Source organism: Malaclemys terrapin, chromosome 7 (genome assembly GCF_027887155.1).
Source record: "Malaclemys terrapin pileata isolate rMalTer1 chromosome 7, rMalTer1.hap1, whole genome shotgun sequence".
Lineage (NCBI taxonomy): Eukaryota > Metazoa > Chordata > Testudines > Emydidae > Malaclemys > Malaclemys terrapin.
In genome coordinates, this window is record NC_071511.1 from 94,512,991 (window position 1) to 94,657,169 (window position 144,179).

A 144,179-nucleotide genomic window follows, 5' to 3' on the forward strand; every position below is an offset into this window, starting at 1 on the left:
AAACAATGTTTCAGGCTGGTTTCCTGGTAGGCTATCAGGGTTGTGACGACACAAACAGCAACCCTCCTCTTTTGCAACTAGTTGTAGTGTGTCTCCCCCCCCCACCCCACCATAAAAAAGCTGGAGCTGGCCCTGGGTCCGGGGTTGCAAATTAGCAGGCTCCCACCCCTCACCCCTGATTTTTTTCCTCCCCTCCAGCCCTTCTTCTGCCGCTACCTACAGTAGCTTGATACCCCCTAGCCAGTAAATATCTGCCCCCTGCTCAAACCCTGACACCCACCCACTACGATTTGCCCCCTTTGATCCTTTTTAAGCCCTCCAAAAAGTCGGCAGCAAACTAAGAGTAGAAGTAAGGGCACAGAGAGGGCAACTGCAACAGCGAAGGTTACTGGACATGCTCAGTTTGGGTGAGCATCCTCAGTGCACCCAAAGTAGGGAATTGGGAGAGGGAGCTGTTGGTGTTGTTACAGCTGTGAACATTATTTTGCCTGTAAGACATCAACTACAGCTGATGACTTGCAAGAAGATATCTACCAGCTGAGTTTGCAAGGCTGCGAATTAAAAAAACAAAGTATTTTTACTTCAAGACTGAACATATAAAAATCCTTGAATCTCAAACATGGAAACATTCAAAGCCAATTCTGCTGTCTCTCTTTTGACAGCAACCATGCTGTACCATAACGAATGGAACTGGAGAAAGCTTCAGGAGAGAAGTGAATTGGTAAAGCACTAGTGGCACTGGCTGAAAGGTTGGGACTGCTCCTCTGTGGAGAACTGAGAGAACCAGCAGAGCTCCAGTGAGCAGGTACATAAAAATCAGGCATTGGGCATTGTGTAAGTTGTTGCCATCCTGTAGCTTGAGAAACTTGTGTAACCACACACTTTTAAAAAGAAGCTCAGATTGTTCATGATGATTTGCACCATAAGTTATACACACTTCTGCAGCTTGTTTGGGGAGGCATTGATGTGGTATGTGATGTAGACTGTCTTGACTGGTGCATTATTAAGAGACAAGTACACATATATGGATGTTTGTTTTAGTCTAGTGATGCTTATTCAGTCCATACTTTGTTAAAAGCTCCACTTGACTTCACAGGGACTCTTGCCTGCATAAGAAATGGATAAGGCCTCGGACTAGAGGATTTGGCCCATGAGTAGTCTACTCTTTGGGGAAACTACATCTTGGAATCGAAACAAAGTGGCAGGAGCAGGGAGAGAACATGACTCCTCTTATTTGGTGCTGAACAGGAAAGTTGGGGTCTCAAATATGACCAATGAATGAATTTAAAGAGTAGCTGCTTGTCTGTCTGAAAAATCTAATATTCTCCATTGTATATAGTATTTCATATCCAGATAAACAGAAGTAATTTGTTGTTTCCTGAGACTTCATAAAAAACAAGATATTGCTTCTAACTTTTAACAGCAAGTGAAATTTTAAATAAATGATTAGATGGATGGTACAATTCTGCTCCTACACAAAAGGAATGCACATAATTAAAAACTCAGATTAATGTCCAAGTACATTTCACTTTATTCCTAATGTACAGTATTGTGCATTAAAAGATTTAAAAAATTTCTCTTGCTGTTTCACAAGTCTATTATATAATTTGTGAGCATTGACTAAGATTATGTAACTCCTAGATGCACAAGTATTTCCTTTTTAGTTTATAAGAAATTAAAATTTCATATTCAACTAGATGATAGGAGTTGGGCCTGTTTTACATTGCACATGCACTATTGTAAACTGAGCTTGTGATCCTCCAATTCATTAGAAATAGTTAGATTAATCTAAATTCTATGTTTAAGGGCAAAATAAAATTCATCTCCTTTAATGTTTAATGTAACAAGTGCAACTCTTGGGGGGGAAAAATGAAGACTAGAATAGGTCAAAGTGGTAAAATTCCAATCCAGATTTTTATCCTGCCTCTCCCTCTCCCAGACCACTAGACAAAGGTCAGTTATTAAACTGTATCTGGTTTAGCTTTGATTTTTCCAGTTATTTTGGGTGATAGGAATTGGCTTATTTGGCTGTGGTAAACCCCATACACTACAATGGAATTGATTAAGTGTCTATATTTATAAGGTAATTTTCCATATTTGATTTGAATTGCACCTAGATGGATTGGTTTTCTGCTACAAAGTCAGGTTATTTTCCAAATATAAGACTGATTAAGTAGTCTCTAAATAGCTTTCGCTCGCTCTTACCAGTTTGAAAACTGATCTCATGAATATAGCAAACATATGCAAAGCCACTGTGTTTAAATAATAACCAAGTATCTATAATCCACTGTAGAAAGAGAATGGAAACATTGAGCTCTCACACACTGCTGTTACCATAAAGTCTTAAGGTGATTGTTAGCAGATTCTTCAATGCCAGCTCTTATTAAAAACTTACATTTTGTTGCTATTCACATGGCAGGAAGTGCTCCTTTCTGTGTATTTTCCAGACCAAGTGATATCCAATGCTTGCTCTTTACACTGAGCTTGTATTACCCCTGAGAATCCTGGAGCTGCCCATTTGTTAAAAAGCATAACCTGAGTTGTATCAACTGCAAAGGCTCGGCCTTAAAAAGAATTGAGATGTTCTGAAGCTTCTCCTGGTTTGTACATCACAGATCACTGGTAATCCTGATCATAGATCATTTTAAAAAAGAGATGATTGTTCTATTCCTGGTTATGAAGGCAAATGATCTGTGCCATCTCTGTAATGTTCAGGCAAAACTAAGGGCTATGTGACAGTCTGATAAAAGTTTGTGAGATCATGAAGGTTTTGTCAGTGATGTAGCTGGGGGGGCATATATTGCTGTTCTGTATGTTTTGGAGAGGGAAGAGAATGCAGCATTTGTAGGCAAACACACTAATGCTACATCTACACCTGTGTGCACACTTGGTTGGTTCACTGCATACATGCTTGCACATACTGTATTCCCCATCCCTATGCCAAGTGTCTACATATGCTGTGCTGGAAATGGGTATAAAAAACACTGTAGTCACATACCCATGTCCACACCGCCTTTTTTGTTTATTTGTTTGTTGTTAGTGCTAACATTTCAGGGGTGGGATCCCAGGAGAGAGAGAGTGTGTGTGTGTGTGAGAGAGAGAGAGAGAGAGAGACAGGTTGGACCCTCCCGTCTGGGAGGCCACCTGATGTACTGGGGTTTCACTGAGCCCCTCCTGCTCCACCAGGCTGGATTCCCTCTCCCTGCTTTGCTGAATTAGGCTTTCCAGCCTCTTGCGGCGCGCACGCGCACACACATGCCACAGCCAGCTGCAGACACAGACTGAAGTCAACGCTCTGAGAGGACTCACCCAGCACTCACATGCACACTCCTTTGGGGGAGAAACCCAAAATAATACTGTCTTGCACTGTATAGAAAGATCTGCACAGCACAAACTCCTAAAAATTCACCCTCTCTCTCAATGTTGAGAGATGTGCACAGCTTCTTGACCCCCCCAGATATGAATTGCACAAACTGGGTTTTGTTATAAACAAGAAATAAGTTTAACTACAAAAGGTAAATTTTAAGTGGTTATAAGGGATAGCAAGCAGATTACCTTACTAAATAAATTTCAAACTGAGCTTCAAACACTAGATAAGAGATAAATTAGCAAATGTCTCACCCTCTGTGATGAATAGACTGGCAGATTCTTAAGGCACAAGTTGCCTTTGCTTTGCCAGGTTTTCATACACAGGCTAAAGAGCCTTCTAGCCTGGGACCATCACTTCCTCTTTCCACAGTTCAGTCTTTGTTCCTTGGGTGTTTCCAGGTGTGTTGTTGTAAGGAGAGAGAGAGAGAAAGAGAAAGGTCCCGTCACATGTCATTTCCCCCTTTTATACCTTCCCCACTTGGTGGAAAGCTCTTTTGCTGTGACCTGGGTCAAACAGTTCCCATTGTGTAGTGCATCTCTGACAGGTTTCTGTTGTACACAGTTCCTGGGGTAATCCTTGTGCTTGTGTGCATTTCCTCAATAAGCCATTAACATTGTTTAGCCTTTTTACTGTCGTTCCTGAAAGACTGCTTGTGGGTGTTTTCAACCTCAGGACATGTTTCAGCAACACATACATAGCCCAACTTCACACATGACAATAGCACATACAATCAATTGAGATTTCTGTCCAGCAGACAAGATGTTTAGAATGACACCCCACAAGGCATACTTTGTATAAGACACATCCTAATTATATGATAGTGGTGAATATTGGGGTGTCAGGATGTAACTCTGCATTGGGGGAGATACTCTAGGAATTGCCTTTATGCATTTGGTGATGGCAGTTCTGCTTACCTTTCCCTCTTGCCAAACTGGGTAGAAGACATGGAGCAACTGGCTGATCTGGTCCTGTTCCTTATTGGTGGACAAATGTTTATGCGGTGGAGCAGGTGGTCAGTCAGATGCAGGATGGAATCTTGGCAGAACTTTGACATGCTGAAGATGGTTGGTCATGGGGGTCCTATGGATCAGATATGGCGAATGCCAGTATTGACATGATATGCCCATAGGTGGAGCATTGCTTCTGGTGAAAGAGAACCAGCATGGTGTGGTGGGATCACATTGTCTTTGAAATCCTGCGATGAGGAGCAGTGGCTTCTGAATGAGGAAACAGACCTTCATGGAGCTGTGGTGAGGAGCTTGCACTGCACCTCTAGTGCCAGACCAGTCAATTCCAGAAAGCCAAACTGGTGCAGAAATGGGTTGCTATTGCCCCGTGGAAGCTGGCAACACTAGACAGCTATTGTTAGTTGCAAGCAGCTTTATTTGTGGTGGGAAAGTTCATGGTCAGATTGTGCAAGTTTGTGAGGCAATTAACACTCTAATCTACCCATGGTGGTTGCCATACTTAAGAGTTAATGTGAAGGTGGAAGAATGTCCAATATTCCTTACCATCATCTTGTTTCCATGCTTTCAAGAATATGAATGTGTGGGGTGGGTCCTGTTGCAACCTTAATTATCGGTGTGTGTGTGTGTGAGAAAGATAGTGAAATGTGTGTGAAGCAATTTTTTCCCTTTCAGTTCACATTCCAGGCTCTGTAATTTATGCTGCTGTTAATGAACACCAGGATGGCTCCAGGCACCAGCGCAGCAAGCGCGTGCCTGGGGTGGCAGGCCGCAGGGGGTAGCGCGCCAGTCACTGTGAGGGCAGCAGTCAAGCAGCCTTTGGGAGGTCCGCCGGTCCCATGGCTTTGGCAGCGGGTACACTGAAGGCGTGGGAACTGCAGATCACCCGCAGAAATGCCGCCGAATCCACGTGACTAGCATACCAAAGGCCGTCTGACTGCCATGCTTGGGGTGGCAAAAAACATAGAGCCGCCCCTGATTAACACAGTGCTATTGCTATAATTCTTGTAAGGCCAAACACACACTCATACAGAACCACTCATTCAGCATAAAAGCTACAGTAAAAAAAATGTATCTTTAATTAAAATAACAATGGCAAAAAATCCATGATGGCTCAGTGTCTTCTGCAATTCAAGTAATGGAAAAAACCATGAAATGCTCTTTATCCTTGCTTTACTTCACCCCAAAATTATCTTAGCACATAGCAGGTTCCTCAAAAGCTGTCTGTATTTTGCCACCTGCTTCCACATTTGGGTACTTAAGACTTCTCTCCCCCCCCCCCATCCCCCTGGCCTCCCGCAATAAACAAAGGGTCCAGTTCATCCTCACCCACCTATACTTATGTGAATGTGGGAACTCCTTTGCTGTCATTTTTGTTTGTTCTTGTAAACTTAAATCTTGTTTGCAATCTCGTTTGCAGTCAGACCCCCAAATAACACAGCAAAGTTCCACTAAGTGGATTTCTATTTCTTGTCCATGCAAACCTCCATCAGTGGCAGCCAGTTACTGCTTCATGTTCTTGGATGGATAAATCCCCATACATCTCAATTCCAATATGAAATAATATGGGAATATTGGCCAAATTTTAAAGTTGTGAGAAGTTTCCCCTATTAGCAGAGATGATTAACGCCAAAAATCTTCAAGTTCAGGAGTCTGAATGGGTCTGGGCGTTTTATTGAAAACTTCTCTGAAATTCAGTTTTAGATACAACTGTCTCACTTTTAGACCACAAACTGACACCTGTAGCGTGTAGTACAGATTATACACCTCTGTCTTGTGTGACTGCAGAGCCTCTTACAAGCCCTAAAATTTATAAGCCCTTCTAGATAAATGTAGCCTCCTTCCTAGTTGGTGTGACCCACAGATGTATTTTCCTAGAATACAACTGAAGACAACCTAAATATTTCTGGGAAAGAGTCCCACACAATCCCTTTACTTTTTTTTCCCTATTAAACCCACCTGACTCCTCTTTACTGTTCTCTTCAGTACAAAGAGAAAAGTGATGAATTGGTTTAGACAGAACACAAACCTTTTAAAAAAACCTCATATGTCCAGGCAAAAACAACTGAATCTCAAGTTCTGAGTTAAGTCTAAAATACAGCTAACCCCTTCAATCTTCTAATGTTCCTCTTGGATGGCCCAACCTATTTTCTAAGGTTTACATGACGATTCACCTACTTCATACAAGACTGGGCATGCTTAATAATTCTCCACTCCATTCACCTAGCATCCTGTCTGCTGAAGATCATGTACCTGTCAGTCTGTTCCCATGTGTCATCCCACCTCTTCTTTATGCCTCTTGACACTTGGTGCTTCTTCACTGTAAGAATATGACCATAATGGAATGTGAGAAAGATGTGATAATTTTGAGTTTGATAGGGGGGCTGTCATCTAGGTCAGAGGAGCAATTGCTTCCCGCAAAATGAATGTGACACATCCCAACGCTAAAAGGGGTAGGGTGAGAAGGGAGATAGAAGGTGGAAAAACCCACACTTTAACTAATTGAGCCCTTCACATTTAGTCAATTCATTCTAATTAGGCAAAGTTTGTAATATCAGGAATTTAATTCTACAGTTTGTGAAGAAAGTTGTCCACCAGCAGACAGGGAGCGCATCAATGTCCAAATCTTACAAGGGTGAAATGAGGATCAATTAGATGTGTGTGCACTGACTTGTTAAATGGTAACAATAGCTACTGTTGCCACCTCATTAGCAAAGATGCGCATTGATGGGATGTTGAGTGGAAGTTCGCATTGTTATGTCTATTCTGTGGATAAATACAGTCTCTGTGTTGTGTTCTGGCACCTTTCACGAGTACTAAATATATTTAGAGACAGTGTTACCTTTTTCAGAAAAATGAAGGTAGCTCTGCTATGGAGAGGAATCTGCAAAAGCTACTAGACCTGTTTCCTCTTAAAATAAAGTAGGAAATGCAAGGGTGTGTGTTTTTCCCCCTTTCATATAACTAGCTACATACATAGCCTTATCAGGGGTTCATAGCAATGTTCCTACAGGAAAAACTGACTTTATTTTTCCTCTGATAACTGCAAGACTTTCTACTGCTGCCCAGTGTCTTAACTCCCATATCCCTTTGAAGAACTGATTTAAATAGTAGGAGATTTTATAGAATGAATGAAGAAATTTACCACTTAAATTTTTTTTTTTTTTTAAAAGGCCATATTTTGCTATCCATGGTCTGGAAGTAGAAACCCTATTGCCCTTTGTTTCCTAAGAACTAGTGGCATTTTGTTCATATGTGACTAATTGTGTGCTGATCTTTGTAGTGATTTTGCTCTAAATTTCATATTTGCTTCTATATGTTTCTCCCAATAACCAAACTTGATAAAAACGTCAAGATGAACACTATTTGTGAAAGGTTTAGATTAAAAATTGGAACTAGTCAAAATTAACTCACACGACAATAGATCCACTGTTTAGCAACAACTTTTCCCCCAGCCTTCTAATCTAGGCAGTAAGTAATGCACTCTGCATTGACAGGATGGTACTATCAGTTTTGCCAGCTCATTGAGGTAAAGATCTCTAAGTGGTCACTAGATGGAGTGAAAAGTGGCATTTGTGGGTGTGTGGTGTGTTTTTTTTTTTTTTTTTAATTTTGATTCAATCCATCCAATATATTGGCATTAAATGTGGTTCTCTGTGGTGCTGTTTATTACTTGTGAGGAGTACTTTAGTAAATGTGTTCAATCTCTAATGATCTCCTAGAAGGAGGCTGCTTATCTTCCATCCTTAAGTTGGACTTCCTGAGTGTGACCTGCTGGAGAAATAGCAGAGTAAGGGGCCTGTCTCTTATTATTTTTTTATTATTATTTTAATTCTATATAGATAGATCCATGCTGGAAGTAACTTTTGTAGCTGTCAAATCTTGCTAGTAACTTGTATTTTAATTAATTTCTTTAAGGCTTACAGCAGTTTTACAGGAATTAAAACAACCCCCCCAAACCAACCTCAAATACCCTATTCACTGAAGTGCTCAGTAAAACAAACAAATGCATCTTATAACTCTCTCCCCGAGATGTGACTTTTAGATTTGATATTGATTGAATGATCAATGGGGGAGTATTCAGAGGTAGGTTGAACTGAACACAAATTCCTAGTTTAGACTAAATTTAGTTAAGACCATATTAATTCTTCATACACTGAACTGGCCAAATACATTCCTAACAGCTGTATCACTGTCAATATCATTGCTATCAACAATTTCCCATTATGTATGTGTTTAATGCTGTGGACCGTCCATCCAGTTTTTGCAGCCAGATCAGTGAATGCTTTACACTCCTAATTGTGTCCTTCAAAGGATGTCTGACAAATGGTTCTTTCCCCCCCCCCCCACATGCACACACAAAAAAGCATGATAATACAGGTCACTCAGTGTTTTAGGTGTCTTTCAGAGTGTATAGATGTAGTGTTTTTGACATCTGTGTACAGTCTTCCAATTTTACTGGATTTTCAAATACAACACTGTATTAAATGTATACAATGCAAATAATACAAAGCAAGTAAAACTATCTGCTCTTAAATGTTCATGTCTTACAAATGTACTGTCTTCCTTGGATGGTTGGAGAACTCTTTGTGGGTAAACTTGATTTTCTTACAGGTTGGGCCACGCTGCCTCCACATGTGTCCTGTAAATCTCTCCATTCCCTCAAACCTGCTGGTTCTTGTACTGGATCTAATACTTTAGTTGAGACCAAAAGATTGGATGGATCCCTTGCATGTAACACTGAGCTACAGGAAAGACCCTGAAATGTCTGTTTTATTTGAAACTTCAGGTTTAATTTGTCAGAAGAAAGTTTGCCCTCAATGCAAATGAGATTTTGTTGATTGCACTGAAGACATAGCAAACGTCAAACTCCACATTTCCTTCAATGCCTTGTCACCGGTGACTGATTTCACTTTGCTGACTCATTGGTTAGAACTAAGTAAACATGTGGGGTGAGAAGTGTAGGGGGGAAAGTGGGGTGAGGTGTGTGTATGTGTGTGGTTTTTTTGTTCAGTTTAAAAAAAATAGTAATAGGGATTTGTTTCCATATGGGTCACACTGTCAACAAGCATGTCTATTTTCACATTGATGAATGACTTACAATCTGGACCACAAGTCAATTTTGACTCAAACCTCTAGCACAGGGCTAGTAAGTGTTTAAGAAAATGCAAAACAACAAGGAGTCCTTGTGGGACCTTAAAGACTAACAAATTTATTTGGGCATAAGCTTTCATGGGCTAAAAGCCACTTCATCAGATGCATGGCAAATACAATAAGCAGAATACATATTACAGAACATGAAAAGATGGGAGTTGCCTTACCAAGTGGAGGGTCAGTGTTAACCAGGCCAATTCAATGAAGGTGGAAGTGGCCCATTCTCAACAGTTGACAAGAAGGAGTGAATATCAGCAGAGGGCAAACTACTTTTTGTAGTTTTCCCTCTGCTGATACTCACTCCTTGTCAACTTGAGAAAGGGCCCTGACCCCCTTGATTGAATTGGCCTGGTTAGCACTAACACCTCCCCCCCTTCATGTGCTGTAATATTTATTTATAATACATATTGCCTACTGTATGTTCCACTCCATGCATCTGATGAAGTGGGTTTTAGCCCCCACAAGCTTATGCCCCAATAAATGTTAGTCTCTACAGTGTCATAAGGACTCTCATAGTCTGTATCAGTAAAAACAAATAGCGCTACCACTCTGAAACCTGAGAATGCAACAAGTCTAAACAACCATTTCCAAGATAGGTAGCTGCAGGGAGATTTAAACACACACAAAACCCCATGCATTTAAATAAAAAGTCAGTTCTGAGTTCCTAACACAAGTCCAAAGTGTTTTCAAATTGAAAACGGTAAGAGGCACATGCAGTCTGTTAATTGTTGGACAACTTTTTCAGAAGCAGCATGTTACAGTGTAGGTGTTCAAAGGCTGTCAGACAATCAAGTACTCACTATTTGTATATTCAAAAGTATATGAATTTTTTCTGAACTGGGAGAGTCACAGAAGTGTCAACCCAAGGTAGACTAGTTTTGAAAGGAATAGAAAAACAGCTTAGGAATCAATTGCAGTAACAAAATAAAGTTTAATGAAGCTGACAAATCCTGATCACAATGGTCAGCTGGTAGCAGTAGTAATGCTTATAAAAGTGATATGTGCATTCTAAAAATACACTAACAAATCAGCTTTCAACTTAAGCAAAGAAACCTTTGAAAAACTTCTGGGAGGAGAAAGTAATTAAGATGCTAATGTACTTTATATGCACCATACAAAAGGGGAGATACCTTCTGACTATTCTCAACATAAAGGGACTTCTGAAAGAGGACCACTCATAATGAGCTAATATCTCATGAAACATCCTGTCATGGGTTTGGGCCCTTTGGGGTGTCACCTGATGTGCTGGGATGCTAGTGCATCAGTCTATTCTGTCAGCCTCGGTCTCCTTTACCTGGCCTTGCTGGGTTAGGCTCACAAACCTCTTCCAGCCAAATGCACAGGCAGGGCTACATCCAGCTGCTGAGACAGAGATCCATCCTGGAAAGATTCAGCCTTAAGGGCTTGTCCCAACACTCTGGTGCCCTTTCCCTTTAAGGGGTACAAACCCAAAGGTTTTTGGAAATTTTCCCCCTCCCTCAATGTGGAGGGAGATGTGCACAACTTCTTGTGTCCCTTCTTCCCCCAGTTAGAAATTATATAAACTGCTTTATAGTATAAACAATAAATAAGTTTATTAACTACAAAAGGTGAATTTTAAGTGAATATAAGAGATAACAGACAGAACAAAGCAGATTACTGACCCAATAAAGCAAAATACACAAGCTAAGCTCAATATACTTAGGTTACAAAATGTCAATTCTCACCCTAAATATTGTTTTAGGCAGATTGCAAAGTTTGTGGTTCAGAGTTCTAATTATATTCCTTTTCAGATTGGACTCCCCCCTTGCCTTCCCTCAAGTGGCTTTAGCAGTCTTTCTTGATGGGCAGACAGACCATGGAGAGGAGGAATCCTGTTTGCCTTCCTCCCCACCCTTAAATAGGATTTACATAAGGCAGGAATTTCTTTATTTCCCAAACTTGACACACACACACACCCCTATCCTTCCAGTGGAAAGTTACAAGAAGTCCCCAGGTAATGTTTAGTATCAGGTGACAAGATCAGCTGACTCTGTAGTATCACAGCATCCATGAGTCAGTGGCAGTATGGAGCGTCCGCAGGAAGGCCAAGCCTTCCCACAGTCCGTTGTCCTCGTTGATTAGCCATCAGCCCTGTCTGGCTTTTTTCCATCATTGTACCTGAAGTGTTAGAAGTAGGCGTCACCCAAAGTAGCATAATAGGAATATTGACCATGTACCTATTCCTAACTTCAGATACAGAAAGGATATAGGCATACAAAATGGATAATCACCTTCAGTAAATTATAACCTTTCCAAGGATATCTTACAAGACCCATCTTGCATAAAGTACATCACAGTTATGTCATATTTGTATCATAAGCATATTTTCAGAAAGAATATGGAGTGAAATGTGTCACATCACCAGAAAAAGAAAGATTAACTGGGAGATTTCTGTCCTCTCTGGTTGTTTTGCCATCCCATCCCTGTTACCAGGATTTGCCCTTTTTCTAGCAAAGGTCAACCATATGCTTTACCAGAGTAATCTTTATCAGAGGAGGTGGGGAAAAAAACTAAAGCAAAAGCTCCATGAGAAAGCACATGATGCAAGTCTGTCCTCTCTGTAGCAGTCTGCATAAAATAGCTATCCCTGCAAACACCTGATTCTTGGGGAGGGAGGAAGAAATGAGATAAGGTACAGAACAGGACCAGAGGCTGGGAAAAAGTGGGGCATATTCCGCCACAATATTTTAAGAAGAAACTCACTTGTCTCCGTTCTCTAGTAGATGCATACATCAGCTCCCTCTGTGGATTAAGCTGTTAGAGCTGCTTTTGGTTTACCACAGGCAGCGCAGCAGAGCTCAGGCAGGCTGTGTGCAGACCGTGGCCCCATGCTGCTCCTGGAAGTAGCTGCTGCTGGCACGTCTCTGCGCACCCCTTGAGGGGATGGGGGCAGCGGGTCTCCGTGCGCTGCCTGTGCCCACAAGCACTGCTCCCGCAGCTACCATTGGCTGGTTTCCAACCAATAGGAGCTGTGAGGACAGTGCTGGGGGCGGGCGCAGTGCATGGAACCACACACACACACACCCTGCCAGGGGCACACAGAGACATTCCAACTGCAGCCAGACGCTTCTGGGAGCAGTGTGGGGCTATGGCAGGCTGCCTGCCTGAGCACCCTGCAGGACTTTTAGCAGCCCGAAGATCATGAGGGGGCAGCCAAAGAGCCTGGCATTCTGGACAGAAATATTAGACGGGCCAGATTTTGCTCACTCCTGTCCTAAGGCAATGCTGTGGTAAAAACAGCTAATATGATTCCCCTATTTGTGTCCCAGGATTGCAAATAGGAGTAGAGAAGCTATTTTTACCTCTGTAATTTGCACCGGTGTAACTGCAGTTCCAGTGCGAATATATTGGAGAGGGCTCAGAAGAGCCACCAGAATGATTAAAGGATTCGAAAACGTCTTATAGTGAAAGACTCCGGGAGTGCAATCTATTTAGCTCAGCAAACAGAAAGTTAAGGGGAGACTTGGCTCAGTGTCTGTCAGCCCAGCAGTGTCCCCCACCTGTCGGCGCCGCACGCTGCTGCCCCGGTCTCCAGCCCCAGTGCTAGCCCCACCCAGACTCACCTCCACGAGGCACACCCCCTGCGGGGCTAGTGCTGGATCCGGAGACTGGCAGCAGCATGTGGTGCTGGTAGGAGGGGGACACAGCCAGGCTGATAGATGCTGAGCCAGGGTTGGGAGTCCTAGCCTGTGGATTCTGGGGGCTCTGGCCCTGATTTGGGGCCTGGATGCTAAGTGGGTGGGCCATGGCTACGTCCCTGTGTTAGACATGTCTCACATGAGACTCCTCAAACTGCAGAAGAATCCACGCTGGTGAGTCCCATTCAGTCCTCAGTGTCAAAAAGAATGGTTGCCATAACAAGAAGGTTCAAGTGTTATAAAATTAAGGGGAAATGAGTATCATTAGGGTTCTAATAAGGAGTAGAAGATGGGGGAGAGGGTGGTGTAAGAGGAAGGATATGATATGTGGTGGTGCAGTGGAGTCCTGCTTTTGATTGTGCTGTTATCGCAGCTTGAGCCATGCATTATGTTCTAGTCTCCTCTTGATGCACAGAACTATCATTAGCATAAAAAAGAGCTTACCTGATAGGTCAAACAACTTGTAACTATTACATTCCAGATTTTAGAGAAATTAAATAAGGAAAAACTATTTTGTGACATGACACAAGTCATAGGCTGCGACTGGTTCTGAAGCAATAAAGAGCAATAGAGAAAGGATCCTTCCTGAATAACAAAAGTACTTGCCTGCATTTCAAATCTGGTGGACTATACAGGGGACGATTCTTTAGACTGAGGAAATAGATTGTACCTAGAGAGAGCAAACTGAATGGGTTGCACCATGAGTGGATGTATTTTACCTATTTAACCTTGCATCAAGGTCCCTGTCCTAAAGAGCTTTATAATATTACATTACAATGTACCATGGGAGATAAGATATAACATACACATCCCTTTTTTTGGTCCCTATAATATTGTCACTCATATTGAATCTTAAAAGTTGGTAAGGGAATGGCTAACTGTTCTATCTCTAATTATACCCGTTTTCCCTGACACACTCATACACAGTGTCTCTAACCCACTGAATTACTTACTTTTTTCCTCCATTCAAATTCTAATTGTAACTAGACTTCGCCCTGCCTTGTGAAAATCCACCCCAAACTGCTACCGTCACTGCATCTCTATCAACCACCTACATAGCAGCCTCCACTTGCTGTTTCAGCTGCCATTCCTATATCTCATCAGACAACATTCCCATTCCCCTTCAGAAAAACAGCTGAAAGGAAATAGCTCTGTGGACATGAGTAGGACTTGTGGGGTTCTGAAGGCCTACTGCTGTGCTCTACTGTTGCCTGCAGTGCCTCTAGCTCCTGAGGGTCTGAGCAAGCTCCCAGGAGGTGGTACTGGGGTCCCTGACAAATAGGATCTGGCTGGGAAGTGCTAGGGAGCAGGCTATGTCTAGTTGGGGATGCAGCTGACCCCTGGTGAGGACATGGGCTTAATCTACAAGACTCAGATCTAGATTTGGAATACCTCAAGGGAGATTGAGTTTTGCCATCATAAAGACTTGTACCCACTTGTAAAATTCTTATCTGAACCTTTTGGTCAAATGTCAAAATTCAGTGGTGGTCAGAGCCAGGGTTTTGATTTACGCTCATAAGAACAGATTTAAATGTTAAAAAATTATATAGTACACAGGTTAAGAAAAGAGTATCTGTACAATTGGGTATAGTGCTTAGATTATCCACAAATACAAAGTTTGTTTTTAAAGTCATAAGATACATATAGTGAATAATCAGCAATAACTCAAATTTAGGTGAATAAATTTAAAAATACAGTTTAGATATTAGCATCCAAGTAGTCGGGTACATCCCTCATGAAAAGTTATACAGAGAGTTGGTTGTGGAAAACAAATACAGTATAGCAATGAGTGAAGATTGTCCCTTAGTAATTGAGAATTTAGGATAGATTGTCCATTTAGAAAATACAATCCATACTAATATGGTCTGTATCCCTGAATACAATATGGCATTCAGTTAGAAATAAGGGCACAAGGTGAGATACTGTCTCCTCTCTTTTACATTTAAGTGAGGACTCTGAGGCAGAGTGGCATTGGAAGGAGGCTCCAGATGGCTGGAATTAGCAGTCTTGCCTTTTGCACCAAGAATGGCAAGGTTGTGGATAGGTATGAGGGGATTGTGTTAAACAACCTGGGGTATTTTGGACGAGATTCTATTATATGTAGTCTCAGTAGAAGGTGAGTCCATGACAGGTGAAGAGTGAATGCTAAATATCTTATTACTACAAAGAAATCTAACACAAAGCTCATTAAAATAGTTTAAATGTATTCCCTGTAGTAGCAGAAAGGTGACTACCAGCTAATTACGTTGCCTGAAAAGAAGCAAATGGTTAGAAGTTGGTAGGGACTTTTATGATCACTTGTGAAGGGCAGAGCTTAAAATCAAGACAACACATTTTTGCTCAAAGAATGCTGAAAGACCACTTTATTATTTGTGAGTTTCATGTAACTTAGTAATTTTGCCCTTCTGTGGTACCCTCTATCAAAGGATCTCAAAGTGTGTGGCAACCACTAATGAACTGAGCCTCATATCCCTGCTGTGAGGAAGGTAAGCTCCACCATTTTTGAGATGTGGAATTGACACCGAAGCCTAAATGACTTTCCAAGACTATGGCAGAGCCAGCAGGAGAACCCAGGTATCCTACCTCCAGCTCCTGTGCCTCAGCCGCAGCCTGTCTTTCTTCCTATTCCCTGTTCAAACCAAGGGGTCCAGAGCAGATATGCCTCAACTGAAATGGGGCGTGGGGATTCGGAATCAACGTGTACTTAGATATGCTCAGATACTTAAGGTCTTTTGTTTAAATTATTAGAGTGACACATACATTAGAAAAAACTAGGAGTCCTTGTGGCACCTTAGAGACTAACACATTAATTTTGTTAGTCTCTAAAGTGCCACAAGGACTCCTCGTTGTTTTTGCTGCTACAGACTAACACGGCTACCACTCTGAAACCTGACATACATTAGAAGTATCTTAATAAGAAAACCTAGGAAATGGGCCTAAAATAGCTAAGCAAAAATAAATGGAAATAAAGGTAGCATCTCCTATAGGCTGCAAGTGAAGGGCTCTGAATCCTAATACTCAAATCAAAGATACTTTTACTCCTGAGAACTAAGTTTCCCCCAGTGCAGACTTTTAACGTCAAACTGCTTTAAGGACAATTGCAATAACATACCCTCACTTCTTTATGAAAAGAAATCTGTGCAAATGCCTTTTCTATTTCCTTGATTTATGGACAAACAAAACAGCGAAACAGTCTCAAGTGCTCTGTCTCCAGAATGAGTCAACTTTTAATAATGCAGTATTTCAAAACAAAACCCAATAAATACCTGTCAGCTTCTCCATCCAGATAACACTTCTCAAAGGTAAATTCATTCTGTAGCAATTTCTCCATTTTAAACTGTCAAGCCAGAGCCTGTCTAATAAAGGGATTATTTCCTACCCAATTGGATCAGGGATAGTTAAGATCCCAGTCTGTCATCTTAGTGGCAATGCAGTATGTTGGCGCTCTTGATAATGGCCCTATTTCCTTGAAGTTTCTTGACAAAGAGGAAGGTACCCAAACTTTGACAGAACGTGCTCTATATACAAGAGAGAGGATGCTATTTCCACATGCTGCCAGTTTCATATCCTTCTCTAAGGATGTGAAAACTTCAAACAGCTAATTGAAAAGTCAATATAGATTTTCCCCATAAACTGTGAACTTTCTGACCCTGTTGGAAAAGCGGGAGCTGCAGTACCACTAGGAGAAGTGAGACGACAATGCGCTGGCAGTATTTCTATTTCTAGTGAATAATCATTGGCGTATACCTCATGGGAGTTACTAGAATTAGTCAGAAGGAGGGGACCTGCTTTATTAAAATCTGTTCCAGCTGTGATTTCCAGGAAGTCTTTACCCTGAGTTGCTGACTTTTCACATAACGTTTTGTAGGGACTGGGAAACCTACATGATGCAGGAAATGGCAAGTGATTTCAGCTATGCTTTAACTCTTATTTTCGAACGATCTGTTGGGTGAAGTAATGATGGCACGATGAATGGAGAGTGATATTCTGTAACTACTGTGGATGGGGTTGTCACACTATCTGGAGTGGCTCATGACCATGATTGCCAAGCTCAGGTTAGACAGTCAAAAAGCAGGGCAGAAACCCCAAACTGGTTGTATGTTCTATAATTAGATTTCACCAACCCAGTAACAAGTGTGAATTCCTAAAGCTCAATCACAGTATATCAAGAAATCAGATAGTCTCCTTGGATGTTCCAGTCTATCTTGCCAAGCTGGACTATGCGACAGATGGTCACTTTACACCAAAAATCACAGCAATATTCAGGTTACTCCCACTCCACAAAGACCGTCGCTTACCCCAGATCAATTGTACTCTGATCTCAAACCAAAGACAATGCCTGCAGCCAATCCTGTAATTAACTAAAAAATTTATTAACTAAGAAAAGAAATAACTCTTATTTATAGGTTAAGCCAAGAAACATACACACAAAAATAAGTTACAATCTTAGATTTAAAAGGGTAATAGAAGCTTCTATAATAAGCAGGATTAATACATGCAGCATCCAACAAGCATTCCATAAACTCTAAACATCTTCTTCTAATGCTAATATCTGTTTTAACTATACTAACCCACAGATGGGCCAGACTGGTTTCCAGTTACGTATTTGTCAGTGTTCAGTGAGGCTCTGGGCCTTTGGCGTGAGCTGGCACCTGGTCCGCCAGCATCACATGGGTATCACAAATCTTAATGTCAGTAACCCCTACTATGACTTTAGAACTGTTTCTCATTCTATATTACCTAGTTTCTTTTCATATGGGGATAAATTGTTACTTTTGAGGCCTTCATCGCTTTATCATGTTTTACTGCAGCGGTCTTTCTGTTGCTATATGATTGGTCCTTTATCTTGAAGCCATATTCTTGCTTTCTACAACTGCTGAGTGTGATCTATGCAAAAACAATTTGCTGTGCTTTAGATAAATAAAATACTAAAATATTGTTAAATACAGTAGTTCAGCACAGGGATTATGAACATGCAGCAGTTCTTTGAGTGTTGATGGAGAAATATGTGTTTTAAGATTAAACCAAAATATTCGATTGACTTTAATGGGAGCTGAATAAGGACAATAATGAGAAACACAAATGGTTAACTTGTACATAGAAACTTTATCAGATGGAAAGAGACACACTAATACCTTAAAGGCAGATGTTACTTGAGGCTTTCAGGGCTGACACTTGGGGGTAGGGGAGGAAGGCGGGGAGAGAGAGAGCGAATATCCTACTGAAAGGTCACTCAAAAAAAGAGCATTTCTGGTGAGCAAAGAATATCCTTCAAGTCTCCTGCTGTAAAACGTCCCTAGAAATCTTTTCAAGTAACACAAATCACTGAGTGGGCACTCTTGGAAAATGCTTTTTTTTTTTTTTTCAAAAGATTTAAATCTATAGCTTACATATGGGTAACAATTAGCAGGATATTTGTTTCCAAGAGATAAATGGATTGATGTGTCTAAAGCATTTTAGAATATGGAAATAGAATTCTATTTCATGGTGATTAGGTTCTACTCTCTCTGGAAATAGTAACGTCACAATTATAATTATAAAGACTAAGAATAATCAAGGTTTAGAAGTACAGCCAAACAATAAAACTGATTATCCTAGATTTAGGATATATACAATAATTATCAAAATGGATCAGCTTAATCACACCTGCATGTTTGTTAGCCAAGATAGGTTTCCTCTTTCACCTAGGTTTGGTATAATATCAGATTTTTGTCAGCTCCTCTCTCCATTCCAGTGATGTCTGTTTCTCACACAAAACATAAATGCGACTCTGGGAACTCTAGTTCATTTGTTGAAACTTTAATGACTTGCAACACATTTGCCGTCCTTCTCTACCATATAACTTGTCTATGAAACTCCCACTGGTTTCAGAGGGAATTATTTTCATGGAAGGCAGAATTTGAACCCTATGAGTCTTATTGTTTAGTTTGGACAATCATTGCAGACTTCCACCTTCTTTGCTGATGAATCATTTTTGTCATTTCAGTGCTAATAATACAATTTGCTCAGACCCTTGCTTCATAAAATGGGGGAGTTGAGAACTGATTGGACACTTGGAATGAAATCCTAGCCCCATTTAAAATCAGTGGTAAAACTCTCATTGACTTTAATGGGGTTAGGATTTTACACAGGATTTCATTTGTAATAGCAGCAAAATTATCGTTAAGGTTACATTGAGACTTCCATTTTACACCCCCACAATTTTTATGTGCATATAACTTCTTGCTTTGGGCTGAGAGACTTCCATGTGTAACTGAGGTTGTGGCTTTGGGGGTTTTTTTGTTCTTTAATTTGAAAGCTTGTTGAGAGTTTAGGGTGTGATGGGGAGATATTCACATATTGAGCCATAGAACTGTGGAGAGAGAACATACTTCATTTTCAGAAAACATTTTTGGCTTTTTTGTTTTCAATTTATTGGTGAACAAAACACCCTGACTTCTCAAATTTGGCTACTCTTCCATGAAAAACAGGTTCGGGGAGAGAATAAGGTAAAAAAAAATACTTAAGGTATATTTGGGGTGTTTGGGAAAGGACACAAAGTTTAGTGTTTAGTTTTTTAAACATCAGAATAAACTGACCTTTCTTCCCTCTAAAACAATGTTAAAACAGGGGGACAGTTCCCGGTACTGCCATGAAAAGGAATAGGCAGAATGGCTTGTTAACCCTGGGAAATCGACCTCAAGAGGATTTGACCTCTATCTTTTTGCATCCTTGCAAATTGTATTTTACTTTGGAGGGAATCAACAACTGTGATTTTCATGTAACTTCAAATTTATTTGCATTCCTGCTTGTTCAAAGCACCTGAGTCACTTCTGCAGCATTCTCAACAATGAAGCTTTCCTTCTACTTCACTAGAGTGAAATCCTGAATCTGTTTCAGTCAATTGGAGTGTTGCAACAGACTTCAATAAGGGCAGGATTTGACACCAGGTCTCCATGATTATTCAATGTCATTTGGACTTTCTTATCTTAATCACACATTTCCATCTCTGAGACAGATGGGAACGAGAGTTAATGTGCAGTTTCTGAAAGCAATCTCAATGCAATGCAGTGGCAAAAAGGGCTAATGAGATCGTTGGATGTATAAACAGGGGACTAGTGAGGCATAGGTGATTTTTATCTCTGTACTGGGCATTTGGTGAGACCACTATTGGAATACTGCAGCTAGTTCTGGTGTCAACACTTTAACAAAGATGTTGGAAAAATTAGAGGAGTGGGCAGGAAAGAACTACAAAATGATTCAAGGGCTGGAGTAGGGTTACCATACGTCTGGATTTTCCCGGACATGTCCGGCTTTTTGGTCCTCAAATCCCCGTCCGGGGGAATGCCAAAAAATCGGACATGTCCAGGAAAATAGGGAGGGTGGGGTTGTGGGGCTTGGGTCCGGGCTGGAGCCGCTGGGGCTGGAGCCGGAGCCGCTGGGGCTGGCGGATGCTTGGCTGCCGGCCGGCGCCGCTTGCTCTGCCAGGGCCGGGGCCAGGCCGGAGCCGCTGTGCCAGAACTGGGGCCCAAGCCGAGCCGTCCGGAGCTGCTGGGACCGGGGCTGCTCGGCTGCCGGCTGGCGCCGCTAGCCCAGGGCCGGGGCCGGGCCGAAGCGGCTCGGCTGGAACCAGGGCCCGAGCCGGCCGGAGCCGCTGGGACCGGGGCTGCTCGGCCGCCGGCCGGCGCTGCTTACCCAGGGCCGGGGCCGGGTGGTAGCTGCTCGGCCGGAGCCGGGGCCCGAGCTGAGCTGGCTGGAGCCGCTGGGACCAGGGCTGCTCGGCCGCCGGCCAGCGCCGCTCGCCCAGGGCCGGGGCCGGCGCTGGCGCGCTCGGCCGGAACCGGGGCCGGCGCCCCAGGGCCTGAGCTGAGCGGGGCCGGGCCAGAGAATGTTCACGGGAAGCAGGGGAGGGGGTGGAGTTGGGGTGGGGACTTTGGGGCTGGGGCAGAGTTGGGGTGGGGCTGGGGGCGGAGTTGGGGCGGGGCCGGGGCCCCGTGGAGTGTCCTCTTTTGGGACACTTAAAATACGGTAACCCTAGGCTGCAGCAAATAACCGAGTAAGAGATTTAAACGGATTGTGAACTCTTGACTGTCTCAAAATGATATGAGAAGGGACTTGATTAGTGTAAAAGTACCTTTTTGAGGAGACTATACCAGGCACAACAGGTTTTCTAATGTCTCAGAGAAAGGTATAACAGTGAAATCAGTGGCTGGAAGCTGAAAACAGACAAATTCAAATTAGAAATATTTTTAAGTTAGGATTTTTAATGATTGAAACAAACTCAAACTACCAAGGGATGGCATAGATTCTCCATGTCTTGATGTCTTCAAATCAAGACTGTGGATGACTTTCTGGAAGATTTTGTTTTATCCAAAGCACAAGTTATCCTTTTGGCAAACAAGTGATTAGTGTCTTGGACTTGGCTATGGGCAATCAAGACTAATGATGGGGGGTGTGGGCTGGAGCCGGGCAGGAGCAAGCCTGGGAAGAAAGCAGGCACAAGAACGATTGCGGCTGGGGCCATAAGCAGTGAGTAGCCACTGGCCACGTGCTGCTGCTGGGCTTAAGAGCAACACTACTCAGCTAATCCGGAAATTTGGCTGATTAGGAGTTTCAGCTAGTCCCAGACCCAGCTGCAGCCCCTCATTCCTGACAACTGGTTTCAAGCAAGGGTTAACTAGGTGAAATGTAATGGCTTGTGATACTTACCTTCAGAAATGACTGCTGGTATTGGGGTCCCAAACTACCTCTCCTATCCCCCACTCAAGCTACAAGTCTGAATCAATTTGAAGGTGACCCATCTCTTTCTGTCTCCTGTATAATGAGGCATCAAAAATGAAGTTTTCATTTAGGCATGACTTATTGTATGACTAGTGTTCACAGGAATTCCTCCCTTTAAAGTTTTATAGATAAGGCTGTTTATGTTCAGTAAAGACCTCCTACATCTCTCTCTTTTCTGCCTTATGCTTTAGGGGTGAAATCTTGATCCTACTGAAGTCAACTGAAGTTCTGAAATTGACTGAATTCAGTGGAACACAGATTTCACATCAGATGCCCAACTTGCAGATTGCTCAGGCAAACAACCCTACCTGAATGCACCAAAAAATTGGATGCACAGTTGTGTAAACATTGTAGGTGTGTAGCTGCACACCTACCCCTTCTTGAAGAATGTAAGTCCTCAATGTGTTGCATGGTCCAGTTAACTAAGTAGCTCTTCCAATAGCTTGAAAAATGATAAAATTCTAATTCCTGTTTTTAGTTTTGAATTTTACACATAATTTAACATTTTGTAAAGATTTATGCATAAGAAAATGTCATTTTAATCTTAAAAGGGCTCTGATAAAGTTGATTTGTTTTCAAGATGACCATTTCTTAACATTGAAATGCCTTAGTAGCATCTGATTACATCAGATTTTTAAACTAAATTAATTCTTGTTATTAACCAATCCACTTCCATGCCAAGTGCTCTTAAAAGACCCCGATTATACACTAATTTTATTTCTTATCCTTGTTTTTTCCCCAGTAAACCTGAGACACTGGGTGAGCAAAATTCACTCTTCACTCTTAAACTGGTCTAGCAGGCTGAGACCAAAATAATTTGAACGTTAGTCATATTGCTGAATTGATGTCAGTGAACACTTTGACACCTGAGTCCAAACTGATCACTTATTTCTTTAGCATTGCTGATTCATGAAGCAGAGTTGTGTTGAAAAGAAGAGAGAGATTTGCTTACTTTGAAATAGCAAATGCCAGATTTCTATGTTCTAACCCAAATCCAGTGCTGGAAGCACTATCTTGATGACTCAGATTATTCTTTTTTTTAAGAAACCCAGATAACTTTCCAAGGGTGAGCTTTACTTTTGGTTCTAAAATTTGTCTCTTCATTTGGAGGAAGAATAAAACCTAGCTTACTGTGGTGTTTACTGAACTGACTATAAATGATAAGAACATAAGAACGGCCATACTGGGTCAGACCAAAGGTCCATCTAGCCCAGTATCCTGTCTTCTGACAGTGGCTAATGCCAGGTGCCCCAGAGGGAATGAACAGAACAGGTAATCATCAAGTGATCCATCCCCTGTCACCATTTCCCAGCTTTTGGCAAACAGAGGCTAGGGACACCATCCCTGACCATCCTGGCTAATAGCCATTTATAGACCTATCCTCCATGAACTAACCTAGTTCTTTTTTGAACCTTGTTATGATCTTGGCCTTCATAACGTTCTCTTGCAAGGCATTCCACAGGTTGACTGTGCATTGTGTGGAAAAAATACTTCCTTTTTTGTTTGTTTTAAGCCTGCTGCCTATTAATTTCATTTAGTGACCCCTATTTCTTGTGTTATGAGGAGTAAAGAACATTTCCTTGTTTACTTTCTGTACACCAGTCATGATTTTATAGTCTTCTATCATATCCCCCCTTAGTTGTCTCTTTTCCAAGCTGAAAAGTCCCAGTCTCTCCTCATATGGCAGCTGTTCCAAACCCATAATCATCATGATACCTGATGTCTGTAACACTGCCTCTTACTAAAAACATGATTTTGATTTTGGTCGGTATTTTTATATAGTATTACATTTATCTTTGCATTATGATCAGTTGATCACTTTGCTTATATATATATATATATTTTGCCCCCCATCCGTCATCTCTTGTCTATTTAGATCATAAACTTTGTGGTAGGGACTGTCATCTTATATAAAACAGTACTATTAGCATGCTGCAAATGTCAATTAGATTGACTCAGACATCATCCTTATTCCTCATTAAAATTATAGGGCAATCATACAAAAAATACTGAGAAATAGTAATTTGACTAATATCATACCATACATTGACCCCAGACAACATCATGTTAATGAATACCAGCTAGCATAGCTGTGTGTTTCTTCTCTATTTCGTACTGGCATTCACATGTGGTGGAGAAAGAAAGATTACCCCATATGCAGTACAAAAGTGCCCACTGGCACTGGCATTGCTTTGACATGAGGCAAAAATATGTGGCAGTGTACTTGAGTACAAAATACCATAATGACTCCCCAATGGCTTCAGCAACAATACTGCTCTTAGTGTTGATACATAATAGAATATTATTAATGGATTTATTCCAGAGCACTGTTAGAAGTTATTGAAGATCTTCCACTAAGACTGGCTTTGTTGAAAGTATATTGAGAAGAGAGTGAATTTAAATGCCATCTTCAACAAAGCTAATGAAAATAACAGAAAAACACAATACCTATAATTGTTAGAGGTTCTGTGAAACCATTATGTAGGAACATAAAGATTGTAGGTACAGAACATACATGAACAATGTAGTAGTCTGGGACAAGATCTTTAGAATGACAAATGGAATTTATGAGTACTAGAAAATTAATTTATAAAATTATGCTTCTGTTCTTTATTGACAAGATTGTCTGGAATTTGATAAATATATGTAAATAATGACAATGGTCTATGTGATTCAGTCAGTGGCTAAATCCAAAAGACATTGGGCCAAATCCTTCTTAGACCAGAAGAAAAATGTAGTATAGTATTTTCAGTCTTTTGTGTGATGCAGAGTGACAACATTACTAAATTTGTACAACTTGTCAATACTGATGCTTGTAACTTTCTGTTCAGGAGGTGATCAGTGCTGAATAATGAATGAGTGCCTTGGCTAAACATGCTGCATTATGAATTGAATCAAAGCCTACTGCATTCAATGGGAGTACTCCCATTGACTTCACTGGGTTTCGGATCAGGCCCTGCATCTGTTTCAAAGTGTTTCCCAAAAAAGTTACAAGCTGTAGCCCCAGTTTAGGGAAGTCATTGGTGCTTAAGCATGCACTTGAGTGCCTTTCTGAATTAGGGGTCTATCATGTGGACAGTACTCTAGTCTTTTTCATGAGCTTTGTTCCATCCAAGCCAATTTCTCTTGGTGCTAATGGAATTATACACAGGCAACACTGTTGATACCTGCCATTATTTAAGTGAAAAGTAAAACAAACTTGGATTCAGTAAGTCATACCCAGAATACAATACCTCAAATTACTTACTAGGAATAGTTCATGTAAACACTTAGAGAATTTCTTTTGTAAAGTCTGAAACTGGATTCCAGATAAAAGCTGGGAGCATGACTAATAAATATGATCTAATCTTGTGCAGAAGGAGTAATTATAGAATGAGTTTCTGATATTAACCTAGTTGTGTCTGAGCTTCAGTAGAGTCTCATTTTGGAGGTGGGGGTGGGGGGTAGCTCTTATTGTAAATGACTTTCCTTTGGAGTCTTGTTAGCATGGTGAACTGTGGAGAACTCACAGGATTGTCTTCCACTTTCTACACATGCTGAAGGTCAAAGGCAACTGCACTCCCACACCTGCCATGTAGAGCCCAAGTAGATTCCCTGTCAAAGGCCCTTCTAAGGTATAGAAGGGGAGGATAGTGAGGGGAAGGAAAAGAAGTTGCTAAGCTAGGCTGTACAGGTGAGGGGTCCTGCAAACCCCCATGTTGATTTCTCAATTATGTGGCATGAATTGCCATTCCCTTGGCCTAACACACCTCCAACAAGCCAGAGAGCGAAGATCTGGCATACAAAATAAGCGATGATTCTACTGCAGTTAGAACTTTCTTGGCCTGTGAGGGGAGCGCTCTTTGGATTTCTAGTTGTGCGGTAACTGACACATCTTTGAGTTCTAAGACTATTCCAACAGAAGGATTGTGTGGTGTGATATGATGACACACATCATGTCACCTTGGCACTCATCTCTTGCCTATCAAATACATTTGTAGATAGCATTATTGACACAAAAGACTATCAGTGACCATATATGACCTCATCTAAAACTGACATGGTTATAGTTCAGCATTGTTGAGTAAGTACATCTCCCTAGAGAGAATAATTCTTGTTATGATTTCATGGTTCCATGTTTCCCCTTAATTCTTTGCCAAGAATTCTGAGAGTTAGTAATATCAGAAAGCAGCCAGATACAACACAGGATAATATTTCAGTCTTTTTTTCCCCCCCTGAGGAAGGGAAATACATGATGATGCCTATTAGCCAGGCTTTAGCCTATGGGGTGCTAAAAATAATAAAATAAACTAGTACAGCAAACACTAAAATGGGAGGCTGAGGGTTGGAGGTAAAGCTCTTATGCATGAAATAACGCAACCTGCCCAAATACTTACAGCATCCTCCGAAGTTGCTAGATCCATAATAAATGGAAGAAAATTGTTACACTGCTAATGACTCTCAAGGCTTTAAGGCACTTTTGTGAATTGGGATTTCAGTCCTCCCCATGTATTAAGTATCCTACCTTCAAAAATATCAAATCAATTCCACAACCAACAATTCATAAAAATTAACTTGACTGTGGGCAAGATTAGGGTAAAAATCTAATAGTTGCCGCTAGCAGAAACTATCTAATGGAAATGAATTGCCTTCCTCAAGTCTTATGCCTAATGAAGACTATCAGGAATTCATAAAATGGGGTGGGATTCCAAGTGGGATTCCAAAATTCAATCCTTTTACAACATAAAACTTTTCTTTGGGATATACAGACAATTCAGATATCAATTTATTTGCTCTCTGCCTTGGACAATTTCATAGAATCATAAAATGTAGAGTTGGAAGGGACCTGTAGAGAGCAACTTGTCCAGACCCCTGTACGGAGGCAGAACCAAATAAATAGACCATCCCTGACAGATGTTTGTCCAGCCTGATCTTAAATCTCCAATAATGGCGATTCCACAACATCCCTTGGAAACTTTTTTCCAGTGCTTAACTATGCTAATAGTTAGAAAGTTCCTAATATCTAATCTAAATCTCCCTTGCTGCAGATTAAACAGATTACTTTTTGTCCAACCTTCAGTGGACACGAAGAATAATTGATCAAAGTCCTCTTTATAACAGCCCTTAATATAAAGCTATTATTACATCCACCCTCAGTCTTTTCTCAAGACTAAACATGCCCAATCTTTAGCCTTTCTTCATAAATCAGGTGTTCTTAACCTCATATCATTTTTGTTGCTTTCTTCTGGATCCTCTCTAATTTGTCCACCTCTTTCTTTAACCTTCATTCACTCTGAAGGCTTCTGGCTGATGCATACAGAGCAAAAGGAAAGAATAAATAAATTATAGATACTCTTTTAAAAAAAACCATGACTCTTCATATTTTAATATGAATTCACTTTTTGTCTTCAACTCCATTTTGGGTTTGGTTTTTACCATGCTCTTCACCAAACCAATTACTTTTTTAAAGCAAAATTTGTTGAATATGTGGAAAGTGAATTTCAGATTAATGAATGAGCATTTGCAACAGAGCCCTGATTTGAAGAGTTATGCTCTTCCAAATTGGTCGGAGGGGAAGACCTATGTATCCAGACAAAAGAGCTCAACTTCTGAATATCAAACACACTCTAACAAGCTAAAGACCAGAAATGACTTCCAGAAATTTGTTCTGGGCTAGAGTGGAAGTTACTCTCAGCCTAAGTATGGAGGAGTATGTTTCTGCATCAGGAATTCTCCTGGGAAGGACATTGTGACAGCTCTTGCTCCAGCAGGGCAGTAACTTACTCCAGGCCTGAAAAGAGAGCTTCCTTACTCAGGTAGGGAGTTGGGACACATTTCTCTACTCCCTACCCATCCACTTGTTCACTGTGGGAGGAGAGGTGGGAGCAGTGGTCACACACAACCTGTTCCCCGTCCTGGACCTAGACTTGCAATTTGAGTAAGCGCTGTGTGGCTGCCCTCTGAGTGGGAAATGGCTGTAAGCCCCCAGATGTCCCTACAAGGTTCTCCAGGGCCATATTACAGCCTAACCATCTTTGTTAATGGAGAATTAAATAACTTTCAGACAATCTAACTAGAAGAGGTGATCAACTGAATATTCTAATTTACTCTTCTAACTCTAATAAAAACACATGGGGGTATAAATACTTTAACCCATATTTGCATTTGTGAACTATCATTTAGAGTAACTTTCCAATTAAACCACACAAAGGCATTCAGGTGCAACTTCTGGCTACCAGAAATGGGAAAAATTATTATTGAATGGTATCTTAATTTTTTTTTAATTACAAACCGTATTTAAACTGTTACCAGCTAGCACAGATTGGAAATAGCCACAGACCTCAACTGAAATAGGATCCCAGGAAACACAGACACTTTCTATTATAAGCAGAGAGATCCACTGGGGACCCGGCATCCTTCACAGAATTTTCAATTTGCCTGTTTGATTTTACCAAAATCAGAAAAATTAAACTATACATTAGGCCAACGATACATTGAACGAATTTTGTTCTCCTAGTGATATGACAAGTCTGTTCAATAGCTCTGAACCTGATTGAATATGTGTGGTCTCTGTATGCGCATAGTGTTTAATTTTTTAGAGCTACTGAAGATGAAATAGACCCAACCCCTTCCAAGCACTTATTTTTCTTAATTTCATTTAATTAGGGAAATGATGATGAGGTGTTATCATCTTGGGTAATACCACACAGTGTTAGCCAATTGGCTCTTTGCTAATAATGGTAGGTCTTACATGCCGAATTTCCAGTGATTGACACATGGGACGTGTATGTGACCAGTTTGCTAGTAAATGGGAGTTATCAGCAAAATAACCAAAAGGCAGACAGGTGTGGGCTGAACAGAGCAAGAGGGAAGGGCTTAAAATAGCTTTGAATTCTTTTTCGAGTGATGGATTCCAGACGTGGGTTTGTCTGCACCTGCATGTGCCAGAGCCAGAACTGTTTGTATTACTGTTGGTTGACCCACACGTGCATGGTGCATCAGCCACCTGGTGTGTCTGAGGCTGTGCGGGTCGACGCCACTCCAGTTCCCTCTTACCGCTGCATGGCCAGAGTTGGAACCCCTGTTCCTCTGTGCTCTTAGCTTGCTAAGAGAACTCTTTGTCTGTTCCTGCCATTGTACATGCTTTTATAGTTTTTCTAGTTGTCTATAGTTAGTTAGCTTTAGGTCTGCTCTCCTGTTAGACTTTGGTCCTGAGGAGTGACCCCTCCCACTCCCCCTGGCCCTCCTGGGGACTATGGCCTAGCAGGCCAGCTTCAAGAACTGTGCTTTGTGTCTGCCGTCCTTCTCTGGGAGTGATGGGCACCAGTGTTGCCTCTATCACCTTGGCGAAGACCACATCATCACCCGCTGCTCCATCTGCCACTTGTTCCCGCCTTGCACTCAGGAAGCCAGAGAACTCCACCTCCACAAGTATCTGATGGAGGAAGCTATGCGCCCACATGCACAGTTGGATCCAGGACCAGCAGATCCATTCGAGCGGCACATGTCACCACCGGTGAGTGCCCCCAGCCTCCCGTCTCCTTCTCATCTGCTGGTGCCTGAGCTACTATGGCAACCACAGAAGCACCATACGCATAAGAAGCACAGCCATGGGCATAAGGACTAGAGTAACCAGATAGCAAGTGTGAAAAATTGGGATGGGGGTGGAGGCTAATAGGTGCCTATATAAGAAAAAGTCCCCCAAATTGGGAATGTCCCTATAAAATCGGGACATCTGGTCACTCTAATAAGGACGGATCCCCAATGGGGACTGCCCCTAAGCACAGCGTTGCCTCCCCGAGTCGCATCAGGTCAGGTGAGAAGTTACACGCAGATTCGGCCCCTGCACCTTCCAAGAAGCCCCTCACTGAGCATAAGTAGAGGCACCACCGCAAGCCCTCTGTGCTGCCTCTAGCCACAACCGCCAGTCCACCACCTTCACCACTGGTACTGTCCACGCCTCTGGGTCCCTTGGGTCTCTCCCATCCACTTCCCTGGATGCCGGGATGCCTGTTTCTGTGGCTGCCTTTGACTGAGTTGATGATGCCGTACGCTGGCTCCCCACAGTGCCCTGGATGCCTGGAGGGTCCCCTCTCCGGCAGATGAAACTCTCCCAATCTCTGAGCAGCACCCTTCTCCACCGTGCCTCACACCACCAGTACCGACGGCCCCACCTCTGCCAGACTCATCCTCCAAGTCCAAGTGGGATTCTGATCCAGACCCCTCTTTTTCCCCTGCATGCTCGTACATCCCAGATCCTTGGTATCATCTGCCCTACCCGTTGTATGGACCCTCCACTGATGTGGGGTTCTGTTATTCCTGGGGGCCACTGATGCCCAGTGACCCGCCAGCTTGGGAACCTTACCAGGGCCACGAGTCGCTGACACTTCCATCTCACTGGCCGTCCCCCCCCTGCATCATGCCCCTCTTCATCTATGAGGAACCTCAGGGTGCTCCCGTGCCACCAGTACCACTGGTCCTCACCGAGGCCTCATTATCCCTGGACGATGTCCTGATTTTGCTCACTCTTTCTCCTCCAGATGACCAGCAACAGTACCATGACTTGCTTCACAGAGTGGTGACGTGCCTCCTCCTCCTCGCGGAGGAAGTCCAGGATGCGCAAAAACAGTTCCTGGACATTCTCCAACTGTCCGGACCCTCCTGAACCACCCTCCCAATTCACGAGGCCATCCTCCAACTGGCCCAGCTTCCAGTGTCCCCACCCCAAAGTTTGCTGAATCCCAATACTTCATCTCATCTAAGGGTATGGACTTCCTGTTCACTCACCCCCCTCCCAACTTGCTCGTAGTTCACACGGTGACCAAGCATGCCCAGCAGCAATACCTCAAGGCCACTCCTCCAGACCTGGCAGAGAAAAAGTTGGGTGAAAGGTTTACACTTCTGCAGACCTCCAGTTTCGTATTGCTAATTATTAGGCCATCTTGGCAAAATACAATTTCCTCTCCTATTCCAAGTTGGCGGAGTTCCAACCCTTCCGTTTGTCCACCAGAAGGGAGTTCCAGGTGCTTCTCAATGAGGGGAAGCTCCTCGCTAAAGTGGCTCTTCAAGCTGTGGTCAACAGCACTAACACTACATCCCTCACTCGTGTCCAGCATTGTACTCTGTCAGAATTCCTGGCTCCAATCCTCCAGCTTCCCTAAGGAGGTCCAAACCACCCTGGATGACCTCCACTTTGACAACCACAAGCTCTTCAGTGACAAGATGGATGAATCCCTCCACTCTCAAGTATTCCCTGCCATCCTGTGATTGCTTGGTACCTACACCCCAGCTCCTACCATCAGCGACAGAGATCATCTTTCCACCCTGGAGCCACCTACCAGCCCTACTTCCAATGACCCCAAGAGCCCTCCCAACGTTGCCCAGGTACTCAGCAACCCTGCTATCCTGCTGTTTTCACCTATGCCACCTCCGCCCTGCCTCACTGTCCCATCCAAGCAGCCATTTTGACTCCCCCCTTGAGGCCTCTGACTTACCTCGCACCTCTCTTGCAGTGTCCCAGATTATCTTCAGGAGCCATTGTGCCCTCTTTGCCCACAACTGGGGCAAGATCACCACTGATCAATGGGTGCTGGATGCCATCCATTGGGGTACTTGATAGAGTTCCTTTCATTTCCCCCCTCGTTGCCTGCCCTTTGGTGGTTGTGGAGATCCCTTCCACCATGAATTCTGCTATGGAAGGGTGCCATCAAATGCATCCCCTACCATTACCATGGCTTTTAATTCCCTTATTTCCTCGTGCCAAAGAAGGGTGGTGGTGGCCACTGCCCCATTCTGGACCTCTGTGCGCTGAACAAATTTATACGCAAATTCCCATTCCAGATGGTCATGCTTCCTCTCATTCTCCCATCCACCCCCCGCAGGGGCCATGTCAACATCCACCCGGCTCATTGGAAGTTCCTCCGTTTTGCAATGAGGCACTCCCAATATCCGTTCCTGGTCCTCCCCTTTGGTATTGCCACTACTACGCATGTGTTCACGAAGGTCTTTGCCATCATCACAGCCCACCTGTGTTGCCTCAGCCACTCAGTGTTTCCCTACCTTGACGTCTGGTTCCTCATTGCTCACCCATCTCCTCTCCACTATCCAGACCCTCTGCACTCTCCTTGCCAACCTGGGTATCTGCTTCAATGAGGACAAGTCCATTATTGTCCCCACACGTATATTCACAGTTCATCGGGGCGTGCCTGGATTCTCTCGCAGGTTGCGCTTTTCTCCCAATGGACCATTTTTGTCACGCTCACCTGTCTTGTGCAGCTCTAATGCAACTCCACCACTGCCTTTCCCTCCTTGCTCACATGGCAGCCTGCAGCTCCTTCACTCCTCATACCCGTTTGCATGTGCACTGCCGCTAGCTGTGACTCAGGTTGATCTACAAGTTGCAGACAGAGTGCTTGGGCAAGCCGGTTCTGCTTCCTCTGCTCTGTCCTGACTTTCCTCACCTGGTGGACCAACCCATCCAAGGTCTTGGCCGGCATCCGTTCACTCTCCCTACACCACTCTCTCACCACAGATGCCTCCCTCATTGGGTGGGGACCTGGAGGGCCATATGGCCCAGGGTATCTGGATGCCGTGCCAGGTGTGAATGCACATCAGTATACTAGAGTTATGGGCCACCTGTCTTGCCTGTCTGGCATTCCTGTCCTTTATCAAATACCACCACATTCAACTGCTGTCTGACAACATGACAGTGGGGCAGTGCTTAGTCCCCCTACCTCTGCACAGAGGCCATCCTCCTCTGGAAGTGGTGCCTCAGGCATGGGGTCACTCTCTACACTGTGCACCTCCAGGGCACCAGCAATTCTCTGGCAGACATGCTCAGCAGGTCTTTCTACATCAGTCATGAGTGGGAGCTCTATGACCCCACACTCCACTCAGTCTTTTGCCAGTGGGTTGCTGTGAACAGCAAACTTTCTCTTTTCTGCTCCAGAAGAGCCCTCTGGCCAGGCTCACGGAGTGATGCCCTTCTCCTCCCCGGACCTCCACTATGCTTTCCCACCCGTTCCCTCCTTCCGCAAGTCCTGTGCAAGGTGCGGTGGGATCGAGCAACACTCATTCTGATAGCCCCTCCTGGTCTCACCAGTACTGGTTCACTGATCTTCTCCACTTCTCTGCTTGTACCCAATCTGCCTTCCCACCAACCCGGATCTCCTCTCACAGGCGCACAGCTGCCTGAGGCACTCCAACCCAGGGCTGCTTCACCTCACAGCTTGGTATTTGGATAGGGCTTGCGTGTAGACAGGGAGTGCTCTGCCCCTGTGCGCGACATCCTCACATGCAGCCGACAACCATCTGCTAGGCCTGCTACCAAGCTAAATGGTGATGCTTCACTACCTGGATGCACTGCCACTGCTACTCTCTGGACTCCATTTCCATTCCCATTTGACTCCCTTCTGCACCTCCGGCTATTGGGCCTTGCCCACTCCTCGGCCTGTGTCAACCTGGCGGTCCTCAATGCCTTCTTTCCACCTGTGGACAGTTCTTCTATCTTCACACATCTGATCATCTTTCCCTTCCTTCACAGCCTCCTCAATGCCCTTCCATCAGTATGGAATCTTACCTCCTTCTGGGACCTGACTCTCATTCTCTCGGCCCTCTTGGCAGGCTGCCATGTGAGCAAGGAGGGAAAGGCAGTGGTGGAGTTGCATTAGAGCTGCACAAGGCAGGTGAGGGTGACAAAAACTTCGAACCCCTCATGACCTGCTCCCCACCCCCCTCTCCATAAAGGTGATCTTTTTGGTGGCTATCACCTTAGCAAGACACATTAGCTAAATGATGGCCAGCCCACCCTTGGCAGTCTTCCACAAGGACAAGGTCTCTCTGTAACTGTACCCTAAATTTCTCCCTAAGGTGGCCTCTCTGTTCTGCCTGAACTAGTGCATACACCTCCGAATCTTCTACCCTAAACCGCACATCTCCCCCAGGGCGTGAATGGTGCACTCTTTCAATGTCTGACGAGCACTGGCCTCTTATGTTCAGTGCATCAGCACCTTCTGTGCCTCACACCACCTCTTCCTTGCCATTATGGAGTGCTTCTGGGACAATGCCCTTTCCTTGCAATGCCTCTCTAAATAGATCTCCCATTGTATTGCAGAATACCAATCTCTCTCTCTCATATATATGTTCCTCAACCCCCAGGCATCTCCGCCCACTCCACGCGGGCCCATTTTGGCCTTCCTAGCAGATGTCCCATGGCAGGACATTTTTAGGGCAGCACTATGGTCGTCCATGCACACCTTTTCTGCTCACTATGCCATTGCCCCAGCAACTGTGACAGATGCGGCAGTCAGCTGTGCCATCCTGCAGACCAGGACTTCTTGCAACTCCTCCACACCGAGCACTGCTTGCTATTCTCCTATGTCTGGAATCCATATAGGTACCATCACCCAAAGAAGAGGAGGTTATTTACCATAACTGGAGGTTCTTCAAGATGTGTGGTCCCTATTTGGATTCCAATCCTGCCCTCCATCCCCTCTGCTGTGAACTCCATTGCTTGCCGGTAAGAGGGACCTGGAGTGGTGTTGACCCACGCAGCCTTTTAAAGCCTTGGATGCCCCACATGACCAACGCATGTCAATGGACGCTACTACGAACAGTTCAAGTGCATGCGCGCCCATGTCTGGAATCCAAATAGGGACCACACATCTCAAAGAAACTCCAGTTACAGTAAGTAACCTCCTTTTACCTTCTGTTTGCATGGTACAGGGGACATAGGGCTCAGGAATCAGGACTTTTTCACGTTAAAAATGCACCAACTTTGTGTTAATGTCTCAGTGTTACACTGCAAGCTCTCTTACTCCATTCATTATTCTCCAAAGTTCAGGGCCTGAATACTCTTAAGTAAAACAAGACCGCTATTGCGTTGAAACAGTCCATCACCTGATAAAAGGCAAAGGCATTCCAAAATCAGGCTGATCCTGCTTCCATTCCCAGTTATCAAAGAGCATGGTTTTTCTTTTGGACCCTAATCTATTACCCTCTTTTATGCCCCCACGCACCACTTTTAAGTAGATGATTAGGCGTTTGTTCTAATTGTACACTTTTCCATGTTTACAAGTGCTTCTTCATGTTTTTTCTAGCTTAGCTTTCATTGTGAGATGCCAGGGAAAGTTACATTTCTTCACTTGCCTGGCTTTACACGACATAATGAGAAATGACTCATGAAGTACCAGTGATTTATTCCAGGAAGCAGGTCAGCTGCAAATCTTTTTGGAAAAAACATTTAGTTCTCAGAAACATAATAAAGAAAATTTTGGTTTAGAAAAGTAAATCTCTTCTCATACTTGGAGCTCTTTATTTGTACCAGAGGGCTGTAAAATGTTAGGCACATAGCCAGAAATCTTCTCGCTAGTACACAGTCTGAGCAGCTGAACTGCTCAATAGAAATTGCAGGGATTGGAGTGGGAAAGCAATGAAGCACAATAACCTTGAAATGTGGGTAAGGGCCACAGAGAACACACAAGCCCAATGAATGCAGTGAGAGAGAAGAAACTTTATAAAATGTGTGATAAAATTATTTCACTATATAGAAGAGATGAAAATTTCAAAGAATCAAATGACAGGTTTCAGAGTAGCAGCCATGTTAGTCTGTATCCGCAAAGAGAACAGGAGTACTTGTGGCACCTTAGAGACTAACAAATTTATTAGAGCATAAGCTTTCGTGGACTACAGAAGTGGGCTGTAGTCCACGAAAGCTTATGCTCTAATAAATTTGTTAGTCTCTAAGGTGCCACAAGTACTCCTGTTTTTTAAAGAATCAAATAATTCCCATCCTATAGGAGAAACAGTTTGATGTGCTTAATATTTTAGAAAACGAATTAATTTTCTATGTGACTGCATCCAGTGGGAGGGGAGCAGAGGCTATTGAGGGAAAATAGGTCCTTTTATTCAGTGGAAACAAATATTGACACTGTAGCTTCATAAATTGACTTCTCATATTTATTACAAGAGGACAGTTGACATGTCCAGTCCAAAAAGGTTGAGAGAGCTGCATGTGTCTTCAGTGTGACATAAACAAAACTCAGCAAGAAAGCTGTTTTTAAAAAAAGAAAAGAAAATAAATCATGACAACTGTTATCTTGCTGAGAGAGTAATGTTGTTAGTTCTCCTAAATGGTCTACTTGGACGTGCTCCCATGCTGCTAATGCCCTTTCAAGAGACTCTAGTGATGTGGTACTATTGCTATGTTACCCGGATTTGATATTCAGCAAGCAGAAATTTCAGTACTTCACCACTTTGTCAATATTTTCCATTCTTAGCCTTCCAACAAAATTTCCCCACCTCTGCTTCATTTCTGCGTGGGAGATAATAACATTATGAGCCAACTCACATAATGATAGCCTTTATATATGAACTTTTTTTTCTTTTTCTCTTCATTTATTGTAATGTACTTGTGAAAACTGCTCTATAAATCAATCAATAAGTAGTAATATCAGGACCAAAAATACCCATAGGTATAAAATGACAGCTTCATAAAGAGTTAAGTGGTATTTAATAAGCTCTAAAATATCATAAATTGTAATCATATCTCTTTGTGTGTTTGTCAAATGCCTTTGTTTCCCTTCCTCCATAGATCCCTCCTACACATTTTAAATCACAAACTCCTGCAGCTGGTATTAACTCCTTGGTATGTCTGTCTTGATAGTTTGCAAGATAAAAGGAAAAAGCACTTGTAACTTGTGGCATGGGTAACAGGCAACAAATTTGGAAGAGACTGTAAAGTAACACAGCAATATAACAGTTTTAATAGCTTCAAAGACAAGTCAAAACCGATTACAACAATTGTCAGAAAAAAGTAGTCACTTTCAGTGATGTTAGTAAACTGGAGACTGTTCAGCACAGCCCAAGCCACTTCTAGTTAGCTCTAATTTTTATTTGAACCCCAGTAGAAATAGGAGCAACACAACATTGAAGGCTGAGGGATATCTTTTTTCCAGTGTTCCGCTCAAGGTTTAGCTCTTTAATTCTCATGTGAGGTTAATAGAAATAATATAATTTCATCTCTGCATGTTGTTGGAATGTATGTCCTCTGCCGTGTGAGAATGAATATATTGACCCCTTCACAGCACACAATGGAGACAGCAAAACAAGACAGTCATCTCTAAGAATCTGTAAATACCTTTAAAAATATTTATTTCTCACCCATCAAATGATATATATACAGTGAAATAAAAAAAGCACATACAACAAATGCACATAAAAATAATGTTTAATTTAACGATCCCACTTTTCCAACTATTCATCAGTTTGTGTTAGTTAAAAATTAAGATAGGAAGTATTCACTGTGCATGAATGTTACCAATAGTATAGTCACAGTGGTGGCAGAATCAGAATTCACCATTTATAACATTTTTGTAATATCACAGTTATCATCTCCAATAATATTGTGATGCATTCTATACCGCAATCTCAGTGTTGGTGAGCATCACTGAAAGATAACAGAGTTGACCTTGATTTCCCTAATCATCAACTCATGATGCTCATGTCATGGTCAATTTCACAACACTGATCAAAATGACTATTGCCTAATTAGGACATTCTACCTCAGACAGGTTTTTAAAACATTGATGCTCATTTTAATTAACCCTGCCCTATCAATGTGTGTCATCCTGGGGTGGAGGGTTCCCCTATAGAGATTAGAGGATAGGTTAATATCTGTGCTTGGTTTATCATAGGTAAGTCTAATGATGTTGCTCTGCTGGTAATTGATTTTATGTGACCGTCTTTAGGAACTGGCCTGACTTCACCAAATCATGTCAGCCATTAGATGGTAATGACTTTTGGTCACTTCCAGCCTGGGTCAGATCAGAAATGCACCAAATCCTGCCACTTCTTCATCTATGGCATCTCTAAAATCTGTCCTTTCAGAACTGCTGTTAAACTATTGTATAATTGTGGTCATCCCTCCCCTTGACAACTGCAAATCCTTCCTCTTGGCCTCCATGTGTTTTTCATCTGATTGGCCCTCTTTTCTATCCAAAATGCAACTGATTGACAGAAGAATCTTTTTTCAGAGTAGCAGCCGTGTTAGTCTGTATCCGCAAAAAGAACAGGAGTACTTGTGGCACCTTAGAGACTAACAAATTTATTAGAGCATAAGCTTTCATGGACTACAGCCCACTTCTTCGGATGCATACAAAGTGGAATAAATATTGAGGAGATATATATACACACATACAGAGAGCATAAACAGGTGGGAGTTGTCTTACCAACTCTGAGAGGCCAATTAAGTAAGAGAAAAAAAACTTTTGAAGTGATAATCAAGATAGCCCAGTACAGACAGTTTGATAAGAAGTGTGAGAATACTTACAAGGGGAGATAGATTCAGTGTTTGTAATGGCTCAGCCATTCCCAGTCCTTATTCAATCCTTTGTTGATTGTGTCTAGTTTGCATATCAATTCCAGCTCAGCAGTCTCTCGTTGGAGTCTGTTTTTGAAGTTTTTCTGTTGTAATATAGCCACCCGCAGGTCTGTCATTGAATGACCAGGCAGGTTAAAGTGTTTTCCCACTGGTTTTTGAGTATTATGATTCCTGATGTCAGATTTGTGTCCATTAATTCTTTTGCGTAGAGACTGTCCGGTTTGGCCAATGTACATGGCAGAGGGGCATTGCTGGCACATGATGGCATATATCACATTGGTAGATGTGCAGGTGAACGAGCCCCTGATGGTATGGCTGATGTGATTAGGTCCTATGATGATGTCACTTGAAGAGATATGTGGACAGAGTTGGCATCGGGCTTTGTTACAAGGATAGGTTCCTGGGTCAGTAGTTTTGTTCAGTGATGTGTGGTTGCTGGTGAGTATTTGCTTTAGGTTGGGGGGTTGTCTGTAAGCGAGGACAGGTCTGTCTCCCAAGATCTGTGAGAGTAAAGGATCATCTTTCAGGATAGGTTGTAGATCTCTGATGATGCGCTGGAGAGGTTTTAGTTGGGGGCTGAAGGTGACAGCTAGTGGTGTTCTGTTATTTTCTTTGTTGGGCCTGTCTTGTAGGAGGTGACTTCTGGGTACTCGTCTGGCTCTGTCAATCTGTTTTTTCACTTCAGCAGTGGGTATTGTAGTTTTAAGAATGCTTGATAGAGATCTTGTAGGTGCTTGTCTCTATCCGAGGGATTGGAGCAAATGCGGTTATATCTTAGAGCTTGGCTGTAGACAATGGATCGTGTGGTGTGTCCTGGATGGAAGCTGGAGGCATGTAGATAAGTGTAGCAGTCAGTAGGTTTCCGGTATAGGGTGGTATTGATGTGACCATCGCTTATTAGCACAGTAGTGTCCAGGAAATGGACCGCTTGTGTGGATTGATCTAGGCTGAGGTTGATGGTGGGATGGAAATTATTGAAATCATGGTGAAATTCTTCAAGTGCTTCTTTTCCATGGGTCCAGATGATGAAGATGTCATCAATGTAGCGCAAGTAGAGTAGGGGTGTTAGGGGACGAGAGCTAAGGAAGCGTTGTTCTAAGTCAGCCATAAAAATGTTGGCATATTGTGGGGCCATGCGGGTACCCATAGCAGTGCCGCTTACTTGAAGGTATATATTGTCCCCAAATGTGAAATAGTTGTGGGTGAGGACAAAATCACAAAGTTCAGCCACTCTCTCCTCAGACCCTACGCTACCAGCACTCCCAGCTATCTTCGAGACACCACTGACTTCCTGAGGAAACTACGATCCATCGGTGATCTTCCAGAAAACACCATCCTGGCCACTATGGACGTAGAAGCCCTCTACACCAATATTCCACACAAAGATGGGCTACAAGCTATCAGGAACAGTATCCCCAATAATGTCACAGCTAACCTGGTGGCTCTCCTCCTCTTCTCCCTCCTTCTGCTCCTTCCAAAAGTTGTGGTAGCCTTTAAAATGGTATTTTTCCAAACAAGAGAGAGAGAGAACCCAACAACTCCCCCCACCACCATTCTCATTATTGCTTTCGAGAAGTGAGGACACTCGCTGATAGTGATCCTGTCAGTTTTCTAACTTTGACAAAGAACTTATTCACCCAGCAGGCAAGCTTTTTTTTGGTTTCCTTACCAAGTATTTTTTATATTATTTAGTTAAAAATCAAAGGTGATCAACAGGACTGAAAGGTCTGACATATCTCCACTTTTAATTAAATAGTATCTTGAACATTACACTAACTCTAAACCTATCCACTTCATTACAATGGCAATGAGCTGGAATAATAATGATTTTTAAACAGTAAGTTTAACAAGGTTTATATTAATTATACTTACAAGAGTCGGGTCCTTGTCCACTACCACCCTAACTCTCTGAGAGCTTCCTAAAGGGGAAGCTACTTTGCCCCCCTTGGAGCCTTGCTCCAAAACTATTTCTGACTTGGCATCCCCCTGCCCACTACACTCTGCAGCCAATGGGCTCCTTGTTCCTAGCACATAGCCATGGTGTTCGACCCTCTCAGCCAACTTAAAGTAGCCATTGAAGGGACTTTGCTGCAGCAGAAATTTGCTTTCTTAAGGATGTCCAGGGGAGTCTGCAGTGTCTACCTGTAATGCAGACTCCCTAAAAACAGTCAGCTATCTCACTAATGTTCATGAGCCTCTCATAAATAAGGGATGACACTATGCCCATTCCAATAGCTCTGTGGATGGAGAGCTGAGTCCAACCCACATAAAGGGGTTATGATAAAGCAGTTGTGACCTTTCAAGAGATATCTCATACCCTGGAGGTAGCCCTGGCTTGAGTAGGGTGGGCTGGGTTTGATCCATCAGAAAGCAATTACCACTGGATATGAGTGTATACTACCATTGTTGGTGCCAGTGGTGGAGGGGTCTCTTTCAAGTGAGCTCTCATTCCCTGGTGAGGCTGGGAATGGAGCTGTGGAAATGCGGCAACCCCCAACTGACACTATAAAGTAAAAGCTACCTCTGTACACATAGAAGGCTGTAATCTATTGTTTCCTGCAACACCAAAGCTAAACTGATGTCAATTGATATTTTGACCGAGGACTCAATCTGCTTGGTATTTAAGACTGATGAATTCTTGGAGAGGTTGATGCTAAAATATAATGACATATTTGCCACCCTCGAGATCTGAAAGTGTCAGGTTCTTACTTTGCATACAATGCTGCCTTTGAATTATATCAGGCTGCATCAGCTGATTAGTGAGACTTGATGGCTCAGAACACTTTAGCAAAGAAATTTTTTACATTGGAGAGGGAAGGAAATGCATTTAGAATTTTCATTGTCTGTTTGCTAGATAGATGAGGTGAGAGCTTTAATACTGAGGAGGTGGGAAAAAGATAAATAAGGTAATTTTTGTCATTGCTACTTGACAAAGATTGCTTGCTAGGGATTTTACAATTTTATAGCTAGAGGTGGGTGAAAACAATACATGTCAATAATACATGTTATATTTAATCATGTTGCTGAAGATAGAGCAAACAGTCAGCAAAAGCAATAGGTTCTAAACTGGCAGTTTAGCAGTTGCATTGCATTATATATTGTCAGAGCAACTGTTAGAGAAAAGGTTTCAGAGTAGCAGCCGTGTTAGTCTGTATCCGCAAAAAGAACAGGAGTACTTTTGGCACCTTAGAGACTAACAAATTTATTAGAGCATAAGCTTTCGTGGACTACAGCCCACTTCTTCGGAGTATTATAAAGTATGGGGTGAAACCTATACAAACTTATCTAAAACCAGATAGGATACCATGCTGTATGGCAGGTTACCTATTTTTTTAACCATCCTATAAAATACTACAGTGGGAGTTAGAGATCTCTTTAAAACTGATTCCTGAACCTTGGAGTTTCTCTGGAGCAAAAGAAACTAGCGGCTATGACAGAAGAGGCCCTGCAGAGAAACACCAGGTACAGCCATGCTTTGACAGTTTAGGCAGAGGTTTGACTTATTATTTGAATTGCAATAAAGCCAATCATGAAAAAGAGTCAAATTTGGACCTTATTTGTGAGGAGCAAGGATGGGGAAATATCAGCTACATGAAGATGGTTCAAAAATATACAGAATACTTATTTTCTAGTCCATTCTTATGACTTTTCTATAAGGGAAGAGGACCTTTTGTGAATATCTCATCTTGGATTGTGACTTATAGAAGTGATATATTTCATATCTGGAGAAAGGAACAACTAAAAATCACTCTTTCTATTACCTATTAAGGTCAACGGGAATCTTTCAATAGACTTCAATAGTCTGGATCAGACTTTTATTGCATGCTCTTAATACTTGAGAAAAAGCAACCAAATGTGAAAGAGGAGCTCTTATGAGAAACAGAGTGGTTTGCAGAATGAAAGTATGGAGGCCACTGAGTGGCTCAGCCTTAGATCAGGACAAAGCATTTTAAAGAATGGTGTATGTTCAAATGTATGTGGAGGAGGTAGATATTCCCAATAACACGGCAACACTAGTAGAGAGGAAGGTAAAACAAAACCACCAACCAAAAACCCAACCTCACCCATGTGCAATATGGTAGCTTATTTACTTTTTATAAGATACTGTTGTTTGATAAGATTCTCATGAGAAAGCTGACAGTGTCATTAATAGTTAAGGACCGATTTATGATTCCAGTAAATGCATCTTCAAATTACCCTCCCAATAGGTATTTCTAGATGTGTGGGGTTTTTTGTTTTTGTTTTGTTTTTATCTAAGTGGTCTGAAAGCAAGATTACGCTGCTTTTCCTAAATGACTAGAACTAACTGGAAACTATTCCAGAAATAAAAAGTAGTGAAGTATAATTTGCTAACTTAAAAATCCCCTTTCTTTTTCATATAATGCTGACATTTTCTGTGAGCTAAAAATGGACATGTTTTACTCTGGCTATTAATAAAACTCTGATTTATTCAGATGCAGAATCATGAATCATAAATCATGATGGATGATCTATTCATGGAACATAAGAGGGAGAGATCATGTAGGATTAATTAGTTATTAAAATTAACCCCTGTTGCCTAAATAAGATGAATTTATTATAAGAGGACTTCTGCTCCATTAGAATTTTATAAAAGGACTTAGGACTCTCATATAAGAAAATTCCACTTTTCAGTATGTCAGGAAATGCACAATGCCATGCAATTTGTTGGAAGTTGACCAAACCTTAAGTGAGGTCGATTTTCTAACATATTTATTTTAAAAAGAAGCGATAGACACAATAGGAAAAAAATCCCTAGAATCACAAACTATCTTTTGTGCAACAATTTTTACTACATGGCTTTTCAGCTATGTCAGATACAATTAAGGCACTTAAAAATGAGCATGCATTGTGTTTGTAGCTGGAGTATTACCATTCCTAAGGACTGGTACTTAGATGCAAATATTCAGTGCCACGTGAACACATACAGTATGTCAATTTCATAAGAAAATTGATGTTGGAACTTCTTGAGTAGAGGTCATTCACTCTGTTAAAATGACAGATATTTCTCCCAGTGGGGTTCGGTGCAGGGAGAGGTAACCCTTGTAGAGCTGGAGTTTTTTGCAAGTTACTTTTGGGGTTCAAAGGTTAGTTTATACAAGTTATTGGGCTCACTACAGGAGTAACTGGATTAAATTCTATGGCCTGTGTTATACAGGAGACCAGACTAGATGATTTAAGGAGAGATCTATAATCTCAATGCTTTGTATTTGTAAGCAGAGTCAGGATGAGCTCTACCCTGACATCTGGTGGTGAATTATGGTGAGTGTGGAAAAGAACTCCAGGGGCTGATCTTTTTTGCATAAGCACACCCACTTGCCTGGCATGAAACAACAGCAACTCAAAGTGGTTACTTTGGCTGGTGTGGGATCCCCAGTTTCTCTGTTATTGGGGCAGGAAGAATAAAGTTTTGTTACCCTGATTCTGTGAATCAAGGCCAGTGGAACTGTTGTATGACAGAAGGACTGAGGGAGTCCTTCACCATTACCTAAGTAGCACTTGCTTGACAAGGGGCATGGGTTACAAAACCCAGTGAATGGAGAGAGGATGGGGACAGGTATTTGTAACTGATGGGATGGGCCCCGATCTGAGGGGTTGAAACACCAATTGCACTATCCCCCTCTCTCCACTGTTGAATATCAGAGCTAAATTTGATTCCATTAGAAGTCTAGTTACTTACTGCTGAGCTGAATTCACTTTGGGCCAATGGTGCACTAGCACTGGGGCTCCCCTACTACTATGAGCTGAAATTGCTAAGAGCTGAAATCACAAAAGAGCTGAGATCACTGAGGCTGTGTTAGTTAGTGGGGGAGCCTGAAGCTATTTTGCTAAGCGGCTGGCGGAGCAGCAAGCAGAGTGGAGCCTTGCGAGCGGAGCGGAGTAGCTGGAGGAGCAGCAAGCAGAGCAGAGCGGAGCCTTGTGGGAGCGGCCCAAGGGACGGCTGAAGTGGAGCAGAGCTGAGCGGCTCACAGGTCGGTGAGCAGAGTGGAGCAGTTGCCAGAGCAGTTCGTGGGACGGCGGGAGCAGCTCAAGGGGCAGCTGGTGGAGTGGAGCGGCTCGTGGTGAAGGCTGCGGCGGAACCCCGTCGGCCTCGGATCACGTAAGGTGCCCCTTAACACCCTGCGTGCCCCCCCCCCCCCGAACTCTGGGGCTGCGCTGACCAGGGACAGAGACTTTGGGGGGTTGTTGGACTTTTGGGACTTTGGTGAACCTTGGGTTGCTGGTTTCAAGAACCCAAGGGAAAGGACACAGCCCAACTTGCTGGGGTGGGTTTTTTGCTCATGGTTTGTGTTATGAATCCTGTTTGTGGTGTTTTTTTCCAATTTAATGCTGATGTCATTTACCTCATGTTATTAAACATTTTCTGTTACACTCAGACTCCGTGCTTGCGAGAGGGGAAGTATTGCCTCTTAGGGGCGCCCAGGGGGTGGTATGTAATTGTCCCAGGTCACTGGGTAGGGGCTCGAGCCGGTTTTGCATTGTGTTATTGAAACAGAACCCCTAGATACAGAACCTGGCCCTTGTTGCTGCCAACTTAGACGGGCAGAAGGGTTACATATTGAGAATAGAATACTTCCCTGACCCATAAGCTAGACAAGTCCAAGTAAGACTCGTTAGTGATGCAGTATACATACTGTGCTTGATCCTGTTCTGTCCCACACTGCTGTAATAAATCAGGAATATCTCCTTTTAAAGTCAGTTGAGTTACACTTATAAGAAGACTGGTAAAAATTAAATCAGAAAGGTCACATTATCTATAGATTTTGTTTCTCCCTCCCGCCCCCCTTCCCCAATTTCTCCATCTTTCTTTCTCTGGCCCCAGGGTCTGTTTTTCATTATATTGCCTCTCCAATTTTCATCTTGTTGGTTTTTTATTGGATTTTTTTCCTCACTCCTTCTCCTTTTTCACAAGCACAGAATGAATCTAGTAACTCTTGAATATGAGCTGAACCTACAGAGAAATTCACCCATCCCTGATTTAGAGCTGCTATTACATGAGACCTGGAGGATAGCATTCAGGGACTGAGGACGAGGGAGAGTGACATATGACAGAAGGTGGTTATAGTGAATAATATGAGCTTAATGTTTACTCCACTTCAGATCTGAAAGTGTTTGCGCCACTACTCTTCAAAGTGGTAGCATACAGTCATAACTAGCAATGCTACAACTTACAGTAATTTCAAAATCATATCTCATCAGGCACGCCTGGTCAGCTCAGAGTCAGATTGATATTGTCTAACTCTGGACTGAATACATTACACCATATATCACCAACAGAACTGTATCTGGCTAAGGTTTACTCCACTTACATTTTAAAAACATTTGGGCCACCGTTATTCAAACTAGTATCAAGTATTCATTTTGAAAAGATGTGTAAGGAACTTCATTGGCTCCAATGGGCCTTGGATCCAGCTCTAAATATGTGTATTATGCTTGTGGCTATTGGAGGGTGGTATGTTTAACTGGCACAGTTTAATTGTTAACTTCTGCTGTGCTGTATGTTAGGGTTACCATATTTTGTGCCTCCAAATGGAGGACACTCCACGGGGCCCCAGCCCCGCCCATGCCCCTGCCCCAACTCCGCCCCCTCCCCAAAGTCTCCGCCCCCTCCCCTGCTTCCCGCAAACATTTGATTCGCGGGAAGCCTGAAGCAGGTAAGGGGGAGTGTGGGGGGAGGAGGCGCGGCCCAGGCCGGCCCCCGGCGGCTCCAGCCTGGGTCGGCTCGGGCCCTGGGGTGCCGGCCCCGGCCCCCGGCCGACCACCCCCGGCCCGCCCAGCACTGCCGGCCCCCGGCGGCCCGGCGCACCCCCCGGCTCCCGGCCCCACGACCCCGGACCGGCCCCCTGGCCCCGCGACCCCGGCCGACCGGCTCCTGGCCCGGCCGACCGGCCCCGCAACCCCGGCCGACCGGCTCCCGGCCCCGCAACCCCAGCCGACCGGCTCCCGGCCCCGCGGGCCCGGCCGACCGGCCCCGCGACCCCGGCCGACCGGCTCCCGGCCCCGCCCGACCGGCCCCGCGACCCCGGACGACTGGCTCCCGGCCCCGCGGACCCGGCCGACCGGCCCCGCGACCCCGGCCGACCGGCTCCCGGCCCCGCAACCCCGGCCGACCGGCTCCCGGCCCCGCCCGACCGGCCCCGCGACCCCGGACGACTGGCTCCCGGCCCCGCGGACCCGGCCGACCGGCCCCGCGACCCCGGCCGACCGGCTCCCGGCCCCGTGGGCCCGGCCGACCGGCCCCGCGACCGCAGACCGGCTCCCAGCCCGGCCTGGCCCCCGGCCCGGCCCCCAGCCCCGCGCCCAACCCGGCCTGGCCCCCAGCCCGGCACCACACGCCCGGCCCGGCTCCCGGCCCGGCATCATGCCCCTGGACCCGCGACCCCGGCCCGGCCCCGCACCGGCCCCGGCCCCGCACCGCCGACCCCAGCGAAAGAGGCCCCAGCGGAGCCCTCCCTCCCTCCCGATTCTCCCGGATATGCCCGGCTTTTGGGGATTTCCCCCCGGACAGGGATTTCAACCCCCAAAAGCCGGACATGTCCGGGAAAATCCGGACGTATGGTAACCCTATGTATGTGACATTCAAAGCTGGACTAATCAAAGCTCTGATTGCTGAGTAAGTGTGTCCACCCCCCCAGTATGCTTAGCTATGAGTTTGTTCTGAAGTTGTAATGCTCCTGGAGTGTTGTCACTACATTCTGAAGGGGAGGGGAGGTGGGGGGAAGAATTCTGGAATAAAACATAATTTTTCTTTTCCAGCGTGTGGTATAGTTTTAATAAAAAGAACTGCAGTGATTTTTTTTTTTTTTAAGGGCTGGCTCAGATGGCTGTAGACAAATTTGCTGAATCACAATACACCTCTACCCCGATATAACGCTGTCCTCAGGAGCCAAAAAATCTTACTGCGTTATAGGTGAAACCGCGTTATATTGAACTTGCTTTGATCCGCCGGAGTGCGCAGCCCCCCCCCCATCTCCCTCCCCCTGGAGCACTGCTTTACCACGTTATATCCAAATTCATGTTATATCGGGTCACGTTATATCGGGGTAGAGGTGTATATATGTTTAACCTGGAACACTTCAAAATCTTGTGTAAATCCTGGAAAAAAATTCTCCTTGGATATGAATTTGGCAGTGGTGTGATCCCTGGCTGTTGCTGTTTCAGCAATTGCAGCAACAGATTACAAAAATCAGGTATAACTTTCTAGATGGTTAAAAATATAGGTCTCTTAAAAATAATTTAAAACTAGAGATGTAAAATTAGCCATATACAGCCATCACAGGCCAGCAGTCCAAACTGTGAAATTTAAAAAGCCACTCTCACAATCTGTTTAGAACTTTTCAGTATTCATCTCTAAAGGCAGGACTTTCATTAATAGGGAAAAACTAAGGCTGTGATCCACAATCATACCTGTGTGGGCTCTGGGATCCAGTGTGGATCCAACTGCAGGCCTGTGGGAACCATTTGCTTATATTACTTCTATTTGAAATTTATTTAAATGCTTTTGGCATTTTTGAAGCATAAAGTCTAGAGCAACTATTCTCACTGACAAGTAAAATTGGTCAAAAAATCTATAAAAGTTGCTGAAGTTGCTTCCTTTTTGCAGGGATGTTAATGGAAACTTTTTTTAAAAAATAATTTGTTTGAAAAAAATTCCATTTCAACATTTATTTTGCATTTTTGAATTTTTCTCCTGCTTTCTGTCTTCTTGCCTGACTGCCAAAAAAAAAAAAAAAAGAAGAAGAAGTAGATGTGTTCATTCTGTCTGTCTTTTTTCTTTGCCTGTTAAACTTTTCAAAACTTTTTCCAGCTGCAGAAAAGCTGCAGAGTGGCCGTCACACTTCTCCCATCCTCCCCCATCATCCTGTAATTTTCCAAAACTGAAGCCTTAAAAAGAAAAAAGAATTGGGGAGGAAAAAGTGTGTGTGATGGGAAAACCCTTGACATCAGTCCTCTTAATGCAGTTAGTAACAAAAAGGAATGAAGGGGAAATGGAAAAAAAAGGCAAGAAAGGGAAAAACAAATGAAAATTCACAATTTTTTCAAAATTTTCAGTTTCAATGAAAAAACAGAATTGTGGAAAAACAAAACATTAAATTAAAATTATTTTTGAAAAAATAAAATTTTCTGTCAAAGTCAACAATTTTTGACCACTTCTATTGGTAAGTTTTAGCTTGAGCCAATATGATTTAATATAATTCCAGAAAAATGATTGTTTTTATAAATTTTTTATTTCTTACTGGAGCCAAACTGAATAAGGATTATAGGACCTTGATCATAAGACTTATTGAGTATCGATGCTTACATTTAAACTTCTGTATGATAGTTTGTAATGCTAGTAGGTTCAAATATTCTGCACTGAAGAACTTGCTAAATCTATACCAAACTCAGGTCTGAGAAATGTTTTCACCTTTAAGTAACGTACACAAAAAATAGATTTCACATTCTAGAAAGGTACCTGATTGGCAGCATTGGTAGTGACATTTCCAAGTTAGCCAGGGAACAGATACAATATAGACATAGCAGTACAGACTTTTTTGTGCTTCCCTGACAGTTGGATTCATCCTTCAGTGAAGATTGGAAAGTTACTTAATGTATACAGTTTTTAAAAATGGGATCCAAAAGAGATCTTGGGAAATAGAGGTTGGAAAGCCTCACCCTTGATTTAAGGAAATTTGACAGAATGCTAATTTAATTGTAGAATAGGATACAGTAATATTTGGATCATTAGATCCTGATAGGACCAGACCAGTACTGATTATGTAAGGGAAAACCATGACACTCTCTCTAAACAGAGTTCTTGAAAAGGTTACACTTCTCTGGTAAGGGTGACTTGGTGGATTGTCATTTTCAAACAACCTTTGGGGAAAGAGAAGCTTTTGAGAGTAGTAACCATGGGATAAGGAGAAAAGTCTTCTCATGGACTCAAAAATTAGTTAAACTCTAAGAACAGTCATAATGAATCGCTGCTTCTCAGACTAGTGAGAGGTTAATACCCTAGTGCTCCAGGGGTTAGTATCTGGACCAGTGTTACTTTGTGTATTAACAATTTGTAGGAAGTGCACAGTAAATTGGAGAAGATAATGTTGTTTAAAATGTAGGAAACTATTGAGGATGGTGACAAATTTTTAGTTGAGAGGGGCCCAAGGAACAAAACTTGGTTCCAGTTTTAAAAGGATTGAAGTTTGATTGTTTGCAACTAAGGTTTTTGTTTGGACCCATCTCTTCTTCATAGTGGAAGGCTGGTCAACAATGATAAATGTAAGGTTAAGTTGGATAAGTGTAAGGTTAGGGTAATGCACACTAGTAAAAATGGTCTATACTCGTATATGCTAACAGTCCCTAAACTTATGACTTCCAGAGAGAAGGACTCTGGCACCGATGGAAATCATGCCATGCCATACGAAGCCAAGGAGAGTATCAGGGATGCAAACTAGGGTATTGCTTAGATCTTCTGTCTGTCATATGATTTAGCACTGAATGTCCATGATACCTAGGCATCTGGGAGAGAAGTCTGTGACTATAACAAAGATAGAGGAACAGTGGAATTTTATTTAAGCAGTTCTTTATTGAGGTTACAAATAGTACACTTGTGTCACTTCCAGTCCTATTACAATATGTCACACACTGTGCCAATCTGACATGAGAAAAGAGGATGTAATTATTCTAGGCTTTTGACTCCATCCTATAATACAGACCAAAGAGGCCCTGGATGAAATTAATGACCAGTAAACGTAGGGGGGGAAATGAAAATTCTATTTCACACAGTGCCTGACCAACATCCTTTTAAAGTAGTTGGAAAGACTTGTATTGACTTTAGTGGGCTTGGGATCAGACCCAGAGTGTACATGTATTCTGTGGAACTCCCTGCTGCAGGAGGTCATTGGGTAAAATAGAGTATCTCAAATTTAAAAAAGGCTGAATAATTTTGTGACCATTAAACCATTTGTTGTTATGATAGCTAAGTTAATGACAATCGGATGTCACATTTCAGGATGTGCAGGGTTCAGAAAAAACTATTTTCACAGACATAGCATTACAGAATTGCTTAGGAACATCTTTTATTTTTTTTCTCTGAAGTGTCAGGCATTGTCAACTGTTATAAGCAAACCAGTGGCTCGATCTAGAATAGCAAATCCCATATTCCTGGTTTTAACTTCCATTCAACCTCTCTCCAAGACCTCCTAAAAGTGTCTTTCATAAGTTGGACAGCTTTCCACTTGAAAATAGCCTATGACAGATGCTCAGTTCATTTAATATAGGTCACTCAACAATCACCAGTGGTAACAATTTTCTGTTGAATTCTAACTGGTGGAAGGCTAAGCATTTCAGTAACAATCTCCTGAGCCATCCAGTCAACCATACGGAGTGTTGTTTAAAACAATAACAAAAGCATCCTGCAAACCCCAACACCTATTTAATTCTCACAATGAGACAAGCCAGGGCTTGAATAATTATGTAACTGTTCATGCTTAGCTGTTGTGGCTGAACTAAGTCTTTGATCTTATACTTAGGAATGCAATTTGCTGTGGATAAAACAACATATGACCTGTAATTACCTTGTTAAGATGAGTAGATATTATAATCAATAGAGCAAATCATAATATTTAGCCATATCATCTAATTTTGGGAGGCATGGAAGCATTTCAGTTTGGAAGACTGCTGTAGGTCTAGCAGAGAATGTCCGAGCTGGTGAGATCCTCTGAAGAATGAGGTCCAATGGGGATTAAAGAAAGGAAGTGGCAGTCAAGGGAGGAGAATAAAGTCTGTCTTTGGAAATGGCTAGGCACACACCGCCTCAGCAATAATCGGTGATTATTCTGCTCATATTATGTACTAAGGCCACAGTCCTGCAAAAGAATCCGTACAGGGGACATTTATTCCCACATGGAGTGCCACTGAAGTAGCTGTAAGGATCTGCCCATGCACGTTTCTTTGCAGGGTTGAGGTCTAATATTTTGAGAAGAATAATTTGCAGTGAATGAAGAATATTGCACTTGGTAGCTATATAAAATCTAATATCCATAGTAGTTGTATTTTGGTTTAACAGGTTATTTTTGAGGTTGGGCCTGAAGACAGTGAAATTTGAGGACATTTTGATGTCTTCAAGAAAGGAGTTCCAGACCAGTGGGTTGTTCACTGGAAGTGCTCTGATTCTCTGAAATCTTAGAGTTAGAATGGAAATGGCAACTATAATTAAGGTTTTTTGGGGGGATTCTATTCTAAGTATTTCTTACCAGTCAATGCTTTCAGAATTCATCTTTCTGGCTGAAATTTTCTACCTTTTGGACCACACAAGCTCCTGGGGAGAATTTAGTAGCAAGGACCAAACCCAGTCAGGGTTGTGGAGGTAGTATGGCCAGTAAACAGGGGCTGCTGTAACCTGCTGATCTGAAGTAAAAGTGGGGTGAAGTGCTGGGTTCCACTCAGAAGTGCAGGTACAGGTCTGTCCATTTGAAAAGTGCCCAAGGACAGACTGAGAGATCGCAAGTAGAGTTCACCCCAAACCATGTGTCAATTTATAAATAGATCGCAAAAAGTGTATTTATATGTAATATATACATACTTATAGAGAGACTTGACATAAACTATACAGAGAGACGTGTATATATAAGCAACTTGCAACCAAATTATAAAATATGTAGCAGAAGGAACTCTTCATGCAACACCAGAATGCTTTCTGTGACCTCTGAGTGGAACGAAGGAACCTTTAAATAGTTTAAAGCAGCACTACAGAACAACTGAGGGCAGGAAGTGAAGTATATTTTTGTCCAACTGAGTCTACAAAGAGAGTTTCAGATCTAACTACCCAAGTTGGATGAAAGAAAAATCTCTGCCAGAGACTGTTTTTGCTGTGCTGGTTTATGTTTTTTTCCCCTGGGGCTCAACAAAGAATATTGTTTATTCTTGCAGAAAATGATGAATAGACCATACCAGACACTTTTACCGAATTTTAAAAAGCAATGAGTAGTTGCTCAACCTTAAAGTGAATGCTTCAGCAGACCAGTATGTTCCGATAACTTCAGTGTCCCAGATAACTTTTTGTATTGTTTTCTGAGAACATATTTTGTATTGGAAGCATTTACTGTGGTTCAAAACAAACAATTGACTGTAGAAACTCAGAGGTAAAAACTCTTGGGAAATTTTATCTCTAAGTCTTGGACTTTGATTTAATACAACTGCAGGATTTTGATACTTGAGGGGTTTTGTTACAAATTGTGCGTAGTTTCACATATCTTGAAGGTCACACTTTCTGAAGAATCACATTCAATCCTGAGAAAATGAGCTGAGATCAGGGCAGCCTCACAGGCAAGCAAAATAAATGGGCAAATGGGACAACAAGATAGAAGGGACGCTCACAGGTACAAGTATGCTAGGGGCATGTTTTCTGCTGTGCTATGCCTTACATTTTAAACAGCCATTCTTCACATGTAAGTGTACTATTTCTGTTCCAATAATGCAATATTGTTCCAGATCTCTGGCTTCTTGTGCTTGTATTTCCATGCCACTGGCTCTAACTCTTTCATATTTTCTGTGCTGTGGAGGGAAGCAGAAAAGCAGGTTGTCCACCCACAATGGGTAAATAGTGGAAGGTGGAACTCGACGTCATGCTTTTTTGTCCCTATGCAAGGAGACCTGACTATTGAATGCCCAGAGGAGACTGCAGAGTAGAAAGAACAACAGAAAAGAAAAGAGGACCAGTTAGATCCCACTGGTGCCCCAGCCAGCCAGAGCCACACTGGGGCACTAAGACCAAAGTGACCTCCCCTCGCCACCCATCACCACTTGGGATTGGAGGCAGGCCCAAATTCCTAGAGGATGATTGCAGAGTGGCAGGATCATGGAGAACAGCGGAGGTCAGGTCAGCTGGTCCTTTAAACCTAGAAATTAGTCATAAAGATCTAGACAGAAATTCAGACACTTACCAGTTTTGCCACAAGCATTTCACAATAGGAATACAAGTTTTTCTCCAGCTTTGTTGCTGCTGTTGTCAAGTCACTGAATGCCAGTGCATCTGACACCTTTGAGTGCTGGGCAAATGCTGCTGCATCTAGATGTAAATTTAGTGCAGTACAGTCAGCCACATATTGAGAAGTTATGCTCAGCCATAAAGATTTTACTATAAAATGCGATCAAACTCCAATTTAATTGTGTGTCAAGTATAAGTTATGCAGGAAAATCAAGGCCATACTGAAATATTTGAGTGAGTGAACGTACCAAGGTGATGTGATGTGTTTTTGGCAGTGTTATCTTACAACGTGTACTGTTTAGCAAATATTGCACAGATGGGCCAAATTCTTCCCCAGTCAACCCCACTAACTTACTGAACTAGCACAAGGAGCAGCTGAGGGGAGAATTTCACCCTTTATTTATTTTGTCATTTTAAAATAAACCTTTACTGGTCTTACTGGGAGAGTCTAGGCACCTGGATCTGTTAAAACTGGCCATTTGATGCTCTGTTGTGCTGCTTACATGCTACAATATTTCCATGCACAGCTAGGAACATACAGCACAGACAGACCTCACATCCTGCTTCTCTCTGGGCCCGATCCAAAGTCCACTGACTTTACTGAGTTTTGATCATGCTTTATAAGCATGGCTCTTGAGCACTGGACCATTAGCTTTTAGCAGTCAGGGTTATTTCAGATAGTGTTGCCAACGGGAGGCCCAAATCATCAGGATGCAACTCCACCAGAGGCAGATGGAAATCGCAGTAGGATATTTACTGTCTGTATTGAGTAACATGGATTAAAAGATGCTTCGTTCATTAAGAGAGCTTTGTGAAGTGGCAATAGCCTGAGTTTAAAACCCCCTCAGAATTCACAATCCTGGGTGGAACCCACTGCAAGTTGTCCCCTTGCTGTTTAACAGGAAACAACCATACACAAAGCATACTAGACTGGCTCCTTTGCAAGTTTGCCGGTTTGTTTACCTGCCCCGTCCACAGGTCCAGCTGATCGCGGCTCCCACTTGCTGCACTTTGCTGCTCCAGGCCAATGGGGGCTGCTGGAAGCGGTGCGGGCCGAGGGACTTACTGGCCGCCACTTTCAGCAGCCTCTATTGGCCTGCAGCGGCGAACCGCGGCCAGTGGGAGCCGCAATCGGCCAGACCTGTGGATGGGGCAGGTAAACAAACCGGCCCAGACTGCCAGGGCTTTCCCTACACAAGTGGTGACCCCAGTTTGAGAAACACTGTTATAGAGACTCTCGCTCTGCCACACCCTGTGTTTGCACCTTCCTTTCCTGCCCCTCCAATCCTCACTACCTTCACACCCTTTCCCTCCCATTATGAAAGAGGGGAAGGTGTCAAGTGCAGTCCAGAAGGCAGCAGAGGTGCCTCATCCAGCTTTATGCTGGTGGAGAGTCTCCCTAGACAGGGAGAATTCTCCAGGGGCAATCTCCTCCACTTGCCTTAAGTCTCACTTCTTGCTGCGGCCCAACAGAGCTTGGTGGACCAGAGAATCCAGCTGAAGACCTTTCCTCCTTCCCATCCTCCCTGAACACTCCCATAGGATTGAACCCTTCCCCCATCCCTCCAAGGTTGTTAATCATTTTGCAATAGACCACAAATTTGCTTTAACTGTCCCTGCTCTCAGTATGTTGCTTATAATCTATTTTAAGAGTTCTGACTGTATACAACAGAGAACCATCAGCCCAATTCCTTTGTGCCCTATGCAGACAAGACTCCCATTGGCTTCAGGGCACACTGGGCCCTAAGTGACTCCTAGAGTAAGTATTTCATCTCAGTGCATGTATAAAGAATTCTCCTTGATCCTTGTAAAAATTGCTGATAAAAATCTTATTTCAGTGAAGGATTTATTTGGATTTTTCTCTTTTAACAATGTTATTTTGTACTCTAAATTAGTTGCAAACAGCTCTGGCTTAATCATTTTATTTTAGCATTGAAGTAAGACTACTTTATCAAACTGTGCATGTGTGTGCTTTTGTTAGCTAATTCATTTGATCTAATTATCTTATTTAATTTTCTTGTACGTCTCCAGAGAATGTTGAGAGCAGACAGGAATTACATGACTATGTGAATGTGCCTGAGGTATTCAAGCCTGCCACTTTCCTCTTAGATTACCTTTAAAAGGGACCACATAACAATGAATCTTTATGTTGTGAATGTCAGAAAAAATAACTCTTCCTTCTACGTGTCTTGCTACTTGCCTTTTGCAGCATTTCTCTCTGCTCTTCACAAGATTTCAGAGAAAATTTCCGGCGCAACGCCACGCATACATTTTAATAAATAAAAGGCCCATTCCATCCCAAAAGGGTGTCAAATGAACTGCTGGCAAAAACTGTTGTAGGAAGAGACCCAGGGGAGAGATAGTTGGATCACAGGTAATGGATGCCTTCCTTACAGTATATCAGAGGGCCTCTGGGTTGGAACCCGGAGGAGTGGGAAGGGCCCGGATTATTCTACCCCCTTAACTGGTAGGCAGGGCTGCCATCATAGACTTTGACTTCTAGGCCGGCCTTTCCCCCTCCCCCAACTCCGATGGAAATGCTCCCTGCCTTTCCGCAGGGCAAATTACTCTGGGAAATCCCTACATTAGCTTCATTATATCAATTTCAGTTGCAGTACATCCTTTTGGAGGACAGAAATACTGATTGCAACACTCAAAGAATATTCTTCAACAGTAGGATAAAATGTTTTTTGCATTTTTTTGGCCATTTTCTGGCTCTTCATCTCACGCTTTCTTTTTTCTGTGTGCCATTTTTACGGAGATGCCAGTGGACCTTGTTCCAGGGTCGACATGACGGGTACTACTATTGCCCGTCTTCCTTTCCTTCCGATCTCCAGTTTATTTTTCTCTTTCTTCTTTGCTTTTCTTTGCCATTTTTAAACCTGTTGTCTCAGCTGAAATTGCATTTCTTTGTATCTTCTTTCGCATATACACTGGCCTTAGCATGCACGCTAAGCTTAGCTTTTCTCCCTGTGAAGAATCGTATGGAGTAAGTGGGGTTATCCAGGGTATAAATTAGGCCAGAATTTAGCAATATGCATCCTTCATATCCTTAGTTTGGCAAGAAACCAAATAGCTGTTTCCACATTGTTCTCCAGAAATCTTTGTAGGGCAAAATGCTCATCTGTGAGCTGATTTCCCAAAGCCACAGTCTGGGAATAATCAAATCTTGATTTTTCTCTCTTTTTAAACTCTTGAATACCATGGTCTGAATTACGTCTTTACATTTATTTTCTAATACTAAAAAGACCCCAAGGACTGAGGGCTTGTTTACACTTGGAAATTATTTACCAATATGACTTCTGGAATAACTGAAATATTACAGAATAGCAATTTTGGTAAACTTCTAAGTGTAGATAAGCCCTAATAAACATACAGTTCTATAACTTTGTTCACACAAGAGGCATTGACATAATTACAGTTCTGCTGAACTTCCTAAAGGCCTTATTCTGTCTACTGTGGTCATTTCCGGAAAGTTCTCAGTACACTTTTCTTTACCATGGTGTTAAGAATGTCATTGTACAAAGGTTACTAGTAGATTTCTGTGACTTGAAGGTGTATTTTTTTTTCTTATAAAATAGTGCTAAAAAGGCAATTCTATTCCTGCAGAATCAAGGATCATCACAAAAGGAACAGATGTATGCACTTTGATTACTATACAGCAAAACAATTTTAGGATGCTCTTCAGATTTAGAGGTAATTTAATGAGGAGGTGTGCATTTTTAAAAGCTCTCTCACTGCTAGACATGTTAGTATTTGCATACACAATTAACTTTCTTGGCCATATAGATTGTTTCACATTTTTGTGAGAATTTAACCTTTTGCAATAAGCTGCTTTAAAGTTTTATTTAATGGACTTATCTCCACTTGTAATGATCCAATTTGTCTTTTAATTGCTCTTTTGGAATAAAGTTTATTTTGAGTGATGTCCTTGTATCCCAATAAGGAGGCTTTTGACGGGGTGGGGGAGGAATGTCCCTGAACTGAGGAGAAAGGAGAGCAATTTCCTTTCAAGGAAGTTCTGGCTCTTCATCTCACTCTTTCTTTTTTCTGTGTGCCATTTTTACGGAGATGCCAGTGGACCTTGTTCCAGGGTCGACATGACGGGTACTACTATTGCCCGTCTTCCTTTCCTTCCGATCTCCAGTTTATTTTTCTCTTTCTTCTTTGCTTTTCTTTGCCATTTTGCAATGTACTAACTCCTAGTTGGGTGGTGGGATAATAACACCACAAGTCAGTCTCTGGTGAAAAGGGGCTATACAGGAATACATTGATTACTGTAATAAGTCAACTAGTTATCACAGTACTCTTCTTTACCTTCTTTATTTCCCACTCACCTTTTCTTATTCCTGTTCTTTTCTCCCCATGCCCTTGTCTATAGCCTATGGGTGAATTCCTAGCTCCACTGAAGTCAGTGGCAAAATTCCCAGATACTCTATATCTGTATCCAGTGCACAAATTAGCGTTAGCCCTGTGTTAAAATTGGAAACTCAACTAACTCTGTCCTTTTCTTCTTTTTCCTTAAAATACAGTTTCCCTTTATAGTGTTATAAACCACCAGTCAGTATTACAACATAAACTAGCATGCAGATTGGAATTTTCTGTACTGCTTTCCATGATGTGGAGGATATTGTTCAAACTATTATACGTAGGGCTGTTCTAAATAGTAGATAATGTTACTGAACAGTAACCTGTGTGTGTTGGCGCATGTATACATATGTGTACACACATACACATAGTGTCACTGTAGCATTTTGTATTTGATTCATTTTTATGTATAGTATGCTTCATAATATTTCTGGTTTGTGGTTATATATCTTTGTGTTACCATGTTGGCAGCAACTGCTCAGCAGCACTGATGTTTAAGATTGGATGTCTTTGTTGATAGTAGACATCCACAAAGACAAGAAAGTAATACATTCCTAGCATTTTATTTTAATGCTTAGTTGTATCATGGAGATTCTAGTGAAACTATGATATAGGGCTTTGGCAAAGGTTAGTGACTGGATGAAATGTAAAAATATGCCGAAATAGGGTGTTACCTATGCTACTTAAGTAGGATTTTTGTTATTTTTTTTTCAGTCATGATGAATGTTTGCTGTCATTCATAAACAAAGTGAAATGCTAAATGTAATGAAGCCAGGCTTTGAAGTCTTTCTTGTTTTTTCCTTTTAGTTTTTATACATACAAAGGGTGGGTGTGTGTGTGTGTGTGTGTGAGAGAGAGAGAGATTTGATGCTAAAATTTATTTCCCTATTTTAATGGTTTTAAGTGTTTCCATTAAGCAAAATATTACCAGCTAATTGATACTATGATAATGGGCACCACCATAAAAACATAGATGGAGGGAATAATCTTCAGGGGCAACTCTCTAACGTGTAATTTTATATCTGCACATCTATTTTCTAAGACTAATCATCCATATTTTCCACTTGGGTCTTATTGACTTGATGGGAGAGTATCACAGAGAGGTGGAAATCAGAAACATGACTCTAATTCTTTGATGGTGAACATTTTTAATTTTATGTTTGGCTTCTGTGTAAACTTGTGTATAGAAACTGTCTTCAGTAAAAGTAATGTTTTTATCTTTGAACAATGTAAATCTCAACCTTCTGTTTTTTGGTTTGGGTTGTTTAACTTTTACAGGGAAACCATAGTGTTTTCCTTTACTCATACACTTGTTCTTGCCCTTCTGGGGAAGGGTTGAAATATCTTTTGAGATGCTAAGATTTCTCCTTCCCAGTTTTTCCTCATAACTTCTGAAAACAAGAAGTACATGGACCTAGTCCTGTACATGTGAGTAACTGACGACAGTGGGACTGCTCATCTGAGTAAAGTTACTCATGTGCATCTACATTTCTGATCCTGCCATTGGTTCATCACAGGCAGACCCCTTCAGCCATGTGGTGTGCCATTCTCTTCAATAGGATTGTGTGCAGGTAGTGGTGTCCACCCACATAAGATCAGGGCCTATGACCGTAATTTTCTGATGCTTTTTAGAGTGTAACCTACTGAGCCAATGTAGCCATGGGGAAAAAAGAAAATATATGTATTAAGGTTCCCAGGTGTCCGGTTTTCGACCGGACTGCTGACCAGGCCATTAAAAGTCCGATTGGCCCGGGGCTGGCAGGCTCTCTGCGTGGCTCCCCGGAAGCAACTAGCATGTCTCTCTAGCTCCTAGGCAGAGGGAAAACCAGTGGGGCTCCGCAGCTCCCATGGGCCGGGAACCATGATCAATGGGAGCTGCAGGGGCAGCACCTGCGGGCGGAGGCAGCGCACAGAGCCACCTGGCTGCGCCTCCACTTAGGAGCGGAGGAATATGTCGCTGATTTGGGGAGCCGCCTGAGGTAAGCGCAGCCTGGAGCCCACGCCCCTTTTCACGCCCAACCCCCCTACCCCAGCCCAGAGTCCTGTCCCGTCCCACACCCTGAACCCCTCATTTCTAGCCCCACCCGGAGTCTGCACCCCCAGCCAGAACTCTCACCCCCTCCCGCACCCCAACCCCCTGCCCTAGTCCAGTGAAAATGAGCAAGTGAGTGAGGATGGGAGAGAGCGAGCAACAGAGGGAGGAGGGATGGAGTGAGCAGGGGGCAGGGCCTCATATAAGGGGCATGGAAAGGGCGGAGCCTTAGGGCAGGGTGGGACAAGGGGTGGGGCAAGAATGTTTGGATTTGTGTGATTAGAAAGTTGGCAACCCTAATATGGGTAGTTTTTTCAGGCCTGGCATAAGTACAACCAGATAGTAAATATCTCTTTCACTCCTACTAAGGAGTTCTGTTCTTGTCTACTTGCAACTGGCATATCCCTTCCTACTGCCCCAGACAATTAAATCTCAGCAAACTCAGTGCACATTTTTTAGTATGCTTTCCTTACCTAGCACTTGTGCCATCACAATGGGATGTGTCTCAAAGAGATTAACGGTATGTTTGTACACCGCAAGCACTGCTATAAACAACCAATATGTATTTACCAGAGCTGCTCAGCCCTACAGTCTAGGCTCTTTCAGGATTCTGCAATGCCTAGAGCTAGTTGGATATGTCATTTAACTTCTGTTTTTAATCAGAATAGCTGTCATTCTGTCTGCCTCGCCTTCAGAGCTGTCACTTTTCAGAAAGGGAAGGAGGTAATTTGAGAACAACATTTTCAAAATGAAGACTTTTTCCTTTCTGATAGGAGCTGAGGATCTCAGAACCTAGGTATGAAGAGAAGCAAAGGAGAAGTGAAAATTCGCTGTCCTTCAATAAAATGTTTCAGATGCTTTCCAAGCTGTGGCACGCTAATGGGGCTGCCAATACAATGACAGCAATTTGTATTTAAATTGAAAATAGAAAGAAAGCTCTTGCTGATAGACTCACAGACTAATAGACTTTAAGGTCAGAAGGGACCATTATGATCATCTAGTCTGACCTCCCGCATGATGCAGGCCACAAAGCCGTCCCAACCCTTTCCCTTGACTCTGCTGTTGAAGTCCCCAAATCCTGTGGTTTAGAGACTTCAAGTAGCAGAGAATCCTCCAGCTAGCGACCCCTGCCCCATGCTGCGGAGGAAGGCGAAAAACCTCCAGGGCCTCTGCCAATCTACCCTGGAGGAAAATTCCTTCCCGACCCCAAATATGGCGATCAGTAGAACCCCGAGCATGTAGGCAAGATTCTCCAGCCAGACCCTCATTGGCCATTGATACTATTTACCAGCGATGGCACACTGTTCATTTGACTAAAATCATGTTATCCCATTAAACCATTCCCTCCATAAACTTATCTAGCTTAATCTTAAAACCAGACAGGTCCGTCGCCCCCACCGTTTCCCTCGGAAGGCTGTTCCAATATTTCACCCCTCTGACGGTCAGAAACCTTCATCTAATTTCAAGCCTAAACTTCCCCACGGCCAGTTTATATCCATTCGTTCTCGTGTCCACATTAATACTGAGCTGAAATAATTCCTCTCCCTCCCTGGTATTTATTCCTCTAATATATTTAAAGAGAGCAATCATATCCCCCCTCAGCCTTCGTTTGGTTAGGCTAAACAACCCAAGCTCCTTGAGTCTCCTTTCATACGACAGGTTTTCCATTCCTCTGATCATCCTAGTGGCCCTTCTCTGTACCCGTTCATGTTTGAGTTCATCTTTTTTAAACATTGGAGACCAGAACTGCACACAGTACTCCAAATGAGGTCTCACCAGTGCCTTGTACAACGGAAGCAGCACCTCCTTATCCCTACTAGATATACCTCGCCTAATGCATCCCAAGACCACATTGGCTTTTTTCACCGCCACGTTAATTGTCGACTCATAGTCATCCTGCGGTCTACCAGGACTCCAAGGTCTTTCTCCTCCTCCGTTACTTCTAACTGATGCGTCCCCAGACTGTCAGAGGGGTGAAGCCAGAGGTTTTTTAATTTATATAAAAATGCTTACGGATATTTTCTGATGTCTTCTGTATTAAATGTTTGGGCATATTAAAAATAGAGAAGGCTGGTGTGCTGAGTTCTAATCATATTAGTATTCATGATTTATCATTGTCTGGTCAGGTTGCTGATTAGTCAAGGAACACCCAAATTATTTGTAACCCACATAATATGATGCATTTTTAAGTTGCTGCAGACATCTAAAGCTATATTTACACTTGCAGAATTTTTGTGCTGTCAGTTTCAATGGTGATAGTGAACTGGTGAAAGAAAAGCACTGGCTTGTGTACTCACTTACTTCCACGGGCATCAGAGAGAGTTTACATTTGCACCACTTCCATCACCAATGAGACCAGCACACTGAGGGCAGCTATCCCACAGTGCAGCCCTTTCTATTTTGACGATAGGTCTTGTGGGAAGGGGGGGCGGGGAGGTGATGATTGCAGGGCATCCTGGGTCCCTGCACAGCCTCCTCTTCCCAAACCTGATCAATTCCAGTAGCTCAGCATTGCTCCAAGCCAGGGATCGTTGGCTCCGTGGAGCAGGCATTGTCACCTGGCTAGATAAGTGAGCACTTGCCAAGAAAACAGGAAGGGGAGTTTCAAAGTTCCTGGGGCTTTACAGGGGGAGAGGTTGATGTCTGTTTATCTGGTGTCAGAGCAGCAGAGCTGCTGGCCAGAGTGGTCACCTAGGCACTGTGGGATATCCTGCAGAGGCTAAAAGCTGTGTAAACTGGAAGAACGTGTCTTCACTTGCACATCACTTCAAAAGCATTACCGGTAAGAGCTGTACGCCTCTCGTGGAGGTGGTTTTCTTTTTGTGGAGAAACTTCTGAGTTTCACCGCAAAAAGTCATTGGCAAGTGTAGACGCTCCCATGGTGTTTTTTTTTTTTTTTTTTAAAGGGACTTTTTTTACTTTAAATGGCAAGTGTGGACATGCCCTAAGTGTTCCACTAAAATATTCACCTGGCTTGCAAAAATGTTGACTAGGGAAGAGAGGGTGAACAAAAGAAGCGTCTGTTACTGTAATCAAGTGTCATGGTTCAGTGTCAAGGATGATGGTGTGGTGGATAGAGATGTAAAAAGTGATGGTGGTAACCAGCTATGTCAGAGGGTGTCAAATAGCTACGTCAGAGGGACAGTATGTAACTTGTTTGTGTTGATGTATAAAATGGAGCATCAAAGGGAGTGTTTGTCTAGCCTAGGAAGGAATGGAAAGTCCTGATGTTTACTGAGCTGGTCCATTGTTATGGGCATACATGTATTAGTGGTCCAGTAGTGTCTGGAGGATACTAGTACTGTGCTTCGTAGACAATAAACCTGGCTGGGTGCCTTCGTACTTTAACGGATCTTGTGGTTATTGGGTGGTTCGCTCAAGGTCGGCTGTGCCAGCTGTCTGTGTAGAGCTGGGATAGCACACAGGAAGAACACCCACACTCAGCCAACATCTAACCACAACCTGTAGCTTTAAGCCTAACTCAATCTCTCCTTGGACACCCTTTCCAAGTTTCAAGCCCATACATGTACTTTTCTGAGTGGAATCCCATGATGCATCCCACTTTTAGGCTGGGGTCCCAGTTCACAGCATCTCTGTTTACCATCAGTGTCCTCAGCATGCCCAACTGGGTTTTGGCCCCTGCCTGAATTTCCCTTCAGGACTTGTGACCAGTATAATGATGCAGTCACAGAGAGCAGCTTATTCAAAACGCTTATTTATTGTTCCATATGAATATTACAGAGAAGGAAAGGGTTAAACAAAAGGCCTATATACACATTATCTTACCTAAACCTTAGTCTTTGCTTGCAAGTTTATGTAGGCCTTGCTTTGTCACAGACATCCTCACCGCCTCTGCCTCTGTTTGACCCATCAATCTGTGTTTTTTTCCTATACTTCACAGGTTGTCTTATTGATTTTTAGAATCCCTTTGTTTGTCCTGCAATTCTTGAACCTGGTCAGTGTGGTTTGTGTCACTCATCAGGGGGTTGGAGGTAGGCTTCCACCAATGGATTCATAGTTGTTCATTTGAGAACTAGCAATTCAATTAGTCCACTGTCTGCCTTCCTGGGGATGTATAAAAACCTCCCAGGATTGAGTTAACTCTTTCCTCCCTCATGAAGCAGACAGATGTGTGCACACACTATTTACTTACAGTTTTCCCCCCAAGTTCTTCAGCCATAGTTACATGCAGAGAAACTAACATTGAATATAGAATGGAAAAACTTCACACTCAAGGTAACTAACTTTTAACAATCCAGCCCACCAGTCTCAACAGGTCTCTTACCCTTCTTTTAAATAGGGCAGTCTCGGGTAGATCAGAGAGCTTCCTTGATAACATGCAGATGGTTCTGACAGTAGCTCCTGCCCCAACCTTAAAAAGTAGCACACTCCCTCATGTGTGCTCTCCCCCAGTGCAGCTGGCTAGCTCTACAGGCTGTAATGGGGGAGTGGGACGGGGGCTCCACAGGCATTTCCTGCCTTTCCCTGGTCCTTTTCAAGTGAGTAGCGGTCCCTGCAACTCTTCCCCACATCTTCCCAAATCTATCCCCAGAAGTGTCAGGCTGTGAAAGAGCCTGTGATCTTGATTAATCTTTTATATAGCTTGGTGATATAAGGAGAACTTGTGACTTTTTAACTGTCTTTTTTGTTTTACTTAAAAGACTTAATATAGGGTGCTGGCCTGTCCCCTCAGCCCAGAAAGGAGCAACGCTACACAGAGTGTTTTTCTCTCCTATAATGTTGCAAAACAACAGTCATCCCTTCTTCCTAACCTAGGGTCTTCTGGTGGGGCTATTTATTTTTTACAGTCCACTCTCCTGGGAGTCATATACTACCCTAGGCCCTGCCACAAAAGCTAACCTGCTTTTGTAGTTCTCAACCCCAGATTCTCTTGCAGGCTTTTATAATCACCCCATCCCCAGCTGATCAGTTTCAGATGGGAGGTTATTAATTATCACTGGTGAGGCTGGTTTTAAGAGGCTCCTCTTAAAGGGCCTGCCACCCAGTGACAGTGGACAAAGGCTACTTTTCAAACATAGCCCTATTTGCAGCCTTTCCTTTAAATAAAGTCACTAAAAATTCCAAACAGATCTTCACTCTCCAGCAGATAGCCTTCAGTATTATCCACTCATTGTTATCAAAAGGAAAAGCAGTTATAGTCATGAAACCAATCATAATAGGTAATGAATAAGCTGAGATTTCTTTTCTCTTGTTAATAAGAGAACCAGGATGGACTCTGTTTAGCTACTTAGGTACTTAAGTCCCCTACTGCGATTCACAAAATTCCTGCCAAACTCTGTAGGCACCTAAACTCACTCAACACCTGTTTTTGACTGTGGGCTTGTGTACTGCTGCTTCCCTGTAGGCATTTGGATGTCTTTCTCCTGCCTAAGCCCCAGAACAATTCACAAACCTGGGGAAGACAAACCTTTATCTTCCCATCTGATAGGTGCCCTGAGCACACATCTTGGATTGGGCCCCATTTAAAGCCAGCTGGAGGAGGAGGTAGTAGTGGTGCCCACTTTATAAGTCTTAGCCCAGGGATTAGAGCTGACCATGGTTCTATGGTCATTCTCACACTCTGGCCCAGCCACTCTTTCTTTGAGTGGATGGGCGAGAGAGAATGAATGACAATAGAACAGTGGGCAGTGGTTGAGGCAAGCACCCGGGGAGCAGGACACCCTGCTCCCATGACTCTGATTATTTACCCAGAGCACAACAGCTTCAAGAGGAGAGCATGATGGGGCCCTTCTCTCATTGCTCAGTGGCTAGAGCACTCTCCTGAGAGGTGGGAGACCCCAGTTCCTAATCCTTTCTCCCCTCTGCCAGGGAGAGGCAATTGAATCTGGGTCTCCAATATCTCAAGTGAGTACTCTAACCACTGGGCTAAGAGTTATGTGGGCACCACCTCCTTCTCTAGCCATTTTGTATGAAGCAAGGCAGGTGACTAACTCATCATTCCCACAAGAAACTACATAGGCACCTAAGAAGGATTCCCATTCATGGATCACTAGTGGTACTAGGGATAAGTGCCCATCTCTGAGAATGGAGTAGGCTTAGCACATTGGCATCTCCCATAGTCGAGCTTAGGCAGGGAGCTGCCTAGAATACTGTCTTTTGTGGATTGCATTCTTAGGCACCTGTCTCTCCACATTCATTGCATAGGGAGACGTGGTGCCTAATACAGCTTTGTGGATTGCAGTTTTGTTCCTGGGATGCTTTTTTCTAGGCACCCAAAAGTTAGGCATTGTGACTCAGAATTGCCACACCTATGTCCCTTTCTTGATTCCACTCCCCAGATATTGGAACACAGTTTCAATAAATCTTCAGTGTTTAATCCACAAAATTAAAACAATTTCTTCAAATATTTTATGCACTCACATGATTACTCCTCTCCCAATCACTTGAATCCATCCAATTGTACATATGGCTGTTGAGATTTGTAAATGGTAGTGCTTTTCATTTGTCACACTACCTTTCTTCCTATTAATAAGCAATTTCCAAATGCTGCTCTGTGGTGTTAACAAGTAGTTTGAACGATTATCTACTTACTGCAAAGTGAGCCAAAATGAATAGCAAAATAATTCTAATTTTTCAAAGTTGAGTAACTGTACTTCTTTTCATAAGTATTAAAAGTCAAAAGAATGAACGATGGGCAGAAGTTTACTCTGACCCCTCTAACAATCCCAAATACTGTGGATAAAACTCTGGCTCCACTGAAGTCAATGGTAAAATTCCCATTAATTTCAATGTAGCTAGGATTTCACCAAATGTATCATTTAAAGAATGTATTGTTTCTTATTTCAAATTCCTTTTGTGAACACTTTGACAGTAATTAGTTCCATTTAGAACAGTAATTGTCTAGTTAAGTGAATACAAAATTCAAGAATCTAAAGAGAAGACCAATGATTAGAATGAAGAACCTGGACAGTAATGTACAGTTATTGTAAAATGCAGCAATGTAATTAGTAGTTTTCGTTCAACTTAATTACTATGGCAGTTCACAATTTTATACAATAAACCCTTAAAATAATTTAAAGTTGTTTTCATCTATTATCGAAATAGCTTCTTTCATTGGCAAGAGATTATTAATGCTCCCTAAGGCAGTGACTGCTTTAATTAGTTGAACCTGTGGAGTAGACAGTATAATTTTCCTGTGCAACTCTTCATTAGAAAGCTGGCTTCTTACAGTACAAAATATACGCAGCAGAAAGATGCATCAGGAGCAAATGAACTGCTGTTGTCCCAGCTTCTGCTTTATTTGTTGTAAACTTTCCTTCCTCATATATCTTGGTGGCAAAAATATGCTGAATTTAATGTATTCTTGGTATTTCTACTGTCCAGAAGGAAAGAGTTTAAGAGTAACAGCAGTTTAAGAGTAGTGAATCGAATTCCATGAGCTCAGACTCTACCAAACACAGAGGGAATTTCTGAGAAAAAGTTCAATAAAGCCCCCCTTATTTTATTGGGATTTTCTTGTTCTACCTTTTTATGCAAGGTGGGAATGTTGAATGTGGAATGCTTAATATACTTATTAGATGCTGGCAAGAGAGAAACTCTTTTTTAATTTAAGACTGGGTAATCTTGCTTTCCTCAGGGACAGAGATAAGGAAGCTACAGGAATCATGAGAGTTACTTATTGGACAAGCAAACCTAGAGTTGATAGAATTAATGTCAGTTTCAGTTAATATATTGGAAGATTGTGGCCACCACCATTCTATCAAATCTGGAATGGAATGTGATCTGAAGACTATTTACAAGCATGAACTGATGGCTGGCTTGCAGTTTATGGACACCTATTCATATGATATCAAATTGCATTCCTTTTTTAGTAATATTAGTTTTATATAATAGGATAGTTCATTTAAATTATCATTTTGTCACTGCATATTTACCGGTCATTTCCAGGTAAAATAGATGATTAATTATTAATCCTGAATGAAATTTATTTTTTGTTTGCCAGGCATTCCTCTCTTGTCTTTCACCTGAAAATAATCCCATTGTTCAAGGCTGGTATACATATAAAAATAAAATAAGAGTTCAAATATTATAGCCACCTAGCCTAAATGAACCATGGCTTTCAAGTTCTTGAAATCATTTTCCTGTAGTAAAACTCGCAAACCACTAATACTTGAAAAGTCTCCTTTGGCATAAATCATTTGGTTGTTTTTCGTATGGCAAAAGGCATTTGTATTTGATGTATAAGCACTCGGGATGAAAGTCTGCACAGGAATAGCTAAAGATGCCATGTAGTAACCTTGCGCAGAGTCATTGATGGTTAAAGCCCAGTCCTTTAAGTCTAGCTGTTGAAGCTCTGAGGTTCCTTTAATGTTGCAGAATAGCTGCACAATGGGAGGGTAGACTACCAGGCTCACCTTTCCTAGGCCATGTGATCTTGGTGAGCTACCTGAACTAGGGTTTTCCCAGGGTAAAGGAGTAGAGAAGGAAAAGGAGACAGTTAAGCAATCTGTCTGGTATGAGGCTCAAGAGAGAGGGAGGTGTATGTCAGCTACTTCTGGGATCAGAGCAGAGGTTCTTACCTGAGGTTTCTGCAAGGAGTTTCCTGTGTGGTTCTTGTTTCCACCCCTGTTCAAGGAAATGGGAGTTGTGTACAGTTAGTAAACGAACACATTGCACTAAGAAAACACGTAAGTCTTTATCACTGAATTCTGCTCCAAATGGGAATCTGACTGACAAGGCTTTGAAAATCTGCTACAACAGAAAATTAGATTGAAGAATAACCTGTAGCATAACTAAACAGCAAGATTCTTTGCTACCAAATATGATCTGAGTTCAGGAATTTAGCAGGATTTAAATATAAACTAATGTTTTATATGGATGATGGGAACAGTTATAGTTACATTATGTAGGATAAAAAGATAGATTATATAGATCCTTTTAAAAGCATAATCCGGCCACTAATTGCCTGGGTATAAATAGGATTATGAGGATTCTTGAGCCTTCCTCTGAAACATTTGGCACTGACCATTGTTGAATATAGGGTATTAGATGTTCCGTGGGCCTGATCTGATGTGTCACTTCCTGAGCTCCTATATTGTTCTGTGAGCTCTGTGTATTCCGTTCTACATAACAAATAGGAAGGACCTGCTTCCTGCCCCAATCTAAGGTGGACACACAGCAATTTGGGCCAGGTCTACATTACAAACTTGTCAGCACAAACATGGGAAACAGCTGACATGTTTGAGATGAGTATTAAGATCTAAACCTGGCTTTGGATTTTTAGATGCTCTTTGATTCCTCCTTTTGGGGGAGATATTCTATAAAATGTCATCTTTATATTAAGAAAAATACAGTGTGCATACTATAGAAATGTTAAAATTTCTTTTTTATGGCAAGATAAGGAATTTGTCAAGTGTGTGTTAATTCTCTTTTATAAAACTGTGTATTTTAAGATTCTTTGCCTCTGTTCTGTTGATAAAACCCATGATAAAACCTATGAAAAATAGTGCAATTATATTCTGACGTGGAGTGTTCAAAGTCAGAACATATTTCTGTAAGTGAATGAACATCCAATTTAAAAAGTGATTTTGTTTGAAACCGGTGCAGTCTTTTTTAAAAATTTTTAATTTAATTTAATTGACAAAATTGGTCTTCAGTAGATGGTGTCATAAGTCAATGGAAGAATTTGGCACTGGCTAATGTATTGTAATTTGTCTGACTCAGTCAACTGTAGCTTAACCTCCTACAGGATCCTAGGTGACTAACTATCAGCTGTCTCTCCAGATGGCAAAGACATTTCAGGAAGATGACGTGCTGGTTTATGAAGTGGAAATGACTGTTAACAATACACAGTGTTGGATTTAGCATAGGTACTAAGGCTAGAGAAATTGAAAAAATATGCCACTAAGAGCCCTTCTAGGAAAAGACCACACTCTCTAATCCAGGAAGAACAGCTTCACCAAGATCCATCAGTGCATTCAGATACCTTTCAAATATTCTCTATTAGCAGCAAGGAAGCTGAATTATGAACAGAACTGTGGACTCCAATCTGTGGCTCCAAGAGTCAATTACTTTGACTATGTGAGCTTTGAATGCAGTAGAAGTTTGTCCAAATGATCTTGCATATTTGCACTGGGAGAATGCTTTTTTAAAAAAAAAAAACAACAACCCAGACTTAAATGTTAAGTATGGTCAGATGCAACCCAAAACATGTATAGCACCTCAAAGTGTCAACCTGTGCTCATACAGCACACATCTTTCATATTGTTAACAGTAAACAGGATGGTACATGACCCTATAACTGGCTTATGTCACACTAGATATTTCATTATCTTAATGCCCTTCTAAACTTCTCCAAATCTTTCCCAGTTTTGGAAACTGCCATATAATTTGGACATTTATCTTTAACTGAAACTGTAAACTAAAAATATTCTTACCCCTAAGGATCTTTCTTTTGTTGTAGGCCAATATGTATGAATCCAAAAATTTTCAGGTGCTGATACTAATTATATGGATTCTATGAGGGTTTTTAGAAATTTTACTTATACAAAGTATTTTTGGTTAGTGGAATTTAATTGTCTATAGTATCAATTGCTCAGAATGAGGTAGTTTTGTCTGGTGTGAGAAACTTTGGGCAAGTCTGTTACCCTCTCTTTCATCACTTCCCCATCTGTAAAACACATCAGGATACACAGGCAAATGAATCACGGGCACATGGGAGGAATTTAAGCAGCAGGCTGCAACTTTAATAAATATGGGCAAGTGGTACTATGCACCTCAGATACCAGGCATTTAACTGGTTCCATTGCAGAATTACAGGGTTATCACCAATAAACAAGGTAGAGCAGCTTAGACCCCCTCTAGGACCCACTCCTGAATCCTTTCTCCCTTATATTGTGTGGAGGAGGGGGATAAAGGTTACCAAGAGGGGAGCTTCAGTCCTTGAAGACTTGAGGTCTCCCCTTCTCCTATAGGCTCATGATACACCAGCAGAATGCTTGGTCTCATTTACCTCAGAAGCTGGCCCTCTTAGCTTTTAACTCTACTGGACACTGGCTGCAAGTTGCAACAAGCCAAACAGTCTTGCCTTACCCAATACTGAACTTCCAGGTCCTATTGCATGCAATCCAAATCTGCCTCCATGATGCTGTGACAAAAGTGGAAAAAACCAACCAGAAATCTCTGACTTTGGTCCAATGGGACCCTGAACCTCAAAAAAGCTGATCAGTCATACCTGAAGGCCCCTAAAAACACAGATCCTACTCTACATCTAGAGGCAGGCGGGGCAGGTAACAGGAGCAAGAGGCTTTTGAAAGGCTTGTGAGAGTTTAAATAGGTGGCAGCAGGGGACAGAGGTGCACAGGGAGAGACAGCTGGCTAATCTTGTCTCCAAGCTAATTAGAAGATGGCAGACAGTTGGCCTCTGTCATACTGTCTTGTCACTCCCTCTCTCCCCTACCCTCCCATTCTTTCCTGGCATTGTTACATTCCCTGCAGTCTGTTCAGGATCTCCTCCCATTGACTGCAGGGAAGCAGGAGCATTCTGATAACACTCAATTGTTAAAATAGATGCTGAGATCACATTTTATAATTTATTCCTTTACCTACTTTTCAACATTTATTTGTACAGGGGCTTTCTTCCCATCTGTTCACACTGCTTTTCCTGGGTCTCGTCTACACTCAGAATTGCATCAGTTTGACCCAAGGTAAAACCCCGGTGCGGACACATTTAATTTGATTTAAACCTGGCTTATATTGTTTCATCTTAAATTTGATTCCTTACTCAGTTATTCCATAGCAATATAAAGCAGGTTAAAGCTGATTTTAGGTGTCCATAAACATTTTGCACTGGTTTAATTAAATCATTTAGTTTAATCAGTACAGCTTTGTGTAGATGAAGAGCAAAATTTTCAGAAGTGGCTAAGTCCCACTGAAAGTCAATGAGACTTATGTGCCTAAATCCCTTTTGAAGATGAGACTTAGGCTGTTATGTTGCTTAAGAGTTTTTGAAAATCTTATCCAACATGTCTGTTATAAACACTATCTCAAATCAAAGCAACACGATAATCACTACTCTTAGCTGCGCCTTCTGTGCATGTGGATTATACAAAACATTATTACAAAAAGTTAGAAGTAGCAATGTTGACTATTCAGTGCAATCTGCAGAGAACCATAATCTATTAGAGGATTAATATTTACACTTTCTGAATCTGTCATTGTGTTTTACAGCTTTCTGAACCATCAAATAGCACATACTATGACAATCTCTGAAAATATAAATAGAGATGAAACTTGTCATATACGTGCAAAAAAATACTACTACTTTTGAATGTAAGAGCTATTATTAGAATTGCTTTTGCAGAGAACTGTGGAACAGTGCAAAGTACAAGATGAAGTGAGTTCTGATTTCACAGGCTGTCTAGGGTCATTCAGTCTTTGGACACTACGGGCAGATCGGCAACTAATGCAAATAGTCAATTCCATTCACTTCAAGGGAGCTGTGACAGTTTATAGCAGCTGAGGATCTGCCTCCAAGTGCATTAAAGGGAAAGGAATTTCCTTACTTGTCCTCTTTTCACTGGTATTACTCCAGATCTTCTGTGTAATGCATAAGTATGAATTTAAAAATTATAAGTTCTAATGGATCTGAGGAATCACTGCTTGCGTTCAGTGAGAGCAGTCTAGAGCCTATGTCATGCTATTGGCATTTGGCAATAATTACCACAATATCTGTAAGAGCAAGTATAGGCATTTAAGTATTCACAAAAGAACGTTTTTAATTAGTTTGATGAAGTAGTTAAAATTGATTATATAATTTAAAAGTATTTAATATTTTAGTGATGCGACTATATGTATAAAATGTCATGGCTTTAAATTGATCTTTAGCAACTGTAAAATTTGGAGTGGATAAAACTTTTTTTTCAAAAAGTCAGTTATATAAGTAGTATTTTTTTGGTCTAATTTTGGCCCAGTGTGCAAAGTTTGTTTGTACTGAAGTCAGTGGGAGTGCTCTAGATTTGCAGCATTGGGCCCACAGAAAGAAAATTATTTGAGGCAAAGAGTGGTCCAAATTCTGCTTTTCGTTACACCTCTGTAAATCTAGAAAACTCCATTGTAGTTGACACCCGTACAGGGCCGTCGCAACCAATTAGGCGACCTAGGCGGTCGCCTAGGGTGCTACAATTTGGGGGGCGGCGACCGCAGCGGTATTTCGGCAGCAGGACCTTCCGCTGCCTATTGCAGCAGAAAAGCTGGCGGCACTCCTGCACCAGTAAACAAGCTGATGACACTCAAATTATTAATAATGAAGCTGGGTGTGATCGTCCATCTATACTTAGGTAAAACTCCCATTGAAGGGCATAAGAGCCAAGGATGTGAGGATGCCCATTCATAGTTTAACTTCATGTTGCTAGTTGCTATATATAGTGTGGAAAAGTAGTAAAACTGTTAGGAATGTGACACAGCCTTTTATTTTACCTAAGACTATACTGTTCTCCTTACTTGACTCTATCTGAGTAAAAGCATTTTAGTTGTTGTATTTTGAATGAAAGCACTTATGCAGTAACAATTTTTACTCTGTAAAATTGTAGTGCATCCAATAAGCAATAAATAATTTTTGGTTACTTGTTTTCACATCTCTTAGTTCTCTCTCTCGGCAACTGACAGTGATGCAAAGTACAAAAACGAGTTTGATTGTTTGTTTAAACTAAATATGTCCAACACTCATGAATTAGATTGTTTCCTGATGATTGACCTTCTGCTGACAAATGCACTTAACTGCTATCAGGCCAATTTCACATTGCTTTTCAATTCCTACTGAGGTGCAGAACATTAAAAGCAACCTAATTCCATTTAATATTGTTCCATGAATTTCTAGCAGTCCTGTTGCACTTTCTAAAAAAAACTAGGGATGTTGATTAATAGCAGTTAACTCATGTGATTAACTAAAAAAAATAATTGCAATTAAAAAAATTAATTGTGATGAATCGCACTTTTAAACAATAGAATACCAATTGAAATTTAGAAAATATTTTGGATGTTTGTCTACATTTTCAAATATTTTGATTTCTATTACAACACAGTATACAAAGTGCTCACTTTATATTATTATTTTTATTACAAATATTTGCACTGTAAAATGATAAACAAAAGAAATAGTATTTTTCAATTCACCTCATACAAGTACCATAGTGCAATCTCTTTATCGTGAAAGTGTAATTTACAAATGTATTTTTTTGTTACATTACTGCACTCAAAAACAAAACAATTAAAAACTTCAGAGCCTACAAGTCCACTCAGTCCTACTTCTTGTTCAGCCGATCACTAAGACAAACAAGTTTGTTTACATTTATGTGAGATACTGTTGCCTGCTTCTCATTTACAATGTCACCTGAAAGTGAGAACAAGCATTCGCATGGCACTTTTGTAGCTGGCATTGCAAGGTATTTATGTGCCAGATATGCTAAACATTTATATGCCCCTTCGTGCTTTGGCCACCAATCCAGAGGACATGCTTCCATGCTGATGATGCTCATTAAAAAAATAATGCATTAATTAAATTTGTGACTGAACTCCTTGGGGGAGAATTGTATGTCTCCTGTTCTGTTTTACCTGCAGTTTGCCATATATTTCATGTTATAGCTGTCTCGGATGATGACCCAGCACCTGTTGTTCGTTTTAAGAACACTTTCATTGCAGATTTGACAAAAAGGGCTTTCTGAATATATCTGAGCAATAGGTGGTGGTCTGCATGGAGAATAATATAGTGGCTAAGAAAATTGGCTGCAAAGTCAAAGGAGATTGAGGGAAGGATTAGAAAAGCGAACCATGGAACCACCAAGAAAAGATAATTGAGTGGCCAGAGTGAAGTATTAGTTTTCTGCCATTACTTGCTGCTTGGTCACTGTAGCCTCTTGCATAACTTTTACAGACAGATGTTCTCAACATGCTCCATTATGTGTGGATAATCCAACTAACAGAACAATTTTAAGTACCTTATGAGGCACAATACATATGTAGTGCTAATGGAAGCATGTTAACCAATTAAGTTAACCAATTAAGTGCTTAGTGAAGAGTTTACATCCTGGGACCTCTTTTGAGGATGGTATTTTAATTTAGATCCACATTATTGCACAGTGAGCTTAATTAGAGTTAGAGTAGCTGGATCCTTCCATCCTTTCCTTCCGGATAGACACACATGCCTTCATGTTTCCTGCAGCTGCAGAAGTCCTGCAGATCCTGCAGTAGTCTTCAGAATCACTTTCAAGGTGACAGAAGCTCTTCAGGTGGCATTAGAAAGTGAATTTAATACCTTTGCACAGAATAATGGATATGTTCAGAGCTATAGAACCTGATCATCAAACATCAACCTCATTCATAGTTGTATAAGTGCATTTTTAGGTGCATGTGCTGTGATGAAGTGGGGATTTTTTAAATATTTTGTATGAATACTGTGTGTCTCAGTTTCCCCTATGTGCTGCATGTTTACCTAGGTAGAGGGAAAGGTAGTTTAATATTTGTAGAGACCCACAGGACCAGGTGTAACTGCTGCCTGGCTTCCTGGACCCAGACAATGGCAGGGCATTCGGTAACCTAGCAACTGATGATGGAGCACACCCTCTGCAAGAAGCCAGCTGGCTATGAGGAATTGGAAAACAAATTGTTGAGGTGGAGACCAGATGACCAGTTTTGCCCAGGAAAAACAAATGATGGAGAAGGAGCAAATGGGCATGACATAGGGTGGGCTGCTGGAAGCAGGCCCCTCACTCCTGTTTTGGGTCTCGGGGGAGGGCCAGGGCTCTGAGCTCTGGGTCTAACCAAGAGGGCTTAGCTATAACTTTCTGGTTTCTGGGCTAACCAACTGTGTTCAGGCAACTAATAAACTCTTCTGTTTTACAACGCTGGCTGAGAGTCACTGCTGACTATGGGAGTGCATGATTCACCTTTGGGGGGGTGTAAGGCTCTCCTGAGGTGTCCAGTTCAAGTGGACTTACTGCAGGAAGTTCATGGTATGGAACATGGGTGCTAAAGGCTCTGAGGTCAGTCCCAGGAGGTGCTGAAGCCCAGGAGACGTACCCTAGTGAGAGTGCACCCTGAGGGGTTGTCACACTGAAGAGGGTCCTGCAGTGGCGGATTTAGCGTTAGTGGGTCCCTGTGCTCAGCTTCATTTTTGCCCCCCACCCCTCCACAGGACCTAGCCAAGAAAAAGAACATTCTTTCTTATCTTCCCTTCCCCCCGTTTTTCATTCTTTTTTTCTTCACCCTCCTTCTATATTATAAGTAATAGGAAGTAAATGAAAATAAAGTGAGGTACCTTGATTGTTTTTGTAGTTTAAACTTTTTTTTTTCCCCACAGACCACTTAAAAAGTGCTGAGAGTCTTGGCAGACCACTTAATGATCTTTCCAAATATTGTTTGTACCATTAGCTAACTATTGTAAAGTGCTTTAGATAAGAGTGCTTTATTAAAAAAAAAAAATTATAGCCTTTCCTCGGTCCACCTGAATGGAGTTCTCGGACCACAGTTTGAGAACTTCTGGTCTAGATGAAAGCTTGTATTTGCATTACGCTAACATGAAAAATGTATAAAAATAAAAAGTATAGATGATGCATGAATGGAAAAATAAAAGTTAACTTCCTCTGAAGAAACTTACTCAATTTGAAAAAAAAATATTTATTCAGATAGCTTTTTTTCTACATTTTTTTCTTTACAAAATCATCAAGTCATCATAAGTAATATTTTGTAAAGAAGCACTTTCCATTGTCAATATTGCTGAACTTGTCAAATGTTCCTGACTCATCATATTTTGCAAATAATTTTTAACTCGTTTCAATACAGAAAAATAACATTCACCAGAAGCATTTGACAGGAATTGTTAAAAATATTTTCAGAATGGTTTCTACATTTGGAAAGGTTGCCTGAAAACCGTCACGTACAAATCTATACAATCAACTGGTGATCTCGATGCATTGACCTCATCATTTTTGATAAAATGAACAAAATGTTTTCCTTCATCTTCAAAAAGATTTATGTCTATGTCCTCTTGGTACAATTCACTTAATTTCTTACTGTAGTGGCTTTTAGCATTTTTGTCCATACGTCTGTCAAAAAACATGCAAAATAAATCCACAGTTTTCTTTAGAGATTCACTTCTACTCTGCAATTGCACTATTATTGTGTCATAAATAACATTGACTGTCTCAAGGATGATCTTCTTTTTCCCTTTTAAATTGATTTCATTGTCTCTAGTTTCATCAAAAAAATAATTTCCTGGTTTTTTTACACTTCTCATCAGATATATCAGAGGAACCTATATTTTCTGTTAATGTTAGTGCCTCTGCTTCCACCGAGCTATAGTCATTTCAAACTTCCATGACAAAACTTGTAACCAGGACCGGCTCCAGGGCTTTTGCCGCCCCAAGCGGGGGAAAAAAAAAAAAGCCACGATTGCAATCGCGATTGGCGGTACTCCAGCGCCAGCTCCACCGCGCTGCTTTCTTCTTCAGCGGGAATTCGGCAGTGGGTCCCTCTCGGAAGGAAGCACCTGCCGCCAAATTGCTGCCGAACAGCCTGACATGCCGTCCCTTCCCCTTGGCTGCCCCAAGCACCTGCTTGCTGGGCTGGTGCCTGGAGCCGACTCTGCTTGTAACTGAGACTAACAATTGTGCAGCATTCAATACATTTGTATCAACCTTTTGCAGCGATTTGCTGACGGCATTAATTCTTTGAAGTAAATGGTTCCACAAAAGAGTAAAAACAGCAATATCGTATTTTTCAAAGTTTTCTGCTAAGGATTTTGCTTCAGTTTTCACACGTGGTTTTTCAGAATTTGATGTGGCTATGTCTAATAAGGTTTTCTTTATAACATCATAGCTCATTTTCAAAGCCAAAACAGCATCTGCATGAGCAGACCACCTGGTGTCACAAATTCTTTTGACTGTCATATGTTTTCCATTTGCCTGCTCCAAGAGTGATTGTAGCATACACCACCGATGTGTGGAAACTGAAAAAAAGGGCATACATGTTTTGAACGAAGTAAAAAAAAAAAAGGGTAGCTCCCTCGTAAGATTCGGCTGCAGCATTGCAGATTAAATTTAAAGAATGGCTGGAACATGGTCTGAATAAAGCAGAGGGATTTGCATTGTTCAGTCTTGCCTGTAGACCTGAATATTTTCCTGCCATATTTGCGGCGTTATCAAAGCTCTGCCCACAACAATTTTTGATGTCCAAACCTAAATTTGCAATGATTTCCAAAACAGTTGTCTCTAGACATGCAGAAATGTGGGATTTTAGTGGGACAAAACAAAGAAATCACTCTACAACTTCACCTTTGCCAGTCACATATCTTAAAATTAATGATAATTGGTCTATATGAGTCACATCTGGTATTGAATCAACTATTATGGAATAGTACTTGGCATCCTTTACTTCATCAGTGAATTGGTTCCTGAGCTGCTCTGCCATTATAGAAGGGGTTCCTAAACTTGGTTCGAGGCTTGTTAAGTGTAAGCCCCTGGCAGGCCGCGAGACACTTTGTTTACCTGAATGTCCGCAGGTATGGCCACTCGCAGCTCCCAGTGGCTGCGGTTCACCGTTCTCGGCCAACGGGAACTGTGGGAAGTGGCGTGGGCTGGGTCACCGCTTCCCACAGCTCCCATTGGCCAGGATCTGCAAACTGCGGCCTCTGGGAGCTGCGTGCGGACATACCTGCGGAAGCTCAGGTAAACAAAGTATCTCGCGGCCTGCCAGGGGCTTACCCTGAACAAGCCGCGAATCAAATTTGGGAATCCTTGCATTATAGTGATGAATTCATTATAAGTTTGGTGCATTAAAAAGTTGGTCTTCCCTGAGCCACAATACTGATAATTTTTCAAATGTTCATTGAGAAAATTGTCAAATTCACTAAGATATTCAAGACAGGTTAAAAAATTACTTTTTTGATTTGACAATGATGACTCATCATGTCCTCTTAGAGATAGTCCCAAAGAAGACAACAGTTTAACTGTGGCAACAACACGTCTCAGCACTTTCCTCCAATAAGAACACTCCTTTTCACACTGAGCCGATAACACAGAATCAATTCTTCCAGATACTTTACACCTTTGAACGAACTTACACATAGCATTAATATGAGCTTTGGAAGTTTCATAATCAGTAATACGTCTTACAATGTTTCTCCAATTAAAGTGCCCATTGACAAATGTTTGTTTTCCTTTACTATTGTCAGAGAATAATTTGCAAATGTAACAGTAGACTGCCTTGGTGGTTTATGAAAAAAATCAACCAATTTCTCATTTCTGTCATCCCATTTTTCTTCATCCTCAGAAAATGGGACTCATGAAGACCTCTAAATTGCTTTCATCCTCCAACCTCTTTTTTCTCAAATTTTCCATATTACCTACATTTTTTGGTTTATTTACTAAGAAAAATTCTATCATATCCAATTAAACAGATTTTGGCCATAATGCAATGTCTTCAGGGTAGGTTTCCTCTCTTACTTCAACAACATTACCAATATTTTGTAGTTCCATTGACACTTCAGAGTCCACTTGTTCAACTTTTGCAGTCATCATGGTATCCCCACAACTCAGCAAGTGATCAGATAATTCAGATGTTTCCTCACCCATACTTTTTGATGAATATCCACTATTCAATACTTCAAGCTTTTAAAAATAAGATGACAAACTGTCTTTTTGCTTAGCTTTGTCTGCTTGCCTTGCCTTCATTTTTTTGCATATTTGACTGCCAGACTCATAGTGTTGCTTCATTATTGCTAAAAAACTGACCTAGATTTTAGGCAGATTAAAAATGTCTGAAAGAGCAGGCGCATAGCCTCTGAAAGAAGCCTGGGGGGGGGGGTCATGGACCACCCAATTAGGTTTAATGCCAGCGGCGCTGGAATGTTTTTAATAGAGGGGTACAGAAAGACAGCCCCTGTCCCTCCCAGGCGTGGGTCCAGACTGTGACATGGGTCGCAGGGAGGCAGTCGGGACCATAGGCACAGAAACTAGGGGCTCTGCGCCAGTTCTGGTGGCCAGCCCCATTCCCTGCCCCCCCAGTGGACTGCCCTCCTCCTCCCCCCGCCCAGTGGGCACTCACCAGGCAGCAGCAAGTGGTGCGAACACGGGACGGAGGACTCAGGAGGCAGTCACGCAGCTGGAGAGAAGCATCGATTTCCCCTTCAAAGCGCCGCTTCTCTCTGGCTGGCTGCAGGGCTGCCCTGTGCTCCTCCTGCATCCTCCGGCCCTCATTCGTGGCGCTCGCTGCCACCCGCACCTCCCTCCTGCTCCCCTGAGCCTGCAGGGGAGCCTCCCTTCCTGCTCTCCTGCCCCCCACAGCTTCTTCCCCCACATCACCCCCCACAGAGTGGGCTGCCCGACTACCCGGCCCTGGGGCCCCCTCTCGTTGGGGGGCCCTGGACCAGGGCACGGTATGTTTTGCGGTAAATCTGTCCCTGAGTTCCTGCCTGGGTTTGATTCAGAGCTGTTACAGAGCACGGAATCTGTGCATCCATGACACATGCAAATTGAGGATTTGCGCATATACATATCGAGTTAAGCACCTACAGGTCTGTGTGGCACAAGTGCAGATATAGGCAGAGCTAGTACACTATGGTCTGATTTCTGGGAATTAACAATTCTAGAAGTACATTACCAGTTACGATGAGCTACTAATATGGTATTCTGTGGCCATTCATCCACTGAAACTCCACCCAGGAAAACCACCCAAAGAATTCACAGCAATAAACGTATCTGAGTTTAAAAAAATGTGCCTTCAATCACAAAGTGTTGTTACTGTTAACTTTATAGGCTAGCTTTTCCAAGTAAAGGTTTCTTTTCAAAGTAGCTGTTCAAGTGCCCAGAATGCATGCTACACTTTTGAAGGTGCTCTTTAATTACTAACCTTTACGAAAGCAGCACCTCGCCTAAAAGGGGGGGGGGGGGAAGAAATTTGGCGTAGAGCTGGCACTAAGTGCACTGCTTTATGCATAAAACAGTGTTTTCATGTGTCATTCTAGCAGTAACTAAAAAGGACGTTTGTTCTTTTCAAGCAATTACAGGAGATTGTAATTTTGGTTCGATGCTTCTTTAAAAATGCACAGCTAGTGTTTTCTGGAGGAGGATCAAGTTCTACAGCCTAGTCTGTCCGAGCATACACTACTAACAAGAAGTCTGGCAACATGATTATCAATCCTTAAATGTCTCATTTTCTTTTACCCATTTTGTGCTTCCACTCTGTTCCTGTGACTGAAAAAATACTTTGCCATGGTAATTTGTCCTGTAATGGCTTTCTTAGAACTAGTACTACATATACTGGAAGTTACTGCTTAGGTAGTACTGTATATCCAAAGAAATTTAACCTTATGTAACTACCTGTTTTTCATGTGCGCTTACATATTCATATAGAAACATTTGAATAAAAATGTGGGTAAAATATGAATAGCAAGAGTAGAAATAATGCTATATTTGATGGCATTGTATTTGTCTGCTTCTTATAAACAATGAATCATGGCCCTATATTTAAATCAATATCAGTCTTATAAAAATAATTTACTTAAAAACTTGTGCCATTTAAAACATGTTATGGCATGGGAATTAAGACATTCCAAACTAGGTTATAGTAGGCATACTGTACTATATACTAAATTACTGCTTATGCCAGTGGTTCTCAACCTATTTACCACTGAGGGCTGCATATGCAGCTCTCTGTGTTATGTGGGCCGCATCCACACAATATATATACTACCTGTAGGGCCCTAAGGATGTCACATGAGCTGTAGCTGTGTGCTGATTGGACCGCAGATTGAGAATCACTAGCTTAGGCAAAACACTGATCTTCCGGATACTAAAATATTTCAATGTCGGGTCCAATCTTGCAGTCCTTGCATAACCCAAACTTTACATTTCTTAAATGGAGCAGCTAGGGCATGCAAGGAATGCAGGACTGATTCTGAAGCAACTTCTGTATTTAACAAAGAAGAGGTAAAGAGAAAATACCACTACACAGAAAAAAAAATGAATGTAAATAAGCCAAAACATTTTACAGACCAGGGACTCTTTTTCCCCACAGACATTTTGCCATAGTTTATATCAAAGATTAAATGTATCCTGTTCCTGTGATTATGGGGCTAAAATACCTTTGAAATTCTGCACAAATAGTTCACATAATAAAGTAACTTGTAAAAAGTCCTCGCTGCGAGGAAAAAAGAAAACAGATAGAAAATGACATTTTCCAGTATATTCTTCTATAAGATAGAGCTAAAGAAATCAAAGGGGTAACTGGCAGAAATTATGTGCATAGATTGAAATTAAATGTCATCCTTACATGATTCTTTTAAATAAAATATCTCCATAGCTTTGCCTGTGACAGTTAACTTTGGTTGACAGCTATAACTTCCCTTTTCAATTCCTTTGGGAATGGGCCACAGAGTTTTAATGAGGCAAAATTCCCCAGATCTAAAAGAACCTCACTGAGACTTTTGATTTGTTGGGGAGGGGGGAAATAATGGGCCTGCTTCACTTTTACTCCAATATCTATTGCACCAAGACACTCTTACTACAACAATTCTATTGCTCCACTTGATGCTGGAGTACCTCCACTGCCACTAAGGGAATCTTCAGGTGGAGAGTGACACTGTTGGTCTGGCTGAGGCAGCACAAAGCAGATGGGAAATGGGGAGGATCTATTCCTGTATATATAAAAATACATCTTGTGAGTTTATTTTACATTTCAAAATTTACCTTTATTGGGCTTTACATCTAATACATGAAAAGTCAAGTTCTTCTATCACAGGGGTTCTCAAACTGGGGGTTGAGGCCCCTCAGGGGGTCACAAGGTTATCACATGGGGGGGTCGCGAGCTGTCAGCCTCTACCTCAAACCCCCCTTTGCCTCCAGCATTTATAATGGTATTAAATATATAAAAAAGTGTTTTTAATATATAAGGGGGGTCACACTCAGAGGCTTGCTATGTGAAAGGGGTCACCAGTACAAAAGTTTGAGAACCGCTATTCTATCAGTTATGCTTACAAACCCATTTAAATCATTGTAGACTAGTCGGGTTTTCAGTAAAGTTAATTGTAAGAGACGTTTTTGTTAAAAGTTGGTAACAAGTCTTTTAAAGATGATTAGGGCATGCTGAATCCAAATATAGTTTTTATCAAGCTGCATGTCGTGTACAAGGCCTCCTACAGAGAGAACGAAATAACACATGGAAATCGCTGCAGTGTAAATAATTTTCCTTTGGATTTACATACTTCAGTTGGATCTTAAGGCGGTGTAGGATGGCATAAAATTGATCAATATGCACAACCTTTTTATAAAGCTATTGAAATTCAGTTTCTTATTTGCAAGAGATACTAGAAATATTTTAATACATTATACAACCATGAAAGAGCATGTTCACATGACTCTTAAAACTTGAGCGTTAGCCCCTTGAAACAAAAGTATACAGACTGATTTAACAACCAGAAATGCAACACAATCTAAAAAAAAAAAAAAAACCCAAGTAAAAATGTTTTCTTGACTATACATAAAGTAAACATTTTAATGTATACAAGTTAAACACATGTTAATGTTGTACTGTTTCAAGAAACTTTAATATACAGTTGCAGATTGGATCAACAGCTTCTTATGACCCATCTACTTATTTGATAATACTGTCCATTAGCAGTAGGTGCCAGGTACATTGACACAACCTTGTTCCAGTTCTCTACATTTGCGTGCTCTTGTAAAAACAAGTTGTGCTGTCCTGCACCTGCATTGCTGAATTCTGCATCCTGTTGTGCATCCACAGAACACTGCTTCCATCCAGTCTGCTGGTGTTGGTGACAATGACATGAGCTTGCACCAGACTCCTGTCCTCCTGTTTCCAATCCCTTGTATTTGGAGAAGGAAGTACTGATTTGGGCAGTATGCCTGTATCCAAACTAGGGCCTTTAATGAGCTCTCTGTATGTGGAAGAAAGGAGCATCACTTCTTGGGGGTGGGACTTCTGGTCCCCACAAGCATGTGAATAAAATGGGACATGCTTTGTCAGTGCTGTCACCTTTGGCACACCACACATCTTACAAATAAATTCTTCATTTTTCACCTTCTCAGAGTACAGAGTCACCCTGTCCAAAGTGTGTTAAAACCTGATGGTGCTGCTGAAAAACTTTCCATGTGGTCGTCTTGCTGTGTTCAGCATCACAACCAGTGAAATGGGAGCAGAGTTTTCAGCACACTGGGTCCATATTGTATCCATACAAATTGCATGACTAGGAAAATATTTCAGTTCCTTTGATGTAGGCAGCTTTAGATGAAAGCTGGCACATGTCATTTTGCTATTGTGTGCTAGCAAACGAATAAGCTCATCAGTATTCCTGACTGTAACATTCATGCTGTCAGCATGACTGCGGACATGGTGTAAAATCATTCTTAAGTGTGCGTCTTCCTGATGAGCACACAGCTGATTGGTATCAACTGTTGCTGTTAAGCACTATACTGCAATTTCATCCTGAAAGTCACCAGCCAGACCGATGATTGTATCATGTGGTGCTTGTGTCATTAGTTGCTCAGATAAAAATATCCCATGGTCCTCTTTATTTTCTGGAAGAGCAATGAAATACATCCAGTTACTTAGAAGATGCACAGATCTGCCTTCCATCAGTCTTGTGATGGGTTCTGTTCCCCTTGAGTGTCTTTTGCATTGTACCACCCTTAAGAGATTCCTTGTAGTACCTGTCAAACACACTGTCTATTCCAGTGATTCTCAAATCAGCGGTATGTGTATTCCTGGGGATACGCAGAGGTCTTCTAGGGAGTATCTCAATTCATCGAGATATTTACCTGGCTTTACAACAGGGTACATAAAAAGCACTAGCAAAATCAATACAAACTAAAATTTCATATGGATAATGACTTGTTGATACTGCTCTATATACTATACACTGAAGTGTAAGGACAATATTTATATTCCAATTGGTTTATTTTATAATTATATGGTAAAAATGAGAAAGTAAGGAATTTTTCAGTAATAGTGTGCTGAGACACTTTTGTATTTTTATGTCTGAATTTGTAGGCAAGTAGTTTTTAAGTGAGGTGAAAGTTGGGGGTATGCAAGACAAATCAAACTCCTGAAAGGGGGACAGTAGTCTGGAAATATTGAGGGCCACTAGTCTAGTCTATGGAAGTCTGCTCCAGTCCTAAGTACTGCTTTTACAAATGTGTCTGCAAAGTCTCCAAATGTTTTGGCTTTGGGCAGCTTTCCTATGGCTTGTACCAAAGCTTGTGCATCAATTTCAAAACAGCTTCTCTCAACAGGGATAACTGTTGGTGGGCAATGGACATCAGGTGTCAATACATCACCCAGTATTGCTTTTGTGTCTGTTCTTAGACCCATTTCCCTGTGCTAATGCCAAAGGAACAAACATTAATTTATGTTTCAAAATCTGTTGCAAATTTACAGTCCTGCAGGCTTCACATGCTGGATTAGTCACTGAAAAATATTTGTCTGCTTTCATGGTTGAGTCCTTTCCTTTGACCTCTTTCCCCACATATAATATGGAAAAAAGTTGAAGCATTTTTTTTGGCAGCAGCTAATAAAGGTGTACACATCCAGGTTCCTCTCTCTTGTGTCATAAACCATTTCACCCAATGTTGTCCAATTGCTCTTGTCCTACGAATTCTGCATTTAACAGTGTCTTGTATGTCTTCAGTAGCCAGATCTTTCATTGCAACATTTTTTGACATGCTCATAAGAGTACATCCTCACCTTCACTGACACGTTGCTTCCTTGCTTTTCTTGACTCACTATGAATAAATTGGTCATCTAAGCCAATGTGGAATGTGGAGCTGGTGTCTGCTGCAATATGGACTCTCAGGTTGTAAGACAAGGCCTATCTTCTGTGAGCTGAGTGAGTCTTGGTGATGCCTACAATACCACCTCCTCTTTCCTATGCCATTAAGCCACTCTTGGCTCTGATCAGGGTCCACTTGGTTGAACTTCTGAGATGATCTTTTGACAACAAAGTTCCCTTGATGGAACACTTTGAGCACTTCAGGCAGTAGATGATGCATTTCTGTGACGTCGATGGCACCCTGCTATGACCTAATGCACTCTGCACTCTATTGTAATAATCTTTGTACAAAATATGCTTTGTGAGGTATCATTTGAAAATTAAAAACTCAATAGTCAATAATCGCATGATGAAATGTATGTAGCAATGTTGTGTCAAGTTATGAAATCTCCCTCAATATGATGTTAAAGGCACACATTCAAACTCACATAGTCTGGATTAGGTAGAACTGGTCAAGCAGGCCTGTCTTCAACAAAGGGATGTGCATTTACCTCAATTTGCATAGAAGCTGTAAACAGAGTCCTCGGACAGTGATAGGGAGAAGAATGCTGAAATGCAGATTTATCATCTTACACAGGTGAACAGAAACAGCATGAAGCCTCTTTCCTCCACCAGAATCCATGTCTCCTTGCTCTCAGGTAGAAAGAACTTTAACACTTCTTGACAAAACATGCAGCATTTCCAGTCTATAGGTTTCATAGAACTGAACCATCTTGTATTACAGATACTGGTGTCTTTATTGGGATCACTATAGCTCGCCACCTGTGATACATCAGTTGCAGATGCTCTTGGTGTTTGTAATCTCTGGATTTTGTCTTTGTCGGTATATTGGGTGTGGCAACTTCTGATACTGTCTATTCTGAATGAAAGATGGTGTGGCGGGGCCAGGCTACCCCGCCTTAACCCGGAAGGAGTTAAGCCCCAGGGACTGGCAGCGGAAGTCCCGCCTCCCTGGGCGGACTGGGCATGCTCCAAGTGCTATAGGAGTATAAAGGGAGGGAGACCAGCTCATTCTGGGTGGGAGCCTGTAGGAGAAGGACCTGCTGGGGAAGCCACTGCCTGCACTGGGAAGCGATGCCGTCCACGGCCCGCCTGCACCCTGGTGGTTGGAGGAGACCCAGGAGATGACCGAATCCGCTGAGTACCAAGGACCTGATGACTCCTGGGAGACCCCGACGGAGAGCCTGGTAGGAAGTGACCCTGGGAGGGTGACAGAGTGGTACCTTCCTTCCCCCCCCCCCCCCCCCCCGGGGAAACTCAGTGTGTTTTGGACGCATCCCCCCGCTGAGTTGGTGGCAAACCACTATGCTATGGTTAGGGCCCTGGGTTGGGACCCCCTTACTGGGGCTGGCGCAGCCCAATGATAAAGACTCTGGCCGCTAGGCCATGCTACCCTCCACCCGAGGGTTGCTTCCTGGACTCCGGCCGGTAGGCCCCACTGCCCTGTAGCCAAGGGCTGTGTTATAGACTCCTGCTGTCAGGCCGCGTCTCCTTGAAGTAAAGGGGATGTCATAGACTCTGGCCCTAGGCCATACTGCCCTGGACTGAAGGGCTATTTGACAGATGGTGGCGGATAGTCCACGCCGCTCGCAACCTTAGGGGCGTGGACCGTCACAGACTGACTCTATTTTGTCAATTGCCTCTGTATTTGAGATCTTGCAGTTTCTTTTTAATGGCTGTTGTCCCCCTTAATCTGTGATCTTGTTCATCAGCTTCACGTACCTCATCTTCTTTACTTGATTCTTGGCAAATAATGCAGAGACTGTAGGAAACTGGCATGGATCTTGTGAGACTTACTACTGGTTCCATGGTTTACCTACAACTGTAACTAATGAGTGTCATAAACCAGCACCTCATCTAACTACTGTTACTTTCTCTATTTGTAAAAAAATATCCCTCACTATCAATTCTGTTATTTCTACTCTAAATACAAAGCATTATTATAAAACAAATACTAAGCATGAAAGAAAATGATTTCATGTATGATAGGAAAAATAACTAGTATTATGGTTAATTATGGTTTCTAATAATATGATCTGTGGATGATTAATTGCTATAAAAAGTTGACTATTAGGGTGCAGTATGTGTTAAAACTATGATGTATGTCTTCTCATTTCTGTTTTTAATAGACTGAAAAGGAATTATGGCAAAGAGTTTGATGTTGCTGACAAGTTCATGCACACACTGTTGGTACATCAAACACTTCTGGTGAATTTTGGCTATATTTATTTGCAAGTTTGAGGATCTAAATGTCAAAATTCAGCTTGGAAACAGCTTCTAAACCAGCAGATTTAAATTATGTTAGGAAAAAGTTGGTAACAAGGTTTGTTTTGTCCAAAAAAAAAAAAAAAAAACCTCTGGACCCTTTATAGAGGACTGATTCTGAGATTACTGTCTAGTTGTTGGAGTTGCATGCATGCAGTTAGAGCTGGTTGAAAATTTTCCGATGGAGTGCATTGGAAAATATCAATTTTGGTGAAATTCTGATGGATACTTGCCTGGCTTCCTGTCAGCTTGCCTGCCTGGCTCCTTGGCAGCCCACCTGGTGGGCTGTGGTGGAGCCAGGAAGCCCTGGGAGTTCCAGTTCCAAAAATCCAGGTTCCCAGCTCCTCGGCTGTCCGGGCTTCCTGACTCCCCCCCCCCCCCCCAGCTCACTATAAAAGCTGCCAAGAGGCTGGGGCTCCCAGAGCTTCCACATGCACAAAGACAAGCATATATAAATGGGTTCACAGGAGCAGGGTCTAAATTTGTTTTCACTTAAAAAAATAAACAACTGGGACTATTCCTAGATGGAGGTGTGGTCACTCCCTGTGTCCCTGACTGCTGTCTGTGACTTGCTTTGACAAACAGAGGGTCCTGTGGCACCTTTAAGACTAACAGAATCCTTTGCTTTGACTACTTTCCAGTGCCCTGTCACGTGCACCAGTTGGCTGTTTTCTGCACTAAACTAAAGGCTTGTCATCTTGTGGCTGCTTTTTAAAATATTTTCTTTGCTTGCTGTTTTGTATTTGTCTATCATTGTTACACTCACTGAAATGTTTGATACTAAGGGTGATATGTAAAACAAATAAACTAATTTAAGAGGGGAAGAGGTGATGAGTTCTTTAGCCAGAGTACCCATAACTCTGGGCACTCTATATAGTTTTATAGAATATTACCATTTTATTAGTAACTATTTGGACATGTTGAAAATATTCATTTTTAAAATGAGATGTCCAAGAGCAAAGATGAAAGGAGCATGAAGTATATACATGATTCTAAATTTAAAGTTATTTTTCTATTTTAGGTTCAATTTAAATAATAGCTGCTTGGCTCCAATTTCACAGTGATGCCCCAGCATAGTCACCATTATCTGAAACTACAGCTGCCACAAAACCCTACAGAAGCATGTAATTAGCCAATACTGGATCAAGTAGATAGGTATTTCATGGTGTGGGAATTTCTTAAAGAATTAGTTTGTTTTAAAGGGTTAAGATTAAGCCCACATGACAGTAAGGACAAACAGCTAAACTCACATTCCTTTGTTTGTAGGAGAAATGCTTACTAAATTAGTCTTAGGCTTGGTCTACACTAAACCCCCAAATCGAACTAAGGTACACAACTTCAGCTACGTGAATAACGTAGCTGAAGTTCGAAGTACCTTAGTTCGAACTTACCTCGGTCTACACGCGGCAGGCAGGCTCCCCCGTCGACTCCGCGGTACTCCTCTCGCCGAGCTGGAGTACCGCAGTCGACGGCGAGCACTTCCGGGTTCAATTTATCGCGTCCAGACAAGACGCGATAAGTCGAACCCAGAAGTTCGATTGCCAGCCGCCGAACTAGCGGCTGGGTATAGACGTACCCTTAGTACAATTGGTGCAGTGTCTGTGATAATGTGGGAGGTGGTCTTTCCAATCCTATGCCTGATGAAACGTTCCATAAAAGAAATCTAACTCGCTCTTGTGGTTTAGTCTAAGAGCTTAGTGGGATTGAGACTCCTGACTCTGTACAAGTCAGAGTGGTAGGGGAATTTTGTCTGATATTTAGAAACTTATAAATCCTATAGAATTTCTGAAAGAGCCTGATCAAAGCCTGAGATCAATAAGACTCTTTCCACCACGAAAGATCAAATCCTAAAAGTCTTAGCATGATAGCTTAAGTTTAAAACATACTTTGCATATTGTACTTTATATTTCTAAACAGTTCTCAGAATGAGTTACAAGATTTGCCTTTTTTAAAAAAATGCAGCAATATTTTATGTTGAAAACAGAGTTCATAGGTGCTAGTATTTGTCCTGGCTGAGACTGATGGAAATGACATGGCTCTGACCTTGAAAGTAAAACTTCTATCATGGGACTCCATGCTAGTGCAGAGTTCTACATTAATATTGTTGGGACTCCAGATTACTGTGAGGTCCTATGCTAGCAGATGCTGTTGTAGGATATGGGAACTGATGATTTAATAATGAGTTTTGAAAGCTAAATGAGAAAGTTGTTGGCTTTCTTCTTGCCAAAACATATAGAAGTTTTGACAGAAAAAAGGTGCATTTTTACAGCTAATGAAACTAAGTGGTTACTGGACAATAAAGTATTGATTAAAAATTCTAAAATGTACTATAATGATGATTCCACTATCCATTCTATTATTCTTGAGTTCTAGGTGGTCATCTATCTAGTGCTGCTGGGTTAAGGTTGAGATCTTTTATTATGAGTATACATTTCACAAATGTACATCAACGATTAATCAAATATTTAATATTTGATTTAAACTTTTGAGACATTTGGGATTTTGGTGGTTAATGAAAGCTGATGTAGTGTTTTTCCACATTCTTGGTATGCTCCTGTCTAAAACTGAGGTTATAGACAGTCTCTTTTATATAGCAATTTCTTTTTCTCGGTTTGCTTTTATTTATATTTATTTGAAGCTATTTAAAAGAACAAGATTGCAAATAGCTGTCATGAACTGAAAAGCTCTCTAGAGACAATTACACGAACCTGGCTTCTAGGCACGCCATGGAAATGAGGGTTGAAATGATTCTGTGCCACCCCCCATCATCCAAATTAAGACATGCTCATATCCGGTGAGTGCATCTGGCAGATTAGGTGCATTTTTGGTCCACACTATTAACCACAATAATCTTGAATGTCAGTGGGGACATAACAGATGCTGTTTTATTGGATATTCATCATACAGAAGGCAATGCAGTGGTAAATGTTTTCCTCACTCTGTCAGACAGCTGTATTGTGAGAGTAGCCTGAGGAGATAATGACTATAATCAGTGCAAATGCAGGATCATGTAAGATGGAAAAGTGAATTTTTCTAAGCTTTACCTCGTTCTTTTCAGCATAGCTCTTAATGCAATACCAGCGTGCCAGGCATAAATTGTATTAGCCTCTGTCTCATTGTTGTCTATCTGAGGAGAATTTAGTTTGATTAGTCAAAAGGTTACAGGCATTAGTGACTTCCTCTTAATATATTATCTGCTCTGGGTGGCATGTAACAGGCCTGGGCAGCATGTTCATATTTACCACAGTTTCTGAAGCTGGTTGGGGGGGAAGGGAGGGGAATAACCCTGCTCTGGTCAATGTAATGCCCCCTTGCAATTAAAACATAGATCCATTCAGTTTGCTTACGTCGTTCTGGATATGGTGAACTTTGTGTTCTTTGCCTGGAGAATGGCTAAAAATTCAGAGATTTCTCATTCCACTTGGTTTGCAGGATTAAACTTTTTTAAGGTACTGTGCTTCTTATGTTAATCTGTTAAGTCCCTATATTCCATCTCACCAGATTTCTGTGAAAAATAGAAGTATTTAAGCACAGCAAGTGTTCCTCTTCCTACCAGTATTAAACAAATATTATCTTGCCCCTATCATCATTTCAGTATCTTCACTATATGTTTGCATAAAATTATTATTCAAACTGGTATACTACTAATAAATTCATTCTTCAACATCTTCCTCATTCTCATTAAACTGGGAATCTTTCATAATTCCATAAGTGGATATTTCTCCTTTACTATTTTTCTTTTAATCTATTTTTCATTGCTGCTTTGCTGCCCCTGAACACTCTGATTTGACACTCATCCTTATTTTGTTTCTTTTTTCTATATAGAAAAATAAGATTTATTTTTTAATTTAGATTATTTTTCTTGTTTTCCTTAACTTAAATACACAAAGAACCAATTTAAAGTCTGGGGGTGAGGGAGAAAACAGTGAGTGACTAACATTCTGCATGTAAACTGAAAATACAAAACTGTAGATGTCCCATACCTGCCCCTGCAGCAAACAAGGAGACTCCTCTATAGTTACTCCAAGTGAAATATGCAGGAAAGAATATCCCCTTTAATTTACATAGCTAGATACACTACAGCCTAGATTATAAATCAAAGCCAGTTTCTCAGATTTTAGAAAACATTTTCACCTTTTCCCGGGGGACGAGGGGGGTTAAAGGGGTAGAGAAAGTAAAGCAGCAGGAGGAATTAAAAACCCACTAGTTCTTGTTTTAAGTCCAAAAACAAAAATTAAAACTGATTGGGGGTTGCATGTAAGTACATAATTTCCTTCATATGTGAAATTCCCATTCAAGTCAAAAGGAGTTTTGGCTGTGCAAGAAATGCCACATCGGGACTTTATTTTCCATCCATCACTTGCTACTCTCGTTTGTTTTGTTGTTTTCAAATAGAAAAAGAATTCTCAACCTCCAAAATCATGGGAACATATCTAGGTAGAAAATTTTTGATTAGCTCTATTAATCTCCTAAATTTTGACTGCAAAATCCAGAATATGATGTTAAATTTGTCTAATGCATATAATCAATTTCCCCTTTACCCATTGAAGAGAGTTGACTAATGATATTTCATTTGGGATCCCTATTAGACTTGAGAGGAAGTCAGTTATTACACCTGTTTACATAGCTATTATGTTCAGAGATATTTATGACGCTATAATGTTTGACTTGTTTGAGGTATAATTTGCTGAATTCTTTTTGTATTGAAGAATATAATTATAGTGTCATAATATTCGTTGAGAAATGCCCTTTCCTTTTATCCTTCACTCTTTCTTTGGTCTAATGTTTCCTTGCACAGATCATTACTTGGTTTCTTTCCTTCCCAAAAGATGATATTTAAAAGCATGTCTTCAGTTCTTGAAGCACAGATTTTTGTTCTGGCTTTCTCACTTGATTTAATGGCAAATATGATGCAGAATTTTGTCAGGTTGGAATTTAAAAACATCTTTCTTTGCAGGGTACATATTTGCAAAGTGATAGTCAGTAAAATCACCGGGAGCTTGATCATGCTGAGCGCCTCCTGCAAGGTGCTGAACACCTTCAACTTATATTGAAGTTGAGGATGCGCAGCCCCTTTCAAGCTGCACTCGCCACCTCTCAGGATTGGAGAGGAAACATGATCTTGTGGGTAAGGCCCTGGATGGTGACCCAGGAAATCTGGGTTCAGTTCCAAGCTCTGTCACAGACTTTCTGTGAGATCTTTCTCTCTCTGTGCCTCAGTCCTGTAAAATGGGAATAATACTTTCATACCTCCTGTGGGGTATGGTGAATAAAAGTTCATTAATATTTGTAAGGTGATCAGATGCTGGGGGTGGCATGTAAGTACATAACTTCCTTCATATGTGAAATTCCCATTCAAGTCAAAAGGAGTTTTGGCTGTGCAAGAAATGCCACATCGGGACTTTATTTTCCATCCATCATTTGCTACTCATAAGATTGCAGTTACATGCATAATTCTATGATGGATCATCCCCAAAGGTAATTAATAAACATTTTTAATTTTCATAAGTTTCTGTAGGGTGGTTGCATTAACGAATCGATCAGGCTCCATCATTGTCTTCCTCATCATTTCCATTACTTTGGCTCACAATTAGAGGCCCTGACTTGAAACACAAGTTAAATAAAGTTAATTTTCAAATTCAGTTTAAAAATAGCTTCCAGTGTCTTTTAAAGTTACTTCTAGAGGTAGTTGCATGAAATACAGCAAGCTTTTTTTCCTTTTTCAGCTAGCTGAAAAGCTTTGAGGAGTTTTTAAATACGGAGTCATCGGATAAGTGTAGATCGTTGGCTGATTTAAAAAAAAAAAATCACTGCAGTCCTTGTAAGTAGCAATTATATCTTGAACAGAATAATTTTGTTCAAAGAATTCAATTACTACTTATAGGGTGGTAGCCTAAGAATAACAGAAAGCTCATACAGTGCAGCTACTGGAAAAGAAGAAATAAGTATTTTAGTTGTTCTGCCACAAACATAAACCTTGGAAGGCATTAGAATGACTTTTGCACATACAAGGCCAAATTTGCTCTTATATCTGTGCAATGTCACCGAAATCACCTGGGTTGTACCATGGAGCAACTCCATAGAAATGAATGGAACTACTGCAAGATGGAGAGCAGAATGAGCCATAAGGAGTAAAATTGCTTTATCCATAAGTGAACCATTTGTATTTTGTTGTCTTGTAATTATTTCAAAAGCTCAGAAAATAACTCCACAAAAATTACAAACATGTAGCCTTTCCAAAGACAAAGCACTTGTAATAGAATAATACATAGCATATAAAATACAAAAATAAAAAGGCATTTTAAGTCCTGCTGGAAAAGTCCACAAAAATAAACACCTTATAGATGCCTAATGGGAGGGGGAATGTTGAGCACCTTACAGCTAAAATTAATTAAGCTATTAGCAGAAAAATGTATAACCTAAAAAGATTATTAAAAATACAGCAAGACAATATATTATTCATATTTGGAGCAAAGATGTATTTGTAATTTTAACATCTAAATGTAGTTCTTCACTTTTTTTTTTTTTGTTAAGATGAGAAAGTAGGATAATTCTAGTATATATAAAACAATTCAATTCATGGTCTTTAACACGTTTTATAGGATTTAGGAAGTCTGAGGTTTAGCAGCCCAGAGAAAAGAATCCACTTGATAAAGTTAACTTAAAAATAGCACAGCAAACTTATTAGAGGCATATCAGGAAAAATGAACTTTGATTTTATTCAGCTGCTGACTTTTCATTTTCAGACCTCACTTATTAGCTGGTCTTTGTCATACAATTTTTTGACAATAATAATAATAGCTAAGTGAAATCCCTGCTAGCTGCATGGAAACTTTTTAAAGACACCATAATAGAGGCTCAACTTAATTGTATACCCCAAATTAAAAAACATAGTTAAAGAACCAAAAGAGAGCCACCATGGCTAAACAACAAAGTAAAAGAAGCAGTGAGAGGCAAAAAGACATCCTTTAAAAAGTAGAAGTTAAATGCTAATGGAGAAAATAGAAAGGAGCATAAACTCTGGCAAATGAAGTATAAAAATATAATTAGGAAGACCAAAAGAGAATTTGAACAACAGCTAGCCAAAGATTCAAAAAGTAATAGCAAATTTTTATTTTTTAAGTACATCAGCTACAAAAGGATCTCTCAAAATTGGGTGACTGGGCAACAAAATGGCAGATAAAATTCAAAGTTGATTAAATGCAAAGTAATGCACATTGGAAAACATAATCACAACTATACATATAAAATGATGGAATCTTTTTTTTTTTCCTTGAGTGGTAACTACTAATTTAATCTGGAAGTCATTGTGGATAGTTCTCTGAAAACCTCCACTCAATGTGCGGCGGCAGTCAAAAAAAGCAAACAGAATGTTGGGAATCATTAAGGAAGGGATACATAATAAGGCAGAAAATATCATATTGCTTCTATATAAACCCATGGTATGCCCACAGATTGAATACTGTGTGCATATGTGGTCGCACAATCTCAAAAAAGATATATTGGAATTGGAAAAGGTTCAGAAAAGAACAACAAAAATTATTAGGAGTATGGAACAGCTGCCCTATGTGGAAAGATTAATAAGACTGGGACTTTTCAGCTTGGAAAAGAGATGACTCGGGGGGATGTGATAGAGGTCTATAAAATCATGACAGATATGGAGAAAGTAAATAAGGAAGTGTTATTTACTCCTTCTCATAACACAAGAACTAGGGGTCACCAAATGAAATTAATAGGCTGCATATATAAAATAAACAAATGGAAGTATTTTTTCACACAATGCACAATCAACCTGTGGAACTCCTTGCCAGAGGATATTGTGAAAGCCAAGATTATAACATGGTTCAAAAAAGAACTAGGTAAGTTCATGGAGGATAGGTCCATCAATGGCTATTAGCCAGGATGGACAGGGATGGTGTCCCTATCCTCTGTTTGCCAGAAGCTGGGAAAGGGCATGGATCACTTGATGATTACCTGTTCTATTCATTCCCACTGGGACACCTGGCATTGGCCACTGTTGGAAGACAGGATTTTGGGCTAGATGGACCTTTGGTCTGACACAGTATGGCCGTTCTCATGGTCTTATGTTCTTAACAGTAGAATTATTTTTAAGATGACTTCAGTAAAGATATACAATATACTTTAAATATATTTACAGGTAGATCAAATGTATTTACAGGTGGATCCACTTCAACCAATGAAGCTTAAAAAAATTAAATTTTAATGAATCGTTAGTAGAAATAGACTAGGGGATTAAGTAGGGTATGTGTCAATCTAATGCTATTTGTAAGTTCTAGTTTATGGAGAACAAATACAGTATTTTGAAAGGTGTTCCAGTTATGATGTTACTGTCAAAATTCTGTACAGAGAAATCCTTATTTTTATCGTCAATCTCACTGATTTTTCTAAATATGTAGTTCATTTTTCTAAATTCGTAATATTATATGAAACAGTAATTTTTATTCAAATGTCTAATTTAGTTTGAAGAGTTTTATTGCATTGCAGATTGTCTCCAATAAAATATTAAGAGTAGAATATGGTGAGGAACTGGAATCAGATTTCTGTTCTATTGATTTTAACTGTTTCTAAAGTGGCTAAAGCTATTAGTGATCACAGAGAGGACAAAGGCTGACCCACAGCCTACTGAAATCAAGGAGTCTTTCTGTTAGCTTCCGAGGGCTTTTGATGAGGCCCTAAATTAAAAGAACTTAACTTACTCTTGATGATGTTAGCCCTGCTTACAGTCATGGTAAGATCAGGGTTGAAACATTTGTGCCAACCAAGTACTTTATTCTTTCACTGTGTGCCACCCAAAACAAGGAAAGGGGGATGGGGTGGAAAAAGAGTCAAGAAAGCCAAGAAAAAATAGGAAGTGAAAATAAAATGAACATGTCTTTTAAAACAGTGAGACCAGTCTATGGGCTGTATGATGGGCCTCACTGAGGGGAGTTCCTAAAAATAATAAGGGGTAATATATAAGATAATATGCTAGATGACTGAGATAACGATACCACCTGGGCATTGGGTGGAAGGATGTGGATGGAAACAGCCCCTACCTATTTCCCTGCAATGTCAGTGCTACAGGGTGAGGGTGTATTTAACCTTTTTCTTTCATGAATCTCTGCATATCAATTGGGCAGCAGCACCTGATGGAAACAGCCTTCAGCTGGTTCCCTGCAGTGGGTTCCTTGGGATTCTTATTAGTGGATTGTACAAGGATTGTGAACTATTTAAATATGCAAAAGTTTGTATTGTACAGAATATAGAAAGAGAGGCAAAGACTTATTTCTTTGGGAGAAATTATATAAAACCGCTAACATGGGAAATGATTGATAATTTCCTCTTTTTAACAGAATTTGTTTATTACTTTCAAGCACTAATGTGAATAAAAGACAAATATCACACATGGAATTACAGCTGACTGGAAAGATTAACATATACATTAAAATAAGATTGAGTCTCCAAATTAAACCCACAAAAACAAAACAACTTTGTTTCTCTCAACATATTTAACAAAGGCTCCATGGCTCTGTCATGGGTATACAAAGGGAGGGAAGGGAAAGGCATAAAGAACCTTTCCCCTCTAATGTCCTGTGAAGGGACTGTCCATAATTGCATTCTCAGGGGCACAAGCCTACTCCACGATGGGCTACCCACCATTCCACATTGCCCCCTGAGGGGAAAACACCTTCCTAAAATGATGCCATGCCTCCTGCCACTGAGACAGTGTGATTAAATTATCTACTAAGAGCTGTGCCTAACAGACACAATCTGGTTCACAATGTGTGTTGTCAAATATACAATATAGCTGTTTCTACTGTCCCTTCCTCCTCCTCCTCTTTTCTACTCTCCTCATAAATTAACCTCTTTACTGGACTACAACCCTTCTGCTTCCCCTTCTACATTCTCTCCCTCTAAACCCCATAAGGAAAATAACAAACCTGGACCTAACAAGATGTTTGCCAAACATCACCCTGGCCCCTTTCCTGGCAAGTTTTATCCTTCTCCAAGTTTTCAGACTCATCATTGTAGTATCTGAGCATCTCACAGTAATGCATTAAGCAATGTGAGTGCACATCTGTCATGTATTGTTTGTTTTCTCATCCTCTCTCCAGAGTGTCTAATGGTGGAGTGGAGTGTCTTGTTTTTATCTTTTTAAATGTAAATATCTGTTGCTATGTGTTTATTACAAAAGTCAAAGACTAGAAATTTATGATGGTCCTTTGTTCCTGGAGGGAGTTAATTCCACTGTCTTGGACCGCCCCATAGAAAATTTTGTTTTGCTCTGAGGAGTAGTTGTAGTGTTGTGCCAGAAGAGTGTAGTTGTTGACCATGGTTTTGTCCCAGTGCTTCAGACTATCTTTTAGCTATCTTGTGCTCAGGACAGGGAGTGCTTGAAGATAAGAACTGAGATGTTGAACTCTATTTGAAAGTCTGTGGGAAGCCAGTGTAGAGAGCAGAGGTCAAGTTTGATTGGTTATGTTCAGGGTAACCTGTGTTGCTGTGAAAATGTGCTGCAGCATTCTGAACTAGTTGGAGTTTCCTAAATGCTGAAGGTTTTGTGCCCACGTATAATGCATTGGTGCAGTTCAGCTGAGAGATGATGAAGGCATGAATAACTGAGTCCAGGTCATTGTCCACCAGGATGGTAGACAAGCGTAGATGGTAGAAAATCATAGAATATCCGGATTGGAAGGGACCTCAGGACGTCATCTAGTCCAACCCCCTGCTCAAAGCAGGGCCAATCCCCTACTAAATCATCCCAGCCAGGGCTTTGTCAAGCCTGACCTTAAAAACCTCTAAGGAAGGAGATTCCACCACCTCCCTAGGTAACCCATTCCAGTGCTTCACCACCCTCCTAGTGAAAGTTTTTCCTAATATCCAACCTAGACCTCCCCCACTGCAACTTGAGACCATTACTCCTTGTTCTGTCATCTGCTACCACTGAGAACAGGCTAGATCCATCCTTTTTGGAACCCCCTTTCAGGTAGCTGAAAGCAGCTATCAAATCCCCTCTCATTCTTCTCTTCTGCAGACTAAATAATCCCAGTTCCCTCAGTCGCTCCTCAAACATCATGTGCTCCAACCCTAATCATTTTTGTTGCCCTCCGCTGGACTCTTTCCAACTTTTCCACATCCTTTTTTTAGCATGAGGCCCAAAACTGGACACAGTACTCCAGATAAAGCCTCACCAATGCCGTATAGAGGGGAATGATCACGTTCCTCGATCTGCTGGCAATGCTCCTACTTATACAGCCCAAGATGCCATTAGCCTTCTTGGCAACAAGGGCACACTGTTGACTCATATCCAACTTCTCGTCCACTGTAACCCCTAGATCCTTTTCTGTAGAGCTGATGCCTAGCCACTCGGTCCCTAGTCTGTAGCAGTGCATGGGATCTTTCCATCCTAAGTGCAGGACTCTGCACTTGTCCTTGTTGAAACTCAGATTTCTTTTGGCCCAATCCACTAATTTGTCTAGGTCCCTCTGTATCCTATCCCTACCCTCCCACATATCTACCACTCCTCCCAGTTTAGTGTCATCTGCAAACTTGCTGAGGGTGCAATCCATGCCATCCTCCAGATCATTAATGAAGATATTGAACAAAACCGGCCCCAGGACCGACCCTTGGGGCACTCCATTTGATACCGGCTGCCAACTAGACATGGAGCCATTGATCACTATCTGTTGAGCCCAACGATCTAGCCAGCTTTCTATCCACCGTATAGTCCATTCATCCAGCCCATCCTTCTTTAATTTGCCGGCAAGAATACAGTGGGAGACCATATCACAAGCTTTGCTAAAGTCAAGGAATAACACATCCACTGCCTTCCCCTCATCCACAGAGACAGTTATCTCTTAATAGAAGGCAATTAGGTTAGTCAGGCATGAATTGCCCTTGGTGAATCCATGCTAACTGTTTCTGATCACTTTCCTCTCCTCTAAGTGCTTCAGAATTGATTCCTTGAGGACCTGCTCCATGATTTTCCTAGGAACTGAGGGGAGGCTGACTGGCCTGTATTTCCCTGGATCCTCCTCCTTCCCTTTTTTAAAGATGGGCACTACATTAGCCTTTTTCCAGTCATCCGGGACCTCCCCTGATCACCATGAGTTTTCAAAGATAATGGCCAATGGCTCTGCAATCACATCCCCCAACTCCGTTAGTACCCTCAAATGCAGTGCATCCGGCCCCATTGATTTGTGCTCGTCCACCTTTTCTAAATAGCCCTCAACCACTTCTTTCTCCACAGAAGGCTGGTCACTTCCTCCCCATGCTGTGCTGCCCAGTGCAGTAGTCTGGGAGCTGACGTTGTTCGTAAAGACAAAGGCAAAAAAAGCATTGAGTACATTAGCTTTTTCCACATCCTCCGTCACTAGGTTGCCTCCCTCATTCAATAAGGGGCCCACACTTTCCTTGACCACCTTGTTGCTAACATTACCGAAGAAACCATTCTTTTAAATCTTAGCATCCCTTGCTAGCAGGGCCGGCTCCAGGGTTTTTGCCATCCCAAGCGGCACCAAAAAAAAAAAAAGCCGTGATGGCGATCGGCGGCAGCTCTACCGTGCCGCTTTCTTCTTCAGCGGCAATTCGGCGGCAGGTGCTTCCCTCCGAGAGGGACCCTCCGCCAAATTGCCACTGAAGAGCCCAACGTGCCGCCCCTTCCCCTTCGCCGCCCCAGGCACCTGCTTGCTCAGCTGGTGCCTGGAGCGGCCCTGCTTGCTAGCTGCAACTCCAAGTTTGATTTGGCCTTCCTGATTTCACTCCTGCATGCCTGAGCAATATTTTTATACTCCTCCCTGGAGTTACTATGGATGTTGCTATGTGAGTTCAGTGTCAGCGAGGCATCCAAGAGTACTTCTAGACTATGGACTGAATTTACCCTGTGTGTGTGTCCCCAACTAATGGTGACTGCAGTATGGTTGCAAGTTCTTCAAAATACTTTCCCTCCAGGTAGGACTCAAACCATTTTAGCTCACTACCCTTCTATTTCCCCATCCCCTCGAACACTTTGTCTTGTCTATTTAGACTGTAAGCTCTTCAGAGCAGGAATTGTCTACTTTTGAGTGTGTACAACAGGCTCACCGACAGCAATACTGGGCCCCAGGGCAGAACAGTCAATGGGTCCTCTAGAAAGGGATGTGCCCGCCCAGCTGCCTTCACCATGGCTGGAACCACCCCACATACACCTAGGAGCCAGGGCCGGATTAACCTTTTGTGAGCCCGATGCCAAACATATTTGTGGGCCCCCATGGGGCAATGGAGCATGGTGCGAAGAGGTCAGTACCTGGAGCAAGGGGCCAGCCAGGGGCAATGGGGCATGGCATGGAGGGGGTGGCCGCGCTCTGCCCAGCCCAGTGCGAGGACCCTGTTTACAAACTGGCAGCCAACAGATGCCCAGCTGTGTGCTGCCAGTGTACCCCTTCCCCTCTGGGGTGGGCCCATGCCATATCACACTGCCCTCCCCACCCAACTCCCTATGTCCAGCCTCTCCTGGACCCCTATGCCGAGCACCCACCCACAGCCCCACCACAACTGCTCAGGACGCCACACAGACACCCCCCCCACACTGCCCAAAACCCCAACACACACAGGTCACCCCACTGCCCAGAACCCCCCCCACACACACACCCCTGAGACCCACTCCCCCATGCCCTGCCCCCCAGCCACACTCACTGGCTCTGCTGAGCCAGCAAAGAGCAGGGATCCCCCCTCCCAGCACAGTCCTAGGGGGTAGAACAGCTGAAACTTAGGAGCACAAAGCAGTCCCATCCCCGGGGCCCCACCCAGCCCTACTTGCCTGGTCCTGGAGCCCAGGGCAGAGAGGAGGCATTTCCTTGCAGGGGCACCGTGGGGCAGCCACCAACTTCCCCAGCCCGCTGCTTCTGCAGAGTGGGCCCCACAGCCTGCATGGATGATTTAAAAGGGCCTAGGACTCCTGGCCGGGGGGGGTGTCCAGGCCCTTTTTAAATCACCCCGGCCCCTGGGTAACCGCCTCCTTTGCCCCCCACCCCATACATCAGGCCCACCGACAATGTTGGAATAATGGATCCCCAATCCTGATTGGAGCCTTTAAGCACAATCAGAATATAAATAACTGTCTGTATCATGGTGGCTGTTAGAAAAAGATTGTGAATAAATTTTTACTGCCCTTTATTAGTTTGCTTTATTAATTTCCTGTTTTCCTAATAGTTGACTTTCAGTTTAATCAAATGCTATTGCTGAGAATGTACTTTGAAAAATCTTTAACTAACTTATTTGGAAACAATCTACTTTTGCAATCATCCCACTGCAATCAGTTTAATGAGACCCAGCTAACTCCATAGATTGTTACATGTCCTAGACACAAAGTCCTGGATAAGACTAATTCAGAAGTGCAAGCTTGGAACAATGCTGCTAAAGATTTGAGATGAAAATGTTTAGAATATATTAATAGAAAACAGTAGGAGACTGCCATAAATGCATTCCTAAACCTAGTGAAAGTGAGACACTGAACACAGCATGCTACAATGAAACTCTGAGTTCAATCAGGAAATTAGAGAGAATAATTAAGGATAATCAACAAGAATTCTGGTTTGCGAAGGAATAATCAAACTCAGCTGACCTCATAATAATCAAGGTGGAAATAATGATTGTGTCCATAGCAGAGGAGGATTGTTTTTGAGTTAAACTCTAAACTCCCATTCGTTCTAGTCAATGTACCCTGTGCTTATTCCATTAAAAACCACTCTGGTACCATAGTCATGTATAATGTATGTCCAGATATGAGGTACCTAAAAAAGAAAAATGTTTTATACCCATTCCTTTTTTATTCTTTGGCATTGTAGCCATTCAGATTAATACAACTATTCATCCCCTAAAGGAATAGTCACTGAGATGTTTAAAATGTAAGAAAGAGCCCACCCTGATTCATGTAGAATACGGTGCTACTCCACAAGTAAGGGTCAGAAAGCAGGACCCATAATGTTTTGAAAATTTCTGACATTGTCATCTTCAGACATGCCCTTACAGTCAGTTTGGAATCTTTTTTTTTTTTTTTTTTTTTTTGATTAGCCCTTTGCATATTTACGGATATTTGATAGCAAAATACCTTAAAGACAATTTCCTTTAATGATATTATGACAAGCATGACTCTAGTAGTTACTACTATTAAAGATGCAACACAGCTTCTATTGTAATCTCTTCTTTTCAGATATATTCATATTTTTCTAAAACATTCATTTTTTGATTGAAATTCCCATGCTTGCTCTCCACTAGGAGGTGACTTTCTTTAGAAAGTGTGAGCAAAAACCTTCAGTGATTTGAGATGGGAGAGAACAAACAAGTCACTCGTCCTGCTGGGACAAATTTAAAAAATCCTTCTGTGGTGGGATGTATAGACCCTACACTGAAACGATTACCCAGGGGTTAATGGACAGAGCAGTTACTTCCCCACCTGCTGCTAATTATTTAACCAGCAACAGTTGAGGTAAAAGTCTACAGCACAGGAAGAAAGGGACTACTGTGGTGGGAGTCTGAGGAGTCTGTCCTGGCCAGAAAGTGGGAGGAAGTAATGCGAGGGGCTGGAACCACCAAGGACAAAACACTGGAACCAGCTCTTTGAAAGGAATCTGAAGGAAGATGTATGTAAGAGATGGCCCAGGGAAGCAACAGTGAGTCTGAGAGAGCAGGCCTTAGTTGCTTAAGACAGGCTCCCTGGGCTAGAACACAGAGGAGAGGGTGGGCCTGGGGTCTGCTACCTGCCTCCAAGGAAGGGCATGTAAGCCCTCCTGATGCAAGGAACCAACAATGTCCGAGCCCAGGGTGAGGCTGAAGACATGGCATAAGGTTGTTGGACTTCATTAACCTTGAAGGAGTGTGTCTAAAATGATATGGCTGGAGGAGTGAGTTGTGAGAAGGAGCAATGCATGGCAGGCTTGGAGTGGCTGTTGACAGTGGGGCACTAGAGTTGAAGAGGCTGCACCTAGGCACAAAGGGGTATGCTGGTCGGTAAGTGAGCCTTTGACACTTTTTATTAAATGTGGCTACAGCAAGGAAGTCTAGATGTTTCAAAGCTGAAATTTGGCACAGAGTCACACAGCTGAAGTAGCCTCTGTAATGTGGTTCTCAACCACTCAGAGCCCTAAGAGGAGGATTCCTTCCTCTGTTAATCTCTGTATATATTTCCAATGTCCACTGTGCCTTGAATTTAATCCTTATAGAACACACAGAGAATGGACGATACAGCAGAGTATTCTCGTATAAGTAATACCTGGGTACCCCAGTCAGTTCCGATCTAAATGATTAAAAGTAGCAGAATCTTGTTTAAAACTGAGCTGAGCTCTGCTTATTAAACAAAGCACATCTCATTCCACCTCACCAAAAAAAAAGGCACTTGAAGGAAAATATTTTTGCCATCTTTAACAATAATGCAGTTGTAAGTGGCTAACTATGATCTAAAATGAACAAATGTTAATGATTTCTGTAAGTCAGTTGCCTCACTATGAATGTCAGAGTATGGAATATCACATCCTTGTAGTTGTATCAAGGGGCTATGTTTCTTTCCCCTGGTTTTAGCTCAATGTGTGTATATATGTTTATAATGTATTTCTTACACTTGGATTTACCATTCACTTTAATGGCTGGTCAACTGAGGCTGGTGGTCTTGTCAAGTCTTTTTTTTTGTTTTGTTTTAAAAGTCCCCATTGGGCCTATTCTCCAAGAAATTTTCCTTGCAGCTTTTCTTAACACCCCTTTCCCTTGGCGTCTATAATTATAGCAGCTAACTTACTGTTAAATACACCCACCAATTTAAAAAAATACTGCGAGGGCAGCTAAATAATCTGAAAGCTGAAACTGTTTCCATTTAATTGGCTCAAATGTAAAAAGCAATGGCTATCTTGAACGGATTCACGCTTATGCATATTTTGAATGTTCCTAACACTCATTTGCATTATAACATGCAGCTTCTTATTCTCGTGGTGATGCATATCTAAAGTCTCCAAGAAAAATGTTTGTCAATGTTTTGGCTGTGACTTCTTCCAATTCTCTGTCCCTTTTATGGTCAAGGAAAAAATTATTTAAAGAGTGCCTTAGGGCTCAATTTATATTCCTCTGCCTTCCTTTCCCCTTTAGGCTGTCTAATGGAGTAAAAAAAAATGTTTTGATACTTAGTGTAGTCTTACACTAATCTTGGGGGACGGACACATACACACACAGATTGATAGCTGTCCAGTTAGCTTCTGGACTTGGGGTACTTTGAATGTCTCAGGCCAGGTCTAAACTCCAAAAGTTAAGTCAATCCAACTACAGTGCTCAGAGGTATGAAAAATCCAATACCCTGAGTGACTTAGATTGGCTTAACTACTTCCCAGTGTAGACGGTGCTAGGATGACAAGAATTCTTCCTTTGAGCTAACCTATTGCCTCTCAGGGAGGTGGATAACCTACACCAATGGAGAAGCCCTCTCATCGCTATAGTGTGTCTACACTGAAGCACCACAGTTCTGCAGCATTTCAAGTGTACACAAGCCCTCAGTGGCTCAGTAGTAGGGTTGTGGTTTTTTTGTTGTTTTGTTTTTCCTTCTTCCCCCTTAATAGCTCCTTTGCTGCAGACCTCACAAGAACTGGAAGACTTCTAGTTTCAGGCTGCAGTGGTTCTAATGGGTAACTGAGTGAAGCTGGTTACAGAGTGGTAGCCGTGTTAGTCTGTATCAGTAAAAAGAACGAGGAGTACTTGTGGCACCTTGAGCATAAGCTTTTGTGGGCAACGCCCACTTCATCAGATGCATGCAATGGAAAATACAGTAAGAAGATAGATCTATATCTATCTCTATCAGAGAGAGAGAATGGAAAAAATGGGTGTTGCCATACCAACTCTAATAAGACTAATTGATTAAGGTGGGCTGCTATTAGCAGGAGAAAAAAACTTTTATAGTTATAATCAGGATGTCCCGTTTCAAACAGTTGACAAGAAGGCGTGAGTAACAGTAGGGGGAAAATTCACATGGGGAAATATTTTTTAGTTGTGTAATGACTCATCCACTCCCAATCTTTATTGAGGCCTAATTTAATGGTGTCTGGTTTGCAAATGAATTCTAGTTCTGCAGTTTCTTGTTGGAGTCTGTTTTTGAAGTTTTTTGTTGTTGGAGAATTATGACTTTTAGATCTGTAATTGAGTGACCAGGGAGGGTGAAGTGTTCTCCAACTGATTACACTTGGGGCCTGTTAACTAGCATTTGCAATAAGCAGCATGGTCTAACAGCTATAGCACTAGACTAGCAGTTGGGAGACCTGGGTTCTATTCCTGGCTTTGCTATTAGTCTTCTGGATGACCTTGGGCAAATCACTTCTCTGTGCCTCAGTTTCCGATTCCTAAAACCGAGATAATGATGCTGATCTGGTTTGTAAAGTACTTTGAGATCTATGGATGGAAAGTGCTGTATCAGAGCTAGATATTATCTGGTAAAAAATCTTCCTCTAACTGCAATGAAGAGCACAAAGAATAATTTTCTTTGGTCCTTTTAGCCCATGGCCATCCCCATGGCCTCACTCCTGTCTTGCTCTGTTCCTTCCCTTTGATTCCTCATGGTGTCTGGGGGCCTGTGGCTCACTCCATTGTCCAGAGTCTACTCTTTCTAAAGTTCTCACCTCTTCTTTCCAAGTCATTGAGTCCTGTCCTGAAGCTTTCTTTTTGTCTCTTCTGTCTGTTTTACAGAGAGACGTTGTTATGTGTGAAGAACACCACTGTACAACACTAAATTGTACTGTATTATTACTGTATGTTTTGCCCAGATTTTTCTGAACCATATTTTTGTATAATAACATGCTGTTCCACACTGGGGGACATTAAGGACAATCACAGCTTCGCTTACACTGACCTTTGAAAGACCCGGTTGCTGTACGTGCATGTTCTTTTCCCCTTAATTTCTGTTCCATTAATATTAAATTTTAAATGCATTTGCTTTTCAATTGAACAGATTTTTCTTTACAGTGATCTTGTTATTGAATAACATTCCCTTTGGAAAATCATCTTTATTAGATCCCAACACATGCTGCAGACTGCCTAGCAGTTCTGAAAGCACCCATTTACTTGTTACTGTACAATGTGACAACTCATAGGGTCAGTGCCAAAACAGTGTAATAATCATAATGTACAGCAAGAACCACAAAATTAATAGGTGCATTAACAGTGCTCTAATCATAGATGTAGGGTTACCAGACATCCATATTTTCCCGGACATGTCCGGCTTTTTGGTTCTCAAATCACTGTCCAGGAGGAATTTCCAAAAAAACGAACATGTCTGGGGAAAATAGGGAGGCATGGTAAGCCTAGAGTTACCCGCAGGAGCTGCGTGTCTGAGATGCTCGCCCAGCCCCGGCTAAACGTGTAACCTGCTTCCCCCCCACTGTGCGAGGGGGCACTGCGGCTTTGATGGGCTCCGGCTGGCCAGGATGTGATATCATTCCTCTTCCAGCCCCACCCTGGCCCGGGGCAGGGCGCTGTGGGAGCGGGAGCCATGCGGGCCCCCACCTGACCCTGGGCCCTGTTGCTGTGCTGCTCCCCGGGCCCTGTTGCTGTGCTGCTCCCCAGGCCCTGGGGCTCCTGCTGCTGCCCAGCGGGTCCCCAGATGCTCTGCTGGCCTGGGCTGAGTCCTGCTGCTCGGCTCAGGCTGCTCCGTGCGCTGCTGCCCTGAGCTGCTCTCCCCATGAGTACCTGCCACCCTGCCCGCAGCCAGCCTCTGCCGCACCCCCAGCCTGCACCCCAGCTCCTGCCTCCAGCCAGCCCCACAGCCCTGCCCCATGCCCCTGTCTGCAGCCAGCCCCATGTCCACTGGGGACCTGCACACCTGCTTCAATGAGAGGGGCAGGGAGCAGCTGGGACCCACATATGTGAAACGGAGCTCATTCCTAGTTCAGACCCATCTTTTTTTTAAAGAAACTCTAGTTAGGGTTACCATATGTCTGTATTTTCCTGGACATGTCAGGCTTTTTGTTTCTTAAATTGCTTAAAATTTAAAAATTCCTCCTGGGAAAATACAACTGTATAGTAACCCTATTTAAATATCTAAAAATGTCTGGGGGGGGCAGCTGCATCTGCGAAGCTTACCCCCCCTCTCTCACCCCCTTGGAGTGTCCTCCTTTTTTGAATGTTCAAATATGGTAACCGTAATAGATGTACACCAAGCACCACACAATTCCTAACAGGCCTCAAAACAGGTCAAGTAGAGCACAGTATACCACGTGCATTACTGTGGCTGGTTGTTAAAGTGCTCTTTCAATGCCTCCCTGAGCCATATAGCTCTGCACTGAGCTCGTCTACTAGCCCTTGTGCCTGGCTGTTCAAACTCCACCTCCACACTCCACTCCAAAGGTAACTTTTCCGCCTTTGCTTCACAGATGTATGCAGGACACACCAGGCAGGTATAACCATTGGATTTTTTTTTTCCCACGGAGATCCTATCTAGTGAGTAATCCATGCCAGCACCCCTTCATTCTACCAAAAGCATATTCAACTGTCATTCTGCATCTGCTGAGCTGGTAGTTAAACTTTTCCTTGGTGCTGTCCAGGGGGCCAATGTACAGCTTCATGAGTCAAGGGGGAAAGGGGTAGGCTGGGTCCCCCAGGATCACTATGGGCATGTTAACATCTGCTGGTTGGGAAAGAAAGTCCCTGTTTGTAGCTTTCTGAACAATCCAGTGTTCTTAAATATGTGAACATCATGCATCTTCATTGACCAGCCAACACTGATGTCAGTGAAGTGTCCCGGTGGTCCATCAACATTTGCGTAACCACAGAAAAGAAGCCCTTTCTGTACTCTGTCAAGGAGGGTTGGTGCCAAAATAGGGATATGCATGCCACTTATTGCTCCACCACAGTTTGGGAACCCCACTGATGCAACTTCATCCACTATGTCCTTCACATTACTGAGAATCACAGTCCTGCGTAGCAGGAGGCGATTAATAGCCCTGCACACTTGCATGACACTGGCCCTTCAGTGGATTTTCCACTCCAAAATGACTTCCCACTGACCAGTAGCAATCTGGCATTGCAAGTTACCAAAGGGTGATTGTCACTCACTTCTCTACTGTCAGTGTAACTTTCATTCTGGTGTCCCTGCGCTGGAGGGCTGGGGTGAACAGTGCAGATTCAGGAATGTGACTTTGTGTATCCAAAAGTTCTATAGCCAGTGCTTGTCAGTCTAAGCCTGCATTACAATGCCCTCACGCCAACCAGTGCTTGTTTCTCATGCCCAGAAACAACACTCCACCATCTGCAGCTGCTCCATGAACTGGTTTTCAGCAATCTGTCCTCCAAGAAACTGTCACTCTCCCTGCTGATTTGGTTCATCTTACAGCTCTGCAAATATTAGAGGATCATGCAGCCTGTGCTTGTAACATCTATGACAATAGTGCTGAGCTGTGCAGGCTTCATGCTTCTGTCAGATATGGTAGATGGTGAGGGAAGCTATGCGGGTTCATGGAACTTTTAAAAATGGTCACCCCAGCACAACACATTTCTGCCCACCATGCATTGCCAAAACTTCCCAGAAGACAGTGCACTGAATGGTGCTGGATTGTCCATTGAGATACTATCCAGCTTGGTAAGCACATCTAGCTCCTTTCTAGCGGGGTCTCCTGGGCCTTGCTCACAGATGTCCATGTTCCTACAGCTGGGGATAGCTATACTTGCACAACCTCTTTTCCGCCCAGGCCCAGGAGATCCAATATCTCCTGTCTAGTCACACTCCAGACAGTCTCTGGCTTGATCGCCAGCATGATCAGCTGGGCAGTTGCACACAACAATGAAGATTTGCTAGGTGTGCTCACCAAGCCAGACAATCGGGAAAAGATATTTCAAAATTTTGCAGGGCTTTAAAAGGGAGGGGCTCTTCCAGTCTCTGTGACTCCTGGGCAGTGGAGTTCAAAATTGTGAACAGAGTGGCCAGTGTGGGGCATTGTGGGACAACTGCTGGAGGACTGTTAGAGTCACATAAATAATGCAGTGTCCACAGTCATGCTGTGTCAACCTAAGTCCATCAACCATGGTTCAACCCTGCTCAGGGAGGGGGTGTTACTGCATTTCTCTAACAGGGTGCTTAAATCAGTGGGAGACAAATTTAAGTGTAGACACATGTACAACTAGGTCAATGCAAGGTGGCTTATGTCAACTTAACTTTGTAGTGTAAACCAGGCCTAAGACACCCAAATGTACAAGGCAAGTGGTAACAGAATCCCTTATTGGTCTATGTGATCCCCAAAACATTACAAGCATCAAACCAGATAACCAGTTTTTAATCTGGTGATCAGCTCACTGAACTCCAGTAAGATATTAATTAATAAAATCACAACCACTTCAAATTAAACCTGCTATTGCATGTTACATGCAGTTTTATAGCCTGTTAAGCAGGTGAGCATTTGAGCATGTTCCCTCTAAAATGTGGACAATAGGGCCAAATTTTGAATAAAAAAGTTAGCCATCAAAGTTACTTATATTGTCTGTGTAATGATATTGCATTATCTACCATGTGGTGATGAAACCCATTAGCAATTGGGGAGTAGGTATGCACCTCTTGTTCCAGTACAAAGCCCCATCTGAAAACTGATTAACTGAAAAGGGAATGACCAATAAAGGATATGGTAGAGCTATCTTAAATTAGATAGCAACCTAGAAAGAGGCAGAGTAATGATGGTGGAAAAAATCCTGAGTGCATGTATTCTGTGGCTATGGTCAGAAAGGAAGGGACTGAGAGCACTGGCAGTTCCCATGGATGTGTGGGAGAGGGTCTCATGCCCAACTGCTACTGCCTTAGAGGTCTGCAAATTTCAGGCACTAAGGGAGTTCTAATGTTTCAAACCAGCAATATGAGACCCAAGAGTGAGACTACTGTGTGTGTAGTCTCTGACATGTATGCTAGCGCTGATAGTATCCTTACAAAGAGAAAGGACTGAGTTCCACATCCACTTAGGCCAGAAGAAATAAGGAACAGGTGGGGGCCTTTTAATTCCTTGGTTACAGAAAGTTGGGACAGAAGGGTTTCTATATGCTCCCCCGATGGCCAACTCCTTTGAAAAGGGTTCCATCAGTGATCTTGCATTGAGAATTTGCTGAGGCAATGAAATAAATGGGAGTTTCGCCTGACTGAGTGAGAACTTCAGGAACTGGCTCATAGAAATTATATACATAAAATTCCTAAATTGATTCAGTTTTATCAGATTATCCACTTCAATAGAAGACTCTACTCAATTTTGCGTATTTCTGTATCAGTACGTGTGTATGTAATCTTCTACTGGTTGACACGTATTTCACCCTTCCAGAACTTATGGGTGGTGGGGATTGTAGCTGGAGGCCCGTACTCGGTAGCCTTCATCTCAAAAATCCTATTGATGGAGCTACCATCTTGTATTTTGTCCAAACAGCTTGGATATCAGAGTTTAAGCAGAAGGGAAGATTGCAGTAGTGAGTGGGGCTGACTGGCATGTGTTGAGCTGTATAGGAGGCAAGAAGAGGAAGATGTAGAGCAGGGGAGAATGCAGGGTCTGGAGTGAGACAGAGGGAGGGTGGGTGCCAGAAGATGTATTGGTTGTTGGTGAATAGCCAAGAAAAGCCTGATTTGAACAGCATTTAATGTCAAACTATGAATTATTCATCCTAAATCAGTATGTGTTCTAACACTGAAGAAAATGTCTTCATTTGTAGTGTCCCCACTTTAAATTCCTTCTTTGGTTTAAACCTGGAATATCAGATTTTTTTCACTTTACATTGCAATGATACCTTAGTATGGATTGTGAGCATACTTCCTCTGAAATGTTGCTATTTTGGGGGGATTTTTTTTTTCAATAAAACTCTGTTATTTGGTCATTCACATTTTCTGTGCACAACAGCCAACTTAAGTATTTCAGTTGTAATAATACATTTGCTCTCTGTCATTGATCACCTCGTTTTTGAAATTTAATTGCACTCCTGCTCCTATCTGGTTGCTATGATGATAAAATGAGTTTCTACACATTCATCTCACACTCAGTTATTGAGCAGATTGTTTGTTCCCTGGTTTTTGTTCCTAGAATAATTTTTTTTTTTTTAAAAAAGACACCCTCCAACAGGAAAAATACTGGGAGAGATGTTCAGCTGGTGTAAATTGGCATAACTTCATTACTATCATTACCCTAGTTCTTTAAGACTCTGATGCGTTTCACAGGGTTCCTTGGAGGAGAGCAGAGAGAGATTCTTGATCTTCATTTCCAAGATGTCTTTTGACCTTTGAGCAGCAGCAGTAGCAAGTATATAGCAACTTTATCTTTGACTGTGTGAAGGAGCCCTCACTGAGGATTTGCCAGTTACTTCATCTGCAAGGGGTATAGAACCATTGGAAACAATCAGAGAAATTAGTGTAGGAAAATGGTTAAATTGCATAATTGACAATACTTCTGCTATTGCAGATCCCCACAATACATATCCTAGTGATTTGTCCAGACTGGTTTCAGGGACTAAAGAGGATAATGAGGGGGGGGGGGGGGGATATTTTTCTAAAGTTAAATTTAAGACCAGAAGTGGTCTTGTGCTACAACAGAGCTTCCACAGTTGTGTTAGCCTTACCGATGTAGTTTTATCTCATCTTTATGGCTCTGATCGTGAGTCTGATGGAACTACACTGCGTCGAGGACATGGGCAGGTGAAGCCATAGGTGATCTTTTCACTTCCTGATTGCTGAAGCTGCTAAAGATAGTCCTTAGCACTAGGGCTCCTCTAATTTACATTTGGCTCCATGAGCTCCCAAGGCAGGAATATACTGGTTTATAAGCTTTAGAATATAGGGTTCTTCATTTTTAAACTATTTGGATGCTTTACATTTTTGATGGGGCATTTAACATAGTAGTGGGAAGACACACATTTCCTTGGCATGATACCCTATATTAGAGAGTAATGGCATATTTTGGCTATGGAATAGGATAAATGTGTCTATTTCAATTATCAATCAATAGGGAGTATTGATCCCCTCCAGAGTAAACCTAAAAAGAATCAATTGTCTTGTCATGGGAAGAACCATTCTTTTCTACTTATAATGCTATATTAATTTTTAACAACACAGTCCAAGTTCCTGGGAACAGAAGGGAAAGCAAACTGAGTTTGTATAGTGGGAGCCATGGGATTTTCAGAAGTATTCTATTTTGTTGCCAATAAGGCTCATGCTGAAATTGCAAGAGGAAAAGTTACAATTTTTCCGTCTTAAATATTTTTTTATTCATTTTGCATTTCTGTAGCATCTCGGTGCCCCTAGCCATGAACAAATACAAGGGAGTACAAGGCAACAATGAGACAATACTGATCAGCATAATGGGCTGTGTTCTCAGCATACCAGCAACCTAACAGCTGTCAATTTCTGTAGGTATCACAGCAAAGGAGGGGTTTAAGGAGGATTTGAAGACAGATTGAGGTGGCTTGGATGTCTATGGGGAGCACTTCCCAAGTGTGAGGAGCAGGCTTTAGCAGGAAGATTCTTGTTTGAAAATGTAACAAGTGGGCAGTGGAAGCTGGCATCATGGGTTGAATGGAGATGGGAGTTGACAGCTCAGAGTGAATGAGAGATGATCGGTACTGAAGTAGGGATAGACTGAAGGGCCCTGAAAGAATACAAGCAGCTTACATTTAATGCAATAGGGAAGGTGATACAGGGATGACTGAGAGGGTTACTTGGCCTAAGTGATAGGCATGCTGAATGGTTATGAGGTGGGACACAAGATTACATTTGTCAAGCCAGAGAAGGAAATTGCAGCAATCAAGATATGAGGTTGGATGCAAGTTTCAGCTGTGTGGATGGATAAGAGAGGCCGTATCTTTAAGATGTTAAGCGGAAAGAATAAACCAGATCTAGACCTAGCATGGATATGAGGACTTCAAAAGAGGTCGGAATCAAAGGTGACACTCATATTTTTAAGTTTAGATGTAGTAATTTTATCATAGGTATTGATACTCCTATTTCAGCAGGGCCACCCAGAGGATTCAGGGGGCCTGGGGTCTTTGGCGGCGGAGGGCTCCTGCCGCCGAAGACCCAGTGCTTTGGTGGCGGGTCCCGGAGCGGAAGGACCCCCACCGCCGAATTGTCGCCAAAGACCCGGAGCGGAAGAAGCTCCGGGGGCCCAGGCCCCACAAGAGTTTTCTGGGGCCCCCGGAACAAGTGAAGGACCCCGTTCCAGGGGCCCCGAAAAACTCTCGTGGGGGCCCTTGCAGGGCCCGGGACCTGGGGCAAATTGCCCCACTTGCCCCCCCGTATTTCAGAGCATAAGCTAATATAGTATGAAGCATCTGGTACTGGCCTCTGTTGGAGAGAGTACACTAGACGAGATGATCTAAATGGTCCATTGATCTATTACAGTTTTTATGTTCTTCTTAAATGTTCTACAGTGCATCTTAGCTGTACATATCACATTCCTTCTGATTTATAGGATATTGATTTTGAAGACACACTATTGGATGATGACAATACTGTCAGCTTCCCTTTCCCACCTCAGAAAAAGAGAAACTATTATTGCAATACAATATCAGAAGATGCAATGTCTGGTTGCTGAAGCATATCAATTTAGAATTTAAAAGATCCTAATTAGAAATATTCTTCAGTTAATGTAGATTTCAGGGGGAGCAGGGTGTGTGTAATATCCAGATTTATAGCAAAATTAGACTTTTTTTTTTTAAATGGAAATTCTAAGGCAGTCATCTTAAAGTTTGATAATGAATCAAATCTAAACACTGCTCTTTTGTGGGGTACTTTTCTCTATAAGGAGAGCCATTAGTGGCACCTAGTGATGCCTTTGTATTACTAACAATGAGATTAGAAACACTAATGAATAGCTAACTTCAACAGTAGATTTTCAAAAACAATATTATAATTAAAATGGCTCCCTTTTCCTTCCTATACACATTGAAAGTAGGATCCTGTGACACTTTGCCACTGTAAAGAGTATTGTCCTCTTATTGGCTCCGACTAGCTATCTCCAGATAGCACTGTGTGAAAGATAGTGGCAGATGTTGAAGTGTTTGAAGAGCTTTCAGACAAAGAGAAACAAAAACAAATGTTCCTCACAAAGCAGATGCTTTCTTGATTAGTGAAGGAGAGACTGAATGATATGGCAGATGCTGCCATTTATAGTGTTGGGAGTTGGGCAATGTGTTTTTTAAAGGAGACTTTTCACTTCATGTTGCATCTCCACGAACCTATGGGAGGCCCTTGTATGTACCAAGGAGATAAGATATGCTGATCAGATAAAAAGCAAGTCTACTATCAACAGCAAAGGAAACTAATTGTTAGAATATCTCTCAGATAAAGAAAAGATGCTGTGATGAAGATAAGGAGTAGGGAGCATGGGGAGACAAATCGGAATGTATAGTTTATAGTGTACTACTATTATAAAATTCATTACTTTACAGCCATGAGATTATCTTGGTTAAAATATCAACCAAGATTTTTTTCCCCTTTTTAAACTGTTTATCACATTCATGCATCCAAGGTATGGTTATTAGCAGTTATGGAAATTCTGGTTCTTTATTACTGCAGGGCAATGTTTTGGATACCATATCTCATACACACTCAGACTGCTATTGGCCCGTGTTCATTTTCTAACATATGTTGTTTCCCAAATATCTCACGCTCAGACCTCCTGTGTTTCAAACTATTTCCTCACAGATATATAAGCACACATTTCCTCCCCCCCCCCCCCCCCCGAGTTGAATCTCATTTGTAAAATTTCCTACCCATGGCCCAGGTCATCCTCCTCCTCTGATCATTGATGGAGAGACTGTGCACAGATCTCCCATGCAAAAGGGAAGGGGTTATCAACTTCTGCAACATTTCCTCACATTCCTCTCCTCCTCCCTCCCCCCCTCCCCCCCAGTGGACAACTCTCTGGGGGTTCAAGGGTGGGGTAGGGAAGCAATAGGTGGAGACTAGCTGGGAGGACTGAAGGCAGGATTTGTCAGGCTGCAGAGAAGGTGAGGATTGAGTGAAGGGGAACATAAATTATTTCTCCTCTTGTCTCATGGCTCTCTTGGGAGTTTTACAATGGCGGAGGATAATCAAGGTCCATATGTCTATCGCACAAATCCACATGACACCCCAAACTTTAGCTTCTGCAATTACATTCCTAACTTAGCTGGCCAATGTTAGAGCATGCATGAAACCTTTTAAGACAAACTTGTGTATGTGTGGTTAAGCAGATTTGGGTCAACTAAAACATTTAGCAAATTCATGTCAAATTTGCTGAATTGTTAGCCATGAAAGAAACACATCTGAGTCAAAATGTTTCAAGTTGAAAATATTGATATGAAACATTTTGACTGATTCAAATTAATTTTGTTCTGAATTTTATTTCAATGTTAATTTTTAAAAACATGTGTGTGTGTACACACACACACACACACACACACACACACAAATATGTGTGTGTAGTTGGGATTGGAAAACATAATGTATATTACTTTTCATTTATGAGCATTGAATTTCATCTGCCATTTTGTCACCCAGTTTTGTGCGATACCCTGAGAGTTAGAAAGGAATGTCTACATTACGAAATTAGGTCGAATTTATAGAAGCCGGTTTTATAGAAATCGGTTGTATACAGCAGATTGTGTGTGTCCCCACATAAAATGTTCTAAGTGCATGAAGTCGGCGGACCACGTCCACAGTACCGAGGCTAGCGTCGACTTCCGGAGCGTTGCACTATGGGTAGCTATCCCGCAGTCTCCGCCACCCATTGGAATTCTGGGTTGAGATCCCAATGCCTGAATGATGCAAAACTGTGTCGCGGGGGGTTCTGGGTACATGTTGTCAGGCACCTCCCCCTCCATCAGAGCAACGGCAGACAATCGATTCGCGCCTTTTTACCTGGGTTACCTGTGCAGACAACATACCACGCCAAGTATGGAGCCCGCTCAGCTCACCATCACCATGTGCCAGCAGACATGGTACTGCATTGCTACACAGCAGCAGCTAATTGCCTTTTGGCAGTAGATGGTGCAGTATGACTGGTAGCCTTCATCAGCGATCTGGGTGCTGGCAGACGTGGGGCTGCATTGCACACAACAGCAGCCCCTTGCCTTTTGGTTGAAGATGGTATATTACGACTGGTATCTGTCATCATCGTACTGCAGTGGCTGTCAATCATGGGCACCTGGGCAGTCTCAAAGATGATGGCTATCAGTCATAGTATGCTATTTTCTGCCAAGCGCCCAGTATGTTCTGCCAAGCACCCAGAAGATGCCGAGGGCTATCAGTCGTGCTGCACCATTGTCTGCCAGCTTAAGATGTAAAAAATAGATTTGTTCTGTATTCATTTGCTTCCCCCTCCCTCTGTGAAATCCACAGCTTGCTAAACCCAGGGTTTTGAGTTCAATCTTTGGGGGGGCCATTCTGTGTGATAGTTGTTTGTGTTTCTCCCTGATGCACAGCCACCTTTGTTGATTTTAATTCCCTGTAGCTGTAAGCCATGTCATCACTCACCTCTCCCTCCCTCCGTCCGTCCGTCAGATACTAGTTTCGCGCCTTTTTTTCAGACCAGATGCCATAGCACTGGGATCATGGAGCCCGCTCAGATCACCGCAGCAATTATGAGCACTATGAACACCACGCGCATTGTCCTGAAGTATATGTAGAGCCAGGACATGCCAAAGCAAAACCAGGACCAGGCGAGGAGGCGATTGCAGCGATTGCAGTGCGGCGACGAGAGTGATGAGGAAATTGATATGGACATAGACCTCTCACAAAGTACAGGCCCCAGCAAAGTGCAAATCATGGTGTTACTGGGGCAGGTTCATGCCATGGAACGCCGATTCTGGGCCCAGGAAACAAGCACAGACTGGTGGGACCGCATTGTGCTGCAGGTGTGGGACGATTCCCAGTGGCTGCGGAACTTTCGCATGCATAAGGGCACTTTCATGGAACTTTGTGACTTGCTTTCCCCTACCCTGAAGTGCCAGAATACCAGGATGAGAGCAGCCCTCACAGTTGAGAAGCAATTGGCAATAGCCCTGTGGAAGCTTGCAACGCCAGACAGCTACCGGTCAGTCGGGAATCAATTTGGAGTGGGCAAATCTACTGTGGGGGCTGCTGTGATCCAAGTTGCCAGGGCAATGAAAGACCTGGTGATATCAAGGGTAGTGACTCTCAGAAACGTGCAGGCCATAGTGGATGGCTTTGCGGCAATGGGATTCCCAAACTGTGGTGGGGTGATAGACGGAACCCATATCCCTATCTTGGCACCGGAGTACCAAGCCACTGAGTACATAAACCGCAAGGGGTACTTTTCAATGCTGCTGCAAGCCCTGGTGGATCACAAGGGACGTTTCACCAACATCAGCGTGGGATGGCCGGGAAAGGTACATGATGCTCTCGTCTTCAGGTACTCTGGTCTGTTTCAAAAGTTGGAGGAAGGGACTTTCTTTCCGGACCAGAAAATAACCGTTGGGGATGTTGAAATGTCTATAGTTATCCTTGGGGACCCAGCCTACCCCTTAATGGCATGGCTCATGAAACCATACACAGGCAGCCTGGACAGTAGTCAGGACCTGTTCAACTACAGGCTGAGCAAGTGCCGAATGGTTGTGGAATGTGCATTTGGACGTTTAAAAGCGTTTTAACTTATTGAAGGCCAGCCTTCTGATGCTCGGGCAATCATCTAGGGTGGAGTGACTGGGTGGCCGGAGGCCCCCGCACTGTGTTCTTGGGCATCTGGGTGAGGAGGCTATGGAAGTTGGGGAGGAGGGCTGTTGGTTACACAGGGGCTGTAGTGGCGGTCTCTGCTCCTGCTGCCTTTCCTGCAGCTCAACCATACGCTGGAGCATATCAGTTTGATGCTCCAGCAGCCGGAGCATCGACTCTTGCCTTCTGTCTGCAAGCTGACACCACCTATTATCTTCAGCCCATCACTTGCTCTGTTCATCCTGCAATTCAGCCTGCCACCTCTCCTCTCATTCATACTGTGCTTTTCTGTAGTCTGACATTGACTGCCTGCACGCATTCTGCTGTGCTCTTTCAGCATGGGAGGACATCTGGAGCTCCGAGAACATGTCATCCCGAGTCCGCCGTTTTCTCCTTCTAATCTTCACTAGCCTCTGTGAAGGAGAAACATTTGCAGCTGGTGGAGAAGGGAGAGGTGGTTAAAAAAGACACATTTTAGAGAACAATGGGTACACTCTTTCACGTTAAATTTTGCTGTTCACATTACACAGCACATGTGCTTTCGTTACAAGGTTGCATTTTTCCTCTTGTATTGAGGGCCTGCCGGTTTGGTGTGAGAGATCACTCACGCAGTGCCAGGCAACAGATTTTGGCTTGCAGGCAGCCATGGTAAGCCAGTCTTTTTTAACCTTCTTAACATGTGGGAATGGTTTCAAACAGTAGTGCCCTCATTTCCTATACCAAGCACCCATTGGGTTGGCCATTTAAAATGGGTTTGCAATGTAAAAGGAGGGGCTGCGGTTCCCAGGTTAACATGCAGCACAAATCCAACTAATCCCCCCACACCCAATTCTCTGGGATGATCACTTCACCCCTCACCCCCACCGCGTGGCTAACAGCAGGGAACATTTCTGTTCAGCTGAGCAGGAACGGTCACCTCTGAATGTCCCCTTAATAAAATCACCCCATTTCAACCAGGTGACCGTGAATGATAGCACTCTCCAGAGGATAACAAAGAGCGATAAGGAATGGATGTTGTCTGCATGCCAGCAAACACCGGATCCATACGCTGTCATGCTTTGTTATGCAGTGATTCCAGACTACGTGCTACTGGCGTGGTAAAGTGTCCTACCATGGCGGACGGGATAAGGCAGCCCTCCTCAGAAACCTTTTGCAAAGGCTTTGGGAGTACATGAAGGAGAGCTTTCTGGAGATGTCCCTGGAGGATTTCCGCTCCATCCCCATACATGTTAACAGACTTTTCCAGTAGCTGTACTGGCCGCGATTGCCAGGGCAAATTAATCATTAAACATGCTTGCTTTTAAACCATGTGTAATATTTACAAAGGTACACTCACCAGAGGTCCCCTGTGTGCCCTCAAAGTCTGGGAGCACGCCTTGGGTGAGTTTGGGGGTTACAGGCTCCAGGTCCAGGGTGATAAACATATCCTGGCTGTTGGGGAAACTGGTTTCTCCACTTCCTTGCTGCCGTGAGCTATCTACATTATCTTCATCCTCCTCTTCCTCGTACCCCGAACCCTCTTCCCTGTGTGTTTCTCCAGTGAGGGAGTCGTAGCACACGGTTGGGGTAGTGGTGGCTGCACCTCCTAGCATGGCATGCAGCTCCGTGTAGAAGCAGCATGTTTGCGGCTTTGCCCCGGACGTTCCGTTTGCCTCTCTGGCTTTGTGGTAGGCTTGCCTTAGCTCCTTAATTTTCACGCGGCACTGCTGTGCGTCCCTGTTATGGCCTCTGTCCTTCATGGCCTTGGAGACCTTTTCTAATATTTTACCATTTCGTTTACTGCTACAGAGTTCAGCTAGCACTGATTCATCTCCCCATATGGCGAGCAGATCCCGTACCTCCTGTTTGGTCCATGCTGGAGCTCTTTTGCGATCCTGGGACTCCATCACGTTACCTGTGCTGATGAGCTCTGCGTGGTCACCTGTGCTCTCCACGCTGGGCAAACAAGAAATGAAATTCAAACATTCGCGGGGCTTTTCCTGTCTACCTGGTCAGTGCATCTGAGTTGAGAGTGCTGTCCAGGGCGGTCTTATCCCATGAACGCTTTGTTTACTTAAGAGGCTTTGGTGAGGGACCATGTCTAAGGACACTATATCTGCTGGATCACCCTTGTGCACATGCTTGTTGACCCTCTCAAAGAATTCTAGTAGGTTGGTGAGGCATGATTTCTCTTTACAAAAAACATGTTGACTCTTCCCAAATCATGTTCATCTGTGTCTGATAATTCTGTTCTTTACTATAGTTTCAACCAGTTGTCCTGGACACAGCATAGGACACAATTAGGATACAGCATAGATTTCAATCCCATTTTGCGTCAATGGAAAAACTAATTCCCTTCATCTCCCTTTAGGAGTACTTGTATACTGCAGAATGAAAATAATAACAAATGTCCCTCTGTATCTACAATAAATACAACTTGGACTCCACAGCAACACCTCTGCAGTAATGACATATGCGGAATACTATACTTTCTGTTAAAAGAAAAACTGCTTTCTATTGATATAATAGCTTTCCTAGCTGCTACAGTGCTTGAATAAATTAGTGAGAATAATTTTAGTAATCAGATAATTCAGACACTTTTCATCCGAAGATAATGTCTAAATATTTCATGACCTAGAACTCTCAGATCAGAAAAAAAACAGAATGTAGCATCAAAATTAGTTTCACAGCAATTTAGCTTATTTTTTCTTTTAAAAATAACAGTAATAGAGTTAATAAAGTGTTTCCTCTCTCATCTGGATCCAGGTGGTCTTTCAGATAAGAGCCTGTAAACACACATTAATATATTTAATTTGGAACTGTTCACTAGAAGTCATACAATGTGTTCACTAGAATAATTAACTCTTGTAGACACTACACAAAGGCTCCCATTGGAACATAAGATTACATTTGTGAGAGGAGATGGCTTGTGAGAGGAGTTTATCTGTCATTATGAGAGAAACATTTTGACAAGTTTTTTACAATCTAGAATCAAACTAAGAACGAGAGTTCCATTTTGAAAAGCAAAAAGCCTCTCTAAATATCCAACAATGCAAATTGCTCGTCGTCAAAGAATAAGTGATTTCAAAAATAGTTCAAAAAGAAGCTTAATAAATAGCTCGTATTAAAACAAGAGCTCACTATAGTTACTCTACTTCAGCCTTTTATATTCAAAACTACAATAGAATGTTTCAAATAAAGAATACACTTTTACCAAAGGACTGTACTCCAGACCACAAGCTAAATGGTAGACTTCTCTACTGTAGGAAACTGCCATATGGTAGTCTTATGAAAGAAGTGTGGGGGGAAGCTACCTACACCTGTGTATATGCTTAGAAATCTTTCTGGGGGAAAAAAAGGGAAGTTATTTTGAGATGTGGTGTTTGCTTGTCCACCAGAAGTGGACACACTGGAGATCAGTATGCTTTAACCAGTGGTGCTAAAGCCTGAATTTTGCAGCTTCTTTATACTATGTCTACACTACAGGCCATAGGTGCGATTCCCAGTTTGTGTAGCCATACATGCACTAGTTAAGCTAGTGCACTAAAAAGAGTAATGTAGCCACAGCAGTACAGATAGTGATGGGGGCACAGGCTAGCCATCCCAGGTACAACCTGCCTGAACTCCTGGCTATGTACTCAGGGCAACTGGCCTATGACTCTTGCTGCAGGTACAAGACTCAAGTGAAAATTCTTCACAGATTATATCCCCAGAGAACTAGAATGATAGAATTATTTATCCCTCTTCACATGCTATTAGGGTTAATATTCATAGTATCACTGATTATGGTGCAAGGTGCTTTCTGAACACTCAGACATTCCAAAACAGTCTCTGCTCCAAGGATCTCACTACCTCAGAGCTGACATCATGTGCCAGCAATGCCTCTCTGCCATATACATTGGCCAAACCAGACAGTCTCTAGACAAAAGAATAAATGGACACAAATGAGACATCAAGAATTATAACTTTCAAAAACTAGTAGGATAACACTTCAATTTCTCTGAACACTCAATAACAGACTTAAAGGTGGCAATTCTTCAACAAAAAAACTTCAAAAACAGACTCCAACGAGAAACTGCAGAACTGGAATTAATTTGCAAACTGGACACCATCAAATTAGGCCTGAATAAAGACTGGGAGTGGATGGATCACTACAAAAACTAATTTCCCCCTGCGGATACTCACAACTTTTTGTCAACTGTTTGGAATGGGCCACCTTGGTTACATTGGCCTCATTAGCATTACAAAAGTGATTTTTCCTCCCTAGGTATTCATCCCTTCTTCTCAATTGTTGAGACTAGCCCACTTCCACCTTAATTGAATTGGCTCATTAGCACTGACTCCCCCACTTGGTAAGGCAACTCCCATCTTTTCATGTGCTGTGTATTTATACCTGCCCACTGTATTTTCCACTCCATGCATCTGATGAAGTGGGTTTTAGCCCACAAAAGCTTATGCCCAAATAAATTTGTTAGTCTCTATGGTGCCACAAGTACTCTTCATTGTTTTTGCTGATACAGACTAACATGGCTACCACTCTGAAACCAGAGTACGAAGTGCTTCTTATGTTATAAACTTTGAGGCTGGTTTGTTTAGTAAATGGGGTGTAGCATCTCTCTCAAGAACTGGGTTTCTAGTAAGCAAGAAGCACATTTCAGCCAAACTGCAGTAACAGGCATCTCTTTTTTTCTTAGAGCAAAAGATTAAAAGATATACATTTTTAAGCAGTACATCAAAAATTGTTGTTGGTTTTTTACTCCTGTCTACATGAATGGGAAGTATGTGGCCATATCCCCAAGCACTGCTTTTTCATGGTATGTGTAGGAATATAGGCTCATATTAGAGTTGGATGAAGTGTGGGTTTTAAATTGACTTGGGATGTTAGCATGAACAATTGGCCCAAACATGGAACCAGAAGGAATGAAATAATGAGAAAGAAGAGTTGTTGTTGTGTTATCTTATTTAAAGATTGGGCTGAAGTAATAGAAATGAAACACGCTTAATTGGGTCCCAGCTCAGTAAATAAATGGCTAGATGAGAAACTCGTTCATCTGGCCTTAGCTAAGGTCTGATAATGGGTAGTTATGTCACTACTTTGTTTAAGGGTATTAAAAATGTAAACGCTTAAAGGGTTCATTGCTAATACTTGACTGACCAAATTGGAGCGAACCAATATGGATCTGAGCACCCCTGAGTTTAGCCCTTTTGTAAGTATTGTGATCAAATACTTATAAATGTTGTTACTGTTTAGATGCTGTAAATAGCTTGTTATTTAGGTGTTTTAGGCATGTTTAGAGCAATTGTGCATATACCATTTGGCCTTTGGATTTAACAAAGGAATTTATGGTTAAATTAGTGTCTTAGAATTATTATTTATGCAGGGTATTACAAACAGTATACTTTGAAGTATTCTTTGCTATTTACAGTTACTATTCCTGGAATAAGCTTAGATCCAGAACTTCTTGATTCAGTGCTTTAAAAATCCTTAACTGCCATTACATACAAAATAGCATCTCTCCAGGAAAACACTGGAGGAGCTGGTATTGGTCATAAAGGTTAGTTAATTTAGGGTGTGTATGTGTGAAATATGTTCTCTGATAAAAGAATATTAAGGCTGCAAAGTTGAGCTTGGCAGTTAGGCAATCCCAGAATGAAGGTTGCCTGTGCAATGTGATGACCTGAGCTCAGTCACATATTTGTCACCTCTCAGCTGGACTACATCTATGTGGTATACTTGGACACACAACCTTCAGCATTTAGGAAACTCCAGCAAGTACAGAATGCTACAGCATACCTCCTCAGCAACAGTGGCTACTATAAATGTATCACACTCGGATGAGTGTCTCCTCCACTGCCTACAGTGGTTTCCTATAGAGTATCTAATCAAGGACAAGATCCTCAGTCCTTATCTTCAAAGCTCTCCAAGGCCTGGGTCCAGGGTATCTGAAAGATCAATTTAAAGCTCTGATTGCCAACAATGTTCCTCCGAGACAATAAAACTTTCTACAAAAAGGGTGAAACTCCTCTGTGCAGGAGACAGAACTCTCTCACAGGCTCGTCAGTACTTTTTTCTTTCCCCCCATGGCTCTGTGGGTTTAAGCAAAGTTCAAGTGGGATCAGTGAAGGGTTCAGATCTTTCACCCAAGGTGTTGTCTCATGCTACTCCCCCAGCTCCATTGCACTGCCCCCAGACACTGCTGCCCAGCCATCACATGTGCAGGAGAAGGGCTCTACTGCTGCACCACTTGGCTCTGTTTACTGCATTGTCATTGGTTGTTTGGGAGCTGGGAGCACATCAGGTCAGTAGACACCTGAGGGTGTGGGCGGGGTGAATTCCCACCAAGGGTCAGGCCATAAACAGAGTTGGGGTGTATGACAGCAAAACCCCTCCCCTATGTGTGATGGAGGGGCCAATGAGTTGGCAGTGCCTATGTTGGGGGAGAAGGGCTGCTCGCTGGTGTGGAAGAGAGTTGATCCTGGGGAACAACAGCTACAGCAGGTTTGGTGGGGCCCTGGTCCAGCCATCACCTAAAAGTTGGGGAGGGGAGGAGCCACTGGCTGCGTGCACCCTTCCCCTGCTTACCAGCAAGCACCTTGAGGGACAGGTTCACAAGATGGAGCAGTAGGGAGAGACAGGAGCACGGAGAAACAGGGATGGGAGGGCAATAACAACCCTCATGGCATGGGCTGCAGACCCAGCAACTCACTATGCCCCCAGAAAGGCCCCCAACTCCACTGAATCTCATTGCACCCCAATATCAGACCCCCAAACCTACTGCATTGCACTGCATTCTCTGGCCCTCATCTTCTCCCCCCCTCCCCCCCCCAGCCCCAAGGATGGTTGGTTTTTGTTTTGCCTCATATAAAAAAAACCACACACAGTAAATGGGTATTGTTGCCCAATTTTGACCCTCAGCAACTAATCAAAGTTTGGAGCCCTGGGTATGTTCCAGCTGGAAGTGGAAATTGTATCAATACCAGACTCCACACATTCCTTATAAGTAAACAAGACTGATGAAGTCCTGCTCCTCCAAACGCAGGAGGAACCAAGCACAAAAGAATCAGTGTCTTGGCTTACAGCCAGGGCCGGCTCCAGGCACCAGCAAAACAAGCAGGTACTTGGGGTGGCACATTTCTTGGGGCAGCATTCTGGCGCCGGCCATCATAGGCGCCGACTCTGGCGCATGGGGAAAAAGTGCCCCAGCTCGCCTCCACCTGCTCCCCTGAGCGCGCTGCCACCGTTCCGCTTCTTCCTCCTCCCTCCCAGGCTTGCTGCACAGGAAACACCTGTTTCATGCAGCAAGGCTGGGAGGGAGGAGAAGCCCAGCGGCGGGCGCTCGGGGGAGGCAGCGGTGGTGGAGTGGAGGTGAGCTGGAGCGGGGAGCTGTTCCTCTACCCCCATTACTTCCTGCACCCCCCCACCCTAGCTTACCTCCACTCTGCCTGCTCCCCTGAGGGGGGAGAAGAGGAGTGGCAGCGCGCCCGGGGGAGCAGGTGGAGCAGAGGTGAGCTAGGGCGGGAGGTTGCGGGGTGCCCGCAGGAAGTAATGGGGGGGGAATGCAGCATGCCCGGGGGGAGGAGGCACCTGGGGATTTGGGGAAGGGGTGGAGTTGGGGTGGGGCTGGGGTCACAGGGGCATGGAAAAAAGGGGGGGACGGCCAAAATTTTTTTTGCTTGGGGCAGCAAAAATCCTAGAGCCGGCCCTGCTTACAGCCCCAAGCCTCTTGGCTAACACCAGACCCAAATGTGCTCTAGCTTTTTCCAGGGTCATGCTGTGTTATGCTCACCGATTAGTGCTTGGTTTTCTTGCCCTTTTTGTCCTCTCAGGACTCGCCCGCCCCACTGCCATTATGGTCTGTTTTCAGTTTTTCTGTGTTCTAACACACATCAGTGTGCACACGTACAGCTGCTCACAATACCCAGTGGCCCCCCCTACAACCACATTGATAACTCTCTCACAACTATTTTAAATGAAGTGTGTTCACACATCAGTTTGAGGTTTTAACTCAACCCATAGTAAAGTTTTATGAGCTCATATTGACTTATTAAGTAATGCATGTACACAAAAATTGCAATTTGTCTGCATCAAGTTCATAGAAACTTATTTTGACTGGGGTTACCAGAGACTCAGTGCCATGAAGACACTGGGATAAATTGACCTAAGCTGTGTTGACTCCAGCTATGTTACACTACACCAGCTACGTGAATAACTTAGATTGACTTACCCCTAGTGAAGACAAGCCTTAAATATTACCTAGAACATCCCTGACAGGTGTTTGTCTAACCTGTTCTTAAAAATCTCCAATGATGGAGATTCTACAAACTCCCTAGGCAATTTATTCCAGTGCTTAACTACCCTTCCAGTTAGGAAGATTTTCCTAATGTCCATCCTAAACCGCTCTTGCTGCAATTTAAGCCTATTGCTTCTCTCCTATCCTCCGAGGTTAATGAGAGAAATTTCTTCCTCCTCTCTATGTACTTGAAAACTTTGATGTCCCCTCTGTCTTCTCTTCTCCAGACTAAACAAACCCAATTTTTACAATGTTCCCACATAGGTCATGTTTTCTAGATCCTTAATAATTTTTGTTGCTCTTTTCTGGACTTTCTCCAATTTGTCCACATATTTCCTGAAATGTGGCATCCAGAACTGGACACAATACTCCAGTTGAGGTCTAATCAGCATGGAGTAGAGTGGAAGAATTACTACTCATATCTTGCTCACAACGCTCATGCTAATACAGCCCAGAATGATGTTTGCTTTTTTTGCAACAGTGTTACAAAACTGACTTATATTTAGCTTGTGATTTCACTAAGACCCCCAGATTCCTTTCTAGGCAGTGATTTCCCATGTTGTATGTGTGCAACTGATTGGTCCTTCCTAAGTGGAGTACTTTGCATTTGTCCTTATTGAATTTCATCTTATTTACTTCAGACCATTTCTCCAGTTTGTCCAGATCATTTTGAATTTTAATCCTCTCTTCCAAAGCATTTGCAGCCCCTCCCAGCTTGGTATCATCTGCAAACTTTATAAGTGTACTGTCTATGCCATTATCTAAATCACTGATGAAGATAGTGAACAGAACTGGAACTAAAACTGATCCTTGTGTGACCGCCACTCGATACGCCCTTCCAGCTTGATTGTGAACCACCGATGATTACTCTCTGGGAATGGTTTTCCAACCAGTTATGCACCCACCTTTATAGTGGATCCATCTAGGGTGTATTTTCCTATTTTGTTTGTTGTTAGTTTGTTCAACTAATATACTTCAGATGAACAGCATAAAAGATGCAGTTCCTTTCCATCGTACTATTGTAGAACAGCATTTCACTTCGTTCAGTGCTGTTTGATCATTTAATGCCTAGCTATCACTGCTCAGTTACTTTGGGGACTCTGCTTTCTTAGCAGAGTTTATTTTGGGCCTCTGTTCTGAACCTTCAAACACTTATGCATGTGGTCACTGGAGTCAATGGACTATTCATGTGTGTAAAGTTAGTCACATGCATAAGTATCTGCATTATTGGGGCATTACTTTGGGTCTAATAAAGACAATATCCCATTGCCTTCAATAAGAGCCTTTCCTGTGTTAAGACTTCTAGATAGGGGCTTTTTTATTGCATCACTATAGTAACAGTTTGACAAGTTTATAAAATAATGCCCAAATGTGTGAATGGAATTGTTAGATACCCTGACTTTGTATATATTTGTCAGTAGAGAACAACTTTCAAAACTCAGTTTAGAGCTTCAAGAAAAAAATAGGTAGTAATTAACCAAAGGCAATAAGTAAGGAGTACATCACCTTTCTTCTGCACTGTACTAGCTCATCTGTACTAGAAGGACTGAAAGATGAGAGAATTCTAGTGACAGAGACTCATTCCTTCACCCACTCTCCCCCTAAATTCCATGGGAGCCTCTATATGAGAGTTCTATGGACTTTGGTCATTGAGGGTTGAGAGCTGGTGGGTGGAGCAGGTGAGGTAGAGTTGATGCATGTGGCATAATTCCCTATAAGTCCACAGGGTTTTATGTTTTAAAATGCTGCACAGAAACATGTTCCCATCTTTTAGATGTGATAGGGGATTTAGAAGATGGATAGCAAGTGAAGCCACATTATCATGGAGGTGTGGTTGGGGCAGGATGCAGTGTAAAGAGAGCCTTCAGGGATATCCAGAGGATCCTGTGGATTTAGGCAGTCAACAAGTGGAGGCAAAGACTGAATCCTGCCTTTCTTTGGAGGAAAATCTGTTACTGGGAATTCAGAGTTTCCTTCTGTACATAGGTTTTTCCTATAGAAAGAATGATCTAGCCATAAGGTTTTTACAGGTTGTACCTGTCAGAGTGATGAATATTATTTAATGAAAGGATTACTTTGGTCTCACCATTTGTTTCAAATATTTTTGCATTTATTTTCCCTGTATCAATTTAATATAAACACCCACAAATAATTAAACTGTGTACCTGCGGTACTAGAAATGGCTGCTTAATGCTCCATTAAATTAGAAATTCAACCATAGCTATTTTGGATTTGTCATGCTGCCCAGAAGTAAATGAAATCCCAGGGGATTATACTGGAATTTTGCTATTTTTATAAACATTTTATTATGCAGTTATTAAGTGCCAGGAGGAAATTAAAAATGGTGTAACTTGTACATTACACAAGTTAATTCAAAAGAGATGAGACGATACACTAACACATCAGTATTAGTGAAGCTCATTGCTTTTGGAGCCCTCTCTTAAAATTCACAGCTGTTGTACATGATAAAATTGCCAGTGATCTCTAGATTTCAATTATTAAAATACCCAGCTTATTCTTCATGGGGACCATGGGAGGAAATATATATGCTCTTATAGAGGTCAGCTCACCTCTTCGACAGAGAAATTTTCAGAAGTGGTCACAGAAATCTTCTTTCTGGAATCCTTGTAAATAGTGTCCTCTAAGGGAGGATTTGATGACTCTGGTGAACTTGGGGGGGCTTGGAGGGGAGGAGAGAGGGTGTTAGACCCTCCTAACCTCTCAGGAAAGAGCCCAAACCCCCAGAACTGTGGTAAAAGCAGCCACCCAGGGTTACTTTTACACTTTAGACCAGGTTTATCTTGTTCTCTTCCACACAGTTTGTTTTTTGCTCACTGGAGCAAATTGTGGACTGGGTCAAGGCCTCTCCCCCAAATGCATTCACATGCACCTTCCATGGTGTTCAGTGCTGCTGGCAGCATGAGTAGTAGGCTCTTCTCAGGTAGCATTAGTTGCAGCAATGGTTTAGTGCTGTGTGAGACTGTTGCCCTCTCCTCCATCAACCCCTCCCTGTGTTGGGGTAGCTGAGTTAAGGGATTCCTGTGCTGTGCTTTGAGGTGGCTAACTGAACCTGTGGATGTCAAACCCAGTGGTTCTCAACCAGCGCTATGTGTACCTGTGTACTTGGAGGTCTTCAGGGGGTACTCAACTCCTCCAAATCAGTGTTTCTCAACATGGGGGTTGCAACCCTCAGGGAGGACAAGTTTAGTTGGGTTGCAAGTGTAGGGCCGGCATTGGGGTGCCAAGCATGGCTTCAGCCTCTGGCGATGGGGCTTGGGCTTCAGACAAGTCTAACAAGTGAAAAACAAACTCAAGTATCACACTGAAATCATAGAACGGGAAGGGACCTCGAGAATCATCTAGTCCAGTCCCCTGCACTCAAGGCGGGAGTAAGTATTATCTAGACCATCCCTGACAGATGTTTGTCCAACCTGCTCTTAAAAATCCCTAATGATGGAGATTCCACAACCTCCCTAGGCAATTTATTCCAGCGCTTAACCACTCTGGCATTTAGGAAGTTTTTCCTAATGTCCAACCTAAATCGTCCTTGCTGCAATTTAAGAACATTGCTTCTTGTCCTAACCTCAGAGGTTAAGAAGAACAATTTTTCTCCCTCCACCTTGTAACAACCTTTTATGTACTTGAAAACTGTTATGTCCTGTCTGTCTTCTCTTCTCCAGACTAAACAAACCCAATTTTTTTCAATCTTCCCTCTTAGGTCATGTTTTCTAAACCGTTAATCATTTTTGTTGCTCTTCTCTGGACTCTCTCCAATTTGTCCAGATCTTTCCTGAAATGCGGTGCCCAGAACTTGACACAATACTCCAATTGAGGCCTAATTAGTGCAGAGTAGAACAGAAGAATTACTTCTCGTGTCTTGCTTAGAATACTCCTGTTAATATGTCCCAGAATTAATTTTTTTTTAAAAAATATATATAATATATATTTATATTTTTTTGCAACAGCATTATGCTGTTGACTCATATTTAGCTTGTGAGCCACTATGACCCGCAGATCCTTTTCCGCAGTACTCCTTCCTAGGCAGTCATTTCCCATTTTGTATGTGTGCAACTCAGTGTTCCTTCCTAAGTGGAGTACTTTGCATTTGTCCTTATTGAATTTCATCCTATATACTTCAGACCATTTCTCCAGTTTGTCCAGATAATTTTGAATTTTAATCCTATCTTCCAAAGCACTTACCACCCCTCCCAGCTTGGTATTGTCCGCAAACTTTGTAAGTGTACTCTCTAGGCCATTATCTATCTAAATCATTGATGAAGCTATTGAACAGAACTGGACCCAGAACCGATCCCTGGGAGACCCCACTCATTATGCCATTCCAGCATGACTGTGAACCACTGATAACTACTGTCTTGGAATGATTTTCCAACAGTTTTGCACCATCTAGGTTGTATTTCCCTAGTTTGTTTATGAGAAGGTCATGCGAGACAGTATCAAAAGCCTTACTAAAGTCAAGATATACCACATCTACCGCTCTCCCCCCCCCCCCCCCCCCATCCACAACGCTTGTTACCCTGTCAAAGAAAGCTATCAGGTTGGTTTGACACAATTTGTTCTTGACAAATCCCTGCTGACTGTTATTTATCACCTTATTATCTTCTAGGTGTTTGCAAATTGATTGCTTAATTATTTTCTCCATTATCTTTCCAGGTACAGAAGTTAAGCTGGCTGGTCTGTAATTCCCCGGTTGTCCTTATTTCCCATTTTATAGATGGGCACTATATTTTTCCTTTTTCCAGTCTTCTGGAATCTCTCCCGTCTTCCATGACTTTTCAAAGATAATTGCTAATGACTCAGATATCTCCTCAGTCAGCTCCTTGAGTATTCTACGATGCATTTCATCAGGCACTGGTGATTTGAAGACGTCTAACTTGTCTAAGTGACTTGTTCTTTCCCTATTTTAGCCTCTGATCCTATCTCATTTTCACTAGCATTCATGATGTTAGACATCCAGTTGCCACCAATCTTCTTAGTGAAAACCGAAACAAAGAAGTCATTAAGCACCTCTGCCATTTCCACATTTTCTGTTTTTTTTTTTTTTGTTTGTTTTTTGTTTCTCCCTTTCCCCCCTCACTGAGTAATGGGCCTACTCTGTCCTTGGTCTTCCCCTTGCTCCTAATGTATTTGTAGAATGTTTTCTTGTTTCCTTTTATGTCCCTAGCTAGTTTGATCTTGTTTTGTGCCTGGGCTTTTCTAATTTTGTCCCTAGATACTTGTGTTATTTGTTTATATTCATCCTTTGTAATCTGACTGAGTTTCCACTTTTTGTAGGACTCTTTTTTTTTTTTTTTTTTTTTTTTTTGAGTTTTAGATCATTGAAGATCTCCTGGTTAAGCGAGGGTGATCTCTAGCCATACTTCCTATCTTTTCTATGCAGTGGAATAGTTTGCTCTTAATAATATCTCTTTGAAACTGTCTTCAATTGTTTTTCCCCTTAAACTTGCTTCCCATGGGATTTTACCTACCAACTCCTTGAGTTTGCTAAAGTCTGCCGCCTTGAAATCCATTGTCTTTGTGCTGTTCTCCCTCCTACCATTCCTTAGAATCATGAATTATGCCATTTCATGATCATTTTCACCCAAGTTGCCTTCCACTTTCAAATTCTCAACCACTTCCTCCCTATTTGTCAAAATCGAATCTAGAACAGCTTCCCCACTGTAGCTTTCTCCACCTTCTGAAATAAAAAATTGTCTCCAATACATTCCAAGAACGTGTTGGATAATCTGTGGAATTCAGTGTCATGTGGTTTGGCCATATGCCTTTTCATACCTTGAGTCATAGCAGCCATTACTCATAAGCTGTCTGGAGCATTCTCAGGAAGGCTCACCAGGTGGAGGATAAGCATCTCTCTCCTAAGGCCTATTGTTTCTCTGGATGGCCCAATACCTTGAATAGGCCCTTCCCAACCAGCTGTCTAGACTGGAAGCATCTTGCCTAGTTTTTCATCTGACGAAGTAGGTATTCACCCACGAAAGCTTAGGCTCCAATAAGCCTATTATTCTATAAGGTGCCACAGGACTCTTTGTTGCTTTTTACAGATCCAGACTAACACAGCTAAACTAACCCTCTGAGATTTGCCTAGTCACTAAGGTATGATTACTTTTGAAATACAGATACATAGTCAATATTCATAACTTTACATACAAAAATGATACATGCATACAACTAGAATAATCATATTCAGAAAATCATAACTTTCCCAATGATACCTCACATGACCCGTCTTGTACAAAATGCATCATAGTTGTATGATTATGAAGAATATGGGCTGCAGTGTAACAGGAGGGAAAAAAAGGGATGAGGAGTAATGTTGAGAGACAATGGGATACAGGCAGGAACAAAGGGGACAGAGAACACAAGACGTATAAAGGGAATGAGACAACATCAGAGAGTAAACAGGAAAAAGAAGCTGTTTGTCAAAGAAAGCGGCACAAGAAAAAGGAGGAAAAACAGGCTAATTAATGAAAGAATAGCCAGAAGCCATGAAAAATAGACAGGAAATCTTATGTCTATGGTTACAATTAGTTGGAAATGGAAAATGGGAGAGGGAGAGATGGAACAGAAATGAAAAAACAATTCCTCCCACAACTTCTAGGTCAGTAGATTTTATTTCATTAACTTATGCTTCATTATTGTACGTTCCTGCCAAATGTCCTATTGTAACTTCCTGTCCAAATGTCCACAGGGATCAGTTTTGGTTCTGTTTTTTTTTTTCAATACTCTATATTCATCAATTATTTAGATAATGGCAGAGAGAGTACACTTAAAGTTTGCAGACGAAACCAAGTTGGGAGGCGTTGCAAGTGCTTTGGAGGGTAGAATTAAAATTCAAAATGATCTGCACAAACTGGAGAACTGGTCACAAGAAAATGGTTCTCGTTAACCGCTGAGGCTAGGACAAGAAGCAATGGTCTTAAATTGCAGCAAGGGCAGTTTAGGTTGGACATTAGGAAAAACGTCCTAACTGTCAGGGTGGTTTATAACTCTGAATAAAGCACAGTTCGGGCTCCAGATCCACCAGCTGACGCTCCAGGCCATGCTTCAGCATCAGCTGAGCTGCTCCCTACTCAGCCCCAGCATGAGTTTGCAAGCTTGTTGTCCCCCTCCTGGCAGGTAGGGGTGTGTGTGTGTGTGTGTGTGTGTGTGTGCCCCCCTCCCGGCAGGTGGGAGGGGTTGGAATGAATGCAGTGCAGACCCCAGTGCTGTTCCTGTTCCGCTGGCTGGCTCTGGCATCTTGCTGTAAGTGGCTGCCCCGCACGTAGGGGTGGGGACAGGCAGCCCAGATGTGCCTACCTTTAAGATGCAATACAGGCACAATATAGTATTTGCTGCTCTTGCGGGGGGGGGGGGGGGGTGTCTCTGCTGCTGCCTGATTGGTTACTTCTGGTTTCACTAGGAGTCTGATTGACCAGTCAGTCTGTAACTCTGGTGTTTGTATCTTTTGAGGTTCTACTTTAATAATTAGTCCTGCCATGAGAGCAGGGGACTGGACTAGATGACCTCTCGAGGTTCCTTCCAGTCCTGATTCTATATTCTATATATTTGGGAGAAAATCTGGCTATCTAGTTTGAGTACTTATATTGCTGGCTATTTTGTATTAGAAAGTTAAATAACTGGAATACAAGACAAAGAAAATAACCTGTAAACAAGAGTCATCAGTGGTTTAGTCCCCAGGCCCTTGGTTTATTTGGAGAATTGTCAGGGTTGGCAAAATTGCAGATGCTGGCAACTGTGAATGGATGGACTCCAACACAAGCAGCTGGATTCTGTTTCTCATCTAGCAGAGAATTCTAATGGTGACATGAAAATCCCTCTGTGTTTAATTTAAATTAAGTCATTTTAAGTTTCACCATCACCCTAAAATGCTATCTTGTTGTACCTCTCAAAACAGGCTGCTTCTGTTCCTCCAGTGTAAATGTTCCACTTGAAATATAAGTATCTATCGTTACAATTCCTGCAGAACCAGAAAATTATACATACATCAACAGTAGGACAAGTAAACAATGCATTTTATGTCTTGAATTTTTAACCTGCCCCAAATCCATGCAAGCTCAGACAGTCTAGTAAGCTTTACAGGTATTCTTCCTATTCGATCTTTGATCCTGATGGGGGTATGAGCAATAGTTCCAGGCTCAATTATTTCTATCATTGTTTCACTTACTGTCATCTTTTAGGCAAAGAAAAATGTACAATCAAACATTATGGTTTTCCTTCAAAAAGCTAGAAAGTCATCTAGTGCACTAATGTCACACTTGGAAAGAGGAAAACTGATATAAAGGCAACTCTGATCTTCCACAAACAGACAAAATTAAGCAGGAGAAAAGGTTTAAACTAACCAATTTTGTGTGGGGTGTGTGTTTGTTTGTTTTAAATTGTATGGCACTTTAGTAAAAGCATGAGCGTCGTCCATGGGTGAGCCATTCCAAGGAAATTAGTTTCAATATAATAAGTGCATATGTCCTTGCAGTGCTACTCATAGATGCCAGACAATCCATTCCAAATGTCACTTGTCAGTGCGTTAAACTGGGCTTCCTCGGAAAGGCTGTCAGTGTAGATAGTGCATAATGTGTAAAACAACAAGTTGTGTTTCTATTTGGGCAATATAAAAACAATTTTAAGCTCCCTGTACGTTATTTAGTGCAAAATGATACTAATTGGTTCAGAAAAACTCTATTTTAAAAAAGATGAACAAATACCATGTCAGGCTTTCTGATAGGAAAGCATTTATACATTATTAATACTGTGGAGGCAATACCATTGTCCTTGTTTCACACTACACAGTAGAAAGATAGAAAGATATTTATAAATGGAATGTTAGCTTTGATTCATTCAGAATTTGCCTGAACTCTTTCAATATAGCATGAAAGCCCGATGATGATTATTTGAGTGCCTACAGACACCCAAGCAAGGGGATTGCGTTGGGCATTGTATAATACTTATGAAGACATAGTCTATGGCCCTGATGCTTCAGGGCAGGGACCGAGTTCAGCAAAATGCTAAGTATCTATTGAACTTGAAATGTGTAGCCCATTTAATTAATTTAAACTTAAGCATGTGTTTTAAGATCCTGATTCAGCACTTAAGGATATGCATGTCTTTAAGCATATTAATAATCCCACTGAAATTAGTGGGCCAATTAAAATGTAATGGGATGCCAAAAGTTACATGTGCCTAAGTGCTAAAGACCCAGTCATGCACATTCCTAACTTTACTCATGAGTAGTCAGTACCCTTTTCACAGGGTCAGACCCAAAGGCCCCATGTAGATACCAGGTATAGCTGACAATTTTCAAAAATTGACCGTGGATGGTCTTTAAAAAGATACAATCAGTAGGTGCATACATTAGACTCTTATTATTATACCTCTACCTCGATATAACACGAATTCAGATATAACACGGTAAAGCAGTGCTCTGGGGTGGTGCGGCTGCACACTCCGGTGGATCAGAGCAAGTTCGATATAACGCGGTTTCACCTATAACGCGGTAAGATTTTCTTTTTTTTTTTTTGGCTCTCGAGGACAGTGTTCTATCGAGGTAGAGGTATACTTACGACAATTGACGGAAACTATGCTTGTTTGGGGCAGATGTCGCTACCCCTATTTTGATTCTGTTAACTGATTTTCTCCAGAATAATTAAAGACATTACTCCTTAGTGACCGCTATTTCCAGTCAAATTTCTCTTTTCCTATTTTTAGCCATTCTGCTTAGAGCGTTTCAAAAACATTAACGAAATGTATGGGGAGGCTGAAAATGTGAGGGGTTTTTTGTTTTTGTTTTGTTTTTACCTTCCCTATGCTGAACCATGGAGCAACTTAATCGTGGTAGGAAGTGATTCTTACAGGCTAAACTGTGATACTTCACTCATGCTAAATAGGGCTTTACACCAGTCCGTGAGTAGCCCTTCAGACGTCAGTGGGGCTAACTTGTAGAATAAGATACTGCTCAGTGTGAAAAAGGGGAATAACAATCTGGTGCTTTCTGAGTGTGAGACTAAACTATATGCATATCCCTTCCTTTTAACAACATATATCATTTTTCTTAAGCAAATGCAGATGAGTATATTAAACGATAAATAAGAGACTATTCTATGAGGATCTAACTTAGAGAAAAGGTCTTTCTAAGCCTCATAAGTAAGGACTATAAAGATCACTGAGTGGCTTGGAGTTTTGTGGGTTTGTTTTTTTAGGTTTTAAAAGTGACTTTGAATTATTAAACGTCTTCATTTTCAAAGGTCAATAATGTCAGTATTTACACCAAGTGAAATTAAAGACAAGCTTCCCATCCTATATCCCACCACTCTCCATCCATCTTCTGCTGCATGCAATTTTTCTTTTAATGTGGGCAGTATTGAGAGAATCTCTGTGTATGCTGTATTTATGTAACTTTTCTTAGTATGAACATAAACGAATAGACTATACCAGTAGATTAGGAAGCAGGAGCTGTCAACTTGAAATCAATTTCTCTATTAATAAAATGCCTTCACTGCAAATATTGATTAAAATTATTCTTTTCTGAGAACAAATTGTGAAAAAGAAGAGAGAGAATGATCCAGAAACATAACACCTGCTTTTTTCCTAGATCTTCTAGTTACCTTTGTAGAGACAGAACCACAGAATTGTCCCCTGTGGACAGATAAGATGATAGTTCAAACTTAGTATCTGGGAGTTGTGTATAATAAAATAGTTTAGACTAACAGATCAACCATCTTTTAAAAATATCCTAGATTTTATTTTATTCAGGTAAAGTAATCCAATGTCTAAGTGCAACAACTACTGATTCTACTTATTAAAAATGCCTTGGGTCATAATTTATCAGAAAAGTAGATTGCTTATCATAACCCCTATAACTGGACCATACTAAATATTCCCTGGTTTAAAGATGAACCTTGATAATATTTATGGCATCATACTTCAAATAAATGTCATAAATTCCCAATAAACTATCAAATATAGCAATTACAAGTAAGGGCTTGTCTCCATAAGAAGAAAAGCCCAGAATAGCAAGTGCAGAATAGCTATTCTACATTAGCTCCCGGTGTGGACACTCTTTCACGCTGAGTGCCTTTGTGCGGTTTAGCTTAATCCGATGGATTAAGCCAGAGGCATTCAGTGCAGAGTAAGTGTGTCTGCACAGGAAGCTAGCACAGAATAGCTATTGAACTTTAAATTTACATCTAGCTATTTTTCACTCATTTCCCCATGTACACAAGCTCTTACCAAAAAAAACCAGAAGTAAATAATATTTCAGGCAGGAGAACATTTATTTTAGCTAGGTTTACTCAATTTAGTGAAATAACCATGAGTTTAGGATTTGTATTCATTTTTTTGCATTAACCGATGGTAATTTTGAATAGCAAAGTTCTACCATTTATCTGGACTAAAAGATATTTCATACAGGGCATGGCAATTTTTGGCTTCTGCTTATTTGAGCACTATATTTTTATCTTCCTCCATTGTATGGTCACTCGTGAAGAATGAATGCAATTGTTCAACTATTCAAGAGTGCTTTTCCACGCTGACATTTTTGATGCTAGTAGGATAACTCAGAGGTCCTTTTCAAAGACAATGACACATGCATATACCTCTGGCATGGAAATAAGAACCAAATAGTTGGAGGTCTTTACCCAGTTCTGTCAATAAACCATAAAGACTAGTTTTTCAGTAGTTGCATTTTAATCATACTCTTTAAAAATTACTTCTGCACATGCATCCTTCAAACACATAGCTGTGGTGCCCTCTAATTTGGGGAGCTAGAAATAAGATGCTCAGCTTTTAATTTTTTTTTAGGTAAGGTTTTAGTCAATTGTCTAGCAAACTACTTGTATAAACATCAACTGACAGCTAGAGAATAAAGGGACACTTATCTGTGATCCACTTCTCAAGTAGGAGGTAGGAGGGATCTTAAAGATCCTCCCTCATGTGTCACTTTAAATAAAGGGTGAGTTAATTAAGTTGCACGTATCCCAAGGAATAAATGTTTAATCCTTCCTATAATCCATCAGACAGTCCTGTGCTTAGTGGTGTTATCACAGTGGACAAGAGTAGTTTAGGTTTTTGAGAGCAGCAACAAACAGATGTTCCACAGTCCTATGCCAAAATGCAAGGACTTCTCAGATCTATTTCTAATAGTACCAATACTTCAGATTCCTAACTGACCACTTCCACATACATGACGTAAACAGAGCGCCTCAATAAACATATTTTCTTGTTTCATATACCTTCAGGCAGAGAAACAATGTTAATATATCTATTTGAACCGCAGTATAATTTCAAAGTTTGCTTGCTTTAAAATGTTGATCTGTAGGCTGAGTTGGCATAGCAACATAACAATGACAATTTTTTTGTGTGGAGGCAGTAGGTAGTATTCTAAACAGCCTTTGTCAATCTTGCTATTTTAGAAATAGATACTAATCTCTCCTTTGTCAAAACTCAGCCTTGATTCTATATACTATTGCTGTCAGATTTACTGTATTAGTAGAAATATGTTTTCTAGGGAACATTCATATTACAGCATATTTTGAAGCCCATCATGTAAACCCCAACTGCTTGGGGTATTTATAGCAATTCAGTATTACAGAGAAAAGCAATAGATATATTCATATTATTAATAATAACCAAAGTGGGGCTAGCTAGTCATAACAAATCTGTTTTATTTGGGAAATTCAAAAGCTTTTTCTATTTATGAATTTCTGCAGACTGGATTTGTTATGAATTTGTACATTATTCAGATGTGAATAGTTTATGCAAAAATATTTGAGCCTCTGCATAGCTCAGTGTATTGCTCCGCCGCTATTCACTGTAACAATTGCCTGGTATATTTGCTGTTCATAATTTTAGTCATGTTTTTGATTTCTCACCTAAGTCACATGTCAGTGTTCCTGCTCCCTGACTGAAAAGTGAAACTTTTACAAGCTTCACAGCCTTGGCAAAGCTCCCCCAGCCAGACTCTAACCAGGCTGTTGTGCTTTTAAGCTGCTCTTGGTCTGGGTCGGCTGTAGCACTGTCTTTGGATCAGCCTCTCTGGTTGGTACCCCTTCTGGAAGAGGGACTCCATGGGCCAGCTGCCTTAAGCCCCAAGGCTAGTACTGAACACTCCCTAAGCCTCCCATTATTTTAAGCACACTCTTCCTAGAGTGCCACTGTGGTGGGCACTCTAGTTTCTAGTCTGTCCCTTCAGGGACACACATTTGAAGCAAATAAACACAGAATTTGCTAAAGGATTTCTAAGACAATCTATTTACTTTAGAGACAGCACAGGAGATGTACAGATCTAGGTAAAACAATAAAGACCTGCACACTGTTCCCTGCCTCAGTTTCCTCACAACTCTTGAGCATTCTTTAGGATTTGGGCCAGTGTTCTTTTAGGATTCCAAGTCCTCTCTTTTTGGACTGAAGTCTGCTTTTGGGCTGGGGCTTCTCCTCCTAATCATGATGTGTGTTTCTCTGACCCCTGTTTTGGCTGGTCTGGACAAGACCTGCTGTTATATGCATTCCTTGGTGGATGCCAGATTACAGGATCCTGAAGAGTGTGCTGTATTCTGAAATTCACAAAGAGTCTAGAAAGAGAGCCAGACCGCTGTGCAGATTTCGGGATGCTTGTAAAGATGACTTAATATCCTCTGGAATCTCTGTGGGTGATTGGGAAAGGGGTGCAGAATGCCACTCTGGTTGATGGAGTCAGCTTGTCGATGGAGCGAGGCATTGCAAGGTGGACTGGATCAAGCTTTGTGATGACCGGTGTCACCGGAGGAAAGAATCTGCTGCTCAGATTCAGAGCATTGCTAGTGTGCCTATCTATGAACAGGCCTATCACTTGTGCATTGGACTCAGCAGCTATCAAAGAACTCATCGGCGCATACACCATGCTCTGTAAAGAGCAACACTGCAATTGATAATGAATGCTTCCAAACTCAGATAGAATGAGTTACAATTGGGCAACCTGGAGGTGACAAAAGTGTGTGTCTTGGTGCTCATCTGAGAGGACTAGTTGAACCCCCTAACCAGATGGACATGAAAGAAGGAATTGCTCGCTATTGTGGCAGCTTCCAGGAGTAGTGAGGTGGCTAGCTAGGCCCCTGAGACTTTGCACCACCTTGACTATCTACAATATGGCACCCTCAATCATTAGTGGTGATAACACATTGGCAAGTTCCCCAAAATGTTTCCCCTTTTTTAATAGTATCATTTCTATCTTTCCTGTGGTTTTGTTTTGAGCTCTTCATATATTTACCCATAGTGCCACAGTCATTATGGCAGCTAGTGGTCTGTTTATTTTATGAGCTGTATTGTCTACATTGAAGTTCAGATATCCTAGAAAAAAGAATCTTGGGGTTTCCATTGTCAGGCTAGGTAGTATCTGTTAGTTCTTCTGGGAAATTGTCTGGGCTGTGGGATGTTTTGGCTGGAAGTCTGCAGTGTTCGTGGGTTCAGTGTACCGATGGTTATGAGAAGTGAAATCCTAACCCTATTGAAGTCAGTGAGTTTTTTCGCCATTGATTTCAGTGGGTCCAGAATTTCACCCAGGATACATACACACCATATATCCATGGTTGGATTAAATGCAGGAACAACTGTTGCACTAGATACCTTAGGGTGACTAGTTGGACAGTACTTAGTTTTGTTATGTTTTGAAAACATTGAGCGTGTCTCATTTCCAGGGGCTGAGGGAATTACTGACTTTTTAGCATATCACCATATGTTTAAAAGAACTCTCTTGCTTTGGTGAGATCAGCTACATCAAGATAAATGTCTCATGGGGATATGAAAGCTCATTACTATAAATGCCTCTCTCCATGTGGATAATGAACGCCAGGATAAGAGCTAAAGAAAAAACAATGGCCTCTGCAGGCCCAGTGACATTTCTACTGAGTGGATTGGCTCACTACAATATGAATACAATATGAATACCTACTTAAGCACTTCCAAGTTTTGGAAAACAAAAACATTTAATGTTTCAAACAGAAATTAAATTTAATTTGATATGAAAATGATTGTAGCCTAACTGCAACATCAAAAGAGGAGACCATGCAAAAGTTTTCTAAATTTATCAGAGGTACTTTTAACTGTCCCATTTGTTTATACAGTTACCTGCTCAATAACCCTAATTTATTTTTATAATACATTGTACAAAGGCAAATACTTTTATGTCAACCTTTATGTAAAAATAGCTTTCAGCATATTGAGCCAGATCCCCTCTTTGAAGTCCATGGCAAAATTCCCATTGATTTCATTGGGAACTGAATATGCATGTTTGGAAAACAACTGTTTGTTCACTCTTGGCAGACTAGATGTACAGATTTAAAATACATGCTACTTCCTCACCCATAAATTTTTAGAAAACAACTCAGATGTTTACACGTGCTTATTATGAATATAAATATCTGAACAGCTGGGTCATTTTATTTTTCTTTAGTTAGTGTGTGCGCCTCATATAAATAATGAGGAGATGGGTGTTGAGTAGCAGTTGCATGGGAGTTTGGGGACTGTGTCTGAGGTCAGTTACCTTGTCACATTGCTGAGTTATTTGTTCTGATACAGTGGAATTATTAAATCCTTTTTACATAATATATTTTTGAAAGACTGGTGCCTGGAGCATTATATGGTCACTTTTTTTTTTTAAGCTTTTAAAACTCTCAATAAATATAAAAAACTGTTCAGAAGTTTCTTATTCAATAGCTCTCCCCTTCTTCACGCATGAACTTTTTACACTTTTCAGTAAAAGTACCTTGCAGAGGGACTATTGTTCATTTCAGAGGTGCGGGATCTGTTACTGAGTATGTACAATTATCCTTTAGCTGCTGTAGCATATAGTTGCAATAATTATCCCTCAGTTTTGACACTGTTAAACCTCCAGTTGGGAATAAAGACTATAGGAGTCAATCGTTTTGACACATGATCTTTGGAAAAATTAAGGAATTAGCTGTTTGGCAGCTATTAGAATATCCGATATGCTCAGCTGCCTAAAGATGCCCTTCAAAACCTGACTAAGCCAGGTATATGTAGTAAAATGACAGCCAGTATGAGATCTGTCCCACAAAAATCCCACTTAAAATAGAACTTCAGTGCTTCATCAGCACTTAAGTGTTGCATAGGTCATGTTCTGTCTCACTCTGCAGAGAGGTGAATTTCCCTCATGGTGAACAATGAGGGACCTGCTTTTAGACTGTACTGAACTATGAAACACTGATTCAAAAATATTGATACTGTGGGTATGTCTACACTACGAAATTAGGTCGAATTTATAGATATCGGTTTTATACAGTCGATTGTGTGTGTGTCCCCACATAAAATGCTCTAAGTGCATTAAGTCGGCAGACTGCATCCACAGTACCGAGGCTAGTGTCGACTTCTGGAGCGTTGCACTGTGGGTAGCTATCCCACAGTTCCCGCAGTCTCCGCCAACCATTGGAATTCTGGGTTGAGATCCCAATGCCTGATGATGCAAAAACAGTGTCGCAGGGGGTTCTGGGTACATGTCGTCAGGCCCCTCCCCCTCCGTCAGAGCAACGGCAGACAATCGATTCGCGCCTTTTTACCTGGGTTACCTGTGCAGACAACATACCACGGCAAGCATGGAGCCCGCTCAGCTCAGCTCACCGTCACCATATGTCATCTGGGTGCTGGCAGACATGGTACTGCATTGCTACACAGCAGCAGCTCCTTGCCTTTTGGCAGTGAATGGTGTATTACGATTGATATCAGTCATCATCATATTCTTCAGTGAGTTCAATCAGAGGCACCCGGGAAACTTCTTCAGCAGATTCTTCTAAGAAAAACTGAACCAAACTTTCCACTCTGGGCATCTGATTCTTCATTTTGTCTCCTGGAGACCCAACAGTCCCATTGAACCGTCTTGACGATGATGGCTATCAGTCATAATACATCATTTTCTGCCAAGCACTGAGAAGATGCTGATGGCTATCCGTCATGCTGCACCGTCTGCTGCCAGCTTAAGATCTAAAAAATAGATGGACCAGTTTTGTTCTGTATTCATTTGCTTCCCCCTCCCTCCGTGAAATCAACGGCCTGCTAAACCCAGGGTTTTGAGTTCAATCTTTGGGGGGGGCCATTCTGTGTGACAGTTGTTTGTGTTTCTCCCTGATGCACAGTCACCTTTGTTGATTTTAATTCCCTGTACCTGTAAGCCATGTCATCACTCACCCCTCCCTCCCTTCCTCCCTCCGTCAGATAATGGTTTCACACCTTTTTTCAGCCCAGGACCATAGCACTGGGATCATGGAGCCCGCTCAGATCACCGTGGCAATTATGAGCACTATGAACACCATGCGCGTTGTCCTGGAGTATATGCAGAGCCAGAACATGCCAAAGCAAAACCAGGCGAGGAGGCGATTGCAGCGCGGCGACATGGCCATAGATCTCTCACAAAGTAAAGGCCCCAGCAATGTGCAAATCATGGTGTTACTGGGGCAGGTTCATGGTGTGGAACGCCGATTCTGGGAAACAAGCACAGACTGGTGGGACCGCATTGTGTTGCAGGTGTGGGACGATTC